We start from the raw sequence: 129,014 nt of genomic DNA on the forward strand, positions 1-129,014 counted from the left end.
CCTTTACCCCCCCCCCCCCTCCACTAGGATTCTCATCAAACGACTCAGACATTGCATTTTTGATAGGAGGCGCTTGTTCAGCTGCAATTTCAAACTCATCTAACATACGCTCCAAAGCATCGTGAGCCTGATCTTCTGCCTCACCCAAATCCTGCTCCTTATTGACATCATATAGCTCGTCCCCATCCCCGGATGAATCATCATCATCATCCTCTACATCCTCGACTCCTAAAATGTACCGATCGTCCGCCATGAGATGTAAAAACCTGTCATTACAAACATAACAAGTTATTAGTTGTAATATAAATAAATTTGTAAGGTAAAGTTATAATCAAATATAAATTGCTCAATTGTAATACAAATCAACATCGAAAATGGGCAAGTAAGTTACTTCATTCATTTAAAAGAAAATAAGAAAAATGGGCAAGTAAGTTAACAATTTCATTCATTTTCACCTAAAAATGTGATTTAATAATACTTTCGACGCCTACAATTTCAAACTAAAAAAAAATAGTACCTCAATCTAATATTCCTTCGTCGTGGTCTGATCGCATGTAATTGGCTTGGTCGTCTATCTCATTTGGTACAACAGGTCTAGGAACAGTGAAAGGTGTCGAGTCATCAAACGCATCATATTCTTCCTCATCCTCGACATCTCCAACGCCAAGGATTCTTCTTTTGCCGGCTAGCACAATAGACCATTTTGAGTCGGCTGGGTCACTTACGTAAAACACTTGCTTGGCTTGAGATGCAAGGATGAATGGTTCAGCACTATCATTCAGGTGGCCAAGATCTACAAGAGTAAAGTCATCATGTTTGACGTTACGCCTGATATTATCAACCCACTTGCACTGGAAAAGAGCAATCGTGAAGTCACAATAATCAAGCTCCCATATTTCTTGAATTCGACCGTAGTATGACAACTCTGCATCGACAGGTGATTTATCCTTAGCACTTGCATACTCCCTTGACGATGCCACAAGTGTTACACCACTGTTTTGGGTCGAGGATGATTTCAAATCCTGATGCTCAGTCCAAAATGTGTACCCATTTATGTCATATCCCTCAAATGAGCGAACGTCATCCCTAGGACCATAAGCAAGCCACCTTACTGTATATGTGACACTCTCATACTTTCCACCCATCACTCGATCACAAAACCAACTCACAAACTTCTTATTATGCAACTGCATCAGTGCCCGTTCACCTTTCAATGGAAATTCATCACGCAAACTAGCCATGTGCTCGTCTAAATATGGGTGAACATCTGCAACACATATAGGTGCGCTTGTAAGAACGACCCGATTGTGCCATGACCATCAAGTCTCCCTTCGTGTCGAGAAGTAGGAATACCAATAGGTTTAGCAGCGGCTATATAGTCGGCCACAAAATTACCGACCTCCTCAACCACGGTCCCTTGAATCATACTTCCTTCCGGGTGAGCCCGATTCCTAACTTTATCTTGCAATGTACCCATATGTCTTTCAAAAGGATAGCACCACCGCATGAACACTGGACTGCATAACTTAATCTCACACACCAAATGAAGAATCAAATGCACCATTATGTTAAAAAATGAGGGTGGGAAGTACATCTCAAATTTGCACAAAGTCACAACCACATCCGCCTGTAAAGCATCAAGTGTACAAGGATCAAGCACTTTGCTGCATATTGTATTGAAAAACGAACAGAGGCTTGTAATAGGTTCCCTCACATGCTTTGGTAAAATACCACGTATTGCAATTGGTAGGAAAACTTGCATCAGAACATGACAATCATGGGATTTCATACTTGTCAACTTCAATTCTCCATTTAAGGATACAAATCTTTTCATGTTAGATGCGTACCCTGATGGAACCTTAATGCCATACAGACATGCACAAAACATCCGTTTTTCTACCCTTGACAATGTGTAGCAAGCCGGAGGTAAATAGGCCTTGCCCTCCTTGGCTTTTCCCTCATTTTTCTTCTTCGACGCATCCGTGGCCTTTCCCTTTCCCTTGCTCTTCCCCTTTCCTGTTTTCGAACTCAATTCATTTTCCTTTTCCTGTTCCTTTCCCTTACTAACCCTTTGCTGAACCCACAATTCTGGACGCACCCCCATCTTTTTCAAATCGTCCCGTGCACCCTTTTCGTCCTTTGTCTTGCTTTGAATATTCATCAGCGTTCCCACAAGAGCATCACACACATTCTTCTCTATATGCATTACATCAAGACAGTGCCTAACATCATGTTCTTTCCAGTACGGGAGCAACCAAAAGATTGATTCTTTTTTAAAGAGAGCAGTTGACTCCGCCGCTTTTTCTGATTTCTCAAAGACTGTTCGTACACCCTTTACTCGAGCGTAAACCTCCTCACCAGTCAACGGCCTAGGAGCAGTCCCCTCTTCTGCTGTCCCATCGAAAGCCTTTTTCTGCCTACGGTACGGGTGATCGCGCCTGAGCAACCTTCGAGTTTGCAAGTACACCTCTTTGTGACAATGATCAAGGCGCCTGCTTGGCATATCATCAATACAAATGGGGCATGCTTTTTTCCCTTTGTTCTTATACCCAGACAAGTTGCCATACGCAGGAAAATCATTAACGGTCCACATAAGAGCTGCATGCAATGTGAACATCTCATTCTTATGAGCATCAAAAACAGAAACCCCTTCGTCCCACATCTTTCTCAAATCATCAACAAGGGGCGCAAGATAAACATCTATGTCGTTTCCAGGTTGCCTTGGCCCCGATATCAATAGAGAAAGCATTACGTATTTCTGTTTCATGCACAACCAAGGAGGCAAATTGTAGATCACTAACAGTACCGGCCATGTGCTATGCTGGGTACTAAGAGTGCCAAATGGATTCATCCCGTCCGTGCACAAACCAACCCTTAAATTTCTAACTTCATCACCAAATTCTCCAAACTTGATATCAAGGTTCTTCCATTGCGGGGAGTCTGCTGGATGCTTCAGCATTCTGTTATTCTTTCTTCCCTCTGCATGCCACCTCAAGTTTTTAGCGTCTGTTGGTGTTGAGAATAGACGCTTAAACCTTGGAATAATGGGAAGATACCACAACACTTTAGCAGGCGGTCCCTTCTTACCAGCATTGCAACTCATGCGCTTGTAGCGCGACTTCTTACATCGTGGACACTCCTCCAAATTTTTCATATTCATTTCGATAAAGAATACAATCATTAGGACATGCATGTATCATCTTATACTCCGAGCTTCTTAGCGTAATAGTAAGACTTAGGAATTTCATTCCCGTCGGGCAACATCTCACTCAACGCGCTCAACAAAGAAGTAAAACTACTGTCCGTCCACCCATGCTTCGACTTAATGTTAAAAAGTGTTAGCACGGCGGATAGTTTAGAGTATTTTTTGCACCCAGGATACAAAGGCTTTTTAGAAGCCTCCGATAATGACTCAAACACACCACCTTCAAAACCACGCATCATCTCATCCACCCCTTCATCCTCGACCTCATCCACATGATCATCCTCAAATCCATCCTCAGCACCATCATCAACAATATGTTCATCATTCTTGTATTCCTCGTCCACACAAATGTCACTGCTTCTATCATCATGCACATCATTCCCAATAACATCCCCACTGTACTCTCAATCTTCACCGTGCCAAATCCACACATGGTATTTAAGCCTAAACCCACGACAAACTACATGATCTCTAATGATATCAACACTATTGACCACCTTCACATTATTACAATCAACACAAGGACAATAGAGGCAATCGAAACCCATTCTGCGCTGATAAGATAAAGCCCTCTCGCAAAACTCTTGAACCCCATCAAAGAATTCCAATGTATCACGTCTACCATACATCCAGCCACGATCCTTCTCCATTAAGTAAATTGTCTCAAAACATGGCAACATATTACGAATAATGTATAATTGCTACATCTATTATATATATAAATCAAATTCAAACACACAACATGCATATAACATTCATGCATATAGATACAAAAATGCATATATGCTTCCAAAGGGTCCTTACCACTCCAACCTAACCCATCCTTGAATGTTTACTCTCACTAGTGAATGTATGTCGACTTTCCAATTTTAAGGAAAATCCGGCAGCATTTCCCCCCAGTTCTCCAAGTACACGACGTAGGTAATTACTTACCCACATATGTACCCAGAGAACATAGTGATCGAGGAAATGGTAAGCCAAGATGTTCCTTAAAATCGAAAAAAAAGACATACATTCACCGCCTAAGTGAGAGTAAACGTTCAAGAACAGGCCCAACCGGGGACTATTCAAGACTTTCTCCTAATGAGAAAGCCTTGGACGGGTATCTAGGCATATGATGATACATGCAATCAATTAAAAAACAATGGATTAATCACACATCATGATAGAAGTTGCACTAAAGTTATATCATACACCATCTCCACAAAAGTGAGCAAACAAGAACTTATATATAGCACATAAAGTTATATATATACCTGAGTACCTATAAAGTCTCAACACTCTCAACTAGAAGGTCAATGCCAAGGTCAATGCTTCGCCCAAAAATTCCTCTGAATCTTTTTCATTATAGCCTATATAGAACACAAATAGAAAACCAGATTAAGGGAAAAGGTAAGAATGATATTAGTGAGCAAGAACAAGGACAGTCAGAGTAAGATACCAGGATGCTTTCCGCCCACTCTCCAAACTGATGATCTTACCCTAGAAGCCCTTGACACCCATTTCTTAGCCTGAAATCCATATATAGTGAGAAGCAACTCATAATTAAAAGCACTTACCGCTTTTTTATGTTAACTAGTTTTTTCGCTTATTCTCATCTATATATTTCATTTATATGTTAACTTTTCTCGCATTCTATTTTTACAATGTTGAGCGTTGATAAATATAATACGAAGTAGTTAAATTGTTGCAATATTAATTAAATGAAAACAAATGAATAGTCTTCATGGATTTAATCCAAATTTTCATTGGCCATTTAGTTTTGTGATTTTGTCCCATGTCAAAGTAGAAACTTCCAAAGTCAAACTTCTTACTTACACGATAAAGAAAAGTATATTCAAGGGAAGTTAAATGAAGGAAGCAAAATTTTCAACAATCAAACTCATAAGTTAGAGAAATTCTAATCAATCCAAAATCAATTATGTAACCTATAAAAAAAAATGTTCCTTTATTTTTCCAATTACTATATGATTATACAGAGATAACCCATTAATTATCTAAATACTATTATTTCCAAGTTATTGCAATTGGACTTCTAACAATAATGTATTCTCCACCCACCCAAATGAAAGAACCAAAGGAAAAGCCGACTTAATTAATTGACTAAACACTAGAAGAAAAACCTAATTTGGCACCGGTTCAAACCCCCCTAAGGCACCGGTTTTGAACCGTTGGGGATTTGAGGGATGCCAAATCCTCAAAAATTTGGCACCGGCCTCGAAAATATGCCTCTTTTGCTTGCTACTCTTATGCGTAAGAATTCAGCAACAGATCCTTGTATTATAAACTCTCTGCCTACCTATTTAGTGTGTGCTTTGGCTATTCTTCTTATATGCTTTACTCAATTATCTAATGCTTACTTATCTCATTTGATATGTTTTTTAGTAGAATTTGATGAGCTACTAATATAAATGAACTACTATTGTTTAGGGTAAAAATTACCCTGGACACGTGGCCCTATAGGGGTCTGACACGTGTCATCACCCTATTGCACCATGGGCATCCAACCAATGGATGCCACGTGGCATTGTACCCCCAATGGGGGAGCAGACCCATCTGCTATAAATAGAGGAATCTACCTCATTTATTGATATTCATAAATACGCCCATAAAAACCCGAGCAATATTAATTGTGGAATCTCCCGGAATCCGAGAGAACCAATTTATCTTCCGTACGTAATTTCATCCGGAATCATACTAACTTGACCGTCGGAGGCGGAACTCCACCCAACCGGAGTTTCATGGTTTTGCAGGTACAGAAGTCAGGCGTACATTCCCGGTGCTGTAACTCTCCCGTAGGACACCTCAAAAAACCCCGAAACATTTGGCGCCGTCTGTGGGGAGAGTACCACTTGGATGGCATCTGAAAATGTACCAAACTTAGAGGGCAGCCGGCCCACGGATGACCCTGAGGTCCACACGGACCATGAAAGCGGAAGTGGGGACAACTACAATGTCGAAACCTATAGCCCCAGACGGGTCTTTCCGCTCCAGGCGCACCCGTTCCAGAGAAAGGAAGGAACGGGGCCAAGACAAGGCTTGCCCCAACAACCCAGGCGGCAAGCATACTGGACAACCCCAGGTGGCGGAGGGGTCGTCCCCCGTCACCAGAGATGAGCTCATGAACCTCATGAGTAGTTTCAAAGGGGAAATCACGGACATCATCAAGAAGTCAGCTGGCTCCAGCAAGGGCCAGTCGGCTAAGAGGGCTTCAGTAAAGAAGTCAATCAAAGACCGGGTGCCTACTCCTCACCCGAAGCCTAAAGGGGGAGATGGGCTTCTAATTGACCTTTCAAAAATTCGTTTCCCTGAATCAGGGCTGCGAAAGGCCATCCGGCAAATACAGCCGGATGGGTCACAAAAGACCTTCACAGATGCCCGGTTGTTTATCCAGGATAAGAGAGGTCAGAGTATGTCCCAGACGGCTTCTACGTCGACATACCCAGACAGTTTCTGTAATTCTTTGATCAAGCATTCGGAAACTCACCCTAAGAGCCAGACGCACGGCATTTCTGTCCGTACTGCTCCTCATGTGATCCACCAGGCTCCATTTGTGCCTCAACAACCATATGGAGCTGGATCACCATACATGCAGCATTCTCCTTTTGGGGGAATGGCGAAAAACACCGTCCAGCCCATGGACTGGCAGCTCCAGCTGCTGAGCCTAGGAGAACAGCCTTCGGCTTTCTCCCGGGAAATAACCGAGGTGGCACAGCCGGCTAAGGTTAAAAACGTGTTGGTAGGCACCTACGATGGTACCACCAACCCGGAAGATCACCTGATGGCCTACACCAACCTCATGTACCTACAGGGGTTGGATGACGCCGCCTGGTGTCGATGCTTCCTGGCAACACTAAAGGGCATAGCCCAACGGTGGTTTGGAAACCTGCCGGCTGGGTGCATCAATAACTTTAAAACGCTTGCATATTTGTTCGCGTCCAACTTCTCCATGAACATCCCGGCCAAGAAAACCAGTCTCGACCTAGGGGCGATCCGGCAGGGTGACAAGGAGGGACTTCGGTCCTATGTCAGGCGGTTCAATCTGATGAGAATTCAGATACAAGGACTGTCTGACGAAGTTGCGTACACAGACTTCTTCAAGGGTCTGAAAGATGGGTCAACTTTCAAGTTCGACCTAGTCCGCAAGAGAGTTGCTACCCTCCAGGAGGCACTAATGGAGGCTGAAGCCTATATACAGGTGACGGAGCTCTGTGTCGTTAAGCACCCGTCAGAACCTAGGCGGTCTGACGTAAAAGAGAGCTGGTTCCATCAGCCGGCCAAAAAAGAAGAAAAGAAAAGAAAAGAAGCCTGGGCTGCTAACCGCCCAGGTCAGTCATCCCAAAAGAAACAGAAGAAGTTGGAACCGTACGTCCCCAAGTACGAGTTCAACAAGGACTGTTCCTCCATCCTCATGGAGATAAAAAACCGGTTGACCATTGAGAAGCCGGCTCCTCTAAAGAGCGCTGTCAAAAATCGGGATAAGAGCAAGTATTGCCAATTCCATGAGGACATTGGCCAAGACACTAATGGTTGCTACAGCCTCAGGCGGCTATTGGATCGATTGGCTGATGAAGGGGCCTTGAAGTCCTATCTGACAAAGTCCAAGGGTAACCCTAAAAATGGAGGACAATCGTCTAAGAAGCCGGTGGTGAGCTCTGACACAGATGAAGAGCATATCTACACCATTGCAGGCGGCTTCGCTAGTGGAGGTCCCACCATTCGGGGTGTCAAGGACAACATCAGGAAGTTGTCCGCCTCAGAGGACGAAGGCCAGGCATCGAAAGACGTCTTCCCAGAGGTCTTCATTTCTGAGAAAGACAGGGGTACGGTTAGGCGGCCCCACGATGACCCCATTGTCATCGAATGTAAAGTTGCCAATCAACGAGTTGGCCGCATCCTAATTGATACCGGGAGCTCGTCTGACCTGATAAGCTATCGCTGCTTGGCGAAGCTGAAATACAAGCCCAGCAGTATGCACAAGGCCCCCCACCCCTTAGTCGGCTTTGGAGGTGGGGTAGTGCATCCGGTAGGTAGATTAGACTTACCCATCCGGCTGGGAGGCAAGGGGGAAGGACGGCACATGGTCGTCAAGTTTTTGGTGGTCGAAGAGCTGACTGCCTACAACCTCATATTGGGACGTCCAACCCTCAATGAGTCCAAGGCGGTCATCATCCCCTCCCTCATGCTGATAAAATTCGAGAGGGATGATGGGTCAGTAGGCTCCCTAAGCGGGGACCAAAAGGCGGCTAGAGAGTGCTATCTCTCAGACGTTAGGCCGACTGCCCATGCAGCCGGCCCCAGCAAGGAACCTACTGACCTCGATGACAAAGAAGTCGGGCCTGTCCCTAAGGCAGGCGGTACAAAGAGAAAGGCGGATCAATTGGCCCCCGCTAAGAAAATGAAATAGCAATCACTAGCCGGGGAAAGGCCGGATGACTCCCGTCCCCAGCCGGCTGGTGAAAGCATTGATGTCGTCCTGGACGACAGCCGTCCTGACAGAACCATTAAAGTTGGGACGGTTGCTTTTGAAAAGTTAGGGGCAGACTTGCTCCAACTCCTGAGAGAGTTCAAAGACCTCTTTGCTTTTGAAGTGGAAGAGATGCCAGGCGTCAGCCCGGATCTAGCCGTCCACAAGCTAACTATTGATCCCAAAATAAAGCCAGTTAGGCAAAAGAAGAGGGATCACGGCAAGGAGAGGTCACAGGCGGCAGCCGCCGAGGTAAAAAAGCTCCTTGACGCTGGGTTCATTCGGCAATGCTACTACCCGGATTGGGTAGCTAATGTGGTCCTCGTCAAAAAACCGAATGGTACCTGGCGGATGTGTGTAGACTACACGGACCTGAACAGGGCATGTCCAAAGGATAGCTACCCGCTTCCTAAGATAGACAGTCTAGTTGACTCTACAGCCGGCCATGCTCTGATGAGCTTCATGGACGCCTACTCAGGCTTCCATCAAATTCCCCTATGGAAGAAGGATCAAGAAAAGACGGCCTTCGTCACTGATAAGGGGTTGTATTGCTACACGGTGATGCCGTTTGGGTTGAAGAATGCGCCTGCTACCTTCCAGCAAATGATCAACACGGTTTTCATCCATCAAATCGGAAGGAATGTAGAGGCATATATAGACGACATGATAGTCAAATCCAAGCTCCAGGCGGACCACCTAGCTGATCTCCGAGAAACCTTCACCACACTCAGGCGGCACAAGGTCATGCTTAACCCCAAGAAGTGTGTCTTTGGTGTTGAGTCTGGGAAGTTTCTCGGATTCTTGATTGATCAAAGAGGCATAGAGGCCAATCCGGAGAAGGTCCAGGCGGTGATTGACATGCAATCGCCCCGAACCGTCAAGGAGGCCCAAAAGTTAACCGGTTGCCTGGCGGCATTAGGAAGATTCCTCAGCCGGTCAGGCAACAAGTGCCTTTACTTCTTCCAAGCAATCAGGAAGAGGTCCAGATTTAAATGGGGAGAAGAGGCTGAGGCGGCATTCCAAAGGTTAAAGCAACACCTGCACTCGTTGCCCAGACTAGTGAGCCCCCTGCCCAAGGAGGTCCTCTACATGTACCTAGCCGTCTCAGATCACTCCCTTAGTGTCGTTCTCCTTGCTGAGAGAGACGGCAAACAGCTTCCAGTGTATTTCATCAGCCATATTCTCATAAATGCTGAACTCCGGTACCCAATGATTGAAAAATTTGGGCCGGCTCTCTACAAAGCAGTCAAGCGGCTGAAGCCATACTTCTTGGCCCATCCGGTAACTGTCTATACTGATCAGCCACTCAAACGACCAATGACCACCATGGAGTCATCCGGCCGAATAATCAAGTGGGTTGTTCAAATTCAGAGCCTGGAAATAACTTTTGAGCCTAGGCGGGTGGTGAAGGGTCAGGCGTTTGCTGACTTCATTGTCGAAATGACTAGGCCGGCTCAGCCAGAAGATGCTGGACAGGTTTTTGAAGTTATTTGTAAACGGAAGCTCTACGGTTAACGGCTGTGGTGCAGGCGTAATTTGCAAATCTCCAGAAGGAGATACATACGAATATGCACTACGGTTCAAATTTCAAACTTTAAACAATGAAGCTGAGTATGAGGCTCTGCTAGCCGGTATGCGCATGTGTAAGGCGGCAGGGGCAAGAAAAGTTGACGCCTGCTCAGACTCTCAATTGATCGTTAGCCAATTCAATGGTGACTACGAGGCCACCCATCCGGCAATGATCAAATACCTGCAGGCGGCCAAAGAGGAGGCGAGGGCATTTGATGAGTTCCGTTTGTGTCAAGTGCCCCGGTCCGAGAACAACCAGGCGGATGCCTTGTCCAAACTGGCCTCATCCGCCACCTGCGACACGCCTAGGTCAGTCTTTTGGGAGGTCATGGAAAAAAGAAGTATCGAGCACAATCCCATTGGAATCTTAGACCGAAGCTCCACCTGGATGGACCCCATCCGGGACTATTTGGTAGATGGCACCCTGCCGGATGCCTCTTCAGAAGCGGCAGCGCTTAAAAAACGAGCTCTAAGCTTTGAAATGTTCAAGGGGGAACTCTTTAGAAAGGGGTACCTCCAGCCGTTGCTGTAGTGCGTAACCCCAGAACGGGGTAGAGAGGTGTTAGAGGATCTGCATGCGGGCTTTTGCGCTTCACATATAGGCGGCAGGACTCTAGCAAGGAGAGCCAGACGGCAAGGCTATTTTTGGCCGACCCTTGAGGCGGATGCCATGGACTTAGTGAAAAAGTGTGACAAATGTCAGAAGTTTGGCCGGCTCATACACCGTCCGGCAACCGACCTGACGGCAATCTACAGCCTGGTTCCCTTTGCAAAGTGGGGCATGGACATCTAGGGTCTATACACGCCTGCCTCAGGCGGTAGAAGATATATTCTGGTGGCTGTAGATTACTTCACTAAGTGGGTTGAGGCCGAGGCGGTCAAAGGCATCAAGACAAAGGATGTCATCTCCTTTATTTGGAGAAACATCATCACCCGGTTTGGGGTGCCTATGTCTATGGTTTTTGACAACGGTCCTCAGTTTGAAACGCCTGCCTCAAGGATTGGTTAGGAGATCAGGGGATCTCGCATTATTTTGCATCTGTTGGCCGGCCCCAATCAAACAGTCAGGTTGAAGCCTTCAACAAGCTCATCTCAGACGGCATAAAAAAGAAGATCGAAAGAGCCGGTGGTCTTTGGGCGGATAAGTTACCTCACGTCCTTTGGGCCATTAGAACGACTGAGAAAGAGGCAACCGGTGAAACCCCGTTTCTAATGACGTACGGCACTGAAGCGGTCCTGCCAATAGAGCTCTATGAGCCAACACTCCGAGTCATGCTCTATGACGAGGAGGCTAACTGGGAAGCCATGCGCCTAGCATTGGATTCACTCCTTGAACGCAGGGGCAATGCCGCCTTACGTCATGAAATATACCGTCTGAGAATGACGAGGGCTTACAACAAAAGAGTATGCAAGCGCCCTCTCAAAGTTGGGGACTTCGTACTACGAAAGATGGAGGCCGCTGGCAGGGCAAATGAGCAAGGGAAGCTGACCCCCAATTGGGAAGGCCCCTATCGGATATATGATGAAGTCAGAGGCGGCACCTACCGCCTGGAAACTCCAGACGGTAGGAAGCTACCTAGGACCTGGAATGTGGATAACTTGAAAAAGTACTACTTCTAGGAAGATGTAGTCATTTTTTGTAAATAGAGTAAATTAATGAGAAATACTTCATTTCAATTTCTTTGTGTACCAAAGTCCCGATGTGAACAACACATCCGGGTATTTTTTAAGATCGGGCAACCGTTTGCCCTAAAAATAAGCCAAAAAACGCTAAGTACCTAACTTAGTCGGTTAAACGGCACAAATCCTATAATAAACCGTCTGCTCAACCTCCGAATCAGACATCCGGCAACGCCCATCCGGGTGAATTTGTCGAAGAGAACATCTCCCTTCCGGGCGGTATATTGTTCTAAGCGTCAAAACGTCGGACGGTTTTAACCGGCTAGGTTAAGCCCATGACCGTCCGAATGACATATTGCAAACAAGATAGAGTCGGTTATTGCCCCCAAGGCAATACAGGCGGCAACATTAAATCTTGTTGGGCAGACGGCTATTGCCAAAAAGCAACCTAGCCGGCTAATGCGCCCCTTAACCAACTTTTAACAAATCTTCACCGACTGTTACCCCATGGTACCCCAGACGAGGAAATTACAATTCAAGCCACAGCCTTCTTTGCCTCAAGGCAACTAAGGCGGCAAAAATTCTATCTAATTTACTTCCCACCAATTTGGGAAAGATTCCATATGGCTGTTACCCCAAGGTAACCCAGCCGGTAAGAAGTCTATAGTCAGCCGGCATAGGCTGGATAAGACTTCTCGCGCAAGCGGTCACATAGACCCCTATTTCGCTCTCTAAGTGCGACTCAAGCGGCAATCAGCACATTAACATGCGTCTGACCTAAACCCGCATGACCCAGATCGGTTGATTATTGATCTAGGACATGTATGGGCGGCTATTTGCTTAGTGTTTGCACTAAACAATCACCCACCCAGGGGCAGGCATAGTCAACCCATTCGACATTGTCAGTTAAAAAAAAAAAAAAGAAGAGAGAGAAGCATACAAACAATGAAAAGCAAAATATAGAACAAGTGTTGCAAGGATGACCGACTCAGTCGGCATAAAATTATATTAACATCAACTTTAAAACTTGTTCAATTGTTAGCCGGACCCCTGTCCGGTAAAAGATACAATGGAAACATACGGCACGCAGGCCGAAAAATATGACTAAGAGCTTAAGGCTGAGGAGGAGGCTGATCCTGATCTTGGCTCTGCAAGGCGGCTCCTGGGACAGGAGGGACAATCTCCTCTTGATTCTCTCCCCCTTCTGAGCCGTTCTCCGCCTGCATGGCCTCAATTTGCTTTTGGACCCACTCCTCATAAGGCTCCGGAGCCGGCTGGTTCGTTTCTTGCGCATCAATGGCAAGATTTGCATACTTGTAAGCAAGTTCCCAGACGGTGTATTCCGCGTCCGGATGGACCAGGGACCAAGCCTTCTGCATTCGAGCGATGCAGTCTTGCTCATTCTCTTCGATGAGCCGACTCTGTTCAGCCTCCAGCGTAGCCTTGAAATTGTCGCTTGCCTTGGCTGCCGCCTCCTTCAAGGGACGTTGTCAGCAAGGAGATTTTTGTTCTCCTTCCTGGCCACCTCCAGGAGTTTGGAAGAGTCGTTCACCTTCTTCAGCTCCGCCTCGGCATTATCCTTTTCCGCCTTGAGGTTGTGGATCTTGGTGCCGACTTCATCGAGCGCCTTTTGGATCCGCTTGATGTTGTCCGCCTGTTGCATGATTATGCTTTTAGTTTTTAATTCATACATAATCATGGAATACTGGGCAACGTTATGGGCATCAGACGCATCCCGTTTAGCCCGTCTTACCTCCTCACACTTGCGGGCATAAGCCTTCTTGAGCCCTTCCACGCGCAGCATTGACTGCAAAAGCCCAGACGGTGTCAGAAGTGACCAGGCGGCATAATAACTTAAAAAACAAATTGAAGGATTATGTACCTAAGACAGGCCGGCCAGAACCTGGTCAGCATTGAAGGAATGGATCCCTGGGATCGCCTCCTTCTCCTCTTTTAGGACGGCCTTCATCATGGCCCGAGCGTACCTTTGTACATCCGGCCAGCGAGGGGAGTGATCTGCACCAGAAACAGATGGTGAGAAGGCAACATACTTCCCTCCTATCGACTGCCGGCTGCCAGAAGAGTCTTCTGGCTGGAGCTGGGAGTGCGACTTGACCCGCATAGGCTTGCCAAGCAAAGAAGGGTTGAAGGGGTCAAGAGTACCTTGGGTGGTAGGTTGAGGGTCATGACTACCCTCAGCCGGTATTGAAGCACCGAATGCCCTAGGCGGCGCCGTCTCCTTTTCAGGAACATCCGGTTGCCTCTTTGACAGATCGAACCCCAAGCCGAGGTTCTTGAGAGTTTTACCCCCAATCGTCAGACGGCTGGGTACCGTCAAAGAGGAAGTCTTCCTCGCCTTGTTCTGGGCAGGCGGCTCCTCTCCAGGCCTAGGCCTGATTATTTTGGAAACGGAATGGGGCACCTTGCTCCCATCCTGAAAACAAACATAGCATTCAGGCGGCATTGAAGCCAAACGGAAATATATGTAGAAAGAAAAAAGGAAAAGCAAGATACCTTCTTTGCCGCCTGAGCAGCGAGTTTTTTCTCCGCATTAGCCTTGCGGATTTCAGAGGCTGACTTGGCGGGTGTCTTGTCAGCAGGCAACATTGCTAATCCACGCACTGCACAAAAGAACCCATCCGGTCAGAGAAACAAATAAAACAAGGAACAAGATATTACAAAATAAAATAGGGGCAATCTCTAATGTGACCTACGTTTGTCAAACTGAGTGCTAAGCTTACAGACGGACAGAAACGCCTCGTCTCGAAGAAACTCGTGCCTAGGTACCCAATTTCTGGGTACACTTATTAAGTACCCATTGGAGAGGGTGGCGGTGGTCTGTTCAAAGAACTTGGACTCTATTATTCACTCATAGTCCTCATCCGGAACACGAGGTTTTTTGCACTTGTGACCCAAAAGGGCTGGCTTCCGGTTGTATACCCTATACTCCCGGTTCTCCGCCTTAGTAGGGGCGGAGACTAAGTAAAACCTGTTCTTCCAGTCGGACCACTTAGACGGTTTGTCTAAAGTCATCAGGTACTGGGGATAGGTGGTCAGTGTGTACCAGGCTCTCCAACCGCCTGGACTTCTGCTCAAGTAGTGCATGTGAGCGAAAGCCTCCCATCCGGGGTTGATTTCCTGCATCTCGCAGGCGGCAATGTAACCCAATATGTTAACCCATGAGTTGGGGGTTAACTGCCAAATGCCAAGGCCATATCCTCGAAGGATGGCCTTTATTGTGTTATGAAGGGGGAAGCGTAGACCAGCTAGGAATGTCAACTCATAGCAGCCGAAATATCCGTCCGCATTGGGCTGCTTGTCTTCCCAAACAATAGTGCCCAACTCAGGCGGCATAATTATTTTCCAGTCCCTCCCAAGCGGGCGAATTTTTACAAAGTCCTCCAAGTTATTGGCCATGCTTGCCCTATCCTTGGCAGAGATGGTGATGAGGAACGGGTCGCCTTTATTATTCCAATTAGGCCTTTCCTCCGCCTCACTATCAACATCCGGTGTCAAGAGGCTGCTGCTGCTGCCGCTCTGCTCTCTACCGGATGAGGAGGCGGTCTCGTCGTCGCTGGCACCCTCTTGGTGTTCCAGCTCAACTTTAGAAGGCGAGGCGACATCTTCGTCACCTCCCATTCCTATTCCTAAAATTCCATCACTGGGAGTGCTTGGGGTGCCAGGCGGAGAATCTCTTGTCCCCTTTGTCTGGCTAGGGTCAGCCGGCAGCTCGCCTGAGTCTGCCTCTCTGTACTCTGGATCGAAGGCAGTCTTTTTTGTGCGAGCCATTGCGTCCTGCACAGAGACAGAGACGATCGGTTTCGGAGATGAACAAGGAGACTCCCCGTACCTAGAGGCGGCACCCCCAGTCCTAGACTCAGCCGTACCAGGAGACCGGCTGACCTCTAAATTGTGGTGTGTCGTGTGTGTGATGGGTGAGGTCATTATTAAGGTATTTACAGCTAAAGGATTCAAAAATAAACTCCAAAAAAGACAAGGAACCAAGACGTTACCTTGAGATTGGACAGAAGTTTGGAGACGGTTGTTGACCAAAGATACCTCAAACGATATCACTTTGAGGAAGCTGTAAATTGGCAAAAGGAAAATTAATCACCAATGTTGCCCAAAGATACCACAGGCGGGAAAAGCCGGTTGGGAAAGATCGGCAAAAGAAAATAATCTGGGATTTTTCAGATTGAGCAAAGATCCCCTAGTCGGCATAAACCGGCTGAGTTTCACAAGAAGACAGCTCAAAGAAAGAGAGAAACCAACACAGGCGGCCTGAAGGCCGGCTGTGCATTCGTTAAGATGAGAACTGTTTGAAGGCACCCCAGGCGGTAAAGACCGGTCAGGGGTTCCAGCAAAACAGTTTAGAAGGGAATTGCTTGCTCACCCCCCAAACGGTATGAGACTGGCTGGGAAAACAGCAAGGCAGGCCAAAAGAAAGTTCGATAAAAGATACCCCAGACGGTTTACACCGGCTGAGGGTTTATTGAATGCAACTCACTAATGAGATTGCTTGAAGATACCCCAGACGGTTTACACCGGCTGAGGGTCTATTGAATGCAACTCACCAATGAGATTGCTTGAAGATACCCCAGACGGTTTACACCGGCTGAGGGTCTATTGAATGCAACTCACCAATGAGATTGCTTGAAGATACCCCAGACGGTTTACACCGACTGAGGGTCTATTGAATGCAACTCACCAATGAGATTGCTTGTTTGATGCCCCAGACAGTGTAAACCGACTGAGGGCCTATTGAGTGCAACTTCAATAAGTGCCAGAAGATAACTCAGACGGTCTACACCGGCTTAGATTTTCAATAGACGCAATTTATAAAAAATTGCCTAAAACGCTCCAGACGGCAAAAGCCGGTTGCAGCATAATCAAACATCCAATCAAAGACCGATTGAGTCAGAAGGATACCTTAGTAAGACGGACTGCGTAACTCAGGCGGTATCCGAAAGAACGGCTTTTTGCACAAGTAAGCAGGCGGGGTCAAGAGCTCTCGCTTTTTCTCTCAAGAAATTTCTCTCAAAAATGACAAAGTGAGAAATGAGAGGAGGGGGATGCCTATTTATAAGAGATCTCAGAAGGTGAACCGTCATCTCCTCTTTCCCCTTAGTTTGAAATTTGAAAAAAGAGGGGGAGGGAGGCGAATCATCGCCTTCCTGCTTGGTTGGCACGTGTCACAGGTGCCACGTGGCATAGCCACGTCAGCACCCGTGAGGGGCAAATGTTTAGGGTAAAAATTACCCTGGACACGTGGCCCTATAGGGATCTGACACGTGTCATCACCCTATTGCACCATGGGCATCCAACAAATGGATGCCACGTGGCATTGTACCCCCAATGGGGGAGCAGACCCATCTGCTATAAATAGAGGAATCTACCTCATTTATTGATATTCATAAATACGCCCATAAAAACCCGAGCAATATTAATTGATGAATCTCCTGGAATCCGAGAGAACCAATTTATCTTCCGTACGTAATTTCATCCGAAATCATACTAACTTGACCGTCGGAGGCGGAACTCCACCCAACCGGAGTTTCGTGGTTTTGCAGGTACAGAAGTCAGGCGTACATTCCCGGTGCTGTAACTCTCCCGTAGGACACCTCAAAAAACCCCGAAACAACTATTATTAGCTTCCTCTCAACTTTGTTCTCTAAAATAAAAAATACTAAATTATCCTATAAACAAAATAAAATTCTCAACTTTATTAGTGATGATAAATAAAGTTCTCATAACAATTTAGAATTATAGATAAATGCAGCTTGTACTAAATAGAATTCTCAGCTTATAAACAGCAACAATAACAACTACAAAGGACTTACATTTGTGGAGGGGCAGCCTTGTGCGTTTAATGGAGGGGGAGCCTTGCGCGTTTAATGGAGTAGTTAAGTAGCAATTGACAAACCCTAGCAATTACAAGAAACTTACAAATATTAAACTAAAGACCAATTCCTCATAAAACCCAACAATGGTTTTAATGCAATACATGGAGAAGCTAAGTGAATGGAGGAGCGTTATTACTTACCTAGGTCGAAGCTGCTTCAATAATGCATGGAGGGAGGCAGAAGAGAAGAACTGAGTGCGTGCGTGAGGAGAAGAACAAAGCCCAGACAGGCTGCGTGTATGAGGAGGCAGAAGCTTCAATGGAGGAAGGGTTTGGGAAGAGGGAACGCAGAAAATTGAATTGAATTGAATGAAAGATGTGAGTAAGGTCGCTTAGCTTAACTGCTTCAATGGAGAGGAGAAAGCTCGCACAGCCTTTCAATAGAGATGGAGGGGAAAGAGAATAGGGCAAAAATGTCTGGGAATTTTTGAAGCCAAAAGGAGGAATGAAGAAAGAATGCCATTGAACCAAGTTGAAGCAGCAAAACCCGCGTTTTATTTTTTTAAAATGGCACCGGTTTGAACCGGTTCTAACTACCTTAATTGCCACCGGTTTAAGGAGAACCGGTGCCAACTCCTTCCCCATCTTTTTTTTTTAATTTTACAAGTTGCCACCGGTTTGAACTGGTGCTAATTTCATGCTTGGCACCGGTTTTGGTTAGAACTGGTGCCAACTCTTAATTTTTCTGGTCCCTCCCGTTTTATTTGGCACCGGTTTTTAAGAACCAGTGCTATAGGGGGGTGCCTATTTAATTTTTTCTACTAGTGATAATACAATTACACCAACACACCAAACACCAACAAGTTTAGAAAGTTAATTTACAGAAATTAATCTAAACTACAAGTATGAAGAAAATCACTTGCCTCACTCCTAGCCAATGAATCAACTAAGAACACGAGAATACCATGGACCACGTGAGTCTTCGATACTTGATACTCGTCTAAGGCGTGAGAACACTTTCCTAAAGCATTAATTTCCCCCACAACGGTGCCTTGGGTTGAACCAGAAACACGCTTTGAGATATAATAGACGAACTCTACACTTTAAGCACTTAAATGTGTAGAAAGAAGATCAAATTCTCAAACAATTAACTTAAATGATAGAGGATTAATGAAGAGATTGCAAGTTTCTTCAATAAAGGTGTAGAGAGGAGAGAATTTCAGAGAGGAAAATCAGTTTTTCGTATCTCACAAAATAAGGGCCTTCTTACATTATATAAGAAATAACCGCAAAACCGAAGTCGAGGGAGGTTGCGCGGGCGCGCCACTTGCTCGCGCGGGCGCTCCTCCTCGTCCTTCCAAAATTCCGATTTTTCCAGTAAGGGTCGCGGTTTTAGCGCGGGCGCGCCTGACGATGGCACGGTCGCGCCACCTGAAAGAGTGGGCGCTCCACCTTAAACTGTCAGAATTTTCCAGAGAGTTACGAAGTTTAGGCGCGCTCTCTGCGCGGCCGCGCCAACCTTGCACGGATGCTCTTCATGGTTCACGAACGCGCAACCATAAACACTTTAAATATCTAACAAGGACATGGATGGCAAAGTAAACTGGGTGCTGAGTTTTTCCTCTCTCCACTAGCAGAGCTGATCCTATTGTTTGCTGTGACGCAGACACATACAATTGTAGCCTCTCTCCTACCCCTGGACTTGTCATTGTTGGTAAGCTGACCAAGTGCTCTTTTACTCGGGCAAATGCCTCCTTCTCAGCTTGCTCCCACTTGAATGTACGATTGCCTTTTAGGTGCTGAAAAAATGGCAGAGCTTTATCTGCTGACTTGCTAATGAATCTGGTGAGGGCTGCCATCCTGCCTGTCAACCTCATCACGTCTTTGACGCTCTTAGGCTATGGGAGGCTTAAGACAGCTTGTATTTTCTCTAGGTTCGCATCGATCCCCCTTTCGCTCACCAAGAAACCTAAGAATTTGCCCGCTGTCACTCCAAATACGCATTTCTTTGGGTTCAACTTTATTTGGTATTTGTTCAGCGTGCTGAATGTTTCTTCCAAGTAAGAGATGTGGTTGTGTGCTATTAAACTTTTTACTATGGAATCATCTACATACACTTCCACATTCCTCCCTCTCTGGTGAGCGAAGACCTTGTCCATGGTTTTTTAGAACGTTTCCCCTGCATTCTTCAGGCCAAAAGGCATTGCGACATAGTTGAATACTCCCCCGTCAGTGATAAAGGCCACTTTCTTTCTATATGGTTCATACAGGTTGATCTGGTGATAACTCGAGAAGGCATCCATAAAACTCAGGACTGCGTGCCCGCTCGTCAAGTCTACCATCTGATCTATTCTGGGCAGATGATAGCAGTCTGTTAGGCAGGCTCGATTCAGGTATGTGAAGTCCACACACATCCTCCATTGCTCGTTGGCTTTTTTAACCATTACCACATTTGCTAGCCATTCTGGGTAGTCACAAGGTTCTATGAATTTCGCAGCCAAGAGCTTGTCCACTTCCTCCTGGATGGCCTTACTTTTCTCTGCAGAAAAATTTCTAAGCTTCTGCTTCACTGGCCTCGAGTCTTCTCTAACGTTCAAACGGTGTTCCATGATTTTTGGATTGATACCTGTCATTTCGTCTGTTGAGAATGCGAACACATCTGCGTTCTTCCTGAGCAACACTATCAAGTTCACTCTAACATTAGGCTCGATGTCTTTTCCAATCTTCACTGTCCTGGACTCATCTCCTTCGACTAATGCAACTATCTCGTGCTCCCCCTCTGGGATTGGACGGGCTACCTCTTCCCTCTCAGGCTCAAAATTTTCCATGGCCAGCTTCTGCTTTTCTTTTTCTTCTTTATACTCCTGCCTTTTCCTCTTCCTAGAGGCTTTTTCCTCTCTTGCGGTCTCTTCTGGGACTTTGGGCAGATAACCACATTTCTCTGGGTTTTTCAGAGCAGTATTGTAACACTACCTTGCCGTTTTCTGGCAGCCCCTCAATTTGACTAAGCAACCTCTGTTGCTAGCATATGCTAATGCTAAGTGCAGCGTGGACACCATTCCACTTATCTTGTGGATGAGGGGTCTGCCCATTATCACGTTGTACGGAGTTTGGGAGTTAATGACAAGGAATCATGCTCTCACGTTCCTGGCCTGAGCTCCTTCTCCCACTTGGACTGATAATTCTATTATCCCCTCTGGTATCATTCCTGATCCAATTATTCCGGGTGTAGTTCCGGAGACTAGCTGGTGACTGGTCCTGGATGCTGGCTGGGATTACCTGCACAATGAACAGTGGTTATGCCCTCGGGGGTGGTTTCGAGGAACCCCCCTCGGATGCTTAAGTAAGTAAGGTATTGGATAATAATGGGTAAGTGATAAAAGATGAATGTGTGTGTGTAACCCCCTTTTCGTTGTACTTTGGTTACTATTTATAGTTGTTCTATTCTTGGTGCCGCAGGTTGAAGCCTGCTGAGGCCAGCCCTGGTGCTGAGCCCGTGGGAGATTATCCCTAACTCTGAGATGGAGCCCTCTAGGGTCAGCCGTGAGGCTGAGCCCCCTGGGGGGGGGGGGTTTCCTTGCCTTGGAGTGGACTGTTCGAGTGCGCTCCCCTCAAGTAATGCTAGGAGCACAGGTCAGCTCAGCGGGAGCTACCCTATATAACTAACCCTTCAAAAGGTGGTTTGAGGCACTTAGGTCGACTCTTGCTGACTGGAGACGTTCTTCTACCCTGAGGTTAGGAGCATGGGAAGAGCTTTGCCGAAGCTATCCCGTACAAGAAAGTTTCTTGGACGACTGTCCTTTGCTTGGACCAGCCGTCAGGGTCTTGATGAGATCTCTCATCTCACCTTTAAAATTCATCATGAATTTGACAAACTCCTCACGAGTGATGTGAGCAGTTTGTCCTATATGCTGAGGCTGGCCATCTGACTTGCTCGGACCCGCCTAGTTATCGCCATGTTCCCTGTTATCCTTGGAACGAACGTGTCTAGTGATGATGGATCCATCTTCGGCCGTAAATACTTCAACCTCTAGATCCGACTCTTTATCATGGTCCAAATGGACCTCAGCTGACGGATGCTTTTCCTCAGGAGGCGGTACAGTCTCTTGAGAAACCATCTTAGAGGTACTCTCCCCACAAACGGCGCCAAATGTTTCGGGGTTTTTTGCGAGATGTCCTGCGGGAGAGTTACTTCACCAAGACTGGTTGCTCTTTGGTTGTACCTGCAAACAAACGGAAGCTCCGAGGGTTCGGATTTCCGCCTCCGACGATCAAGTTAGAAACGGTCGAAGTAAGGTAAAAGTGCGAAAAGTAAGGTAGATCTTCTCGGATCCCGAGATCAGGTGTTTTCTCTAATGAGAGAGAATTGATTGTGATGTAATAAATGAACGTGTCCCCAAAATGGGGTAAATGTCCCTATCTATAGGGCATGGGGAATCAACGCTCCTTTTCTAGGTTATCAACCTAGGTAATTGGGTTGTGCCGTTTTTACGGCGTATCGGGATTTAAGCCTTTGAAGGCCACCTTTTCCCTGTTGATTGGGAATGCCACATGTCAACTAGTGGTTGGTCCTTTTTGGACCTCTCCTGGGGTGACACGTGTCCCCTTCTAATTAGGCCACGTGGCCTGGGTATTTTTACCGTTATTCAGAATATTTAGAGCATAATATATCACATCCTCTCTTACCACATGCCAATAATTTTTATAGAAAAGAGCTGGCATCCCATCAATGCTCTTCTAACCTCAAAAGTGTGAATGTGCCTTTGTCGGATGCATTTGTTTCAATGTTCTTCTAACCTCATCTCTAGTAAACGCAACAGATAATTCGACATTCAACTCATCAGTAACACGCCTTTGAACCTTATCAAGAACAAGTTCCATCTCGGTATTACCATTGGAAGTGAAAGTTCACTAGTAGAAAAAAGGAAATCGGCACCGCACTTTTGGCACCGGTTTTTGAAAACCGGTGGAAAAGAAATGGGCGGTATTGGGAATACAGACTTTTGGCACCGATTCCTATTAAAATGGTGGGGATTTATACTGTTCGCACCGGTTCAAACCGGTGCCAATTAAAAAAGAGAAAAAAAAGAAAAAAAAAAGGGGGGAGAAAGGGATTTGGCACCGGTTAGGTTCAAACCGGTGCGCATTTTAAAAAAAAAAAAACCCGGGCTTCTCGTATTTCTTCTTCTTCTTTTCTTTCCCCCTGTTTTTTCAACTTGTTTTTTCCCTCGTTCTCACCTTCTCTTCCAGGCCACCACCTCCGAATTCCCACCTTCTCCATTGAAGCCATTTTTGAGCTCTCTCACTCCATTGAAGCAGCTGCATGCACCTCCTTCTCTCTCCATATCTCTCCTCCGTTGAACTCGTGCTCTCTATTCTCCATTGAAGCGCATTCTGAGTTTTCGGTCCTCCATTGAACCAACTTGGAGGTAAGATTTGGGCCATTGTGGTCTTCTTAATCTACTGAATTCCTTCGCAACCTAGGGTTTGTCGTTGATTTGGTTTTCAATTTTGTAATTTTAGGGTTTTGGTTATCTAGGGCTTGTCTTTGTTTTTTTTCTATTGGCTGAGTTGGGTGCTTGGTCTAATTGCTCTATCTTTAGTATTGTTGTTATCTGTGTTTGTGTGTACATAGTCTTAGCGTAGAATATCACTAAATATACATATAATTTATATACTAGTAAAACTCTTCTAGTTCCAAGTTCAGTCCGTATAACAGAGATGTTTTGTAATAGTCAACCCGGTAAGTTTGCTTGTGATTAAATTATTTTCAACGGGAGCAGCAGGAAACCTTGTCTATGAACATTTACTCTGCATCTTTGCAGAAAGTTTGAACATGTGTATATGTATTTTTACATAGATTTTGTTTAATTGCTTAGGTTTTCCTTCTGAATCTCTGCTTGAAGCAGAGTAATTTTGTACCTATATGTAAGATTAAACCCTAGATAAATCATGCAACTTTATTATTATTATTATTATTATTATTATTATTATTATTATTATTATTATTATTATTATTATTATTATTATTATTATTATTATTATTATTATTATTATTATTATTTTCAACGGGAGCAGCAGGAAACCTTGTCTAAGATTAAAATTTGCTAAATGGTTTAATTTAGTTGTCTTATTCTATATATTTTTTGTACAGTGTCTCAAGCTGCATTGGTTTTTTGGAGCAAGGGTGTTGTGACGGTGCAGAGATCAAGGTACCTTGTGTTTCGAGGTTTCTTGATGTGTCCTGCGGGAGAGTTACAACACGAGACTGACCTCCAGCTGCCTGTACCTGCAAAACAACATAAACTCCCAAGGGTGGGAGTTCCGCCTCCGACGATCAAGTTAGAACGTGTTTGAGGAGTATAAAGCGGAAAATAGTAATTACCCCTCTCTGAGTCAGGAGGGTTCTGCAATGAAGATTGCTCGGTTTTTGTGTGAATTGAATGTGTATTCAATGTCTGTCCCCCATAAATGAGGATGGTTCCTCTATTTATAGTGAAGGGGATCAGCTCCCCTTCTAAGGTTTAGGTAACACGTGTCAGTAGAGGGTTGGATAACTTTGGGCCTCTCTAAGGCTGACACGTGTCAGCAAGCTATTGGTCCATTTGTCAGGGGTATTTTTACCCCGAAACACCTTGCTTATTTTTTTCATTGTTCCTTTATTGAGATTATGAATGGATGTGAATAGAAATCATGCAACTTTATGCTATTTGACAATTATTTTTGGTTAAATCACTCTTAATAAACACGCTATTTGAAATGCTTGCATCATCATATGCCTAGATACCCGTTCAAGGCTTTCTCATTAGGAGAAAGTCTTGAATAGTCCCCGGTTGGGACTGTTCTTGAACGTTTACTCTCACTTAGGTGGTGAATGTATGTCTTTTTTTTTCGATTTTAAGGAATATCTTGGCTTAGCATTTCCTCACCCTGTTCTCTAGGTACATATGTGGGTAAGTAATTACCTACATCGTGTACTTGGAGAACTGGGGGGAAATGCTGCCGGATTTTCCTTAAAATTGGAAAGTCGACATACATTCACTAGTGAGATTACTTGTTCAAGGATGGGTTAGGTTGGAGTGATAAGGACCCTTTGGAAGCATATATGCATTTTTTAATCTATATGAATGTTATATGCATGGTGTGTGTTTGATTTTGATTTACATATATAATAGATGTAGTAATTATACATTATTCGTAATATGTTGCTATGTTTAGAGACAATTTACTTAATGGAGAAGGATCGTGGCTGGATGTATGGTAGACGTGATACATTGGAATTCTTTGATGAGGTTCAAGAGTTTTACGAGACCGCTTAAGCTTGTGCCGCTGCAACTCCCTCTCCTGTCAGCCCTCCATTAAAGCGGCTTTTAAGCTTTCTCCATTGAAGCGGCTTTTAAGCTTCTTCCATTGAAGCCGTTAGTGATAAGATTTTCTCTACTCCACTGAAGCAGGTCAAGCAGCTTCTAAGGTAAGCTGTTTCTTTCTTCTTTTTTTAAAAAAAAATTTTAAATCGATTATCAATTTCAAAACCTAGTATTAATCTTTAATTAATCAATATAGTTTATCTAAGGTTCTTCTAATGTGGATTACTGAACTATTGGTTGTAATTACTGAACTTATTAAGGAGTAAAACGAGCAAATTCGTTGCTTGAAATTTGCTATTCATATTTTTAATTTAGAAGAAATAAACGTGATTTTTGGAGCATATTTTTGATAATTGAGTCATATTTGGTTGATAATGTGTTGCAGAATTTTGTTTATATAACCCTTTATTTTTAGGTCGGAACTATGAAAATTGAGCTTTTCGTAGAATACGAAATTTAATGTATATAAGGTTAGTAGAATGAAAGGTCCACTTTAGGCTAGTTAAGAAGATAAAATTTAATGTATATAAGGTGATGGCAAATTTCAAATGTCACCATAGCCGTTTCTAATATTTTGGTAGCCCGGGGCAAAATGATAATACTTTTGTTGAATAAATTATTTGTTTTTATAATTATAAATATTTATGTAATTTGTTAACTAATAAATAATTTTACGTAATTTGTTAATTACTTCATCCGTTATTTTAATTGCATTATTTACACTTTTCCACTATTCACACACTTCTTTTGAATTTCTTTTGTGATTTATTCGTTAGAATATCATATTTTTAAATAGTTATATGTAATAATATATTGCATTCGCCCCTTAATTTCGTGATTAATCAATTGATTACATGGTAATGACACACAAAAAATGTGCATAATTACACTTCTACATTGGAATCCTTCTTTGACTCGACTCATTCTATAAAAGAGTATTAAATTTATTTACTTTTCCCAATCTATAAATATGAGTGAGAAATAAATAATAATCACGGAATTACGGAGTACTCCCTATTTTAATTTTTGTTTTACCCTGAAGCCTTTTTCACCCGCTTAAGCTTGTGCCGCTGCAACTCCCTCTCCTATCAGCCCTCCATTGAAGCGGCTTTTAAGCTTTCTCCATTGAAGCGGCTTTTAAGCTTCTTCCATTGAAGCCGTTAGTGAGCTTTTCTCTACTCCACTGAAGCAGGTCAAGCAGCTTCTAAGGTAAGCTGTTTCTTTCTTTTTTTTAAAAAGAAAATTTTAAATCGATTATCAATTTCAAAACCTAGTATCAATCTTTAATTAATCAATATAGTTTATCTAAGGTTCTTCTAATGTGGATTATTGAACTATTGGTTGTAATTACTGAACTTATTAAGGAGTATAACGAGCAAATTCGTCGCTTGAAATTTGTTGTTCATATTTTTAATTTAGAAGAAATAAACGTGATTTTTGGAGCATATTTTTTTATAATTGAGTCATATTTGGTTGATAATGTGTTGCAGAATTTTGTTTATATAACCCTTTAATGTTAGGTCGGAACTATGAAAATTGAGCTTTTCGTAGAATACGAAATTGAATGTATATAAGGTTAGTAGAATGAAAGGTCTACTTTAGGCTAGTTAAGAAGATAAAATTTAATGTATATAAGGTGATGGCAAATTTCAAATGTCACCATAGCCGTTTCTAATATTTTGGTAGCCCGGGGCAAAATGATAATACTTTTGTTGAATAAATTATTAGCTTTTATAATTATAAATATTTATGTAATTTGTTAACTAATAAATAATTTTACGTAATTTGTTAATTACTTCATCCGTTATTTTAATTGCATTATTTACACTTTTCCACTATTAACACACTTCTTTTGAATTTCTTTTGTGATTTATTCGTTAGAATATCATATTTTTAAATAGTTATATGTAATAATTTATTGCATTCGCCCCTTAATTTCGTGATTAATCAATTGATTACATGGTAATGACACACAAAAAATGTGCATAATTACACTTCTACATTGGAATCCTTCTTTGATTCGACTCATTCTATAAAAGAGTATTAAATTTATTTACTTTTCCCAATCTATAAATATGAGTGAGAAATAAATAATAATCACGGAATTACGGAGTACTCCCTATTTTAATTTTTGTTTTACCCTGAAGCCTTTTTTCACCCGCTTAAGCTTGTGTCGCTGCAACTCCCTCTCCTGTCAGCCCTCCATTGAAGCGGCTTTTAAGCTTTCTCCATTGAAGCGGCTTTTAAGCTTCTTCCATTGAAGCCGTTAGTGATGAGCTTTTCTCTACTCCACTGAAGCAGGTCAAACAGCTTCTAAGGTAAGCTGTTTCTTTCTTTTAAAAAAAAAATTTAAAATCGATTATCAATTTCAAAACCAAGTATTAATCTTTAATTAATCAATATAGTTTATCTAAGGTTCTTCTTATGTGGATTACTGAACTATTGGTTGTAATTACTGAACTTATTAAGGTGTAAAACGAGCAAATTCGTTGCTTGAAATTTGCTGTTCATATTTTTAATTTAGAAGAAATAAACGTGATTTTTGGAGCATATTTTTGATAATTGAGTCATATTTGGTTGATAATGTGTTGCAAAATTTTGTTTATATAACCCTTTAATTTTAGGTCGGAACTATGAAAATTGAGCTTTTCGTAGAATACGAAATTTAATGTATATAAGGTTAGTAGAATGAAAGGTTTACTTTAGGCTAGTTAAAAAGATAAAATTTAATGTAGATAAGGTGATGGCAAATTTCAAAGGTCACCATAGCCGTTTCTAATATTTTGGTGGCATGGGGCAAAATGATAATACTTTTGTTGAATAAATTATTTGTTTTTATAATTATAAATATTTATGTAATTTGTTAACTAATAAATAATTTTACGTAATTTGTTAATTACTTCATCCGTTATTTTAATTGCATTATTTACACTTTTCCACTATTCACACACTTCTTTTGAATTTCTTTTGTAATTTATTCGTTAGAATATCTTATTTTTAAATAGTTATATGTAATAATTTATTGCATTCGCCCCTTAATTTCGTGATTAATCAATTGATTACATGATAATGACACACAAAAAATGTGCATAATTACACTTCTACATTGGAATCCTTCTTTGACTCGACTCATTCTATAAAAGAGTATTAAATTTATTTACGTTTCCCAATTTATAAATATGAGTGAGAAATAAATAATAATCATGTTTCATAAATAATAAATGTACTATTTCTTATAAAATAGAATTAAGGTTATATTAATTTTTTCTTGTTACTTATAATTATATAATTACACAGTTCACTTTTAATAAATGTATCATGTCATAATTAAATTATCATTTCTTATCATGCTTGTAAACAAGTCATTAAATAGAATTTATCAAACAATATAAGAATCATAATCTTTTTATAATGTAGTAACTTCAATTTTCAAAGTATATAAAATATTTAGTATGATACTATGCGAATATTAAAAAATTCATAGATGTATACATACCAAATAAAATTATGGTGAATAGCCACAACCACTAAAAATCATCTTACTCGAATTCTCCTATATCATAAACATAATCATTGTCAAAATTAAATTGTATAATTAAAATATTTTAAGCCTAAATAAGAAAAAACCTTCTTATGTGAGAAATAAAAACTTGTAGGAAACTTCTGAAACGACTACTATCATCGGTAACACATACACATCTAAATCTCTTCCAATTCAAAGTGAAATCTCGATTTTGATAACTTTGATATAAATTATTACTATAAAAAAAATAACATTCATTAAGATATCTTTATTCTACTACAATTATAATAAATCATTTTATAATAAATTCAGACATTTAATGCTAGAAAAATAATCCCTCCATTTTTTAAAGTGCGCATCACTTTAATCGGTATAATTTTTTAGGAGATTGACTTGAATTCTATAAATAATATGCACAAAAAAATTGATACATTGTATAAAAGTTCATAGTATCAACTAATTATAATAAATTGCTTACAAATGAAGGATCTTATCTGAGAGCAAAAAAGCTTAGATGATGACAAGAAAACTTTTTTTTTTAACAAAAACTTTAGGATGATTTTAAAAAATTTTGTAGGGTACCCCTCCGTTTCTTTTTATTGGTTATTATCAGATTTTAAATATTATTCATAATATTTCATCTGTTTCTTTTTATTGGTTATGTTTAGTTTTAAACATTATTCATAATACTCCCTTCGTCCCAAAATACATGAGACGTTGGACTTTTTTCACTATTCATGTATTAGTTTTGATCATAATTTTTTACTAACATAATAAAAACATATTTTATCATAAAATATGTTGTTAAATAGGTATATATATATAAAGTTTCAAAATATAATTTTAAAATAATTTTCATAATATATAATTATATACAAATAAATTCAAAGTAGTGCATTAACATGTGTGCAATGTTGACTGTGTCATGTATTCTAGGATAACGAGAGTATTAGATAATCTTCAAATTTAAAAGAGTCGTGTAAGATTATGTTTGCTTCGTCTCAACGAATGCTCTATTAATATTCAATCGTTAAATTTTAAAAAGTATGTAATGAATAATAATCAAATAGGTGTATTGACAAACATGTAAAAGTCAAAACGTATCTAATAAAAAGTGAAAAATGGAGTATTATACTTTAGATATAGGGTAATTTTGTGAAAATTATAGGGTAATTTTGTGAAAATTAAGAAAATTTTACCAACAACTACCATTATAATGACTACTTTGAGAACAACTAACTACCATTTATTTATTTATTTTATTTGTAAAAAAAAAAATCTACCACAAAAACCTTGAGTAACACAACAACATTTAATTTCTTGGCAATAATCTCCAATTGAGGGAGCTAAAAAATCGTTCGTTTCAACGATAAGGGAAGGGAGGAGGGGCGGTTTCATCGACCTGAGAAGGGAGGGGCTATTTTAGGGATGGGGGAAGGGGGTGGTTTCGATGGTGTAGGTGGGTCGCCCGAGTGTTTTTAGGGGTATGGAAGGGCCGACCGGCTGTTATCGGTTGCTAGGGGAGGCGGGCGGTCGAATTTCGGTGGGGCTGGGGGTTGGGGCTAAGGGGAGGAAGGATGGTAGCTGGTTGGGAAGGGTTTTTAATTTTTTTTTTCTTTTTTTACAAAAAAAAATTTGGACCAATTATGTCGCAACACATCACACATGGCTTTTACAAAATAAAAATCACCCTTTCTTTAAGTCACTGGTAAATCGACCTAGTGGAAGAAAATTAACCCAAAAGTTCATAGTGCTCCCTAATAAATGTAAGTTGAGATTATTTGAGAGTAAATTGCTGAAAGTTCGAATTAATAAATTGAAGTGAATTTTTCTAAAAAATAAAACTTAGATTTTGGAAGCACCCAATATAATAGATCGAAAGGCGAAGACAAGTCGAATTCAGGGTAAATTGGAGGATGAAATGGAATCGTTTGACTCTTGAAATTCCCCTTTTTAATCTCTTTAGTTTTAATAAAAATGTGTTCTTTTAATGGAAGTGGTGTTACTCATGTTTGTTGGGAAATGTAACAAAATTTCTATTTCAGATTTACATAAACCCGTAGTAGGTGTTGTTAAACCCATTTGTATGTGATATTGGTAAAACTCATTACAACATCATGACCTTGTATGAGAATATATACTCCCTCTATTCCCACAATATAGTTTTTGTTTTCCTATTTTAAAGACCCAAAATGTTATTCCTGTTTCTGTTTTTGAATAGTATGTAAAGAACATTATACCCTTAATTTTTACTTTATTTATTGAACTTCCTAATTTACCCTTAACTTATCCACTTGCATTGTACTTTTTTCATTTTCTCTCTCTAACTTTTGTCTATAATTGTACTTTTCACTTTTTCCCCCTTAAATTATCCACTTGCCTTGTACATTAGTCTAACTTTTGTCTAGTTTTTTTCCACTTCTCCTCCCATTTCTTAAATACCGTGAAAAAAACACAATATGAACTATATTATGGGACGGAGGGAGTATAAGATATGATTTTGTCAGATCACAAAGAAATGTGATTGACATGTATGAAGCATAGATCTCAAGAGGATTTTATCCCTTTGAATTATTGGGGTCCTTTAGGATAAGACATACTGATTTTGGGTTGTCTCCGTCATTTCAGCAACATCCATAAACTTTTAAATGTATGTTAGAAATTAACTTGCACAACACGAAACATCATCATCAACTTCCCTCGTTCTATCAATAGTGTCATCGCATGTTTAAATGTATATTGGTAAGCCTTATATGCGTTGTCCTCACTCGTTGTAATAGCTAAAAGGTAAATATCGTTAATGACCTTATTGATATTGTGTAAGGGCTTCTTATGTCAATAGTAACTTATGTTACTTATTGTACTTTTGTTTGTTGTAAACTCAGTTTAATTAATGTAATTTCAGCTGTTTTCTTTTAAAAAAATTCTTACAAACTTACAAAGAATTGGTATAAGGTTTGGTGTATGGAAATATTTAAAATATGTTTACATAAAATCTTTATAAACCCCATCAATCTCATAATTAGACGATCATATAAAGACCCGTCATATTTATTTATCGGACGGATCTAACCCATATTATAACTATGGCGGATTGGCAGGTCATGGCTTTTAAAGGCCTCCATTCCTATTTCCTACCTCTCTGAGTTATTTCATTGAAGTGCACTCAACGTTCTCCATTGAAGCGTTCTCCATTGAATCTAATTCGTGTATCCCCCATTAAAGCAGCTTCTAAGGTAAGTTGTTTGTTGTTGTTATCATCACATCAATTTCACAATCTAGGGTTTATATTTGATCTAACCTAATTTAATTATCAGTGCTTTAAGTTTATGGTTCGTAAATTCTTAGATTATGAAACATCATATCCAAAAGAAAAGAAAATTATGAGCGTAATTTGATTATTGAATCAAGTATCCCTAAAATTATGTATTTTTCGAGATAATTCAATATGAAATCAAATCTCTTTTCCCTGGGCCTAGGGCGGCCGCCCCTCCTGCCCTGCCTCAGGGACGGGCCTGAATGTCACCATTACTTTAAAATGGAAGAGTTTTCGTATTTGTTAGTTACTTTGTATGTCCTAAGTTTGGTTCTTTTATCTTTTCTAGGCTTGCAATCAGGGATTAATGGCCAAACGATTTAACAGGAGTCAAGGTACTCATCGTCACACAATACGTTCTACGTATTCTTGTTGTATAATGTCTCTTGGAAATCTGGTTTGTAATTTCAGAAATTTGAATTTATTGACACTTGTGAAAGGCTAAAGAGAAGTGCAGGCGGGTTCTGATTTATTTTGAGTGGTTTCTCAGGTCGAAGACCATATACCAAGCTCAAGAGTACTGGAACTATTAGTAAGAAGAGTCGTGGAGCCGAACCTATTGATGCTAGAAACAAATATCCTGGATCCCTAGGTTAGAACTGCTTACTTTGTTTCTGTTATGGAGAATTGTATTTTTCTTGAAATGGAACCAAATGCGTGTTTCAACCATTGCTCAAACTGCCTCCATTATGTGATGACTTTTCCAGCTTGTTATCCCCATAATACTTCAGCTTCTTTTGGTTTGACGGAAAACATTTTCAATGGGGATAGGAAAATTACTTTTCATAGAAACATTTATTTAGAGAAAAAAAAAAACAATTGTAAATTAGTTTTCTTTGTTTGGTTTATTACGAGAAAAAGGAAAATGCTTTCCAAGAAAATTTTTCCCCTCCAAACATAACTTTTTCATGTTGCTTACAACTTTTTGTGCTTGTTAATCAATTTGGAATCAGATGATAGATACAAGAAGCTTGTGAAGACTACAACTTTTGAAGATGATGTAGAAGAGGATGTAGAGGAAGAAAATGAATACAATGAAGAAGAGGAGGAAGATGAAGATGAAGAGGAAGAGGAAGAGGAAGAGGAAGAGGATGAGGAGGAGGAGGAAATAGAGCCTCCAAGCGAGCCTTCTGTTTTTGATAATCTACTAAAGAAACTAGAAACGACTAGCAATTCACGTGTTCAGGTGCATCAGAAAAGGTAATTGATTATATTTTTTCTATGGCCAGCAGTCCCCATTTTGTATTTATTATGGAAAGCTGTTGGTCTATGCTTTTATTTTCAACAATACAATGCTGGTTGACTGTTGTTTGCAGTTTCTACTTTCTAGAGCTGGTTTATTCCTACCCTGCATTAGTGGTACATTGGGCTCACAGTTTGGACAACTACCTTTACATGTTAATATTTTGGAGTAGTATTTCATTACATGAGTTATATGTTTAATATTTCATTGGGCGGACAATTCTGAATATCATCCCCTTTTTATGCCATTCTATGAAATCACTCCTGCTTCGAAATAATGGTTACACTTCACTTTTCAATAGAACCATTGGAAAAGTAAGAGGGAGAAGTGAAAAAACTGTAATATTGTAAGAAAAGAATAATAGATTAATGTATAGTAGTGGAATGTTGTAGAAAAAGAGCAATAAGCTAATAAAAGTTGGCCAAACGTTTAGAAAGAAGTAATAATAAAATGTGAGCCATATATCCCAAAATATAAAAAGTGAAAATCTAACAACTACTTCCTCCGTTCTTTTTTAGTTGACTCATTTTGACACTATTTATGGACTCTACTTTGACTAATTTTGTGATTTATAGTTATGATAAAATATAGTCATATGGGATCTTTTTAGAATTGTCTACTGTCTATTTTCATAAAACCAACCCTTTTTATAATTTTTACTCGTTGATATAGATATATTAATTGTTTAACTTATATGTTGGTAAACGTGATAAAAAAAAAAGTGTCAACTAAAAATGAACGGGGGAAGTATTTTAAAAGTAATTAAAAGGAAAGTTTAACTATTATCTCGAAATGTTGGTAGTATATGTAAGCCTGAAGAGGCTCTCGTAAAAAGTTAAAATCACCTTACTACTTGTTGACCAAGGTGAGAAGGGGGGGGGGGATGAAGAATTTTGTTATCATGATATTTATAAGAAAATATTTGGATGTTATATTGATATGATGTAGAGAAAGACAAAATATAAAGGGAGGTGATTCTGAAGAAGAGAAAAGGGGGGGGGGGGTTGTATGAAGAATTTTGTTATCTTGATATTTATAAGAAAACAATTTGGATTTTATTATATTGATGTGTTAGTGCTTCAATATCATGTAGAGAAAGAAAAAGTATAAAGGGAGGTGATTCTGAAGAAGAGAGTGATGACGAGGACGATGAAGAGGATGATTTCAACGGTAACTTGTTCTCAATTTGTTTTGTATACTTCTTTTAGTAATCATTAATACTTATTTTTGTAGCTTTTTACTGGTTCATGTTGATGATTAAAAGAGTGGTGATGTTCAATGGCAGGGCCTTTTGGAATTTTGAAAACAATGTTTCAACCTGTCTTAACTGGTTAGGAATTGAGCCATGTGCGTTTGAACATTATCAGACATAATTAGATTTCCTTAGGTTATTGGTGTGCAACAAGGAGTTAAGACTTAATAATAGCTAAGTTTAATTTTGTGGTCAATGCTGGATTAGAAGTCCTGTTAACTATAAAGGAGTTGCTTGGAATGACATACTAAATACCAAATGGAGGCTTATGCCTTTTTGTCATTCTACTTTGATTTTGTAGAATTTTGCCTTCTTGTCTCTCAAGATGCTGGTAAAACCATAAAAGTTCATGTTGCCATAGGTGGGGTTTGGATAAGGATCTATATGAAAGAAGTTTTGAACTCATGACTTAATTGACTAGCATCAAGTCTCCAATGTATCATCTCTGCCTGTTGATAAATTTATTTAGAAGGGCTAAAGTTTCTCTTAAGGTGGGATCTTTTGTGTGGACTTTGATGTTGGGTATAATTAACACTAATGATATGCACCAAAGAAGACCAAGGTTGGCTATATTGCCGGATGTGTGCATGCTGTGCTGTGCGTAAAGTGAGTCTTGCTCATGTAAGATGGCAATGAATATGGAGGAGGCTTTTTTTTTTCCTCTGTCCACGGGGAGTATTGGGTATACAGTTTTTGTGGAGTCCTGCAAGTTTGTATTGTGGGTTTTGGAAGATCAAAGGAGAAGATGTTGTGACGTTATCTTTTTGTGGTGATTTTTATTTAGTTGTTGGAATTGGATGTTTGTGTTCTCAGGAACTTTGCTAACTAGTGACTTGATTTAGGATAGAATTACTTAAGTAGCATTTTTGTGGGCTAAGGCAATAGTGGCCTTTTTATTTATTTATTTATTATTATGTGGGGGAATTTTAAAGAAACTGGGCAAATTTGTATTTTGTTCTTGCTACTATGAGGAAAGATTCCTCTATTTTTTTTTTTAATAATCTGCTGTTCATATGTAAATATCCTGTCCTTATAAAAAAAAAAATTCCTAATAGGATCAACCTTTTGAATTATGATTCATTTTAGAATGTAAGGCAAATATTATATAGCAAAGAGCAGTCTTTAGAACTCTAAACATTGAATACGTTTCAAATGGAATTTTCTTGTGAGAAAAAGGGTGAGATTTAATGGAAGAAATGTTAATGAACTCAAAATAGAGTCAGAAGAAAAATCAAGCTAAACTTAATACCATTAATGGTACATAACTCATTTAACAAAGACATTTTTGGGTCAAAATTATCTTCTGTGAATATTTATATTTGCATATATTTGCATAAACATCTTTGTAGAGGTTATTTGCACAGCTTTACCCCTTAACTGATGTCAATGCCTAGAATTTTAAAGCGCAAGCAATTTTATGAAAGTGGTTGTGCGGAATTGTAATATAATTTGCTAACTAGGGTGTGTTTTATTCACCTAATTTTCACTGACCTGAACTTATCTTAACTAATATGAACTTATCTAAACTTATTAAAACTTATTTTAGTTGTAATTTGTATTTGGGTAATCCTTATCAGAACTGAACTGAATTTATCTGAACTTAACTGAACTTATCTAAACTTATTACTCCTGAAATAAGTGAAAATAAGGTGAACAAGACAGACCCTAAAAATGCTGAAGATAATCACAACAGTAACAATAATATTGGAAATGAGACTTTCGTAGCCTTTTGATGAAAGAGGGGGGGGGGGGCGCTACTTGTACCATTCAGTTATTTATTGTTTCTGTTTTAGCCTTTAGATGATTTAAATGGTAATTTTAACAGTTACATGGGCTTTATAACAGCAGTAATTCACAGGTTACAATTGAACCAAGTTTTGAGAAGGCCAAAAACTAGTAAAGGTTAAGCTAAACATTCTTTTAAGATTTGCGCTACAAATTTTGTAGCTCTGGGAATGTATGCTACAACAGATGAAAGAATTTCTGCAAAGGAGCCTATATTTTGTGGTAGTCGAATTTTCATTGGTAAGATATGGGTAAGAGAGTAGAGATTATCTTGTGAATCTGGGACAGTGTTTGTTTATCCAAAGGAGGATTAAATCTGGGTTTCAGTAATTTGGTGTTCAAGAACAACTCTTAGTGTTGAACATGACTCTTATTGTTTCCTGCTAGAGTTTGACCCCCTTTTGGCTACTAATGATTTAAGTAGGTAAAATCTCCAATGGAATGCATGGGATGCACTAGCTTGGACCGACAGTCCTTGGAAGCCCAGGTCTTTGTCTCTTTTATACCCCCTGGTCAATGGTTGGTAAACAACTAGCAAGTGCCTAATTGGCTTTTTGGAGGAACCCTGGACAGTTGGACTCTAGAGCATCCTTTGCTAGATTCTGATATCACACTAGTGTCTTATTGTCTCTTGGAAGGCATTGTGTTTGTGAAATTGCTATTACAAGATGTGGATTGGCTGTTTTGAATATTGGTTATGTACTTTTGTTTATTCTTTCCTGCTGCGGTTGTTGTCTTGGAGTACAGTTCGTTGCACTAATCAGTTGGTTTTTTCCCTTGCTTTCTTGTTCTCTTGCTTTTAGGCTCTGATGATAACATTGACAGAAATAGTGGGAAGGGTGATGCCATTACATCGAGTGATGATGAGCCTACTGACGTAATAGTAGATGATGATTTCTCAGATGCAGAGAATGGATTAGAAGAAGACATTGCCGAGGGTCTTTCTAGTTCATCTCAAAGCCAAAGGTGATATACATACTTTAAAAATCATTACAAACTAACAGTGTATGTACAAAACTTGATCATGCATTGTTTTCTTTTCACTTTTGTTCCACCCCCTCCCCCCCCCCCCTCTTTTTTTTTTACTTTTTTTTTATTTTATATTAATAATAATTTTTAGTGTTGTGAAAAAGTTAGTGTGAGGTTTTTGTTATTGCTTTATATTTTAGAATCGGCAAGTAATAGTACCCTGGTTTTCTAAGAGAAAACTAATAATTCATTGATATTTTAAGAGGCAAATAAGATAGAAAAGTTAGTTAATTGGTCAGATTATATATGGAGGAATATTTCAAAGTTGTTTCTCTTTGGTTGTAGATAAGTGTGAAAAATTCTATCCTTTTTCTTAACATGTAATACTTGGTGAATGCAATTCTGGAATATTCGTATATGAAGCTTGTTGTGATGTTGAAGCTGTTGAAGTGGAAGATAAATCTAAATCAAAATGACATTCTCTTCTTTTTACAACAGAATTTTCATGCTGATTTCTATTTTTTATTTTGACCTTGGCATTATGTCTACTCCTAATCAGAATTGTTTGAAGTGGAAAGGCTTGAATATAAATGTGTGATAATTGCCATTGAGTGTTGCAGGTCAAATAGCTTTGAAATTGGAGTGAGTTTATATTGTTTTGTGATGCTTTAGTGTTGATATATTTCTCTGGGGGTTACTCATGCAGTAACTTTGGTATTCATATAACCCACAAACTGTCAGCAGAAGACATTGAAAAATTGTTAACGAGGAAATGGAAGTATAGATGGAATATGCCTGCTTTAGAATCAAGCAATTGTATATGGATGGGCACTGGAGATAGTTTTCAGAAGGTACTTGCTCATCCTCTTATCAATATCTTTTGTGCTCCAACTTTGATGCGGAAATGTTGCTGGTTGATCTAAATAACCTACTAAAATTCACGTCCTTACCCTTTTACACTGTCTCATGTTTTATGGCTGAATAACCAGATTGGGAAAAGCAATTAGGGGTCAATTTCATATTTGTAAAATAAAAATGAAAATGGCTCAGACGGCATATAAGTAAAACAAAATGGCTTGGGCGGTAAAAGGGTAGTGTGGCTTTTACAGAGCCATTTTATTTTACTTATACTCTGTGATAGTCAAAGTAATGCACTTAAAAAAAAAAAACGAAGGGATAATATCTTTTATTCTTGGAAGACACTGCTTTACTGATCATTCTGGATTTTATGCTCTTCCCTCTTGTTTTCTTGAAAACAAAATTAGTCGCTGTTATCACATATTTACAATTAAAAGAGCATAAGATGGTAACTCTGTCAAAAAGTATACGTGTGTTCAGCAGGGTTTTGGACCTTAACATTGATTTTCAAAATGTTTTAGGATTCCGTTGCCACTGCCCCTTACGGTGTCAAATTAAAGCTGTACAAGCACTGGTTGGAGGTCTACAACAAATCTGGGGGCATTGATTTTCAGTCTTCAAAGCAAAGAATGTTTTTCTCTCTTTGTAAGTGAATCCTATATGATGCACAAATTTTATCCCCTTTGTACAAATATGTTATTTATTGTTGGTCAGGAAGGTGTCTTATTTATTTATTTATTTTTGTCGGGGGGAGTGGGTTGTAGTTGTTGAGCTGAGATGACTCTACTGTAAATGTTATTACTGTGGTGTGTATAATATAAATTAATTAAGCCCTCCCACCCCACCCCACCCCCCCCCCCCCAAAAAAAAAAAAAAAAAAAAAAAATGTAAAGATTAGATTCCAAAGATTTCATCGGGTACTTTTAGTTTGTTAAATGCATGAGTTAGGTGTGCCTAAAGCAGTAAGATGCAAATCCAGAGGATGATTTTCTCTAGGGAGCTTCAAGGTACTTCCGTGTAAGAGGCATGTCCAGGTGCCTATTAAAGTAGTAATGGTGGTGTGTTTCCACCCCCCTAAAGATATAACAATTAATAATTCCGGTGTTAATTTAGATATGGTATGGTAATATGGATATTATTGAGCTTTTCCAAATAAGGTGTTCCAAAATGACATACAGTATATTATTGCAGATAGTAGCTTTTTGATTAGCCAAGGCACACTGCTTCACCTCTCATTTATTCCTTGGATTTAGGGACCCATATTGACTCTGTGCACCTCATGCCATTTAAAACAATCATAAAAAATTGTAACACCAGAAAGGAAAATGTCTTCAATGTATCTAATGGTACATAAAAGTTATGAACCTCATGAAGTGCCCAACTAGTATCAAGCTCAAAGCAGGGCTGACTGAATATTTGAATCAAAGAAAAAATGTTTGTATTTACTTTACGATTGGATGAAAGTTATAAGCCATACCATTGGTGAGCACTGATTTTAATTATTGACTTTGAAATTTTGCATTCCTTGGAAAGCTGTGTTTCTGTGGAAAAGGCTTGTCCATCTTTGTGTAGCAATCTCTGTCCCTTAATTTTTTGTGTGAGCATTATTGGTTTTGCAACCCATAGCCCTTTGGACTACTGTCAATGCATTTCTTAAACATCTCAAAATGATATTTAGTTTGGATTTGTGACTAAAACATGTGTCATTCGGTGTTTGAATGGTATCTTATTTTCTCGGGTTAAGTTTCACAATTTTATAAGAATAATTTATTTTCTTTGTTGGTTATACTGTTTTCATTTGTTTTCTTGTAAATTATATTTTTTTTTCTAATTTTATTTAACTTTTATCCTCACCTTATTACCCCACCCAAAGTCTCTTTCCTCTTTTTTCTTACACCACCCCCCCCCCCTCTTTCACTCTCTTTCTTACTTTTACTTTCACAAACCCACACTTGCCTTTTGTCTTTCCTACCCTCCTTGGATTTCGTTGCTAGTTTGCTACAATAACTTTTATTGTTAGTAACGATAAAAACCGATTCATTTTTTCTTCTTCTATGCATGAGTACATGTTAGAAGCAGTGAAGCACATGTAGACCTTAGTGACAATTATGTCAACTCTTTCCATGAAAGTTGTCCCTTGAAGATATATTTTTATCATTTTTCTCCAATTTTCTATTGTCGCTTTGAAATATTCTTGACTCTCTCTGTTAATCATTTCTATAAATGATAAAAAGATGTTTGGAATGCTTATAGTTTAAGTTTCTCCCTACTAGTGTATTAGAATGGTAGTATGTTACCTTGCATAGTTATTTACTTGCTGCATAATGTGCTTGCTTTCTAGGCAATAGCTATAGAGATATACTCCACCATCACAAGAAACCCTTCTATCAAAAGGGATCAGATGAAGACTCAAGTATCATGGATGCATATATCATGCATTCGGTTAGTGATCCTCTCAAGTCTCCATTTATTGACTATGAACATCATTCTTGTTTTTTTATGAATATTTTTAACACAAATTCTGTGACATTGTGTTTCTGCTTGTGCCCTTTTCTGTTCAGCTTAATCATGTTTTCAAAACAAAGGATATTATCTCTAAAAATGATGCGAAATTATCCAAGAATCAGGAAACTGCTAGAGAGGAAGTCATAACTAGTGATAGTTTCCTTGATCAAGGCTTTACTCGGCCAAAAGTAAGTATTTGCATTCTTAACCTTTACTTTCTATATTCAGCCAATTTATCAATTATTCACTATTAAATGAAGAACTACTGAATGTGATGTTGAGCAAAGTTTACTGTAGGTGTAAATCTGAGTTTTCTGACCTAGACCAGTTTCCTATTTGCATGGGAACTATTGTGATTGTTTTTTTTTTTTTTTTTTTTTTTTAAATTTAATTAAAATAGCTTCTTTTAATCTTATTTTACTTAGTCTTATATGAGCCTACCTTTATGTCTGAAGTGACAATTTTTTTTTTTTATAATGTCTATATGTTTATTTGAATTTATGCAGAATGAGGCAAAAAAAAATGTTAAGAAAAAGAACAAGATTGACCACAGCTCTATATCTCGAAGATTATATCTGAAACTGTTAAGCTTCTAAGTTTCATTTGTAGCAGATGGAAAATTGACTATGTACTTGCAATCTATGATTTATATTTATCTGTGTTTTAGATGTGTTCTGTAGCCGAAATAGGCAAGAAGGAGCTTCTTGGTACATTAACATAATTTAGAAGCTTTCAGTATTAAGACTACTAACAGCCTTTAGCTGAACTCTTGACAACTGAAATTTCTATTGTGATTTTTCTTCAAAAAAAAAAAAAAAAAAAAATCTCTTGTGAAATCTTTGCTATAAAATTTTATCCTTGATCCTTAAATTGTGGGATCATTATGTTTCTTTCTCAAATTTTCTTTATTCTTTTTAGTAATTACATATGTTTTTTTTTTTTTTTGACATCTGCTATTTTTAATCTGCTTATTCTAGGTGCTGATACTGCTGCCTCTAGCAAGCATTGCTCTTCGTTTTGTGAGAAGACTTATACAATTGACACCTTCAGCACATAAGGTTTCAGATTATACTTTAGTATACTCGTATGTTACATTGGGCTCAGGTTTTGCTGATCTTATGTTACTATAATATGGGCACTGAAGTAGTACACTGATATATGTTCATACACATATAATGCAATTGTTAGAGGTATTGTCAATTATCTGCTGGGGGTGGGGGTGGAGGGAGGATAAGCTGCAGAATAGGCACTGCTCAAGATGTGACAAAACCTAGAAATAGCAGATGCTCACTGATTTCGAGTTGCTCCGAGATGTTATTTCAAGAGTTTGTACCCTCATAAATAATTGGATTTCCTTACCAAGCAGTTGATCAAATTACCAACTAACAAGAAGTTTTTCAATGTCACCATCTTCTTGGAAGCTTCATTATTAAATAAGCACATGTTTCTTTTGCAACTAATAGAATAGAATGGTCACAAGATTTCACACAAATTTAGTGAATGGGCTAGTTATGAGAAGTTGTCTCGTTAACTTCGTATAAATTTTATCAATTTAGCAACATCATCATCATCCTTAGCTAATAGAATAGAATGGTCACAAAATTTCACACAAATTTAGCGAATGGGCTAGTTGTGAGAAGTTGTCTTGTTAACTTCGTACAAATTTTATCAATTTAGCAACATCATCATCATCCTTAAAGACCTTTAAATGTCAAAGTACTTTAAGGTAAAATCAAAGAGACTTGTCTGATCTTCAAGAGATGTGATACAAAATCCTGTTTGTATCCTTCGACATTTTATATGATGATTGAATGAATAATATGGAACAAGAAAAGTTTGTTAGGTAGTAATGACATGAGAGGTACGCTTGTGGGCCATGAGCTATGCATGTAAATTATTTTCAAAATATAGCATGAACCTGGCCCACGTGCCGGCCTGCTTTTCTTCTAACTACTTTACCAATTATATAGCATTTATTAAGGGAGCCCATTGGCATGACCCGACACGTGGGTTAGGTCGTGCATGGGCTCTGTTTATGGAAGACTGGCATGAAGCCGATATGACATTACTATTTCTTGGCCTGTTCTAGGCACGAACCACTTGAGCACAAGGCACGATGACATGGCACATGGGCCTACATGGCACGGCCCATGCCCACCTTTATTGACCTGCTTTCCTTTTACCCACTTTCTTAATTTCTATGCCTCCCCTTATGATTCAGTATAGGAAGCATTTAAAATTCTTTTAGTAAAAATTGTAAAAGTTGATATTTTGTAAATATGCATTGAGACCAACCCAACGATATTTACATAATAAAATTTATAGTATTTTGTATCTTAGTAAGAAAACATCATGAATAGTGCAAAATAAAAATTGTTTGATTAGTTGATTGTTAGAGAATGGAGGAAGTATTAGTTGGCTATGCTAAATTGCTAACTCTAGGCTAGGATCTAGAATTTGATTTTTCTAGTTGGCTATGCTATGTGTTTGTAAAAAACAGAGAAGTTAACTATAATGAGCTCTGAGAGATTTTCTTCTCATTGTTAGGTCAATGTGGAGTACATGGATCGGTTCAACAAGGACTTTGGAGCTGATGAAGAAGATGAGGATGATATCGAGGCTAAGGAATCAAAGCTCAAGAAGCCTTCAAAACCTTCTGACTATCAGGCACTTTTTGGTGCTAATAATAATGACCATTTTATGGTTGGGATAAAGTTTACTAGGTATTTTGATCTTGTTTTTATCTCTTTGATTGTCTTAATTCTATAGTAGCATCTCCCTTCTCCAAGTTCAATTTTAGAATCTATAAGGCTGCAAAAAATAACCATAGCATATGCAGAGGGTGTACAGAATGATATGACAATTCTCTAAAATATAGGTGCTTTTTAGGTGTAATTTTTTTTATTTTTTAATTATGTATTTATTTATTTATGTTTTGACTTTTGTACATGTCCTGCTGTCTTTGTATTGATTCTAAGTGCTCTAGATGTTACATCCTAGAGAGCTTAGGCTAGTGCTGTTTCCTTAGTTAATATATTAGTTGCTTTGTGAAGTAATATTGAGTTCTTGTTTTGCACTGACTATATATGGTACTTTCAAGTTTCATCTCTAGACTTATTTTGTGGTTGATTTACGGTCTTAAATATCTAAAACACCCCCAAATGCTTTCATAAAAACAACTTAATTTTCATCATATTTCCACTAGAATCATGCCCTAAAATCACCATAATATGATTTGGTCGAAAACCTTGAGTTTTTAGTGGATTATAGCTTGAAATGTTTATGTTAAATTACCATATGGATGTAAAGGCATTTTGTTCTACTTAAATATAGGTAAAGCTGTGCTTGACACGTAGAAAAAAATAATTATGGTGGTTATGGTACAAAAAGATTATTAGTATCAGGTATTGCTCTAACTTTCATATCATTTTTTGTCCTATAGTTCTCCGCAGGTTTAACTTCAAATTATTTTTTGTTAGTTTTCTCTACTAGATGACGTCAATATAAGAATATATCACGGCCTCTCTTACTAACTTGAATGAATGTATGAATATGTAGATATGTTTTGCCCAAAATGGAATGGGCAGGGTTATGAACTTATAATTAGGAATCTGATAATCAAGTCGATATCAGGAGTCTTGGGGGGTTTGGGGGGTGGGGGAGTTGCAGTGTCACGAAACAATATAATCTTGCTGGTGTATAGCACAATGATAACAAGTGTATCTACAAAGACAAGTAATAGAAACAAAATTCCACTCTATTAAATGCTGAACACGTTAAATATTTATTTTATATAAATTTTTGAACTTCATTTATTTATTTATTTTTTGAGATATATTATATGGGCTTTGAACCGGTTACTTTGAATTTTGTAATTCCTTGAGAACCTGCCTTTTTTTTTTTTTTCAAATTTCATTCTATGCTTTTTCAACCAGGGCCAAATCGTCTTTTTCCAACTAAGAATCACTTGTAGCTTTTTAAGGAAGTTTCTGCTGGAACTAAAACCATGAATATGTTTGGATGAAAAGTTGGTTCTAATTGTTTATACTTTGGTTGCTTGAACCGATTAATTTCAGATTGCTGTTGATATATGATGTACAATAGCCATTGTTTTTCTGCGATAAAGAGATTTGTGGTCTTCATTTAGAGATTGTTAAGCAGAATATACTACATATCTTCATATTTTTTGCTCGTGTCCCAAGGTTGATTTTAGTTTTCTAAGCTTAGCAAATTCTTTTCTTTGCCAGAAAGAGTATAAGGTTGTACAGTGACTTCTATTCTTCAGACATGATTGTTGCCTCACCTCTTGGATTGATTACTGTAAGCATACTTATCTCATGCAATTTTAGTTTTGTGAGTGCTTGGAGGCTATTCAATTTATATTTGGGTTTTCTAACACTCCAGCATGAAGGGTTTAAATCATGTTTTATCTTATTATAATGTATGAGTGAAGGACTGCAATTTTTGTTTGTCAGAAAATTGGGGAAGCTGAGGCAAACAAAGAAAAAGATGTTGACTATCTTTCTTCAATAGAGGTAATTTTTCAAATAAATTCTCAGTACTTTGATTCATTCTTCTAATAGTTATCCAGTGGGTGCCAAAAATAATATTTGGTGTTTGTCTTCATGGGCAGATTCTAGTCGTAGATCATGCTGATGTAATATCTATGCAGGTATATGCCTTTGTTTGGTAACATGACATAAATTCATCTCTTCGCTTCCTCTCTCTCTCTCTCTCTCTCTCCCTCATTTTGTCGTACATATATGCAGAACTGGTCCCATGTAAATACAGTTGTTGAACATCTGAATCTCCTGCCTTCTAAACAACATGGTGGTGATATCATGCGTATCAGACAATGGTAACCTAACGATTATTGTTTTATACTTTTATTAATTTATCATCATATCTTTCTTATAGCTTAATAGGTGGCAATTTTACAAGCTCATAGTCAGAGTTGTTTACTAGACGTCAAGTTTTATAGTATGCACTTGAGGACCGTTAATGAGCAAGAGTCTTTACCTACTGTGCAAGTATTTAATTTTGCAATTGGGTTTCCTCCCATGTTTAGGTACCTGGATGCACATGCACAGTTTTATCGACAAACAATTATGTTGAGTTCTTATTTGAATCCAGGTAATGGTGTTTCTTCAGCTCTCTAATTCTACTCCTGTATTTTATGTGCTATGTTAATCAGATATTTTATGAAGACCTTTTGAGCACTTATTGGATCTTGTTGGTAACTTGTAGGAGTGAGGTGGGGGCCAGAGTTGTATGATAGGTTGAGGTGGAGAGGACCTTGGCTAGGTTAGGCGGTTTGGGACTTGAAGTTGTAGGGCTTGGGAAGGGTGGCGGTTTTTAGGCCAAGGGGTCAGTTGTTAAGACTCTTTAAGAGTCAGGGTTTTTGGTTCCAGATGGGGATGATGATAAATATCTTTAGAATGGCCCTTTGGTAACGGAGCCTTTATTCAATCTCATGGGTACAAATTGCTTCATTTTCCCCCTCATTAAGATCCAAACTCATCCATCATAAATTCTATGAAGAAAGTCACCATATGAAAAGCTGATAATTGAGCTCAGCCTTTCAAGGGTCATCACTACACCAAGTTGTTTTAAGTGTGGCCTATTGTTGTGTTGGCTTAGTAATCTTCTAGATTGTAGGGTTTAAATATATTATATATATTTTTTTATTAATACCTTTTCTTATTAAGCATATACACATTTGATTGTCCTTCACGTATGTGTTATTGTGATGTCTGAATACATATCAATTTCTGTGATGGTAATTTCGATTTATATGATATATTGCAGACATAAATGCTTTGTTCAATCGTCATTGCCTTAACTTTGAGGGGAAGGTAGAGTCATTTTATTTGTAACCTTAGCTTAACATCTTAATTTCCATCATGTTATATAAATCTTTATCTAAATCTAATCTAAAGGGTGCATATGTTTCATAGACACCTGACCTAATGTGATGCTTCCTTCTGCAGCTAAGGTTGTCTTGTGAACACAAAGGCGTGTTGCCGAAAGTTATACTGCAAGTGAGACAGGTGTGTTTCTCTAACTTAAAGGCTCCAGGCTGTGTCTTGGCTCTGTTCAATATGGATTCAAAATTTTGTCTAAAGCCACTTCTTGGAAGTGCCAATATAACATCCAAGAATGCTTATTATTGGATGATGGGATAAGTTTTTTGAATTTCTTATACGATGATAGCAATATTAATACAATCAAGCAAAATTTGTCAACCATGCGTCCATGCCCTCTGTATCAAATTATAAGACATTGTAATCACTTTTTCACTTGTTAAGAATATGGTAATATTTAATATAAGATGGATTAGTTTTGTATTTATAAAAATTGCATTGACTGTATAAAATAATCTATAACCTGTTGCTTTTAAAAAAATTGGTTGATGTAGCCGACCCCATCCCACTTATGGATTAAGGCTTTGATTGATTGATTTGTTTTGAAACAGGAAATTCTAGATAAAATTTCGTATTGAAGGACCAAGTGATATTAGAGGATTATGTAAATGTTTCTCAGTCATTTCCACACATGTCTAAGTTGTGTCAGTGTTAGACGCTTACCAAAGACCTTATGGCTATATCATATTGCACCCCATTTGCACTCTTATATGAGGACTCTAAAGCGTTTTTCTTGTGTTTCTGTCAAAGTTTGAGGCTTTGAATAGTGAAAATGGGATACATTTTCTTCATAAGTGGATGTTTTTAATGTTCTTATCTCTTAAATTAAGATAGGGTTTATTGACTTATACGTATATGAAGTTATTTTAGATACATTAAATAATTGTCTTTGGTTTGGTTATCTTTGGTATCTTGTATGTGTATGCATTTTGGATTTGAATTGAACCTATGGTTCTTCATTGACATGTGGTGCTTTATGGATTGGCTTTTTGGGTTAAAGGGGTTGCTTTGGCTGTGCTCTGCTTCTTGAATTGTCCTTATCCAGGTGAAATGGGTTGGTTTCGAGATGACCGAACAAAATTGATCTTCAGAATTGATTGGAGGACCGTATAATCCACTTTATGTGGTAGAGGTTGTTTGGAATCTCATGATGTTTGCGGTCTCTTAATGGTCTGCATCATCCAGTATTCCAGTGCTTACCGACATCTTTACTTTGGGATGTTTATTTGTGACTGGAATGCTTTTCTTGTAATTCTCTTATTTTTAACTATGGTTTCCCACTTCATAATTTTTTTTTTTTTTTTTCCCTATTGAAAACTAAATAACTTGATCCTTCTTTTTGTAATTCTCTTCCTTGTATTGTGCCTATTTTTACACAAATTAAATTCCAGTGCTCTTCCCAGTATTATAGTTAACCCTCTCTTACAAGTTGTTGCAGTTCACCTTATGTTTCAGGTTGCTCCCTTGTCATTGATATTACTGTGTACATGATCATAATTTTTTCTTAAGCTCCCTGAGCCTGATTCTCTTGCATGTCTAAGGAAGATATCTTTATTTCAATTTATCCAACAAGAACTCATTGTTTACTACCTTTTGTTTGGGATGCTGTGATGTGGGCTTAACAGTCATCACACTCATATACTTCCTCTGTTCTTTTTTACTTGACCTGTTTCTTTCCAATGCAAAACTTTAACGATCAATAATTTTAATTTTCCATAAGTGAAAAACATAAAAGTTATATATTATGATATACTTACTGAGACGAATTCAAAAAGATCCCACATGAATATGTTTTTCCTTACCTATTATTCACAAAAGATGGTCAAAGGAGGGGTGGTGAATAGTGTAAAAGTCAAAGCGGGTCAAGTAAAAAAGAACGGAGGAAGTATGAATTTATCCTTAGTTTATGTAAATATATCATGCCTTCATGCATTAGAATTGTCAGATTGTTTGCGGCTCATGACCATTCCTTTAGTATTACATAACTCACTGATATTTTTTCAGCATCTACGATAATCACAATTTTTTTTATTTTTTTTTGTAGGTTTATGAGTGCTTCGATACTGATTCCATAGTGGAAGCTGACGATGCTCGTTTAAATTACTTTATCAATAAGGTTTGAATCTTTGCGATGCATTATTTTTAGCTGTACCTAAGTGAAAAAAAAAAAAAAAAGATCATCTGAAAAATAAATGATGATTTACTTGGGAGAGGTTGTCTATACTATATTAAAGTGGAAGCCACTACAGCAGGTTTCCCTCCTAAACATATCAAGGCTTTTAATGAATGATTGCATCACAGATGTAAACAAAGATCTTATTGGTTATTAATCAATTAAAGCTTGCATTGAATTCAGATCTTAGTTTAATTATGAAAACCAAGCATGACTCAGTTATTAACTAATACCTTCGTGAAATGGGTGTTATTGTACTGTTAAATAAATCAGGAAAGGGGGTTTATTGATGAGTTTAGCTTATGAGATAATACTTATTTGTTGGAAATAGAAGCAGCTACTATGCTTAACAGGATGCTAGGATATTCCTATTGTGTTGTATGCTTGCACCAGGTATTTGTGAATTGTGATACCGAGTGAATAGCACATCACAGTTGATGTGAAAATAGTTGACAAAAATGAGGGCATAGATATTGAGGGTAGAGTCTTGGGCTTGGGTGGAGGTGGTCCAGACTCCAGAGTACCATGAGCTAAGAGGTACTGAGATGGATATAGGGACAGAAAACGGAAAAATTAAAAATGTAAAAAATGGGTACGGCAAAAAAAAAATCTAAAAATTCAGAAAATTAAATCCATACATAAGTCATTACTACATATTCAAAGGCAATTTAAAGTTTTGACAAAAACATGTAAATAAACAAAGAACATCAATCTTCAGCAAGCAACTCGTTTTCCAACTCAGGCTCGTCAAGACTTCACCCCTTTTTATTGCGAAATACTAAGTCTGATTCCCCCCAAACCCCCCCCCCCCCCCGGTAAAGCTGTTTGTGTAGTTGCCCCTGCTATTTGATGTATTATGGCATCTAGCATTTAAGTAAATTTATGGAGGATGCTGAGTATCAATATTTATTTTTCATGGCAGGAAGTAGTTCTGTCTTTTTCATTTTCTTATTGTACTATTCAAGTTTAATTTGAGTTTCATCTTATTCTTGCAGATATTTCCGAAGATAAAAGATTCCATTCAGGTATATTGACTCTTGTTTTGTATCTAGCTTCTTCTTCTTCTTCTTCCTTTTTTTTTTTTATTTTTTATTTTTCTCTTTTTTCTTTGTGTTGATCAAGTGAATAATTTGTTAACTTCTGTACATGTCATTGCACAAGTGACTAGTTACCTTACCTACATTCTTTCGTCAAAAATATTTTACAGGGTGGAATTATGCTATTTATAAGCTCTTACTTTGAATTTGTTCGCATCCGGAATTTCTTGAAGTCACAAAATGCATCTTTCTGCCTGTTGGGCGAGTAAGTTCTTAATAAATATATAGTTACCTGTAAGGGCTGTAACAAATGGCTGTCTTTGGATATTGAGCCTTTGCAACATGAATCATGATCTAGAGATGCATTGAGAGTTCTATTAACAATATTTTATGGTGGTGGTTAGGTATACAAAACAAAGTGATATATCTCGTGCAAGAAATTGGTTCATTAAGGGACAGCGAAAGATCATGCTCTACACTGAGAGAGCCCACTTTTACCATCGTTACAAGGTAAATTCTGTTTGTTTAGGGATTGAGTGTGCAATACTAGATACTAGTAGATTTATTAGAAAACACTATTAGGAAGATCACTACCACCTGCTGAACTTACCATAAGAAAACACTATACAAAGAGGGATGAAGTATCTTAGCATACTCATACTTTTCTATGTGGGATCAAAATATGTTCTTCATACAATTGTTTCCTTACTTTTCCCATACTGATATCTCTATTGAACCTTTGATTTGTAGATCCGGGGCATCCAGAATCTAATTATCTATTCTCTTCCAGAGAGGAAAGAGTTTTACCCTGAGGTCAGTGTATCTTCAATAGATTGGAAGTTTCCTTTTGATTTTAGGGGTTAATTTTTTGATAAACAGTTTTGTATGTTCTACTCTATAACCCCGACCCCGAATACAAAAAAGAAACCTCCCTGAGTCCATGGTATTTATCCGGTATTATTTTCAGGTTCTCAATATGCTTGAAGAAGGATCCCATAACATGACTTGTACAGTACTCTTTTCGCGTTTTGATCAGCTACGGGTAAGCATTTTGCATTCTAGCCACCTCCTTGTATTCAAAGTATGCAGAGGATTTTACTCATACCCTTCAGTTTGTTGAATACCATATTGCTGGTCATTCAGAAAACAAGAAATATTACTTATCAGATTTGACACGTGAGTATCCGTACAAGTATACAATAAATACTATTTTGTGAAGTGTCCAAGATCTTAACCAACAATAATTGAGTACCAGTACTTTTTTTTTCCATAACCTGAAGCAATATTTAAGTTTCTCTTCATAGGAAAATGAGAAAATCTTAACCAGCTATATTTTCACAATCTTAATCAACATTATTGTCACAGGGTCTGAAGACTGAACTCACTAGAGCAAATCTGATTCTCCATGTACTGTATAAAGCTAATTTTCCATTAATATCTAACTAGTTGAACCCTGTATACTTTCGGCAAAACCCCGGTCACTGGGTGTCACTGGGGCTAATCAATAGTTATGAGCTATGCTTTTGCAGGGCTGTTTTCTGTCATTCTCGTGTTTAATTCTCACTCTGCTGCCTATTCATAATCTGATTGACTTTATTTGATTTCTTGTTTAGCTGGAGAGGATTGTTGGAAGTGCTGCTGCAAAGAAGATGACATCATCCGAGAAGAGCCTATTTATCTTCAAATGATAGCGCTTTGCTCCTTGTTTTATAAATTATAGCTGTTGAGCTGAGATTTGCACCTTGATTATCAATATATTTGGTGCACTAAATTTTGACATGAGAATGATAGTCCTTTAAACCATAGAATATGTTTGGTGAAATAGGAAGGTTTCTTTTTCGTAGAATTGTATCTGTCTGTATGTTAGAGCTACTAGCACACTATCTGGTTGTTATTGGTATGTAGGCAAGACTGCCAGAAAGATCTTCATGAAAGGAAAATTTGGTACCAATATTATGCTATCAGAGGATGAAAATTGGGACACATTTTATCGTCGGGTCCCATTTTTTTTTTTTTGACAAAGAGTATTAATAACGAAATACAGAAAACAAAAACTACCAACAAACTACATTACGCTAAAACACCAAAGAGACACTTGCGAGCAAACTTTATTCGAGTCAAGTTGGAGTACTTGAAGTCCACACTAGGCCCACGATCACGCTTTGTACCCACACAAACCACCTTGCAATCTGGTGTTGAACTAGGTCGATCCACCAAAGAACTCATTTTCCTAAACCGAGGATGACAAATAGACTTGTGACGGCGAAGTGGTTGACCCGAAGACCTGACACTGGATGCAAAGTGGCGAACTGAAACCTGGAATCACTAACTTTTCCCACAAACTCCTGTGAATTCATCCCTCCCAAATGACTATCAACATCAGAAAGGGCAGTCATGCACTTCGAACTGTTGTGCACCACTAGAGCACCTAAGGATGACTGCTGCAAAATGGGAATTGGCTGAGACTCTGTTATGGGCACCGTCTGCCGCTCCTCATCACAGGATACCTGTAGTGAAGTAAGGGTAGATGACATCGCTGCACTGGACTTCACATCGTGGGAGGCCTCTGTCGTAACAGAGGGGATAACCTTCTCCGGATATGATTGCAAAACAGGAGCATAAGTGGACTGCGAAATGGGAGCTGACAGGAACTCTGAAGTGGACACCGCCTGTTGCTCCAATCCACCTGGAAACTTAACTGAAGTAGAAGTAGAGGTCTCTGCTTCCCTAGAAGTTACATCTTGGGGGACCTCTGTCTGGATAGAAGTTTTACTCGGACGAACCCGAATAGACATTAACGACATAGACTTAGAATGGTAGAAACGAATGACATTGCCTTGCTTAACCTGCTGCAAATTTGAGGAAGAAAGCCGAAGCGATAATCTCAAACCATTTCGAGAAACAAACTCATGCATACGAGGGACTTCAGCTTCCTGACGAAAAGGTGGTACATACTTACCACTCCTGTCATTACTAACTGAATCCAATTGGAAATCACATTCCATATCAACACTCTCTGAAATCGGTGGTGAGAGATTACAATCCTTATTACCACCAGACGAACCAGGCAATAAAACCGGCTCCGAAACAATAGCTGAACTTAACTCACTACACGGAAATTCAGCAATCGGAGCAGTCATATCCGCAATACAACAATCCCTTTTGACCTGACAATCATCGGAACATGAGAAGTCGACTCCACTTGGGTAACAAACCGGACCATCTTACCCTTCTATTTCAGATCGACCAAAGACACATCTTGTAACAAACCCTCAACACAATATAATTTTCTTAACACCTCTAAATTATTAGGATCACCCTTAGTGGCCTTAACTAGATCCTTTCTAGCGGAACGAAGCTTGCCCAATTCTTGATACGCAGAGGCTCTTCTATAAAGAGCCTTAATATGACAGGAATCAAACTCTAACACAAATGAACAAAGCTTGACAACAGCAGAATAATCAAGAAGCTTCAAAGCACAAGCTGCAAGATTGAGATGCAAAGCAAATGCCAAAGATCGAAACGAAGAAAAAGCTTCCACTGAACACGACATAGTAAAACACAACAACTTACTAGCCAACTCATACTTAGAAAAGGCGAGTTTAAATTTGCCAGCCTTAAACAAGGAGTTCCCTTGCTCTTTGAACTCCGAGGAACGAACAACAACATCACCAGGATTATCCATAGAGGAAAGAAGGTGGAAAATACTTTCATCATTGAAATCATCAGGAAGATGAAAAGAAATAAAGGATGGAAATAACTCCATATTAAGACTTAAAAAACTAATCTAAGAACCTAAAAAACTAAACAGAAACAACATACAACTCAAGGAGGAGGAAACTCCACCAAATACAACCACTCAACGACGTCTTCTACAAATCAAAAGAAGAACCTCTCGAACTGAACAAAATAAAACTCCAATAACTCTATTAAAAGTGGAAAACTAACCCAAGAAAAAGAAATCAATAAAAGAGGCAAAATCTAACAAAGACATTAAAAGATCAGAGAAAAGGAAAAAAAAAACTAACCCATGAACAGAGAGAGAAAACAAGAGCATATAATAAAGGAATTAAAAACAAGAACAGGAAACTGATAGGCCGTCGTCGATCCTACCAAAATATAAAATCCTATCTTGGTCTCACTAAATAATAGCAAGGGTAAGAAAGGGTCGAACCCAAGAGAGGCGTTGAATCAACCACCGAGATACTACCGTTTAAATAAGCTAAATGAAGTCGGAATTGGTTGATCTTGAGTAACTTCTACTAGTTCAATTCAACTAAAGCTAAGAGGAGATTAACGATATTAAGAGGAATCTAAGGCTCGGGTTATACCACTCAACCTCATCACAAATCACAATAGCATGCAACAATCAAGGTAAATTAAGGGGATAAATTAGGGGAAGTCATCTAAGGCACCCAACTACTCTCTCAAGCTAGAGGGATTACTTGAATCATGAATACAACCTACTCTCGTGGTTACAAAGTATAAAACAAGTGTTGAAACATAATCACGATGACATAAACATTCCCTTGACTAGAAATTCCTATTCTCATGGCATTTTAAGTCAATTAAGCATAAGGGAGCTAACTCAAGTTCATCTCTCGATCCTTCGTTGAGAAACCTTAGATAAATAGTTCTAGCAATGGCCACTTACAAGAACTAACAATGAAACAACTTAAGCTCAACTAATTAACATCCCACATTAGCTAAATCAACACATACAAACAAGTATTTGTAAATTCATCAATGGTTTCAACCATCCCAAGTAAAAGAACTACTCACAAATCATAATAAATTACAAAACTAAAGGAATTAACAACTAAGAACATGAAATCAAACACTAATTTAACATGAACAAGTAATTAAGGATGAAAAGATACAAAAATAAATAAATAAAATAACAAAATAGGAGAGAGAGTAAGAAATTCTCATTGATATTGCAAGGAGTATTCAAATCTTCAAGTCTCCTTTCTTCAATTCTTCATAATCCAAGCTTTCAACAAGTTTCTCTTACTTTCTCTCTCTAAAAACCTTAATCTAAGTTAAAAACTATTGATTTTTTTTTTACAAATGAAGCTAAAGGAATATTATATAACCCCCAAGTAAAAGGACGGAGAAAATAAGAATCGACCCGTCTACAGGTCGGCACAGACGTGCAGACCTATTAAAATGAGAATAGTAGCTACTGCCTGACCTTGCACGGACGTGCATCACTTGGCACGGACTTGCAGCTTTTTCTGGCGAAACAGCTTCGTTTCGGTAGGTCATAACTTCTTCATTACTCATTGGAATAAGGCATGTAACTAGTCGTTGGAAAACTCTTGAGATGAACTTTAATCTCCAATTTGAATCACTTCAAAAACTTGAGTAGAAAAAAAGTTATGGTCATTTGAAGTTGACCTTAGTGAAAAAATCCTTCCAAAACCCTTTCAAATGCTCTTATTTCTCTCTTGGACACTTTTCCTTGCTTCTTTCATTCTTCCATAGCTCCCTTATTTCCTCTTCTTGTCTCCAAATTCTTTTCTTCTTTGTCCAAAAGCTTCAAAGTGCCATATTTATACCTAAATATGCACCAAACACTAGTAAACTCGTGAAACATATGATACACAAAAAATGCATAAAAAATAGAGTAATTAGTGAACTAAGGCATTGATTTCTCACAATTCTAAGGCTCAAAATCACTCTAAAATCATACAAAATAACAAGTTATCAAAAACTAAACAAGAGCATATAAATAGCACAACCCAACTTAAGGAAAACCAAGAACGGAAAAGGAAAACTGAACTAGTAGTAAACAAAGAAAAGGAGAACGAAACACCTAGAAAAGATCGGGGTTGTCGGTGGAAGGAACACCCTAGCGACCCTGTACAAAAGGAGGGTTGAGGCTCACCGGCGAAAGGGAAGCGGTGAGGCCTAGCTAACCCAATTCACCTGCGAGAAAGCGTGAGCGGTGGGTACAGAGAACCTAGGAGAAAGAAAGCGGTGGGAAGCGGTTTGTTCAAATTATAAGTTTGCTTAGTGAAGGAACATCTTTGCGTCTTTTTTTCCTGCACAAGAAGCATAGAGAATTCTTTTCCTGGGGAATAAATTCGTCCTCTTTAATTTCAAAGGGGTTGTGTGGCCACTGAGTTGTGAGTTCTACTTGACTTTAATTTTATTCTAACCCCATTGTGTAAGGGTGTCATGATGCCAATAGTTTCCAAGGGTAACATGTCTTGGGGTTATGCAAAATATCAACGAATTCGAGTAACCAACGTGTTTTCAATGTATCGATCCCTCTCCTCCTCCCTTGTAAATGCTTGTGTTTAGCATCTCGAGAACTTAATGTTGAAGGAATTAGATTGTCGTAATAATACATATGACAACCAAAGCAAAGTTTACTTTGATAAACCAACGCTTTGTTGAGTTCGTTATTGAAGCGGCAACCATTAAACCATCTACGTAAGCTTACAAAGGAGGGAAGAAGGTGTTACACATTCAATTTTATAACAATCAGCATTTGTTGGCAAACAACATAGCTCATGTGTTCTTGGTCCTCATTAATCAGTGATATTAAGTGGACATCTTGGACAATAGGATCAAAGCTAGAAAAAGAATTGCAAATTAAACAAAGTCAAGATACCTTAGAGTCCTATTTTGAGAAATTCCATGTTAATATTTGAGAATGATCAATTCATGTATATGAACACTAAAACCGCTAAAAATAAACAATGATTTATTAATCTCATACACAAGTTTTAAGCATGCCTTATTGCTTCTTGGATCATTGGATGACACTTTAAGGCACACAATTGAGGAGAAACAATTAATAATATGTCCATAGTTCAATTAATTTATTTGAGCTTAGAAATGCTCAATAAGCTGAATTTCAATTAAGTACTTAATTTGTTTATTTAAAATCTACTCATGCTACAAGTGGGACTTTGAGCTTGTCTACAAGGAAAGCTCCAATAAATAAGCTATATGATGATCACACATTACCATAATTTCAACCAAACAATAGTTTATTTGACAAATATTGAACAACATTCCACTTATCAATATGCTTTCGTGAATCTTGTATAGGTGGTTTTACTAGTTGATATACTTAACACCAATGAGTTATACTATAACTTTCTTTAGGTTTAATTTTATCTTTATGTTTTATGTATGTACTCTATAAATATATATTCAATTATTCACATATAAATGGAAGATTTCGAGGCACTGAAATCAAATTATAGACGATATGGACTCGATGTATTTTTTTTTCCGAACTATTTGTTTTCATAGCAATTATATTCTTAGCATATTTTAAAAAATTGGAAAATTTCACACCTCTTTAGACATGGTGTTCTAGTGTGTATTCTATCCTATAAATACTTGTATTTTTTTAGTTTCTCTATGATTTAACAAATTAACACTAAAAGTTGAGAATCAAGATTCGCCTAGTGGTTGAAGACCCTCTTTTCACCCGTTGAGAGGAGTTCGATTCTCACTCTATTCAAATGGAATTTCTAATTTCCCTCTACTTGTAAATTGTAAAGAAATTAACCGATCACGATCTAACGTGACTCGAATCCGAATTAGTCTGAGTCTAGTATACTATATATCCCAATAGAGTAATAATTTAGGTGGACACTAGGTTATTCTTCTTGCACATACACACACTCTCTCCATCACTCACGCACACTCTCTCTCTCTCATTACGGTGGAACAGCAGCTGCCATTGTTGAACCGCCTGCTCCTTCACCTTCTCCAGGTTAAACCCTAATTTTCTCTCTCTCTAATCTCTTCTTCTACCTTTCTTCCTTTGATCGATTTGTTCTTTAATTCGCTAATATTCGATTTCTCATTCGTTTAATCGGTTTATGTTCTGCTATATTCTGTCTTCAAATTGCTTCGATTTCTGTCACCATTTTATAGTTCTGCTGTAAATTTTGATGCTAATTAATGCCTGATTTAGCTGATATTTCTGCGATTGTGGAATTGTATTGGGGGTTTAAGGTTTAGGGTTCATTTAATTTTGATGAATTATGGGTATGTTTTTGCTTGTCTGGTTTTAATATTTTTTTTGTAGCATAGGTGTAAATTTTTCGATTGATGTGGTTCAAAATGTGTACAGGGGTTTTTGTATGATGTTGGGTAGGAATTATCGTTGTTGGTTGATTTCTGTTGTGTTCATGAGCTGAAATTGTAGTTTTTTGATATTTTTGGTTTAATTTGGTGTGTTTGGGGTGTAACGAATAAACTCATAATAGTCTGGACTTTACGGCAAAAATCTGAGTCTCATTCTGGTTTTTGACTGCGTCATTAGCGCAAAATCTGCTTAATTTTCCATTCACAAAGGAGGAAAATGCGAATGTGTGGGCACACATTGTGTAGTATTGAAGGTGGAGGAAGACGATTTGGCATTTTTAGTTTGGTAGTTGGTGCTCGGTGTTGCTTTCTCATTGTAAAATCACATCACTTTGTAGCATGCATGCACGTATCTCAAGTTCAATTATTGCCAAACGGTTTCCCTAAGTGCTGTTAGGTAGAAAATTGTTGTGCTGTTTTCCATTAAGTATTTGTCTTGCTGAGTGTAACTTGTTTGTAACTTGTTTTCTCATTGTAAAATTACATCTCTTTGTAGCATGCATGTAAGTATCTCAAGTGATGCTACAATATTGTTTTCAAACGGTTTCCCCAAGTGTCGTTAGGTAGAAAATCGTTTTATTTTTTTACATTAAGCATTTGTCTTGCTTAGTGTAACATTGAGAGTCCAAGGGAAATCTAAGTTGTGTCAATATTCTTACATTTTGCCTTTCTGCTTCATTTGTCAATAGCTTATAATTTTGTGGCTTTTGTTATATTCTCAGTTTGCCTCGTTTTTTTTTGCTCTATAAAGCTTCCCTACGAGTTTTGGGAATGAAACTTCTTATGTATCAGATACTTAAGAGTATTAAAACTTAGAATCCAATTTGGTAAAAGCTGGCATTATATTTGCCATTTTTTTGCTGTGTTGAATATTCTTTTGTGTATATGCTACAATATAATTATTGTTTAGTTAGTGTAGGAGATTCTTTAATCTGCCAGGTTGCTCAAATTTTATGTCTTCCATTTTGTGATTCTTGAGTTTTTATCTCTTTTGCAACAGAAAACAGGAAAACTGGCTTGACTTTTAGGCACCAAGAGGGAGATATGGCCAAGAAGAAAAACCCATTTGTTTTTTTGGATGTGTCTATTGATGGAGATCCATTTGAGAGGATGGTTTTTGAGGTATTATTTTGCATGTAACATAATTGAATGCTGACAGGGGGTGGTGTTATGGCTGTTATCTATTTGATGTCTGACTATGTCCCTGTTGTCTATCTACTTCATTTTCCCTTTTGATTCTCTTGAGATGCATTTTGAGCTTATGGCTTCCCGCAATGTTTTTTCTCTTTATACCTTTTATTGAAACCTAGAGATGTTAATGTTTAATGCTTTGTTTCTACAGCTCTTTACTGATGCAGCTCCAAAGACTGCAGAAAATTTTCGTGTGTTATGTACAGGTAATAACAATGTGTTTTATTTCCCCCTTGTTGCTTCGTCGTCTATGTTGATTCTTAAATTGCAACTTTGATATTGGTTTTTCCAGAACTATTCTTTTTATATATTCCATGAATGTGAACACAAAATGGTACGACTGCAACCTCTTTTTTTGTTTTGTTTTTTTATTTTGTTTTTTAAATTCAAAATTTGGTGCATTGTGGCCGGTTGTTTCACTGGTCTTGGTTATTTTTTATACTTATGCGTCCATATAAAGCAGTGAGCTTTTCCATTATGCCATTTATTTGATAGTTATTGCTGGAAAATGGGAGGTCATTCAACTAGCGGTTGTTGGTCTGTTCCGTGTTTATACAACTTAATAAAGCGGTGAGCCTCCCCACTGTTATGCCATTTAATTTCCGGGCTCTTACTAGTAATTGGGAGGTCGGTTGTTATGATAGTAGCTTGAGTGCTTTTTGTATTATTTTGAATATCTGCATGATTTTCATTGATAGTGTATCCTCTATGAAGATTGAAATTTGTGATGCATGATTTTCTTTGATAGCGTATCCTCTATGAAGATTGAAATTTGTGATGTTATAAATCCACCACTCAGGCCTATATTCCGAAGTGAACAAATTTGTATATACAGTTACTTACAAGAATTACAGATAATGCATTCTCATTGTTGTTCATGGGTTGACTTTTAGTGGTGATGGTACACTCATTCTTATAGCTTGTGTTGTTTCTTTGGATCTTTTAATTGCTGTTTTATTATATTCTTTTTTTTTTTTTTGGTGTTATCATATTTGATATTATATAGTCGTTCAATCTTTTAAATATGAAAGAATTTTCTGAATTTCCAGGAGAGAAGGGAGTTGGCCCCAAGTTAAGGAAGCCCTTGCACTACAAAGGGACCTTTTTCCATCGGATAGTGAAGGGTTTTATGGCTCAGGTATCTTGGGTTTGATCTGTGCTCTTTAGTCTTAATTGTATTCTTATTCTTCTCTTTATTATGATTTTCTGCCTGAACATGAGCTAGAAGTGGTCTTCCTGTTTCATTGGTGAGTTATCGTTGTTTATGCTGTAGGATATAGGGCTGATGGTCACACCTGCTTTTCTAATGATGTAGTTTTAAGGTTGTATTTGCTATGTTTTTTATCCAGCATGATTTAGTAAAGGTTATTTGCTTTGCGCCTGATTATATACTAGATTATTCTTTTCTGATGATTAATTGATGTTTTGTTCCTATTCTGTAGGGTGGAGATCTCCTCAGAAAAGAGGGTATGTGCTGTTTCCATACTTGATCTTTCTGTATCATGATTAAACTCTGAACTTAAATGCTTTTTTATGACTGACTGAGGCTGAAATATTTTGATAAATGTAGTTCATTTCATGGCAGGATAGGGAATACATTGAGAAATTTTCATGTGTGCCTTTTCATTTTATGATTGCAAATTTTACCATCATATGCACCATAGTAGCTCCTTTTGTCCATATGATACTACTATCTTTCTAGGTGTTCTCTTCCACCTATTTGTAATATAAGTTGACCCGTTCTTGTTTTTTTTATTTATTTTTTTTAAACTGGAATACATTGAGAAATTTCCACGTGTATTATTTTATACTTCTTCCGATTTCTTATAATTTACTCACTTTCCTATTTTGAATGTTTCCTTTTAATTTACTCGGTTATAATTTACTAATTTTAGAATAGGGGCCCACATTTTTTTTTTGACAAATAACACCTTTTATGTCACTTTCACTTTTTTTTCTCTCCAAAATTTAAATGCATCTCTTGGTAACTGTGAAAAGGTAAGTGTGTAATTGAAATGAAATGGAGGGAGTAGTATTGAATGCTTATAAACTTTTACACCTGTGTTGTGATCCCTGAATGTCAGTGCCCCCAGTTTGACAGTAATTTAGGCATGTGATATTATTGACTGAGTATTACATGAGTTGATAAAAGTTGGGATAAACAAATTCTTGGCTCTTGATTTCTTGTTTGTGGATGAAAGAAAAATTTCTTATTTGGCTGTATTTAATCGTATGCCTTTTCTTGTTCTCAGGCTTGACATTTTTTTTTTCATCTGTATATTGCAGGTTCAGCTGGGGAAAGTATTTACGGGGACAGATTTCCAGGTAAAATTTTGACTTTTACTGTAGCAACAACCTTAGCCTTGAAGTGATTTGCTTTGATACCTACACTTTACTCCTATCCCTAAAAGATATGCCACATTTGATTTATGTGTTCAATCATTATTATTATTATTATTATTATTATTATTATTGTAACTTAATGTAATTTCCAACAGATATACAATCAACGATGGTGTGCTTTGAATTCTAAATTTTAATGTTTCTTAATTAGGGACAGCTGAAGTACTTGATTGTATTCACTGAGTTTGCTGAACTTGAGGTAGAAATGCATAAACCGTAAGTGGTGTAATATAAATGGGCTCGGATGGAGAATTTTAGCTCACTCAGTTAGCAGCTTGACAAGTTTAACCAAATTAATTAGTTATTTAAGTTAGGGTTTGTAATGCAAGATTTGACCTATAAATCAGATATTCAAATGCGTGAGTAATTTTCCAAACTCATTCTTGGTGTGATAAACATTTCCAAGTCGTCAAATCAAGAAGAATGAAATCATACGCTCACCCTTAAATTATTGGGTTATACTTGTAGGTTCGAGTGCAGTTATTTAGTTTTTCCTTTACAGATCTACAGTGCAGGCTGTGCAGCACCATGACTTTATGGCTTTCCTATGAAAGTAATCATATCAAGCAGAAAGAAAGCATAAGCTTGTGCACCCTTAAATTATTTGGCTATAGGTCCGAATGCAATCATTTAATTTTCCCGTTTTAATCATCTTATCAGCGCAGAATGGGTGTCGATTGGCTCTACTGTCCTTGTGTTGATTGTAATAATGTGAAGGTGGTCAATAGTGTTGAAATCATTAGAGATCATGTAATTTGTTGTGGGTTTAGGCTTAAATACCATGTGTGGATTTGGCACGGTGAAGAAGGAGAGTACAGTGGGGATGTTGATGGGAATGATGTGCATGATAGAAGCAATGACATTCGTGTGGACGAGGAATACTGGAATAATGATGAACATATTATTGATAATGGTGATGAGGATGGATTTGAGGATGATCAGGTGGATGAGGTCGAGGATGAAGGGTAGATGAGATGATGCGTGGTGTTGAAGGGACGTGTTTGAGTCATTATCGGAGGCTTCTAAAAAGCCTTTGTATCCTGGGTGCAAAAAATACTCCAAACTAAAAGCCGTGCTAATACTTTTTAACATTAAGTCGAAGCATGGGTGGACGGACAATAGTTTTACTTCTTTGTTGACCGCGTTAAGTGAGATGTTGCCTGACGGCAATGAAATTCCTAAGTCTTACTATTACGCAAAGAAGCTCATGTGTCCATTTGGTTTGGAGTATAAGAAGATACATGCATGTCCTAATGATTGTATTTTTTATCGAAATGAATATGAACAATTGGAGGAGTATCCACGATGCAAGAAGTCGCGCTACAAGCGCATGAGTTGCAATGCTGGTACGAAGGGATCTTCTGCTAAGGTGTTGTGGTATCTTCCCATTATTCCAAGGTTTAAGCGTCTATTCTCAACACCAAAAGACGCTAAAAACTTGAGTTGGCATGCAGAGGGAAGAAAGAAGAACAGAATGTTGAAGCATCCAACCGACTCCCCGCATTGGAAGAACATTGATATGAAGTTTGGGGAATTTGGTGATGAAGTTAGAAATTTAAGGCTTGGGTTATGCACGGATGGGATGAATCCATTTGGCACTCTTAGTACCCAACACAGCACATGACCGGTACTTTTAGTGATCTACAATTTGCCTCCTTGGTTGTGCATGAAACGGAAATACGTAATGCTTTCACTATTGATAACGGGGCCAAGGCAACCTGAAAACGACTTAGATGTTTATCTTGCGCCACTTGTTGACGATTTGAGAAAGATGTGGGACGAAGGGGTTCTCGTTTTTTATGCTCATAAGAATAAGATGTTCACATTGCGTGCAGCTCTTATGTGGACCGTTAATGATTTTTCTGCATATGGCAACTTGTTTGGGTACAAGAACAAAGGAAAAACAGCATGTCCCATTTGTATTGATGACACACCAAGCATTCGCCTTGATCATTCTCACAAAGAGGTGTACGTGGGACCAGAAGGTTGCTCAGGCGCGATAACCCGTACCGTAGGCAGAAAAAGGCTTTCGATGGGACAGTGGAAGAGGGGACTGCGCCTAGGCCGTTGACTGGTGATGAGGTTTATGCTCGAGTTAAGGGTATACGAACAGTATTTGGGAAAACAGAAAAAGCTGCGGACTCAACTGCTCTCTTTAAAAAAGAATCAATCTTTTGGAAGCTTCCGTACCGGAAAAAACATGACGTTAGGCACTGTCTTGATGTAATGCATATAGAGAAGAATGTGTGTGATGCTCTTGTGGGAATGCTGATGAATATTCAAGGCAAAACAAAGGACGGTAAGGGTGCACGGTAAGATTTGAAAAAGATGAGGGTTCGTCCAGAATTGTGGGCTCAGGAAAAGGTTAGAAAGGGAAAAGAAGAGGAAACGAAAAATGAAATGAGTTCGAAAAAAGGAAAGGGGAAGAGCAAGGTAAAGGAAAAGGCCACGGATGCGTCAAAGAAGAAATATGAGGGAAAAGCCAAGGATGACAAGGCTTATTTACCTCCGGCTTGCTACACATTGTCAAGGGTAGAAAAACGGATGTTTTGTGCATGTCTGTACGACATTAAGGTTTCATCAGGGTACGCATCTAACATGAAAAGATTTGTGTCCTTAAATGGAGAATTGAAGCTGACAAGTATGAAATCTCATGATTGTCATGTTCTGATGCAAGTATTCCTACCAATTGCAATACGTGGTATTTTACTAAAGCACGTGAGGAAAGTTATTACAAGTCTCTGTTCATTTTTCAATACAATATACAGCAAAGTGCTTGATCCTTGTACACTTGATGCTTTGCAGGCGGATGTGGTTGTGACTTTGTGCAAATTTGAGATGTACTTCCCACCCTCATTTTTTGACATAATGGTGCATCTTATTCTTCATTTGGTGCGTGAGATTAAGTTGTGCGGTCTAGTGTTCATGAGGTGGTGCTATCCTTTTGAAAGACACATGGGTACATTGCAAAATAACGTAAGGAATCGGGCTCACCCGGAAGGAAGTATGATTTAAGGGACCGTGGGTGAAGAGATTGGTAATTTTGTGGCCGACTATATAGCCGTTGCTGAACCTATTGGTCTTCCTACTTCTCGACATGAAGGGAGACTTGATGGTCAGGGCACAATCGAGTCGAAACGAATGACACCTGACCGAGATAAGTTCTTACAAGCACACCTATATGTGTTGCACCATGTTGCAGATGTTCACCCATACTTAGATGAGCACATGGCTAGTTTGCGTGATGAATTCCCATCGAAAGGTGAAAGGGCATTGATGCAGTTGCATAATAAGAGGTTTGTGAGTTGGTTTCGTGAACGAGTGATGGGTAAAATGGATGAGAGTGTCACTGATACAGTAAGGTGGCTTGCTTATGGTCCTAGAGATGATGTTCGCTCATTTGACGGATATGACATAAATGGGTACACTTTTTGGACTGAGCGTCAAGATTTGAAATCTTCCTTGACCCAAAACAGTGGTGTAACGCTTGTGGCATCGTCAAGGGAGTTTGCAAGTGCTAAGGATAAATCACCCGTTGATGCAGAGTTGTCATACTATGGTCGAATTCAAGAAATATGGGAGCTTGATTATTTGTAACTTCACGGTTGCTCTTTTTCAGTGTAAGTGAGTTGATAATATCAGGCATAACGTCAAATATGATGACTTTACTCTTGTAGATCTTGGTCATCTGAATGATAGTGCGGAACCATTCATCCTTGCATCTCAAGCTAAGCAAGTGTTTTACGTAACTGACCCACCCGATTCAAAATGGTCTATTGTGTTAGCCGGCAAAAGAAGAATCCTAGGCATTGGAGATGTCGAGAATGAGGAAGAATATGATGCGTTTGATGACTCGGCACCTTTCACTGTTCCTAGACCTGTTGTAACAAATGACATAGACAACCAAGCCAATTATATGCGATCAGACCACAACTAAGGAATATTAGATTGGGGTAATATTTTTCAGCAATTTTGAAATTGTAGGCGTTAAAAGTATTATTAAATCACAGGTTAGGTGAAAATGAATGAAAGTGTTAACTTACTTGCCCATTTTTCACATTTTCTTTTAAATGAATGAAGTAACTTTTAAAACATTTGAAATATGGAATAAAAACGACCTACACTTACCCATTTTCTATGTTGATTTGTATTATAATTCAGCAATTTATATTTGATTATAACTTTACCTTTCAAATTTATTTATATTACAACTAATAACGTGTTATGTTTGTAATGGCAGGTGTTTACATCTCATGGCGGACGATCAGGACCGTATTTGTGTCGAGGATGTAGAGGATGATGATGATGATTTCACTGAGGATGAGGGCGAGCTGTATGATGTGAACAAGGAGCCTGATTAGGGTAAGGCAGAATCAGGCTCAGGATGAGTTGAAGCGTAGGCTTGATGACTTTGAAATTTCAGCTGAACAAGCGCCTCCTATTGACAATGCAGTTTCTGAGTCGATTGGTGAGAACCCTACTTCCCACACTCAAAGCCACGGACAAAGTGGAGGGGGGGTGAAGGCACCGGCTAAGAAAAAGGCGAGGGGTCTGACGACAAGTTTCAAGAAACCCGTCGGTCCCATGGTCCTGGAGTATGACAAGGCAGGCCAACCTACAGGCAAATGGCGTCGTCAATATGCTGTTCACGTTGGCATTTGTGCGCGCAAAATCCCCATTACTCTTGGTGAGCGGGAAGTATCTCCTGGCTTGATTGACACATTTTGGAATGATACAAGGGCAAGTGTTTTGTTTGCACACAATTATAAGTACCTTCACTTTATTGTTATTTAAAAGGGGAAACTATTAATCGTTTTTATTTGTGCTTGTAGAGTCTGTTTAACATTCCTAATGATGCCGCCAAGCGAAGGGTGTTTGAATCTTTACTAGCGCAAAGATTCAGAGGCTTCAAGACCACCTTAGTTCGTACGTGGATCACAAAGACAAGGGTGAGAAAACCAAAGAACAAGAAAGGAGGTGGCAATGATGATGAAGTCATCGAGGAAGAGCAACTCCCATGGCAAAAATGGCCAAGCGTATTGAAGGATAATTGGGAAGCTTTCGTTCTTCAAAAAAGTAAAAAGGAAGCAATTGTAAGTTTAAGTAAATCTGATGACAATTGTATAATATATTAACTCTTTTTGAAGTAATGATACTAACATTTCTAATTATGTAGGAACTGAGGGAGCAAAATTCAAAAATGCATTGCAGAGGCAATACACCCATCGTATGGCGTGTAAGACATTTGGTGAATGGAGGGAAACGTGGGTCAAGGATGGAGTTTACCCCACTTCGCTTCTAGGGTCCTCTAAAGAACCCTCTGATTCCACGACCACTACGTTGGTGAGTCATGCTGGCGATTTCATTTGCTCTCTACATTCGCGTGACAAGAAAATGGGTTATCAAGGCTCCGGAAACCAAAGAATGGCAGATAAACTCGTAAGCAACTATGAACTAGTGAACTTTATAAAGCTTTTGCATAAATATCACTTTACTAAAACATTAATTATATTCATGTTGCCTTTTTGTTTTTACTACAGTTTGAGTACACTAAAGAACTGGTTGAACGCAAGCTCGTCCCAATAGTAGAGAAGGACCCTTTCACCTTGGCTTTGGGAAAACCCTACCATCCAAGACGGGTATTAGGTGCGGGAGGGACCTTGCTAGGATGGGAAAAGGTGATGGGTCCAAAATATACCAAATCAGGAAGATCCCGAGTAAGTGTGAACTCACCATATGACTTGGATGCCACGGTGACATCAATTAAGGAACAAGTGCGCAACGAGATGCGATTCAATGCTTGGGTGAAGCAAATGAACTTGCTGGGCTTGCCTTTCCCCTCGACTGCACCGGTCGACTCATGTAGTCACCCACACGATCAAGGAGAAGATGAGATACATGGAGACGATGATGAGATACATGAGGTCGTCTCATATCTATTAGTTTTTGCATATTGAGTTACGTGAGATCTAAGGCGGCATTATTAATTTACTATTGCAGGTTGGTACCCTACACATGCGGACTCGAGGGAGATTCATAATCCAACATCTCATGAATTTCCAGATTTACAGGTGAGTTGTTTAGTTCTATGTAAATGTTCTCACTTATATTGGAGGTGTTTGAGAGAGTGACCATAGTCGTACTGTTGTCTATGCTGCTGGGTGATAGTATTAATTACTATAGAATTGACAAACGTTGACTTGATAAGATAGCTCGATAAATATAGAGAAAAAATGACTTTTAATTGCATTTTAATTTTAAACTAATCTTTCACTAGGGTAGTCAGCTCTAAATCAACTTGTTTTAAACGTTGACTTGATAAGATAGCTCGATGTTTCTTCGTTTCTGTTTTCGGTTGGCTGTTGGTTTGCAAGGCTGCTGTGTTTTGTTGTGCTATTGTTGTGCTTGCTGTTTCTGTTTTGCTGTTGTCTGCTGTGTCTGCCTCTGCTTGCTGTGTCTGCCCCTGCCTGTATGCTGTGTGCCTATGTCTGCATGCTTCTGTCTACTGCTTCTGTCTGCTACCGCTGTCTGCTACAGTCTGCTGCTGTCTGCTTCTACCTACTGCTGTCTGCTGTCTGCTTCTAATCTGTTGTGTTGCTTGCTGTTGTGCTGTTTCTGTTGTTGTTGTGCTGCTGCTGTTTCTGTTTCTGTGCTGCTGTTTTTGTTTTTGTTTCTGTGTTTGCTGGCTGCTGTGTTTATTTCTGTTTCTGTGTTTGTTGGCTACTGCTATGTTGCTGTTTTCTGTTTTAGTGTTGTTGTTTTTGTGTTTGCTGGCTGTTGTGTTGCTGTTTCAGTTGCTGTTTGAGTGCTGCTACTGTCTGCCTGCCTGCTGCTGTCATGCTGTCTGCCTGCTGTTTCTGTGCTGCTGTCTGCTGTGTGTGTTGTTGTGTGTTGCTGTTGTTTGTGGCTGTGTGTGTTGCTGTGTGTTGTTGTTATGTGTGTTGTTGTTTATGTGTTGTGTGTTGCTGTTGTTTGTGGCTGTGCAAAGCAGTTTCTATTTGCTTATTTGTGGAGTTTTGCTAATGAAATTTCTTCCAAATTGGTGTAGGAAGAGACCCGTTGTGCACTTCTACACCCGGGGCTATCAAACAGTGGACCTTTGCAGTTGGTTGCGTATGCTAGTGCACAACTGACCAGTGGTACGGTCCATTCGCGACCGCTTAGGCCACAGATCAATTCTGTGGTTGCGGGGTTCGAGAACATCCGAGTACTGGTGCCCATAGAGGAGGATGGGATTACTACACTCTGGGAAGCAAAAGTTAGCTTTGTGCAATGGCCATGTGCTTGGGTAAGGTTGATCAACGTGGTATGATTTTGGGTTCACTCTTTACTCTATGCCCGGTTGTCTTCCCAAGAGTTGGATGGATTTATTTTCTAACCAATTGCGTGATTTGTGTTATTAGATTTCGAAGAAAAGCCAAACTTCAAAGAGGAGGGTGGATCAGCCTAAAAGCATCAATTAACCAGTGCCAAAGAAGAGGAGTGAACAACGGTCGGAGAGTGAAAAAGCGTCGAAGAAGAACTCTTCGAGAGGTTCAGTTATGCAAGCTACTCCACTTGTTGCAGACACGGTCCTTCAATCGCTCTCTAAAGATTTAACTTATCTACACAACCGTGTTAGTATGCTGCCTAGTGACACTCCCATTGAAGTTGCACTACCTAAGACATTGTTCCACTATGATGACGATGCAATTGCATGGCTCAACAAAGAATATGTGTAGAAATTTCTAAGTGGTTCAATGCTTAACATTTCCCTCATTCAAACATTCATGAGGTAATTTAATGCCAAGCAAATTATGTTATTCAGATTAGTGGTGATTGTCGTTTATTTTTCCATTAATATTCTACTATCATGCATGCAGAGCACTACAGGAGCACTTACGTGACATTGATTCTCCGTGTCAAGTTGGGTGGTTATGCCCCGAGCAGATCTCCACTACTAGAATCTTAGGCAACCCCCCGACGTGTTGTACTATGTTGAACGGAGTATCAAGTAATCAGTGCGTGCGGGGGACAAGTTCATATTCGCCCCATGTTATGAGGAGTACGTCTAATCATGTCAAATTCATTTGTTTCCCCTGATTATATGTTGTACATGGCTAATTATTGATTTGTTTGTCTATTGTGAATTTATGTAGTTTGCATTGGACCCTGGTGGTGATTTGTGTTTCCAGTAACACAATCTTCCTTTTCGATTCAGCTCGATTGCCTCATCCAAAAAAACTCCTCGTGAAGTCCACACTGCAAAAGTAAATAAAGCTATCTGGTGTTGATTATCATTACCTAACTCATTTATTAGTCAAACTAATCAAATTTGAACTTACTTTTCTATAGTGTAATGAAGAAGATAAATTGTCGAGCTCCTCAAGGTCACACATGGAAATCACCGATGGTAATGCCACATGATATTGTGAATTTCGTAATAAACAATGCGTAAAATTTTACTAATTTGCTATGCATGTTTGATTCATGTACTTTGTTCCGATGCTAGTGCACATAACAAGATAACGGAGTTGATTGTGGCCTATACGTAATGAGATTCATGTTTGACATAGTGAGTCGTTGTACAGATACACTACAGCTTGATGAGGTATGCCATTGACTTAGTTTATTTGCTCGTAACATGTGATTTGATAAGAAATGCAGGAAATAGGCATCCTAGTAGTCATATAGGCCTTACTTGGGCCATTTTGGATGAAAATGCGTCCTAAAACACTTGAACTGCTCTATTCATGTGATTTCAAGCGTTAACCGCCTATAACTAACTAAAAATGACATGTTATGAGAAAGAATGAGTTCATTTGACAAGAAATGTAGGAAATAGGCATCCTAGTAGTCATATAGGCCTTATTTAGGCCATTTTGGATGAAAATGCTTCCTAAAACCCTTAAATTGCTCTTTTCATGTGATTTCAAGTCTTAGCCGCCTATAACTAAGTAAAAATGACATGTTATGAGAGAGAATGAGTTCATTTGATAAGAAATGTAGGAAATAGGCATCCTAGTAGTCATATAGGCCTTATTTGGGTCATTTTGGATGAAAATGCTTCCTAAAACCCTTAAATTGTTCTTTTCATGTGATTTCAAGCCTTAGCTGCCTATAACTAAGTAATGTTGACATGTTATGAGAAAGAATGAGTTCATTTGACAAGAAATGTAGGAAATAGGCATCCTAGTAGTCATATAGGCCTTATTTAGGCCATTTTGGATGAAAATGCTTCCTAAAACCCTTAAATTGCTCTTTTCATGTGATTTCAAGCCTTAGCCGCCTATAACTAAGTAAAAATGACATGTTATGAGAGAGAATGAGTTCATTTGACAAGAAATGTAGGAAATAGGCATCCTAGTAGTCATATAGGCCTTATTTGGGCCATTTTGGATCAAAATGCGCCCTAAAACACTTGAAATGCTCTATTCATGTGATTTCAAGCGTTAACCGCCTATAACTAAGTAATAATGACATGTTACGAGAAAGAATGAGTTCATTTGATAAAAAAATGTAGGAAATAGGCATCCTAGTAGTCAAATAGGCCTTATTTGGGCCATTTTGGATGAAAATGCGTCCTAAAACCCTTTAATTGCTCTTTTCATGTGATTTCAAGCCTTAACCGCCTATAACTAAGTGATAATGACATGTTATGAGAAAGAATGAGTTCATTTGATAAGAAATGTAAGAAATAGGCATCCTAGTAGTCATATAGGTCTTACTTGGACCATTTTAGATGAAAATGCGTCCTAAAACACTTGAACTGCTCTTTTCATGTGATTTCAAGCCTTAGCTGCCTATAACTAAGTAATAATGACATGTTATGACAAAGCATGAGTTCATTTGACAAGAAATGTAGGAAATAGGCATCCTAGTAGTCAAATAGGCCTTATTTGGGCCATTTTGGATGGAAAATGCGTCCTAAAACCCTTAAATTGCTCTTTTCATGTGATTTCAAGCCTTAGCCGCCTATAACTAAGTAATGTTGAGATGTTATGAGAAAGAATGAGTTCATTTGATAAGAAATGTAGGAAATAGGCATCCTAGTAGTCAAATAGGCCTTATTTGGGCCATTTTGGATGAAAATGCGTCCTAAAACCCTTAAATTGCTCTTTTCATGTGATTTCAAGCCTTAACCGCCTATAACTAAGTGATAATGACATGTTATGAGAAAGAATGAGTTCATTTGATAAGAAATGTAAGAAATAGGCATCCTAGTAGTCATATAGGTCTTACTTGGACCATTTTAGATGAAAATGCGTCCTAAAACACTTGAACTGCTCTTTTCATGTGATTTCAAGCCTTAGCTGCCTATAACTAAGTAATAATGACATGTTATGACAAAGAATGAGTTCATTTGACAAGAAATGTAGGAAATAGGCATCCTAGTAGTCAAATAGGCCTTATTTGGGCCATTTTGGATGGAAAATGCGTCCTAAAACCCTTAAATTGCTCTTTTCATGTGATTTCAAGCCTTAGCCGCCTATAACTAAGTAATGTTGAGATGTTATGAGAAAGAATGAGTTCATTTGATAAGAAATGCAGGAAATAGGCATCCTAGTAGTCAAATAGGCCTTATTTGGGCCATTTTGGATGAAAATGCGTCCTAAAACCCTTAAATTGCTCTTTTCATGTGATTTCAAGCCTTAACCGCCTATAACTAAGTGATAATGACATGTTATGAGAAAGAATGAGTTCATTTGATAAGAAATGTAAGAAATAGGCATCCTAGTAGTCATATAGGTCTTACTTGGACCATTTTAGATGAAAATGCGTCCTAAAACACTTGAACTGCTCTTTTCATGTGATTTCAAGCCTTAGCTGCCTATAACTAAGTAATAATGACATGTTATGACAAAGCATGAGTTCATTTGACAAGAAATATAGGAAATAGGCATCCTAGTAGTCAAATAGGCCTTATTTGGGCCATTTTGGATGGAAAATGCGTCCTAAAACCCTTAAATTGCTCTTTTCATGTGATTTCAAGCCTTAGCCGCCTATAACTAAGTAATGTTGAGATGTTATGAGAAAGAATGAGTTCATTTGATAAGAAATGCAGGAAATAGGCATCCTAGTAATTAAATAGGCCTAAGTAATAAATTTTTGCCTAACTGAATGTATTTTTACATGCATAACCTAAGTAATTAATTCTAACATACTTTTTGTTTATTCCAAGTTTTACAAGGTACGAAAGGGAGGTCTGTTGACGAGCAAAGAACTTAATGAAGTTCGAGACATGTTGGCGTCCTTCATCACATTTAATTTGTAAATATCATTTCTATTTGAACTTGTTAACTACATTATTGATTAGTATTGTTTGTAATTATGACACTTTTTTTTAATTAGTATTGTTTGTAATTAGTATTGCATTTGAGATAATTAATTAATATCTATGTATTGTTATTATTTCAATTTACAAATTATTATTATTATTATTATTATTATTATTATTATTATTATATTATAATAATAATAATTATTATTATTGTTATTATAATATAATAATGGTAGAATTAATGCAGGATGTACAGGTTCTCATTATTATTATTAGTATTAGTATTAATATTATTATTTATTGTCGGAAAAAAAAAAAATCACAGTTAAAGGCACCGGTTCAGGCTTCAAACCGGTGCCTATTGTATTGAAATAAAAAAAAAAAAAAAAAAAGCGCGTCATGGGGTTTTGGCACCAGTTAACCAGTGCCAAAGAGGGTATTTTGCATCGGTTAACCGGTGCCAAATCTTTGAATAGCCACCGGTTTTGAACCGGTGCCAAATATTCAGAGATTTGACATCCCTCAAATCTGGAACGGTTCAATTAAAACCGGTGCGCAAAGGGGGGTTTGAACCGGTGCCTATTTCCTTTTTTCTACTAGTGGTTACACATTAATAAAGTACACATTATTACGAATCTAACAAGACCCCACTTGATATATTTTTTCCTTATAAATTATCGTACACATAAGGTCAAATTTTGGTCAAAGTAGACAATTAGACCAGACCAAATTAGATCAGCAAAAATAAGGTGAATTAAACAAGCCTTTTATCTGTTATAAAAAGGAAATTTTGTCAAATAACACCTTTTATAACCCTTTTGTTGTGAAAAACCACTTTATAATTTTTTAATTTTTTTTGTTAAAACACACCTAAAACCAGAATTTTGTTGCGAGAACACACCTTAGGCCGTTTTTAGGGGGATTGACTCGGTTTCCCGACGTTGACCCTCACGTGAAGGTCACGTGCCGAAACCCTTCCTTTCTTTTTCCCCCCTTTTCCTCCAATTACTTTCTCTCTCCTCAAAACCACCAAACCATAACCTAGCCAACCCAGCCGCCGACACCAACACCACCGCCTAGCCAACCTAACTGCCGACACCACCACCCACCAACCTAGCCGCCATCATCGGACACCCAAATCATTCTAAACTCACCACATACACCATCCATCACCCTCCAAAACCACTAAACCCACCATAAAACAACACAAAAAAAAAACCCTAAACATCTCTATAAATACCCCTAACCACCTCATAAACAACTCCAAACATCTTGACAATAACCCTTAACACCCTAAAACAAACCAATAGAGAGAAAAGAGGGTTGGTAGCTATTTTTCCCCCTTTCATACCTCCAATTAAAAACCCTAAAATAAGGTAAATCAAAAACCGAAAAATTAACAACCAATTTCATTAACTTTAACAACTTACATGCCTCAAAATTAGATTAATTAAGGTTCTTTGCAGAAATTTGAGCAAAACAATGGAGTTTGCCCCTTCAATTGATAGAATTCGAGGGTTGTTAGGAAGAACAGAGGAGAGAGAAAGTCTAATTAGAGGGGGAAAAGAGGAAAAATAAAGGGAGGGGTTTTCTCAGGTGGGCGGTGAATGGTGATGGAGGATAGGTTTTCTCAGGTGGGCTGCGATGGCGGTTGGGGTTGGCTAGACGGTTGTCTTGGTGGTTTTGAGGAAAGAGAGAGAGAAAAGAAAGGGTGGGTTTTAATTCTGAGCGAGCATGTGACGTGAGCCGGAAAATTGGGTCAATCCCATGAAACCGGTCTAAAGTGTTATCTCACAAAAAAATCTGATTTTAGGCGTGTTTTTACAAAAAAAAAAAAAAAAAAAAAAAAGAAATTATACCATAGTTTTTCACAACAAAAGTGTTTTAAAAGATGTTTTTTTTGAGAAAATAAATTAAAAAAAAAAAAAAAAAAAAAAAAAAAAAAAAGCCTTTCGTAATTCCTACACAACACATTACATTGGTTATCTTGGCAAGGATAGTAGTCTCCAACAACAAGAGCCTCAAATTTCCATCATTTTGAATGCAAGCGGCATTGGCAGCCATGGGCGCACACACCATCCTTGCATCTGCGCCTTCACATCCCACATTCTCTCTCCTCTCTACTTTCTCTTCCACACCCACTACTTCTTCTTCTACCACCCTTTCATCTTCCCTTAAATCTTCTTCCTTCAATGGTGTCTCTTTCAAGCTTTCTTCCCACACTCAATCCCTCTCTCTTTCCGCTTCCGCCACCTTCAAACCTCTCACCATTGTTGCTGCTACCAAAAAAGCTGTTGCTGTTCTAAAGGGTACTTCCAATGTTGAGGGTGTTGTTACTTTGACCCAGGAAGATGACGGTATAATACTATAACTATCAGTTTTTGCTCGAATATATGCTGTCGATTCATTATTTGATGTTTATTGATTGAAATTTTGCAAATTGTAGATTGTTTTTTGCGGGTTGAATTGATTGATTAATGTTACCTGTTTTTGTGTGTTTATTGCAATTTGATTACGATTTTGCAAATTGTAGAATGTTTTTTGTGGGTTGAATTGATTAATGTATACCCGTTTTTGATTGTAGAATGTTTTTTGGGGTTGAATTGATTAATGCTATTACTTTTTTATGTTTACTGCAAGTTGATTGAGATGTTTTTTGTGGTTTGAATTGATTGATACTATCAGTTTCTTATTTTTACTGCAGTTCGATTGAAATTTTGCAGATATTTGATTTTTTTTTTTTTTTTTTTTTTTTTTTTTTTTTTTTTTGTGGTTTGAATAAATTATTACTTTTCTTTTTTGATGTTTACTGCTTTTTTATTACATTTTTGTTTTTTTGTGTGGTTTGAATTGATTAGCACTATCAGATTTTGATGTTTAATGAAATTGAATTGAAATTTTGCATATCCTAGATTATTTTTTGTCGTTTGAATTGATTTGTACTATTAGTTTTTGGCACTTTGATTATATTTTGCATATTGTAGATTTTTTTTTTTTTTTTTTTTTTTTTTTTTTTTTTTTTTTTTTTTTGGGTTTATGATGATGGATTGAGTTGGTTATTGTTGTTGACCTTTTCAGGTCCAACTACAGTCAATGTTCGTATTACCGGACTTACTCCCGGGAAGCATGGATTTCACTTGGTTCATCTCTTTCTCTCTAAATTTGATCTGTTTTTTTTTTTTTTTTTTTATTATTATTTTTTTAAAGTAATGCTTGTTTTTGTATCTAATTCTTGCATATTTGCGGTTGTTCTTTGTTTTTGGACAAATGGTGTAGCATGAGTTTGGAGATACAACAAATGGGTGCATGTCTACAGGTTCTTAATTTCAAATTTCAAGTCTCTTATGTCAAAATTAAGGTTTAGATGTTCATTTCCCTGGTTGTTACTTGACATCTTACCCCTACTGAATTTGGTTGATGTAGGTCCACATTTTAATCCTAATAAAATGACACATGGTGCTCCGGAAGATGAAGTCCGGCATGCGGGTGACCTGGGAAACATTGTTGCTAACACAGATGGTAAGAGATTTTAAATGAGGTTGTATTTACGGAATCCTTGAATAGCTTGAAGCTGGGAAATTCTTGCTGCTTCAACTGTCTGTAGAGATTATAACTTTTTGGCGAATTGAAAATTGCAGGAGTGGCTGAGGCTACCATTGTTGATAATCAGGTCTTGATTTAAGAGCTTATGCTACATTTATATAGTTGTAATATTAGAGTTCTTCACCCTTTCTTTAAGTTCCTGCCTTATTGAATTTTCCATCATCTTATTTTGCAGATTCCATTGACTGGACTAAATTCAGTTGTCGGTAGAGCCCTTGTGGTACATGAACTAGAGGATGACCTTGGAAAGGGTATATTATCTCTTATACTTGGTTGATTTGTTGGTTGTTTTCTTATATAAAATAGTTTGGTTCTGTGTCTAACTTTAGTCTCTGTTTGCTTGCAGGTGGACATGAACTTAGTCTGACCACTGGGAATGCTGGTGGAAGATTGGCTTGTGGTAAGCTCGTTTGGCTTTTATGTTTTCATCTGTGCAAATGTACTTGCTTTGCATGTTTGTTTTGCTTAAGGATTGAGTTCTAGAGCTGTGTTAGTTGAGTACTAGATGCAAGTATAATGTTATTGCAGGATACAATTATTCTTTAAACCCTGCAGCCAATTTCACTGCACCTAATTACTAAATCTACCTTGTTGAATACTTCTGATGAAACCCTATTAAATACCACATCCAGTCCGTAAGTTGTTTTAGTGCATGTATTGTTGCTTGGTAAAATGAGATATATCATGAGTTAGTTTGCATTGGCTCTCCCTTGAAGCCAGGACTATGGATCTATTGGATAAATTTCGAACTTTGTCATCAATTTATTCTCTTTCATAATACATGAGGTGCTCCCAGAAGGTATTTTAAGGTGCTCAGTATGTGGATGGGTAAAAATTTAAGAGGATTGCTTGTGAAAAGATATGCCATGGAAGTATCTCTTACTGATAAAGCTGTAACTGATTTCAAGACAAGACTTCCTTTCATAAAAAAAAAAAATAAAAAAAAAAAACTTAATTAGCATTTTTCATGCTCTACAAAATAACCTAAACAGGTTAGTGTAGATGCTTAGGTAATTGGAAGACTATTTTGGATATAGATTACTGCGTAGTTGCCAAAGCTGTGTATAACAGCTAACTTATAGGCATTTTATCCTGACAGAACCTACAAGGTTAAATGAAGCTTTATTGATTCTTATTTCTTTATTATATTTTGAGCCTGTCCTTTTAATTATTTACTATTCTTGAGAAGCGACTAAGTGTCAAATTTTAAAGGCCCATCCCACTGAAGATTAGAGATAATATTGAAGATTAAAATTTTCTTTTCAAGCACAATGTCCTGTAGAGAATTATCTGTCTTTTTCAGTTTTTATGTTGGACACTACCTATCCACCTCTCTTATCCCTTCTTTATGTATTACTCTGTAGTTAAAAATTGTGTTAACTCTGTAGTTACATTTTCCAGGAAAATGGTTCTATTTGGTTTGTAAAGGGTAGAAACTAGTTTTACGAAGCGTGAAAACAATTCCTTTTGTAAGGAGTGCCACATTCACTCTGTATCATACTTTTCTTATTTTCTCCTCCCTTTTCATTCCCTGCATTTCCAATTTTCTTTTCTCTCTAACCTTTCTGTCAAGGAGCCCAAGGAAGTTTAATTTTCAATTGCATTTTCCCCTGGAAAAGATTTTCCATATAAAGCCATTTTTCATTTGACCAATCTAATGGAGTCCAACTGTCCAAGTCTAAATGATCTCTTCTCATCCATGCTTACCTTAACCCAAGTGGTAACTAATCCATGGTGTTAGTTATCAAGAGAGCTTATCTGGCCAAACTCTTACATGCGTGTTGCAGCTTATTGTTGTTAGGTAACTTTGGAAGTTGTATCAATGATTATTGGCCAAGGCATAAGTGTATAGTAGTTGTTTTGTTGTGTATGACTAGTGAATGAGTCTTTGTTTTGAAGTGCTACCATTCCTAATATAAACATCTTTCCCTGACCTTTTGACAAAGGAATATGAGGTTTTCCATTTAATAGCGGAATAAAAATAAAATTAAAAAAAAAAAAAAAAAAGCATCAAGGAGTTCATCCAGTTAATAGCTGAAAAAAACATTAAGGAGTTGAAGAATGTAATAACCTAAAATTTACCTCACTAATTAGCTAGATGTTCATTCATCTTCATGGTCAAGATTATTACAGCTGATTACTGATGTTTATCCTGTCTATGAGTTCAAATATGACGATATCACAGCGTTTAGATTGTCTGAAATGATGCAGTGCTATAGTGATTGGGTATCATGTGGAGTATAGAGCTGGTCCTAAGATGTGGATGAAGGTTTATATTAAGAAAGATGATGAGGATAGTTTCTGCAAGTCCTACTGGTTGTAATTGGCTGAAGGAAGTTGCTAAAGCAAACTAACCCAAGATAGAAATGGTTGGCTTAATGAACCAGTTGATCTGAAAATCCCACGTGTTATTTGGTACTCCGTAGAATATTTTCTAGATTCTTGATTCTTTCTTAGCTCCCTTATAATGATGCTTATTGTTCAGTGTCCTATTATATGTAGGGAAAAAAGGGCAACCTTGAGGATGGGATCTGGTTCTACGGTTCTACCTATTGGTGTGTATTTTCTAAGGAGTGAGGCCTTGAGTGAAGAAGAGGGTGAGAATTGCGCACATAAGTTAAGGGTAGGCATTTGTTTTGGAATATTTTAACTGTAGTAAAAAGGACATCTAATCAGGAATTTTCATCTTGGTTTTTTTTTTTTTTTTTTTTTTTTTTTTTTTTTTTTTTTTTTTTATAAATGAATGCCACATCATGTTCCTACTTTTACATCTGTAAGTACCTTTTATAATGGATGATTTATAGGTATATTTCTTTGAAAGGCTTTTTTATTAATTTGACTGAAGATAATGACCCAAACTTGATAGATGGCCAAGTTATATCCAAATCTTGCTTGATGGTATTATGGGGGACGATTGAGATATAGAAGAATATGTCTGAAGAGAAAAAGCACTCAATTGCAAGACATCAGATATCAGATTTGCTTAAGTATATTGTATTGTGAAAAGTGATATTAAATCTTAAATCTTTATCTAAGCTCATTGCTGATTGAGAATCTTTTCACAGTGTTTAGTAAGGATGATTTATCAGTCTTTTATGTTCATTTTAGGTGCTGCACATAAGTTTACTTTGTTTGACTATTTCGTTAAGTTCGTATGAAAATGAAAAGGAAAATGATTCCCCCTTCAGAAATGTGACATATATGGACCATTTCTTAAAGGCATAGCTTGGCAATAAGAGTGTATCGTATCCAGTTAGTTTTGTCAAATATAGGAATCTTGTTAGTGGTACAGAACATCCAAACACTCAGGTATATCAATATCTACTATATGCTTGAATTTGACTCATTTGAGAATATGTACACCCTAATATAATTTCGAGACAAAATTTTCATTCTTTTATACTTCATAATGTACACATGTTTAAATATCGAAGTTATTTTATGCTTGTGGTGTACTTACTTTACCCTTTTAGCTGATTAAAGCAAATATCCCCAGATACCACTATGTTCTTTTTTAGTTATTACTCATTTGTTTAAATATTACTGGTAAAATGTAAAGCATCGAAAAATCACCACCATATACTTATTTGGAATGGTTGTCTTGATGCAGGTGTTGTTGGCTTAACTCCTCCAGTGTAATCTGATAAATTTGTCTTTGGACTGTTCTCTGAATATCGTGAGTACTCCGTATTAAAGAATTCTATTGCTGGTACCGTGTGTACCTTAAACTCCCTTGTCTTGCTACTTGTACTAAAATCTAGGAGATGTATCTTTATCTGTACTGTTGATTGTGTATTTTGAGGCTAAAGATGGTTCCTGATTTTGCAGAACCACTAAAAATAATAATAAGTTTGTTGGGATGCAATGTTGATGACAATTTGCATCACTAACTTCCCTCTTTATGAGCATGTATTTGCACATGTTGGTGTGTATGTGCACGTTGATTTTTCCCTCTGTTTCCAATGGCTAGAACTTAGGAGTTAGGAGACTTGTCGCTGTTATAAGCCAGTGGCGGACCCAATTAAGTGACATGGGGGGACAGCTGTCCCCCATTTTTAAAAAAAAAAAATTAAAAAAAAAAAGTGAAAAAAAACCAAAAAAAAGCAAAACGCGACACTGCTACAGAACGAAGAACAGCCAACAACACTCAGTCTTCACTCCTCCAATTCGCCATTGCCTCCACTGAGATCGACCGTCGAGGCGTGCGTCGCTGCTCCACCAACCAGGCAACCACCGCCCTGCTGCGTCGCTGCTCTCGGTTCCTCACCACTCACCAGTTCACCGAGTCACCACAGCACCACTTCGGTCTTCGCAAATCGGCAGCCTCTTCACTAGCTGCGTGCACCGGCGCCGCCTGCGTGCAACCAGGCAACCACCGTCTGACCGTCGAGCCTCGGCCGTCCGCCACTGATGGTATGTCTTGCTATTTGCTAACCCTAATTCGAAATTCCCAATTTGAAATCCCCAATTGACAATTGTTAACCCTAATTTCCAGATTTTTGTTTAATTATTGTTAATTTTAATTGCAATCTTTGTTGAATTTTAATTTTAATTGCAATTTTAATTTTAGGTTTTACCGTTTTATTAGTATGCATTCTATGCAATGATGTGAATTGTGGAAATTGATATATATTTTTCAATTTAATTAGGAAATGTCAAATGATTCACCTAATTCAAACAAATCCAAGGCTACTAGAAAACAACCCGATCTTCGACAATTCATGTTTAAAAGAAAGAAACTCCATGAAAATGAGTCCAATAACTCTCCTTCATTAAGCTCCCCTCAAAGTCAAGAAGATGATATGGAAATGGGTGGTTCAAGTACTTGTAATGTACCATTGGAGGAAAATTGGTATACGATGTTGAACTTCTTCCTCATGATCCGGGAAAAAGAATAAACATAATGGATTACCCCGCAAATGAACGAAATGCAGTTAGGAGGGGTTATATTCTTAAAAAACCTTGCCAACCAAAAACTCATGACTTTCCTCAAAGACAAGTGTCTGGTTTACGTCGCTTTAGTGTTCATTGGTTCAAGAAATGGGATTGGCTTGAGTATAGTATTGAAAAAGATGCCGCATTTTGTATTGTGTGTTACTTGTTCAAGAATGAAGTTGATAGTTATTCGGGGGTGATGCATTTGTTGATGGAGGGTTTAGGGCATGGAATAAACCGGAAAGATTTGAGAAGCATGTTGGTGGAATTAATAGTGCTCATAATCTTGCTTATGAGAAATATGTGAATTTAAGAGATGGAAAAAAAAAATCAATCTTGAATGTGTTTGACAATGCAAGTGAGGTGATTAAGAGTGAATATTTTATCCGCTTGAATGCATCTTTAACTTGTTTAAGATTTCTTTTGGGGCAAGGTTTGGCATTTCGTGGACATGATGAAAGTGGGGAGTCATATAATAGGGGTAATTTCCTTGAGCTTTTGAAATGGTTAGGAGAAAAGGTTGAGGAAGTAAGACAACATACTCTTGAAAATGCACCTAAAAATTGTCAAATGATTTCCCCTTCTATTCAAAAGGACATTATTAATTGTTGTGCCAAAGAAACAACTAGGTGCATAATAGAAGAAGTTGGTGATGATTACTTTGCCATATTAGCCGATGAGTCAAGTGATGTGTCCCAAAAAGAACAACTAGCTCTTGTTTTGCGCTTTGTTAATAGAGATAGTGGAAAGGTAATGGAGCGATTTTTAGGCATTGTTCATGTTGGTGATACTACCGCTTTAACTCTTAAAGATGCAATCATGTCTTTACTTGTTGAACATTCATTGAGTCCATCTATGATAAGAGGGCAAGGGTACGATGGAGCTAGCAACATGAAAGGTGAAATAAATGGTCTTAGGACTTTGATTATGAATAATGATACTCCAAGTGCCTACTACATACATTGTTTTGCTCATCAACTTCAACTAACACTAGTTGCCGTTGCTAAAAAGAATGATAGTTGTGGTTGGATTTTTGAGATACTTGCAAATTTATTGAATGTGGTTGGAGTTTCTTGCAAGAGAAGAGAAATGATTCGACAAGATCAAGCTCAAGAAGTTGCTCGAGCATTGGATGTAGGGGATATTGTGAGTGGATCGGGTTTAAATCAAGAACTTGGTTTGAAAAGGCCCGGGGATACTCGTTGGAGTTCTCATTACAAGTCTCTTTCAAACATCATCCTCTTATTTCCTACAATTGTTAAGGTACTTGTACACATTGGGAAGCATGGTGTATCGGAAGATAAGTTCAAAGCTCAAATTGTTTTAGGACAATTAGAGTCATTTGACTTTGTTTTTATTGCTTACTTGATGTTGACTATTTTTGGATACACTAATGATTTGTGTGTTGCTTTGCAAAGAAAGGAGCAAGATATTGTAAATGCCATGGAACTTGTCACTTACACAAAAATAGTGTTGCAAAAAATGAGGGAGCAAGGATGGGATACTCTCTTAAACAAGGTAACTTCATTTTGTGCTAAACATGGTATTGTTGTTCCCACTATGGATTCTCCTTATGTTCCTCAAGGAAGATCAAGACGTTTTGTTGAAGAAGCAACAAATCAACATCATTTTCGGGTTGGAATTTTTTTAAGAGTGATTGATTTGCTTCTTCAAGAACTTGATGATCGATTTAATGAGAGGAATATGGAGATACTAATGTGTATGGCTTGTTTAAGTCCTAAAGATAACTTCTCATCCTTTGATAAAGATAAGGTACTTAAACTTGCCTCTTTTTATCCCGAAGAATTTTCAAGCTTTGATTTGATGACTCTTGAATGTCAACTTGATATATTCATGGAGAATATGCTAAATGATGAAAGATTTCAAGGTTTAAATGACCTTAATTCTCTTTCTATGATGCTTGTTAAAACTAATAAGCATAAGACTTTTCCTCTTATTCATTTGCTTATCAAGTTGATGTTGATTCTTCCGGTTGCCACGGCAAGTGTTGAAAGAGTCTTTTCCGCAATGACATGTGTAAAAAATAAGTTGCGAAATAGCATGGGTGATCAACTTATGAATGATTGTTTGGTCACTTTTATTGAGAAGGATGTCTTCTTAAGAGTTTTCGATGAAAAAGTTGTTGAACGCTTCCAAAATATGAAGACTCGAAGGATGAAAGTGTAATTTTAATGTAATGTTTATGTAATTTTTTTCATCATTTTGAATTGTATGACTAAGTATGTTTTTTATTTTGAAATTTTAATACTAAGTATTAACCAATTTGTGTGTTTGAGTTATTTTTTGTTTTTATTTTTTGTTAAGCTATTTGTAAGTTAAGCATTTTGTCCCCCCGAATTGAAAATCCTGGATCCGCCACTGTTATAAGCGAGCGTGTTTCGAAAATTTTTGAGCATAAGAAGCAATCTACGTTCTCCCATTGCACAAGCAAATGAAATGCTCTTACACTAGATTTTGAAATGTGGAAAAGTAATATTCAAAAGATATTTAAGAGAAGTACTCGTGTACGGTATTAATTACTTCGCACTTGTTTGTTTGATTGTTGAAGATTACTATTTTAGATTAATTTCAACTATATCGTTATAATTAATACTTGTAGTAATCAAGGTCTTGCTAACATTAGACGAAGTATATTTCGTGATCAGCCAGTTTTAATTATACACTCTGGCATACAATTAGACTACTATTTTGTTGCACATTTGTTTGTTTATAGTGTCAAATGATCAAATTAGTGTGTAGACTTTTCGTGACTACTTTGTCCCATGTTCTTAAGATTCGCTAAACTGTCCATACTTTTGTGTTAATTACAAAGTTCTCCGTATTAAGTAATTTTTCACTAATTCAGTTTGAGTGCTACCAATAAATATTTGGAAAAAAGAGTACGAAGTATAAAAGGTATCACTTCCTTTGTTTCATATTTTTCTTCCTACTTAAAATCTTTTTGTGAGGCAAACTTGATCAAAGTGGGAAGAACAATATAAATCGGAGTATTTAATTTTTTTGAAGAAAAAATTGTTATTTTAGGTATATTAATATCAATAAATCTGTATAATTTGTGTAATCTTGGAGTGCTTTCCCATAATAATGTTCTAACTATTAGCAATTCCATAAATACAGCTACACTTTTACAATTTCCCAATCTACTGTCCACGTCACTATTTAGTATAATTTTTAATTTTTTTTTAAAAAGTTTAACACAAAACCGTTACTTGAGTTGGCAGTTTTCAATTATGCAAAATCTGCCAACTCAAGTGGCGGTTTTCAATTTATACGGAAAAAAAAAAAATTAATTACAAAGTAATTTTAGGAAATGAGTACAAGAAGACTAAAACTGTAATCCAACTTCATTCCCATATAAAAATTCTAAGGTAATGAACCAGATGAAATTGAGGCAAAATTATTTATACTCCTCCAAATCAAACACAAAAAATGAAAAACAAAATCAAATCTTAATTTGATTAATGAAAAAAAATCAAAGTAATTTGATTTTAGAGAGAGAAGGGGAAGAACAAGAGAGAGAAGGGGATGAACATGAGAGAGAACATAGAAGTTGTTCGACCAGTCGGTGTTAGATCTTAGCTTCTCAGTGCTAAAATCCGACAACCTCGCTTCACCAAGGTGTTAGACCACCTCCATCCGTCGCCTTACTCGCTGGAACTTCGTCCCACCACCAATTTCAGTGTTTCGTACCTCCACATTTTCAATGGGATGTTTTTACTCCATGAAGCTTTAATTATCCATGCCCAAAAAATCCACCCACAAACTTGATTTTATTTGAAGATGATGTGAAATTGAAAATAAAATTTGAAGACTGAATGAGAATAGTTTGAGTAGGGATAATGGCAATGGTTCTCCTTGGTTATAACGACATAATTAGAAAAGTGGAAAGCTAAATGACGCCTTTATTTTATCGGGTAACGCCCGTATTTAAACATGAATGGACGAACATACCCTCGTATATATACCACGTTTTTCTTCCCTCTAACTCAATATATTAACATTCTCTCATCCTAACAGACCACCACCAACCATCACCAACCAGGGCCAAAAGTTTAAGTCGTGTTTTTTTTTTTTTTTTTTTTTTTTTTTTTTTGGGGATGGAGGCCAAACGCTTAGATTTTTTTAAAAATCCTAGGAGAAAACACTTAGAACTTTCGAAATTCCTAGGGAGAAACTGAAATTCTAGGCGTTTCTCCCCATGGAGTTTTGAAAAGTTTAGGCGTTTTTTTCCCAGTTTTTTTGTCCTTTTTTGTTTTTATCATAACTTTTGATCCTGAAGTCGAATTAAGACAAATAATATGTCGTTGGAAAGCTCTAGATGTCTACTTTCTAATCCAATTGGAATCAAGTTAAAATCATTTCTAGATTTTAGGATATGGCTGAAATACTAAAATCGGTCCAAAACCGATACCTTTGCACTATTTTGATCATATCTTAATATCTAAAAATGATATTGACCTGATTTTAAATGGGTTGGAAAGTAGACATCCAGAGCTTTCCAACGGTATATTATTTGTCTTAATTCAAGTTTGGGATAAAAAATTATGATAAAAACAAAAATCGCAAAAAACTGGAAAATAAACGCCTCAAATTTTCGAAACTCCATGGGGAAAAACGCCTAGAATTTTAGTTTCTCCCTAAGAATTTCAAAAATTCTAGGCGTTTTCTCCTTGGATTTTTTTTTAAAAAAACTAGGCATTTGGCCTACACTCAAAAAAACACAGCATAAATTTTCGGCGATGACCTCGCCCTCGGTCAGTGGTGGTTGGTGGTGGTTTGTTGGGATGAGAGACATTGAGTTAGAGGGAAGAAAAACGTGGAATACAGGCGAGGGTATGTTCGTCCGTTCATGTTTAAATGCGGGCGTTACCTGATAAAATGAGGGCGTCGTTTAACAACCCCCGAGAACTTATAGAATGAAAAGAAGGAAGTCAGAATGAAAAGCTTTAATTTTTTTTTCTTTTTCAAAATACTAGGTGGGAAACCGCTACTTCAAGTAGCGGTTTTCCCATAAAAACCGCTACTTGAGATAGCAGTTTCATACAAAACATTAAATTAAATTGCTGATGTGGACAGTAGATTGGAAATATTTTAAAAAGTAGCTGTATTTGTGGAATTGTAAATTTTCCCAACAATATTAAGGGAAAGCACTCTAATCATTGAGAGAGGTGAATCATAATAAACAAAACAAAAATAAAATAAACATAGAAATTAATGCCTGGAAATGATTTTTGTATTTTTTATTTTTTATGCCTGGAAATGATAATTGACCAACAATACATTAGAAAATGTACTATTTAAAGAAAAAAAACCTAAGCTTAATAAAATATTAAAGACAATAAATTAATACTCGTTAATGTGAATCGAGTCCCCTTTCTTATAATTATTTTTATTGCTTTATTTAGGTACTCTCTTGGTTTTACCTTACTCTTAAAGTAGGGGTTTTACAAGTGAGTTTTTAATAATGTTTTAATAGTTATGGGGCCTTGGGCTTCCAAAGTTGTGTTAATTAATTAGTGGGCTCTCTTGGTTCATTAATTAATTATTAGGGGTTTTTATTTAGTTTGCTTGCAGGGCAAGTAGGATAGATTTATTTTTCCTATATATACTAGTTGTATGTCAGTTATTTTAAGAAGATGTTTTTATGAATTATAATTTGGGATTATTGAGCTTTTTCTTGAAGAGAACTTTGTTAAGGTTTAAACTAGTTGTTAACTAGGGTTTTGGGATCGTTGCTCCTAAAATCAAACTTAGAAGTCGTTGCCTTCTAAGACTATCTTTCAAATTTCCACCATTAAAATCATTCAAATCCTTCCATTAGATATAAACCGTCAAAAATACGCATCACTCGTGCACGATTTAGAATAAAAAAAAAATCAATAAAGAGTATAAAATAATCAATTCACAAAAGGAGGCTTGTTGGAAAGAGAAATATCACTAATAAGCTAGTTTTTGGTTAATTGATGTTCATACAATTATTTATTTATTAATAAATATTTTCTCAATATTGAATTTAGAAGCCTAAAAATATAAAAAAAATTACTTCCTCCGTTTCTTATTACTCGACACGTTTCATTTTGACACACATATAAAGGAGGTATAGTAAATGGAAGCAAAGACAATAATACCCTCTCATTAACCCACTGAGTCACTGACCCATTCTGCTTTAAACTTTGACTGTTTGACATAGCAGTCACTGTTCACTGCCGAATACGTCATTTAAATCGGCCACCACCCCAAATTCAACAGCGCACCCCATTGTTTAAACAACCACCGCAACTTGCAACACTAGTGTATAATTATCCCCATTAGTACCACTGCTCCGTAACTACAATTAAATTGGTGAAAAAATATCAAAGATTAACACCAAATCCATGCAAATTACCTAGTATGTACTTCAAGAAAAAGATCTAGATCTTAAATTACTAGCTCTTAAAGAAAAAAAGGAATTCAACCTGGTAATCCCCAGGTTTGAAACAAAGAAAGGAGAGGAGAGAGAAATTTGAACCCACCACCCTTTCACATGAGTACTTGTTCACAAAATTGAGGACATGGAGAACGAATTTTGCCATAGTGGTTTTAGATCTAGAACCTCCGGCCACATTCAACTACCATGATCTCAATTGTGTTACACGTCGTTGACAAAAGTGAAGGGTCAAGGGAACAGGAGAAGAGGGTGAGGTAGCGCCGTAGCGGCAACACACGGCGTCGTTAGTGGCAGTGAATCAGTAACGCCGGTGGTTGTGGAGGTAAACGCGGCGGTTGCGGTGATACCAGTGAAAAAAACTTGATGAACAAAGAAGAAAGAGAAAGATGAGTACAAGAGTCACTAAGATTTCTTTTTTTTTTTTTTGACGGGAAGAGTCACTAAGAATTTGATGTGGGATGGGTGGATGAATCAGAAGAGTAGATGAAGCGTAAGGAGTAATCAGTTAAAGTTAAAAGTAAATTGGAAATTTCATTTAATTTAAAGCTGTTTTAATAAAGGTAAAATAGAAATTTTATATTACAAAACTTATCCAAAATAAAAACGTGTCAACTAAAAAGAAGTTTCCCATTTAAGAAAAATTAACATGTGTACATACAATGATGATGTAAGCAGTTTTTATTTTATTTATAGTTAAGTTATAGACTATTTCATTTATACTTCGTATATAAGTAATTAGAAATACAGCTACCTGAGCAACTGTAGGTTACTAGATTGTAGCGTCAATTAATTCCATTTAAATTTTAAAATTTGGGAGATTTCTCTAAGATTTGATATTATCTGCTTTTAATTGTTTGTTACTATAAAAAACAAATATTTGTACGCACTTGAACCTTTTATTTTGATTTCACTAAATATTTGTTCTAAATTCGTTAGTTAATGTATATAACTCCATTAAACTGAATTAAATTTGAATTGTGGGTACCCTAAAATGTATATAGACGAGTTTTGGGTCCCAATGCCAATGCATAAGATAATGTCCATAAACCTTCAATAAACTTTCGAGTAGCAACTTGTGTGTAGTTATGGTTATTTAAAAGCCCCACATTTTGTAGGAATGATTACAAGTTTACAACCCTTTCCAATTTAAGACTTCCCCATATCAATTTGAAAGGTTGCATGTTTGGAATATTTCTTCTTCTTAAAAATGATATAAGTTGACTATTTTTTTTTGTTGTTAAAATTATAGTACTTCGTATTGATAATTTGCTCAACTTAAAAAAGGAAGTACTTGAGTGAGCCTTCCTCAAAACCAGTCATAGTCGGATTTTTTTTTTTTGCCAATCCAATACTCTTTGGCTCTTTGCATCATGCACAAACAACCCGTTTTTCCACTACCAAGAATCAATTTTCTTTCGTGCAACTGCATAGTTGCATTACTTGTTCTATAGGTAAGATCGTTTACTCATTTTATATGCTCTTTCTAAAGGGCAAACTTAGAATCCGTTATGAAGACCCAAAATTCTCTTACTTCTGATGGACAAACTCTAAATCCGTTATGAAGGCCCCAAATTATTAATTTTCCTTCTTTTAGTATTTACGAGCATTTTAAGTTCAAAACATTTTAAACAAAATATTTGAAATGTCCTATCTCAAGGACCAATATGGGTCTAACCAAAGAAAAATTTCATTTTCTCTTAAGCTGTTTGATTTAATATAACTTGTATCATTTAAACTACTATTAACTATATTAACTCAACTTATTTGAACTTATTTTATCTAATTCCAGACAAGATAACTACAATCCGTAGATAAATTAAAATGAGTTGAAACAAAAAAAACTCTTTGGCTCATTTTTGACATGAATATTCGACCTTAGGGCAATACTTTGGATTTCAGGATGAACTCCACTCAGCTACAACTCAACCTCACTGTTAACATCACTTTATGTGCAGATGTAAAGCATAAGAAGATTAAATAATGATAATGAATTGTTAAATTGGTGGTGGAATGCATAAGAAGTCAATCATTAGTGAATTTGTAATTTGCTTGGACTTTTTAATTTTGTTTGGACTGCAGCCTATTTTTGTACTTTGTTTAGAAATCCTTCTTATAAGCTAAGGTAATCCATATCTTGGTTCTAAGCTAAATGAGGTGTATATTGTTCTAGCACTTTTTTTTTCCCCTTCTAGATCAAATTAAAATCTGCTAACTTATTGTAGAGTATGAGAATTTTTTTATATTTATTATGTGAACTTAGATTTAGACAATAGTTTTTGTTTAGTTGAGAAGAACTATATGGAATGACAAAATATATCAATCTTTCGAATATAAGCATACGAATCGAAAGAATGAAATTAATTAACAAGGGACCAACAAAAAAAAAGGAAAATTATCAATGGTACCCCTCAAGTTTTGACTTTTATCAATGGTACACATCATTAAACTTTCATTATCAATGGTACCCCTAAACTTTTACATAAATTACTACAGTAAGCATGTCGTTAAACAAACGTTAATTATCTTTGTTTTGGGTCTGACTTTGGTTGACTAAAATGCCCCCCATTCATTACTCCTCCCTCCAAGCCCAACCAACAGCATTAAGTACAAAAAAAAAAAAGCGATCACCTATCTTCTTCCTCTCTCCCCTGTTCTACTTCTGCTAAACCCTTGACGCCCTTCTTCTTCTGGTATGACGCAAAATTCGTGGAATTTTAGCAACATTGTGTGGATTTTTGATAATTAAAGGTTAGTGCTTTCTTGAATTTTGTTAGTTTAAATTGTTATGTTTAAATTGTTAGGTTTAAATGAATATATGTATACTTGTGTAGTTTGTTGTTGGATTTTGCTCTTAATTTATCTCGATTTCCATATGATCATATGACCAATCACCTCTTCCATATACACTAGTTGAAGATGAAGCCCTCTGCCAGATGAAGCCCTGCCAGATGATGCCATTGATTTTCCACAAGGTGAAGATATGGAATCAAAAGAAGAAAAAAAAGCGTGAATGTAATTAAAGGGGAAACAGGAAGGGTGTATAAGTAGGCAAATTTCAGAAAAAAAGGAGGGAAAATTGGAAGGGAAGATTGGAGGAAAATTAGATGAGAGGGGCAATGAAGTATTTTCACCTAACCTAACCTTTAAAACGCTTAAAACAAAAGATAATTAACGTTTGTTTAACGTCTTGCTTACTGTAGTAATTTAGGTAAAAGTTTAGGGGTACCACTGATAATGAAAGTTTAATGATGTGTACCATTGATAAAAGTCAAAACCTGGGGGGTACCATTGATAATTTCCCAAAAACAAAAAAAACAAAACAAAAAAAGAGGCTAGACTGTCTCTTTGATAAAAGTGTACATGTACGAGACTTATTCTATAATGCAAGATCTACTTAAATATTATAAATATAAATTTGCTACCTTTGTAATTTTATATATTTAGAATGCTTCTTAAAATATTTATATATTTAGTTGCATTAATGAACTGGTTTTTATAATTAACAATAACAAATAATAAAAAATAGGAACATGTGTAATCATTTTATCTTGTTATTTCTTATAAGAAACTATCTTTACGTAATTGTAATTTGCTATTTTTAATGTTTTCGTAATGTACACAAGAATACAAGATCCATCTGCAAGTTACATGTGAGTGAGACTTCAAAATTTGTACTCCATTTTCATAAAAATTACAGAGATCAATGAATCTAGAGGCTAGAGCGCAACAAACACCAATCTACTTCTACCAAGGTTGCTTAAAGCCTTAAACCTAGCTTAGAGCAAAACCCTCGGAGACAGGAGTATGAGTGTTAGCCCAGCTACTACAGTGATCTACGGAGTAACATTTTAGTTCTTCGACCTCATTTTGACTGTTAATACATATTCTACACGACTACACCACAGATAAACTCAATAATCAATTCGCTAATAAAAAAAATAAAAAATAAAAAATAAAAAAACTTTTAACAAGATGTTAAGAGAATAGAATAGATGTGTTATTAAACTCTATTAACATGATGAATAAAACTAACCCCAATATATTAAATTGAGTTTAAGACGATAAAGCATTAAAAAAAAATTAAAATAGTGGAAACATCAGTTTCTGGTTTAAAAGAAACCAACAAATAGATAGAAGAGTTGAATGATCTAGTAGTACAAGTACTTAACTTAAGGTTACCTCTTTAAATTAAGTTGAGTGTTAAAGGCAAGAATAACACTATTAATTAATAATAATATTAATAAAATAATAATAAGATTTTAATTAAGACAAAGTCATAATATATGACGTTGCAAAAAGAAAGAATTGAAGTTAGAAGTAGTAGAAGTACTCCTTTCCTTGGCGACTACGTGTGTGATCACTATTCCATTCGATCACTCATCACGTCTATCTTCACGCGCACTCAAAGTGCGTCATTTTAATTTTGTACTTACCCAAGTGTCCCTCCTAAGTTAACTAAGAATCTCCCCCACACCCTTTCCTCTTTATGTTAAGGTAACGCACACATTTAATTTAATTATACTATACCCCTCTATTTTACATTTTTCATTTATGTTCATCCGATCCTTCCCGTACTATGAACCCCGATCCTTTTATTTATACGGCCAAAACTAACCTTCGATCTTCGAATTTATCACATTAATTTGTGGAAAACTAGTGGAGTAGTGGGTGGTATGATTTCGATCTTATAGTGTCTAACTTGTCTGTGATAATAAAGTTCGAAAATACTGTAAATGTAAATTAATTTAGTTGATTAAAGTGTCAAAAGGCATATCGAATGTCTGAGAGACTGAGATTAATTCTCATTTACATAATCGCTCTTGAAAAATACATATCGAGATTATCTTTAAAATAAAATGATCAATAAAAATGTACGGTAATTTTTTTTTTTTTTTTTTTTAAAAAAAAAGGGGTGGGCTCTTCTTAAAAAGGACAACTTTTGACTCTCACAAGCCCCTCCATTCTTTCTACTTAATTTTTTTTCCTCTCTATTTGCATATATATACACGCACACAAACACACCCTCTTTTTCACTCTCCTTCACTCACTCCAATTCTCTCAAAAAATAAATAAGCATATTTTAATTTTTTTTCTCTCATTATGGAATCAACAGAAGAAGAGTTCTCAAGTTTCACAACAAAAGGAAGGCGAACAAAGCGTCAACGATCACTCCTTGCAGCAACCGCTTCCTCAAGTTATCGCGGTGGTGGTGGTGGCGATGGTGGTGCGGTTGTTGTTCTTGCCGCTACTCGTGGTGGTGATAATTGTTCAGATAATAACAGTTATGGTTCATCCTCCTCCGGCGCATCGCCGTCCGATGAGCATGATATCATGAGTGAGGTCACAACAACCGAAGAAGAAGATATGGCTAATTGTCTAATCCTTTTAGCTCAAGGGATTGAAAGAAAAGTTTCCCATATTATCAAATCCAAGACCAAAACAAACAACAACAATAATATAACTAGTACAACAACAAGTACTAGTAATATTAGTACATATGAGTGCAAGACATGTAATAAAACATTCCCGTCTTTTCAAGCACTAGGCGGCCACCGTACTAGTCACAAGAAGATCAAGCCCTCCACCCCTACAGTTGTTGTCCCACCAACCCGATCCCCGGACACCAACGACACCGTCCTCCACGATCGTGATCGTAGCCTTATGGTTGATGATGATCTAGATGTAGCGGAATTCACTAGTAAGAAATATTTTCTTGTACAATCCAACAATGATGCCAGTAAGGCCAGGGTGCACGAGTGTTCGATATGTGGGTCCGAGTTTCCATCAGGACAAGCCTTAGGTGGTCATATGAGAAGACATAGAGCAGCAGCCGCCACAACAACCACCACGACCACGACAACGACAACGATGACAACTTCTCCAATTAGTACTACTGCGACTGCTGCAGCAGCCGCAACGACGACGACGGTGATCGATACGGGTGGGCCAAGGAATATTCTATCCTTGGATCTAAACCTTCCAGCTCCGGATGATCAGGAAGAACAACAACATATTGAGGTGGCTGATCACATGGATACCAAGTTTGTTCATGTTCTTCCTACGCCTACTCCTTTGGTGGATTGCCATTACTAAAACAAAAATAAATAAAAATATAGAAATACAAACAAATTGATATAATTGATTATACTTTATTGTTATTGACTTTTACTGTGAATTATTGATCATTTGATATACTATTTTTATAAATACATATTGAAGAAAATTATGATTATTTATTTTGTGATGATTTGGGTCAACAGTTCTTTTTTTTTTTTATTTTTTTTTATTTTTTTTTTATGAGTTTAATTGAGTTTGCTTAACTTAGTTAGAAGTTGGTTAAATTACATGAAAAAATAATAATATAATTTGAGTTTTTGGTTGGATGACAAGTTTGAATTCTTTCCTTTGAGTAAGTGGCTAGTATTGGTGGTTGCCTTTCATTCACGAAAAGTGAGGTGATGGGGGCATCTACTTAATCTTTCCTTTTTGGATCAGTTTACTTTCTATTCCCTCTTTTTCACTAATCTTATTTCATTATTTTTTTGGGTTTCCTTATTTTTAGTATTCCACACTTGTCCAATTTTGGGTGTTTGCTCCATTTATCTCCCCCCTATTTACTCAAGAGTAAAGTTGTACACTCCATATATATTCCTTTCTTTTCTTAAAAATTTAATTTGCCTTGGCGTAACGTAAGCAGTATCAGAATCAATTCGAAAATCAATCCATTCAATTCATAATAACTTTTTACATCGTTAATTAGACATTGTTTATTTTTACTCAAGTGTGTATAGTAGCCTAACTGTATATATCTCAATTTTAATACTGCTTGATATATAGATGTAGCTGGAATTACGTACATATGTAGCTCAGATTTGTATGCAAAGTATATGTAATCAAAATATCGTTGTTATTATCAAGATCAGATCAGTTGACATTTATTTTTTATCGGTTAACAGACGTAGTTGGTAATGGATATGTGTGGCAGAGGGCATAATTGATACATGATTTGATTGGAGTGAGTAAGTAGTGAAGTAGTGATTAAGACCATATAAAGTGTAAAAAGAACGGACGAAGTATATTATTTGTTGGGATCGAGTGAGTAAGTGATAGTTGGGTGAAAGTAAGGATTGGAGAGGGCAGCTAGGAAGATAGACGTACAACCACAACAGAAAGTGGTGGATTAGGTTGTTTTGTTGGTTTTTGATTGCAATAAAAGCTAAAAAAATCCAATAGGGTTTTCTATCTGTCTTTCTTTCTTTCATTCATAAGTTAAGTTTGGTTTGGTTAGCATCTATCAACGAAGCAAGTGACAGAATAAATGGATAGGAAAGCTGAGTTGGTATAAGGGACCTCCCACATGCATGCACGCCGCACCAAAACACACACACACACATTAACACTAACACACTACTTCTACTACTACTACTACAAGTCTACTACTAACTCACACCGCTTTTATGATACTTGAGTAACCGCTTTCTTATTTTAATTCTTGCTTTTAAGATTAATTAATTGATTGAGTGATTAATTAAGTAATTGTTTCCACTTAATTTCATGCCTTTACATACTTCTTTTATGTCAAGAAACCACAACAACATTTCATATTAATTCAGTTCTCTTCTTAATAAATTTATACCCCTATGAAAAAAAATTAAAAATTACAAAAAAAAATTCCATCCCCATTTACTAAGCTAGTTGATTATTATTTTATATATGTAGGCCAGGGGAAGACTAAAGAATGGAATGAAACAATTTAGTCAATGTAATTAAATAAGGGTTAATTTTAAGAGTTTTGTACAATCAAGCAATTGCATGTAGTAGTACTCCATGATGTGGTAGGAAGTTAAAACTATATTTAATTTTCTTATATAAATAATATTAAGAGGAAGACTTGAAATTCAAGTAAAAAATTGTTTGGAAATCAATAATAATTAGCTAGTAACAGTGTTTAATTGCAATTTTGCTTGAATTGTTAGCCAATCGACGCAAGTTTTATTGTGAGATTGTCTCATATGATTAAGAACATGTATTTTACACGAAATAACTAACGGTGTAAGATGACAAGAAAGTGTTGATTTTAATAGTCCTTGGTAATCTACTTGCTATAGAGAGTGCTCCTTTTTAAAAGCCCTTGGCATTCTACTTGCTATAGAGTGCTCCTTTTTAGTTTCACTAATTTCTTAATTACACTAATCTCCTTATGATTGGCTTAGATAAACCTATCAATCAAGTAATAAACCCAAGAAATTGTCAAGGATTCTTTATGTTACACCTATCTAATAATTTGTTGGTTGATCATTTTCTCGAGAGTAATTCTTTATATATTTTGTATGAGAAAAAACCTCTATTATATACCCGATTAGCTGTATGTAAATAATGACTAATTCATTTCAATTGTTTGACAATAACATAGCCAAGTTAAAAGTTTTTTTTTCATATATTGTAGATAAGATTTTTCTTATCCAAAATTAAAATGAAGAAAATCCAAAAACAAAATATCATTGTTCACTTTCTATATATATTTTTTTAATTTTCATTATTTTTATAATATGAAGTTGCAACTGCCTCAAAGTCCTTATCCTCAACTTAGCAATACCTCTATAATATAACAGAAAAATACAGTGACATCATTTTAGGACATGCAGTATATACTAGTACTAACAAATGGGCATCTCCCATGTTCCCCACCACAAATATTAGTTGTCATGAGATAGAGGCCGGTTATAAAGAATTTAAACCCGCAATCCAACTTGGCTTGATCACCTCACTAAACTAATTATTGCATTAATCAATTATTTGGAATTTGGAATAATCAATCATCAAATTTTTAGTTAAATATTCTTATCTATCATAAACCACGCTATTGTACGTAGTTCTTAGTTCTCTCACCACAATTTTGCACATGCCTCTCATTAATAGCCAAGCCAAGGAACAAAACTTGATCGATCATCTAGTAATATACACATCATCTATTATGTACTTAAATGTATCTAAAAATAGCGATATATAAAATTTTATGTTTTTGAAAAGTATATATTTTTGTGAGAAGTACACCCGAGAAAAATTAAAGAAAAATTAAAACACGAAAGAGATCGAGTGAGGAGAGGGGAGGAGTTAAGTGAGTGACACAGTCACTAGGTGAAGCACAAAAAGTGTTTGTTATGTGCACGTTTTCAAGTGAATGCTGGCAAGGTATAGAAAGCATGTGGGCACGTTGTTGCGTGAGATGTCCAAATATGGGCGGGCCATTGACAATTTAAGCATTTATCATAACTAATACCCTTTACATTACTACAATGTAATTGAAGTAGTTGGAGAAAAAAAAAAAAAAAAAACAAAAAAACAAAAAAGAGGCCCCTTTTTGTTACTATTATTTTTTTTTTTTGTTTAATACTTTTTATTACTTCGTATTATTTTAATCAATTAAAAAAGTCGTGAAGAAGTGATCATGCATCATACCTCTAATCATTGAATTGGTAATTGATTAAGATGCTTTAATTTGTTTCAAGTATTATTAATGGCCTCCCAATTAAGCAAAAGAGACTTGGAATCTGTCCTTTTACTTGGCTTGTACATAGAAGTCATGATCTAGGCACAATCTTTGGAACACTTCATAAGCATATAACAGGTAGTATTAACCAAGTCAATTTGTTTTAGATTGTCTCACTGTTAGCTCATTTTGTACTTATATGATATTAGCAAGGTAGTGGGTTTCCACTATCACTCAATAATAAACACTTAATAATAACTAAAGTTAGCTAACAACATTTGAGATATGATCGTGAATAGTAGGAGTGATAATGTGTCTAGCTGACGAGTATAGTATATGTGTGGCTAAGCTCGACTATAATTTGAGCATGGCTTGATGATCGTGAGACCGAAACAAGTTGATATAGTGATGTGAGTAGATATTGAAATAAAGAAAAATTCGAAAAACTCGCGAGTTGCCTAAAATATTATATAGAGTATTAATCAAATAAAGTAAATGGGATTTGATGAATGAGAATTGATAGAAATAAGAAAAACAATACCAAATACTTTTCAATATGATGATATCTTTGAAAAAAGGATGGAGATCAAATGATGACTCAAGCTTTTATGCTCAAGTTGAGTCAACTTGAAATTTAGAGCACAAGATCTTGTTTGAGTTAGTTCGAGCTTTCTAGTAGCTAGTATAACCAAATCACTAAGACTCAAAGTTCAAATCGCTGACCCTTAATATTCTTATTAGTTGATATGATTTTTTTTCCGTTCTTTTATCTTATTGCAATGTAAAAAAAACAGGATACATTATTAAAAAAGGTCATGTAATGATCGATAAAAAGTTCAAGAAAAATAATGAGACACATGTAACAACGGCGAGAGATAGAGGTTTTTTATTTTTTTCTTCACTATTTGTCACAGTTTCGTCACTTTGAACACTAGGCACAAATATTCAGTCAATACTCAATATGACACTTTCATAATAGTTCAATGAATTAGTAAACATGCCTCAAGTCAATACTCTCTCCTTAGTTAATGCTGAAAGAATATTGTTACTGCTACTAATTAAACTAATTAAATAATGTGCTAAATCATTCATTTTAGTAAAATTTAATATTTTGGTCTAGAAACACACCAACTGCCGACCAATGGGTGTATTAAATATTTCAATTAAGTTGAGAAAACGGATCAAACTTAGAAAAATACAAATAAATCAATTATTCAACAGAATAAATGGGGTGCTTTAATTTTTTAACGTCCATTATTTATAGTCATATGGTAAAAATGAGTATACGTTATTGAATAAAAAAGTTTCAATTCTATTGATAATATAAAAATTAAAAATAAAGAAAAAAAAAACGTTTCAAATTTGTTTTGTTTAGAAAGTACAAATGTATCATACAAAATATGGCATGACACCTACGATCTAAACTGAAGAGCACAGCTGTAGCTTGTTTGTAAACTTACTAAAAACAGCAAGTTTCTTGATGAGGGTTGCATGTCTTACCTTAATTTTAAGAGCGAGGCTTTTTAACTAACTATTAGCCTATTAGACATCCAATAAGAAGTAAATACAAAGTAAATGTTAACTTTCTTCGTAATGTTTAGACAAACTAAGTTAAGTTGTTCTTCTTACTTACGCCATCCAATGTAAATAATTTTAATGTCGAACTACATATAATAAAAATTTATATTGTAGTTTACTCTATACTTGTAAATAAAAGATATATAAGTAATATAACTTAATAAATATATATGCAACGACTTACGACATCACCAAGACCCGACCAATAACTAGTTTTTCCATTCAAAAGGTGCTCAATGTGAGATAGAAGTGAAGCAGATTAAGTGTGAAGAAAAAGTGTAATGCAAGACTCAACTTCCTCTTTGAAAAATGAACAAAATTTTCGCCAAAAACACCCCAAAAAAAGTCTTCCAAAAAAGTGTCAACTACTTAAGGATGAAGACATGTTCCCGAAATACCCCAACGACAATGTACATAAATATGAGGTGGGTTTGTTTGTTAGTTTGGTGGTTGTGAAAAGACTCAAAACACAAGTCATTCATCAACTAATTTTTCATCTTCACTTGTGTAAACCGGATTCTCCGCCATTTGTAGAACGCGGTTTTCTACTAGATAGCCTAGCTTTCAAGAATACGGTTAGCCGATTAGGTGATCAACTTTTGATACATACAAAAGCAAACTACCTCCTCAATGAGTAAATCCCTTGCTACCCCTCTCACCCTCGGCCTCAGGTGACGTTATTTTTGATATTGTGATGTGTTTATCGTGCACCTTATTTGAACTCTTCATTTCACCTTAAGTATTTGTGTCAAATCCTCAACACTCGAATATAGGTATGATATATATATAAGTGGATACTTGTACATTAAACCAAAAAACAGGAAAAAATTTCACAAACTAGTCGAGTCAGACACTTGGACACGTTGTCTGACATGGAAACCCGAATTTGAGTAGCATACCTTAATTTTATACAATGTGTTGTACACTAGCAATGAGCTAACAAGTGTGTAATACGTTCCTATGTTACATGAACTCTTTATTAATTATTTTACCTCTCAAATATCCGTTTTGGATTCTCGATACTCTGACAGTGAGATTTGGATACTCCGACACTTGATTTTGGATTAAAATCATGAAATACTTTCACAATTTAGCTGAGTCAGAAACTTGAACGCATATCCGTGTCCAACACATGTAACATAGACAAGTGACATGACATACGAAGGTGCACGCTCAATGCTCTGTTAAATTAAGAAGAGACTGAGCTTAAATCAGTTTTGGGAAAATCAAATAGTGGAATTGGTACATGCATGGCTAGTTGGGTGTATAATAAATACGTACAAGTCCTATTCAAAATTGTCAATGGGAAGGTTAAAATATGAAAACAAATACTTTTGCATGACGGTACAGTAACAAAATATAATATCTGTCAAAAAATAATAATATTAGTTATGACTTTTGCTTGCTTTGTTCTAGTGTTCAAGTGTTCACAGGACTTCATGGTCTAGAGTGAAACAGGCTGCTTATGAAATTTTCATGTTTCTTTTATTGGGTCATGCATGATAAATCCCTTATTACCAATTAATCAATCAAAGCCTTAATTCTATAAGTGGAGTCGGATATATAAACCAAATATAATTATTTTGTAGTCATCGATAAAAATCTTCCTCCTCCATCCCTTACTATAATAGGGAAAAAAAATAGCCTAATTCAAGTCTGTATGTTCATCTTTGACCTAATACATTTTACGAAAACCTATAGCAATAATTGTAGTTTGATTTCAGTCAATCGTACAAATGATATTCGATTAAACAAGTGGTTGAAGTAGCTAAACACATGATTAATTAATAAGATTTGAGGGTGTAAAGCGAAAAAAAGAAGAAAAAAATTAAATTCGGAGTAAATTTATATTCAGTATTAAATCGAGAATAAAAATTAAAAATTACTAACTCAAACCACTCAAGACATATTTTGATTTAGCTTTCCATACACACACTAGTTAAAACACTAGGGTGTACCTAAAAACTCCACCAAACACAAAAATATGGTGGTAACTTAGTGGTTATACCCAATTAAACTACTTATCTCTCTACTTTAAAATCTAGTGCCAAGCATTATCTGAGATTAAATAAATTCAGGCATAATTTAACAATGATGACCCTTTCGTATATTTCTGTTGCTTGGAATTTCAATAGCTTAAGGTATGTCTAACTAAAACAAAATTATAATTATTACTATTATTTTAACTAAATATTAAGGTATGCCATAAACTCTAGTCCTGATCGTGAGAAAATGGGATTAGCCGAGAGGAAAAAGGTATAAATTGTTTATTTTAAGCAAAAAAATTACTTATTTTATAAATGATCATACCAGATCAAACCACATCGTTGTATTTATGTTCATTTATCGCTTAACACCTTAGATTTTGCAATACGTAAAATTTAAAAAAAATAAAAAATAAAAAAAAATTGTAGTTTAAAAGTACACATTAATATAAATTTACCATCTTATTTGTTATTTTAAAATTTAAATTTACTCAAATCATAAATCAGACCATATCTAAAAAAATAGTTCATATTAGATGAATTGAACATAGCCTTAGTATGCTTAAAAGAATTCGGCATCATGTATTCATGTTGGGTGCCGGTGAAAACATTTGATGCACAGTCTGAAGGTAGTAACGAATAAGTGTATACAGCTTTTCTTACATAGAATAGTGATTAGATTTCTGGGATCAATGCTTCTCTATTCTTAGGTTCTCATACGAAAGTAATATAGACTACTGTGGCATTGCATTTGAGCTCTCATTCATCTAAGCTTTGGGATTAAGCCAAGACAGGTCGACACTCGTGGTAAATTGATTTTTTGAGAAATCCAACTTTAAGAGAAATTCTTAGAAACCTGAAAGGACTGTATATTTTGATATAGGTAAAACCAATATGTGCAACAGAACCCTTCTATCCTACGGGTAGGAGACGTCAATATACACTTGAAGTTTATACTTGCATTGTCCTTTTATGAATATAAAAGGCTTTCACCATAGGCTTCTGAATACAGCTTAAAGGTGGGTTACTTGCTCTATAGAAATATCTGTAGGAATTGTAGCTAATAATACATGTCATGTCTCAAAAAAATTTATTTTCGAAAAGCCAATAGAATGTAAAATTTTGCAGCAAAAGGGAAGTAGAGAGCATGAACATACAGAAAAAGAAAAATTAATTATTATGGAAAAAGAGGAGTAACAGAACAACAGAATTGGCTATGCTAAAGGATCTAAACACATACAAGTTACAATGCTTGGTGCATTATATGAGCATCTACAGTTTGAAACAACAGCTGTATCTCTCCTGCAAAAGACAAAACAAAAAATAAACATTCATATGTGAGCAAATGATTTGAAGTCAAACATGAAAACCATGTAAAGGCGACACACTGCGTGTTTATGATTTACAATAGATCCATGAAAAAGCCTTTTACAGCAAAACAAGATGAATTTTCTGGTTTTATACTTCAAATAGTAATCTTGACTCTTGAGCTGTACAGTCATAGTTTAATTAAGCTTTTTGTATAAAAGAAGCTTATGCTGTTTTATCAAGTTTGCTAAACAGAACACTTTATAGCAGTCATCTGAACTTTAAACAGCTAAAATATAGTAACCTTTTCTTCATAAGAAATCCAGATGGTGGCTTACCTTGGAATGAAATCAAAATGCAAGGTTGTATGATACAATACTCTGCAGGCAACTTTATGTTAGTTGGCAAACACAGTCACACGAATCTGAGCAGTAACTTCTGGATGCAGCTTTAATTCTGCTATATACTCCCCAGTTTCCCTGATCTCAGGGAGGAAAACAATTTTTTTATCCACATCCCTGAAAAAAAAAATTAAATATTAACGTAAACCTACAAACCTCAAAATATTCTGGTCATACCTACTATAAATACTGAATGTGAGATACATTGACCACCAGGTTCCAAATTTAAGCATACCCCCATTGATACTCTCAAAAAGAGTACGAAGTATTTTACATAAGGGGAGGGGGGGTTGAGATACTGAGAACCTATAAACTCTCTATAGCATATATGATATATCAATGAGTGGGATTAAACATTTCATCATTAAGGTCCAGAGTCAGGATTCTATTAAATGCCCACTTATAGCCGCTTCATCAGGAAAAAAAAAAAATTAGGAAATAGGACTGCATTGGCAAAATGGCAAATCACATTTTCTCCCCGAAACCCCGCCTCACTGGCTCTGCCCTCAGGCTTCCATTCATAAGTCCATTATTTTCCACAATTCCATGTAATAAGCTGGGTCTCTTACACCAGCAATAAAACTAGCTTAGCTTATGCATTTGTTAGGGTTTCTAACTCTAAGACAGGTAGCGCTTACTTACAAATGTCGAAGCCTTTGCATAAGATTTTCATTTAATTAGAACAACACACAAGAGATGACTACAAGCTTGAGGCTCTACTTCCCTTCTTTTTCTTCTTTTGTTTTGGTGGGGGTGGGGGACAATTAACCATATCTGTTGATTATCGGGATTTAAAACTCCTCCAATATGATCAAGGAATCAAGCTTATATAAAATGCTGAGACACACACGTATACAACCAACATAAGGATTAGCTTGATCAACATTGAAGAACTTAAATAAGTCATTCTGTTAACTTAACCTAGTTAGATGTTTACTTATTTTGAAAACTGTTAAAAACACTTCACTAGTGGTCTTCTAAGACAATTAGTGTGAATTTTGTTTCAATATTCATTATCACAGAATTTATTAGCGACGAGGATGTCAGTAATTATGACAGTAATGTTACCTTTGAAGCTGTGCCTTAATAATGTCAACAAGATCTTGAGCAGTCACACTGCCAGAACCACAGGAAAATCAGATTCGTAAATAAGTGCCAGATCACAGCAAAGAAGGCAAGGCAAGAACATTATATGTGGTTCCTGTTACCTTCCAAATATTTGTTTTCCTTTACCACCTTTGCGTTTAACCTTGAAAGCTCCAACAGTTTCAAACAAACGAGCTAGCTGCTGTGCCTCTTCTTTTACCTAGCAAAGATTTTCAAATAAGATTATTGAATTATGGTCATGAAGAGGCAATTTTTAAATCAAGTCTTTCTTATTTTTATGGGATATGATTAAAAGCCAAAATTTGGATAGCTCATTAAGTATCATTTCATTCAATGAGAAGCATCCTGACTGCACACCAGAGTGTGGAGGAGAACATCTCTTTATCCAATTAATATTCTGTATATGCTTATGTCATGCATAATGCAAAGGCCCCTCCTTGTTCAGATAATGTAGCACATAGTAGTCCACTAAAGTCCAGCAAACTGATTAAAAAAGATTAAAAGAATGAGAACAGATAATTGAAAAACAAATATGAGCAACCAAAACAAAAACCCAAAACAGAGGAACGCCAGCTAATTAGTTCCAAAAAAGCAAAAAAATACAAGCCATTATACAGCAAGTTCTGACTATCATGAAAAGTGAAGTTGTGTTTGTATCCACTACCATTGATTTCTATTTTTCTATGGGTGGTAAATAATCAATTAATAAATGAACAATCCAGATACACCTTTAACGAAAGCAACGAAGATACAAAGAGGTCCATTACACAAACGTTATAATGCAGACAGTTAGTTACAACAACAACAACACATGTTACTAAGAAATATGTTACTCACCCTTCTCTTCTCAGCTTCAATTCTCTCCTCCTCCATCTTCATCTCCCTTGAGCAACAAAAGCAAACCGTATAAATATGCGCCATTGTAGGCTAAAAGCCTAAAAGTAATGTTTTAGTAACATGTTTGAACGAAAAAAGAAAATAGCTAAATATCCTCAAAGCGGCAAGATTTATGTAGTACTGATGCAGAGGTCCATATATCTCCCTTCAAGTTGTCCCCTAGATCATAGAATCCACCCAATGTACTGTTTTAAAAACCTTTCTAAACAAAGGAGATGTTTGGCAATTCAATGATTCAGGCAAAACAAATGAAGTTCCCTTCTTGCGCCCTTCTCTAACTAAGTGTTAAATTTCCATGTACAAGAAGGATTGAATTCCAGCACCACAACAACCTCTTCCCCACTCCCTGAGGGAACCCTTCAGTGCAGAACTGACCAGAAAGCAAAAAAATGCAAGAAATACCTTACTGCACCCAAATTATGACTCCCTTCGTCCTATATGACAACTGTCATTGTAACTTTGTAAGAAACAGCAATTTTTCTCATCAAATTTTCATACTTTAGACTAATTGGTGACCTCTATTGGTTTAAGAGTGTGTGATTCTACAAAAACTAGGCTACGCAAACCTATGTACTGTTATTCAATGGTGATAAAATTGAGTAGAATAAGAGACCAAAACAAGAAGACTGAAAGAAAACATGAGAGTTCAGTCACAGAATTCCATAGAATTCATTTTATGTACAGATTTCCTAAGATGTAATGTCATTAATCTTAGTCATAGTCTCGTAGACCTGCATGGTTCATTGTTCATCTCCCTAATTTTGCCACTGTTGGATTTTACTAGTAACTACTCATTTGTACGCTGATGACCTTAGTAGAAATAAATTTAGCGGTGGTGGCAAAACACGTTATCACGAGTATAACACCAGGCTCCCAAATACAGTAGGGTGGATTTAGAAATTAGAACCACCACAGTTTCTCAAACAAGAATTTATCAGACTCGATGACAAATCTCTATCAGCAATTTTTATTTTGTAATACTGAGTAAAGAGATTTTACAGAACCAAAAATATAAACCTGATTGCTAAGGCCACTAAGACTTAAGGTATAGAGCTACTGAGTGGGATAAAATCCCAAGGAGCATTACACTAACACATTTAAACCCAATAACCATAACAAGTTGCCCAAATCTGCTCACAGAATTCATCACCACCAAATTCAAGGATGAGCTATATCTTCTCCCTATGCATAAAACACCTCAACATTCGAGGCCCGAAACAGTAGCACAACAAAATCATCTAACTATTGAGCATAGTATATTGCTAGCATGGAATTTCAAAAATGATAAAATGAAGCAAAATGCCATTAATTCAAATATTCAGAGTATAAAACTTACTTAATCAGCGATGAGGTGACAACCTGTGCCTTTCCCGAAGGCAACAAGAAATTCCTGTAAAAACCAGCTCTTACATCCAAAAGCTGCCCCTTTTTCCCCAAATCTGGTATATCTTCCTTCAAAATTATCTACACCCAAAATCCCATAAAAAAATAAAGCCATATTTATCGAAATTATCCACACCCAATTCCAATATTTACAAAAAATAATTATTACCCATAAATCAAAACTATGAAATATTCAAATAAAAAAATTAATAATTGAAATAAATATATTGAAAAAGAAATTCAATCACCTTGCGAATCTTCTTGGTTTTCTTTTGTGCCACAATTGGGAGAACCACTCTTCCATTTTCTGGAAATTTCTGAGGTTCGTTAATGGCACCTGCAAAGCTCTGGAAAGAATTGCTCCATGACAGAGAAACACTTGAGGTTGTTGAAGCCATTGTTGCAAACTTTTTTCTTACTCCTACTACCAGTCTACCACTACTCCTCACTACCTCCTATTCCTCAGCTTCTATCCCTTTTGAAAATTGAATGACCTTATCTTCGGTTTTATAAAGCTAAACTACGCCCGCATTTTACTTACTAACACCCTACATGCGGATTAATGACAATTACACGGAGCAAATACAAGTTTATTTCCATGATAAATAAAAAAGTATGTATCTAGTGTCATTTTTAAGGAATTTGTTATAGATATCGGGTGCACCGTACACCCAAGGTTAGTTTTTGCTCTCAATTGATGATTAAATGAAAAACAATCATTAAAATGAGAACAAAAACTAACCTTGGGTGTACGGTATATCCGGGTGTATATAACAATCTCTCGCATTTCTGTAAACGACACCCGCAATTTACTTACTCCCTCCGTGTTTTAATAAGTGTTACATTGACCAAATGCGGCCGTGTTTAGATAAATGTTACACTTTTTTTTTTTTGGCAAAAAGCTACATTTTAATATTATATATTTCCCCTTTCATGGTCCCCACCCAAATTCACTGCTACTTTTTTTTATTACTTCTTTCTTCTCACATTCATTATATATTTCTCCTTTTATGGTCCCCACCCAAACCATACTATCTTTTTTCTACAATTCTTTAATATGCCAACTACCCCACTTACCACTTATTTTATTTAGTCAATTAAATTGCTTAAAACTAGACCTGATCAAAGTTAGCCCGGTCTGCTCGCCCGGCCCGAAATTTTATTTTTTTGGACGGGATTGGGATCGTTTTTATGCATTTTTAGTTGATTTTTTTGCCCAACCCGAATATGGCCTGAAAAGCCTGCACGGCCCGGCCATTTTGGGCGGATTTGGGCACAAAAATTCTGCCCCGAAGCTTGGCCCAGCCCGGCCCAAGAAGTGGCCTGATTTTTTTTTACCTAGGCCCGACCTCCCAATGATCACCTCTACCTAAAATTATGTGCCGGTCAAAGTGTAACACTTAATAAACATACGGAGGGGGTACTAACTAAGTTGGTTGAACCTTTTCTCCCGATTCTAGGAAATACTAGGTTCGACCCTCAAAACACCAACATTAGTTAGGAAATACTAGGATCAACCTTCAAAACACCAACATTAGTTAGAAAATACTAATTCCTTATCTTCCAATTATTTGATGCTGGTTTGTTTGGTCTCAAAAAAATTAAAAATATTGAAAATACTAGGATTGACCTTCAAAACACCAATATTAGATTAAAGGAAAAATTGACCGCGACAATACCAACTATGATGAAGGTGCGCATAGCAATACAACCTTTCGAGGGTGCACTCAACATCACAAACTATGCACTTAGGTGCACATAACAACATAAATGACATTGGCAAAACTTAGATTTCTTCAAAAAGTGGAATCTTAAATATTTTTAATGTCTTTCTATTTATAAACTTCTTCTATTTCTTTTTTAGTTGACACGTTTCTTTAGTCACATTTACTAATGCATAACTTTAACCATTTATATCTCAAATTACTGATAATAAAAAAATTATGAAAGTATATATCGTGAGGAATCTAATAAGATTTCACATGACTATATTTTTCATTATGTATAAACCACAAAACACGGTCAAAGGGGAGTGTGTAAATAGTGCTAAAGTCAAAACGTGTAAAAAAAAAAAATGAAGGAAGTATATTTTTGTTTAATTCCATTCTACTTAATTTTCCATCTCACGTAACTAAGTAGTCTTCTCTTCCATTTATTGTTTTACTTTAAACACTGTTCAATGTCCACCATTAAAATGAATTATTTCAAAAAGTTATCACCATTATTTTCTAACGTTTGTTTCTTCAATTACTTTTTTTTTTACATGTGATTGATGACTTAGTTTCCTCTTCCATTATAATTAATTTTTTCCCTTTAAATTATTCTCTCTCAACCTCCACAATTAAATTGTTGTACATCAAAAACTAGAAAATCAATTTGGCATATCCTAAAATCCAATTTTAAAATTGTTGTTTGAATTAAGTATTTTAAATCATTTTGTAGGGCTTGGTGTTAGAAAGTTACTTATGTATTCTGAAATCTGGTACAATAAGGTTTTCGAATGATTTTTATTTAATTATCAATTTAGTATTTGACTAAGTGGAGAAAGAAAGGAAACTAAGTCAATCATGTGAGATTGATATTAGAAAAAAGTAATTGAAGAAACGAACGAAGGAAAATAATAGCACAATTTTTTTTTGAAGATATCCGCTTAAATGGTGGAGGTTAAAAAATGCTTAAATAAAAAATTTAAAAAAAAATAGAAGAAAAGACTAATTTAGTCACGCGTGATTGAAAATCATATAAGTTAAAAAAAATTTAAATAATTATAAAATAATGAAGATTCCACTTTTTTCCATGGAACCTTAGTTCATTAGTGTCATTTATGGTAATATGTGCACCCAATTACATAGTTTGTGCTGTGGGCCGCACCCTTAGAAGGTTGTGATACTACACGCACCTTCTTCATAATTGTTGTTGTTGTGGCCAATTTTTCCTAGATTAAATTGACCTTTTCCCTTATACACCTTTTATAACCTTTCAAAAAAAAAAAAAATTACCCCTTTTATTAACCCTCAACCCCTTCACTTTCCATCACTCTTCCCCACTTACTTTCTCTCTCTTCCACCACCCAACCACCCTTCTTCCCAAAATCAGCCACTATCCACCACCGTAGTCCTCCATCGTAAGTCAACTACCGTGGTCCTCCGACCCACCACCGCCTATCTCCACCACTTGCTCACTTCCTTTTCGTCGCGGTCACGGCGAAAGAAAGATTTACTGTCGCAGCCACCACCACTTCTACCGCCGCTACCACCGTAGTAATGTTAAGGATGAACACCCCCGCATAGGGGCAGTGGCGGACCCAATTAAGTGACATGGGGGGACAACTGTCCCCCCATTTTTAAAAAAAAAATTAAAAAAAAAAAAGTGAAAAAAAACCAAAAAAAAGCAAAACGCGACACTGCTACAGAACGAAGAACAGCCAACAACACTCAGTCTTCACTCCTCCAATTCGCCATTGCCTCCACTGAGATCGACCGTCGAGGCGTGCGTCGCTGCTCCACCAACCAGGCAACCACCGCCCTGCTGCGTCGCTGCTCTCGGTTCCTCACCACTCACCAGTTCACCAAGTCACCACAGCACCACTTCGGTCTAATCGGCAGCCTCTTCACTAGCTGCGTGCACCGGCGCCGCCTGCGTGCAACCAGGCAACCACCGTCTGACCGTCGAGCCTCGGCCGTCCGCCACTGATGGTATGTCTTGCTATTTGCTAACCCTAATTCGAAATTCCCAATTTGAAATCCCCAATTGACAATTGTTAACCCTAATTTCCAGATTTTTGTTTAATTATTGTTAATTTTAATTGCAATCTTTGTTGAATTTTAATTTTAATTGCAATTTTAATCTTAGGTTTTACCGTTTTATTAGTATGCATTCTATGCAATGATGTGAATTGTGGAAATTGATATATATTTTTCAATTTAATTAGGAAATGTCAAATGATTCACCTAATTCAAACAAATCCAAGGCTACTAGAAAACAACCCGATCTTCGACAATTCATGTTTAAAAGAAAGAAACTCCATGAAAATGAGTCCAATAACTCTCCTTCATTAAGCTCCCCTCAAAGTCAAGAAGATGATATGGAAATGGGTGGTTCAAGTACTTGTAATGTACCATTGGAGGAAAATTGGTATACGATGTTGAACTTCTTCCTCATGATCCGGGAAAAAGAATAAACATAATGGATTACCCCGCAAATGAACGAAATGCAGTTAGGAGGGGTTATATTCTTAAAAAACCTTGCCAACCAAAAACTCATGACTTTCCTCAAAGACAAGTGTCTGGTTTACGTCGCTTTAGTGTTCATTGGTTCAAGAAATGGGATTGGCTTGAGTATAGTATTGAAAAAGATGCCGCATTTTGTATTGTGTGTTACTTGTTCAAGAATGAAGTTGATAGTTATTCGGGGGTGATGCATTTGTTGATGGAGGGTTTAGGGCATGGAATAAACCGGAAAGATTTGAGAAGCATGTTGGTGGAATTAATAGTGCTCATAATCTTGCTTATGAGAAATATGTGAATTTAAGAGATGGAAAAAAAAAAAAAATCAATCTTGAATGTGTTTGACAATGCAAGTGAGGTGATTAAGAGTGAATATTTTATCCGCTTGAATGCATCTTTAACTTGTTTAAGATTTCTTTTGGGGCAAGGTTTGGCATTTCGTGGACATGATGAAAGTGGGGAGTCATATAATAGGGGTAATTTCCTTGAGCTTTTGAAATGGTTAGGAGAAAAGGTTGAGGAAGTAAGACAACATACTCTTGAAAATGCACCTAAAAATTGTCAAATGATTTCCCCTTCTATTCAAAAGGACATTATTAATTGTTGTGCCAAAGAAACAACTAGGTGCATAATAGAAGAAGTTGGTGATGATTACTTTGCCATATTAGCCGATGAGTCAAGTGATGTGTCCCAAAAAGAACAACTAGCTCTTGTTTTGCGCTTTGTTAATAGAGATAGTGGAAAGGTAATGGAGCGATTTTTAGGCATTGTTCATGTTGGTGATACTACCGCTTTAACTCTTAAAGATGCAATCATGTCTTTACTTGTTGAACATTCATTGAGTCCATCTATGATAAGAGGGCAAGGGTACGATGGAGCTAGCAACATGAAAGGTGAAATAAATGGTCTTAGGACTTTGATTATGAATAATGATACTCCAAGTGCCTACTACATACATTGTTTTGCTCATCAACTTCAACTAACACTAGTTGCCGTTGCTAAAAAGAATGATAGTTGTGGTTGGATTTTTGAGATACTTGCAAATTTATTGAATGTGGTTGGAGTTTCTTGCAAGAGAAGAGAAATGATTCGACAAAATCAAGCTCAAGAAGTTGCTCGAGCATTGGATGTAGGGGATATTGTGAGTGGATCGGGTTTAAATCAAGAACTTGGTTTGAAAAGGCCCGGGGATACTCGTTGGAGTTCTCATTACAAGTCTCTTTCAAACATCATCCTCTTATTTCCTACAATTGTTAAGGTACTTGTACACATTGGGAAGCATGGTGTATCGGAAGATAAGTTCAAAGCTCAAATTGTTTTAGGACAATTAGAGTCATTTGACTTTGTTTTTATTGCTTACTTGATGTTGACTATTTTTGGATACACTAATGATTTGTGTGTTGCTTTCCAAAGAAAGGAGCAAGATATTGTAAATGCCATGGAACTTGTCACTTACACAAAAATAGTGTTGCAAAAAATGAGGGAGCAGGGATGGGATACTCTCTTAAACAAGGTAACTTCATTTTGTGCTAAACATGGTATTGTTGTTCCCACTATGGATTCTCCTTATGTTCCTCAAGGAAGATCAAGACGTTTTGTTGAAGAAGCAACAAATCAACATCATTTTCGGGTTGGAATTTTTTTAAGAGTGATTGATTTGCTTCTTCAAGAACTTGATGATCGATTTAATGAGAGGAATATGGAGATACTAATGTGTATGGCTTGTTTAAGTCCTAAAGATAACTTCTCATCCTTTGATAAAGATAAGGTACTTAAACTTGCCTCTTTTTATCCCGAAGAATTTTCAAGTTTTGATTTGATGACTCTTGAATGTCAACTTGATATATTCATGGAGAATATGCTAAATGATGAAAGATTTCAAGGTTTAAATGACCTTAATTCTCTTTCTATGATGCTTGTTAAAACTAATAAGCATAAGACTTTTCCTCTTATTCATTTGCTTATCAAGTTGATGTTGATTCTTCCGGTTGCCACGGCAAGTGTTGAAAGAGTCTTTTCCGCAATGACATGTGTAAAAAATAAGTTGCGAAATAGCATGGGTGATCAACTTATGAATGATTGTTTGGTCACTTTTATTGAGAAGGATGTCTTCTTAAGAGTTTCCGATGAAAAAGTTGTTGAACGCTTCCAAAATATGAAGACTCGAAGGATGAAAGTGTAATTTTAATGTAATGTTTTATGTAATTTTTTTCATCATTTTGAATTGTATGACTAAGTATGTTTTTTATTTTGAAATTTTAATACTAAGTATTAACCAATTTGTGAATTTGAGTTATTTTTTGTTTTTATTTTTTGTTAAGCTATTTGTAAGTTAAGCATTTTGTCCCCCCGAATTGAAAATCCTGGATCCGCCACTGCATAGGGGTGTGCATAATTGGACCTGGACCGGAAATCTAACCGGAACTGGACTGGAATTGGACCGACCTGACCCGGACCAGTACATTCCGGTCCAGTCCCCGGTCCTTAAAAATCAGTGATTCCGGGTTTCCGGTCCATATCGGGTTTTACCCGGAATTTTCCGGTCTGTACTGGAAACCCGGTTCATATGCAATTTTTTTATAGTTTAAAAAAATCAGCTTTTATTTCCCTAAACCTAATATGCTCATGTTAGTTGTATCCGATTGAAATGCCGCCACTCCACTAATTATTCTTCTCTTTCTTTGAGTTTCATTCCTACTAGTTTCAATTTCTTATGAACCCATCTCCAATTTCACTTCTTTTTCACAACCCACCAAAATTTCATGTACTTCAACTTCTCATTTACAATATACTAAGTATTTCCCCAATAATGTTTTAATACCGTAATTCTCAATCAAGAACTTGCTGCCGTCGCCGATCAAGAGCTCCGGAAACCACTCTTCGCGAAGTCACGGATCGACCTCCGTTCTTCCCTCTCATTTCGACATTTTCCTACCTTCAGATCTAATTTAATCTTTGTCTCCTTTTCAATTCATTTAATTTAATTTTTTATCATGTATATATAAAGTTGTATCAATCTATATTTTGATTGTATTTTTTCTGTTGTAGCTATTATTGTATTTATGATTGGAAATATCGACGAGGGATTCTGAATTTTCAGCTTATTTGGTGTAATTTGCATTTTGTGCTTTGATTGTTGCCTAGGTGAAATGGTTACAGTAGTTTTTTTTTTTTTTTTTTTAAATAATAAGAAATATAGATTTAACCGGTCCAAAAGGTCAAAAATCGGACCGGATCTGAAAAATCAGGTCCAGACCGGATGATTACGGTCCGGTCCCCGATCCTTACAAATACGGAGTAGGCAATTTCGGGTTCCGGTCGGTTTTGGACCGGTGCACAGCCCGTAGATTTCGTTCCTAGAGAAATGAATAAGCAAACTAGTTAGTGTACGTTGGTGTGTATATATTGTATAATTGTATTATATGCTAGTATAATTCATTTAAATTCGTTTTTGATTGTTATTATGCAAACTAATTGTACAGTGAACTCCATAGATGAACAACCATTTTGAGGAACGAATTTTTAAAAAATCACATTTTGAAATTGAAATTTAACAAGAATAGTCTCTGTGGTACGTTATTTTTATTACTTTTAACAAATTAATTTATTTATAGCATAAAATATAAAAATTGTTTAATATCTTGAACAAAATTGAAGTAACTTGGAATATTTGATCAAGATCATATTCTTAAAAAATATTCCATCAAAAATAAATCTTCTAGAAAAAGATTATATATTTTCTTATTATTCCATAATTAATTGAGTATCAACATAAAAATGGTAAATATTATTGCTCATTTATATAGTTGACAAAAAAACAAACTTTTTATTTTTAAATAACTTCTTTAAATAAAATTTAGTAATTAATTATTAAAAAAAATATACTAAGAACACACCAGAAATCGACATGTGTCATTGCTGGTGTGTCTTTTAGTATATAGTTATTGATGTGCAAACGGTTTATTCACTTTATACCCCTGAGTTTTATGTTTATTCATCATATACCCCTAAACTTTTTAAATTTATCATATACCTCCGAGTTTTTACAAAATTACACCATATACTTTTGATGATTAATGATTGTTAACTTCATTAGTCATTAGGGTTAATTATGAGCCGAAATCACCCTAAATACATTCATCTACCCTCGAAACCACCCACATTCCTTTTTTCCACCCCCAAACCACCCTAAATTATCATTTTTCATCCTCAAAATCAATCATACGGATATGGTTATGGAGATTTGGAGTGGTTTCGGGGGTTGGAGAAAGGAGAGGAGTGGTTTTCGGGATGGAGGGAAGATATCTAAGGTGGTTTTGATGCATAATTAACCAAATTCCACTCATCTTGTCGTCATTAGGGGTATATGGTGAATTTTTATAACAGCTCATAGGTATATGGTGAATTTGAAATATTTCAGGGGTATATGGTAAAAAAACCGTTTAATAAGTATTAATATGATTATAAATATAAATGTTATTATGTTTACAATTGTTTCTAATCATTTAATATCTGGGGTTAATTGTTGATTGTTAATATGGTTTAAAATTGGTTGTATATTTAGAAATTGTTACTGATTACTATAGATTTGATTATTTCTAATATTAATATAGCTTTAATTGATGTTATACATGCATAATTGATACTTTGTAAAGATTAAAAACATCAGTCTAAGTATAGCTGAAAGTTGAATTTTAATGGTCAAAACGAAAATGTGTTTAATTGGAATTTGAAAACTCCTTGAATTTACAAATCAACAAAAATACTAACATTATTCGAACATTGTAGGCGTTCTATCTTCTATCTTCTCTCTCTTTTTTTTTTTTTTTTTTTTTTTTTTTAACCAGGCATTTTAGATTATCTAATTTTTGTGTTTTACTAGTAATAAACATTGATCCTAATAAAAAAAATTTAATTCAATACCACTAATATGCAATCGTGCAAATGTTTGAGGTATATTTATATATATCTTTTCTAATATTTGTATGTATTATAAATTGACCACGTACAAATCTTTCCTAATACGGAGTACAAATTACTGGAGTCGTGAAGGGTGCGTGGAATTTTGAAGGTGGTGGCTAATCATTTTAGCAATCACTTTAAATTGAATCCCAATTATTAGTTGAGTATATCAAGAGATATGCCAATTGAATAAGACCCTAGTGTATACCCCTTATTAGGATGCAGCTTACGTTGCCCTTATAGGTTACACCGTGGCTGTGTTGCACTGTTGCTCTTAGTTCTCTAGAGCTGTCAAATCCCGACATAACACCACAATCCGACCTAAACGTTTACTTACTCGTAACATACTTAATTTTGAGATCATTGTAAGTCGAGTGATTTATAAATCATAGTTCTACTCATACATTAATTTGTGCTCATGATTAGTAGGCTTTCCCTAGGTGCGACTCCAAGGTGTACTCATTATAGGACTGAGTCTTGATTAAGCTAAACTCGAATATCATATCAAAGTAGCTAGATTATTGAACCTTAATAAAAATTTATGTACGAGTTGATTAGTTGGTAGGAGATATGGAGATAGGTTGATCAATCATATGAATGGTTTCATGATAATAGTGCATGCTATAACAAATTGATATTGTATATTATAGTTTTAAGCCTTTTCTACTAATACACCTGCTCTCCATGTATATTATGGTTTCATAGTTAGTGATTGTTAAAATGCTATATGCACCTAGCAGCATGCACCAATTGGCCATATCTAGTTTTGTTTAATTGTTTCGAAAATGCAGTGACTTGTTTGAGTCTTAGAGAGTTCCACAAAAAAGTACGTACATTTTTGACAATTAAGTGCCATCTCCGTTCCATTTAAATAGTTAAATTAACATATGGAGATTTTAATAGTCACTTCAACATATATGCTACTTGTTGCCGAAACATAAAACAGTGTATTGAAATCAAATGACCAAACCCAGATTTTCCAATTGATGAATTACCCAAATAATTACTCAAGAAAGTTTAATAATCTTTTTGCCAAAATTATCAAGATTACTCGTAAAAGTAAATTATAAATCAACACTAACACGACTTTTACAATGAAATGAATCGATTTGAACAATTACACAGATTACTCAAGAAAATTGAAAGAAATAAACCTGACTTTGATTGATGCAGTGTTGCAATAACAATAACACCATATCGTACATGATTAATAATTGACTAAATTGAACATCACGAAATCTACTAAAGATGATAAAAATTATATTATTTCATTGATTTTATCAATTGTAGACCAACATTTAACTACTAAATCAGTCTTAATACAGACATAAACCACCCCACATTTATTCATTATAAACCTAATTAAAGATGATACTAAAATAACACTCCTAAACTTGTAACAAAGATGATCAAATATACTAATTCTACTGTATCAAGATTCAACCATCACACTAATTAACTAACTAACTCAATTGTAAGATTCAACTGTCATACTAACTAACTCAACAGCAAAATTCAACTGTCATACTAACTAATAACTCAGCTGCACATGCTGATCTGATGACTCAAACCCAGAAAACAGAACTCCTCAACAAGACAGAGCTAGTTCAAGCCTGTCGTCTTCTTGGCCTTCTTTATCACTGAATGTTCAGAACCTCCACCAATTTGTATCGCCTTCCTCTTGTTCTTCGCCTCGTGTCCACGACTTCCCTTCTTCTTCATCCAATGTAGTTTGCAGGACATCGAACAGTACAATGCAGGCTTCTAACGCGACTCAACAATTAATCAAGCAAGATGGATGAATTTACAAGAAAGTTGAACAAATTGAAATTTATAAAATCACTAAAAGATGATGATTACTACAAAATATACCATTATTATTGCATTGTCTCTGATTCACATACATTTGAATCTAGAAAAGAACATACATCTATTTTCCTACTAAATTAGTCCAATTACTGACAGAAACCACCCACATTTATTCATAAACCCAATCAAAGATGATACTAAAACTAACAATACGCCTAAACTTATAGCAAAGATCATCAAATTTACTAATTCAACTGTAACATTCAATCTTCATACTAACTCAACTTACTTACAGAATAACTAACTCAACTGACTTCCTACCAGACTAACTAACTCAACTGAGTTATTAACAGACTAACATCTTCATGCTGATCAGTTCATTGTGCTGGTTCCTGGAGCTCTTCCTGAACGTGGTCTTCTCGACCGCCTTATCCTTTCTCCTCCACCGCCACATTCTTGGCCTTATCCTTCTCCTCCGACCCGCCGCCACTTTCTTGGCCTTCTCCTCCTCCCACGTCGCCACTTTCTCGGCCTTCTCCTTCTCCTCCGGTGCCACTTTCTTGGCTTTCTGCAGCATTCTTCTTGGCCTTCTTCTCCATCAGTGATTGATCAGAACCTCCACCGAGTTCTATCTCCTTTCTCTTGTTCTTGGACTCGAGCCTGAGACTTTCCTCCTTCTCCTTCTCCTGCGCCATCCAGAGTACTTTGCAGGTAACCGAACAGTACAATGCAGGTTTCTTGATGTTAAGTCTACAAACTTTGCAATACGTATAATCTGCTATATTACAATGATATTCTGTTGGTTCAATTAAACACACATCAAAAGATTTATAGCGACGAACTTGTATCTCAGAATCATCAAAAACCTCCTTCCCTAAAACCTCCATATCTGGCTTTTTGTAACACAAACCGCCCTTATCCGTATGCATCACTACTCGAATCCATTTATGCTTCTTATGACGTTTCCTTACAATACCTCTCTTCAATGATTCGCCGCCACACTTGAAGCAGAAATAAGCTTTATCTTTCATGTAATTAGATCCCGTACGGGAGAATTTTGCATTGATGAAGGCAAGAAGGTTATTCATACTAGCTTTGTTCTGTTTTCTGCTTTTTTCTTTACTTTTTTTTTTTTTTTTTTTTTTTTTTTTTTTGGTTTCTTGGTTTTCTAAGGAAATGATCAAGGTTTTAATTTTTGGTTATGCAAATGAAGAGGCTAATTGTTTTCTAGGAATTAAAGCTGTTTTTATAGAGAGCATTTCTAAGATTTGATCGCTTAAAATGTGTAAGCTTAATTCCTCTGATAAAGTTCTGTTTTTATAGTTGCTGAAAAAATTGTATTCTCTCCTTCCTTTTTGTTTTCGCCTTTTTAAATGGTGTTAATTTCTTTGTTCACCAATTAATAAAAATATTCTCTGTAAAATATTTTATAATTTAATATGTTAAAATACTTATAATACATCTATTCATCAATTAAGAATTTTTGCAATAATTTGCTAACAAAAATAAGTGTTTTAAAAGTATTCAATCGCCGCCACAATCAGTGCAGAAATAAGCTTTAGCCTAATGACTTTGATGTGTCGAATTTCGCATTAATGAAGGGATGTAACGACGCTAGATTTTTCATTCTAACTTCCATGTTTAGTTCTTCACTTTTTGGAGTATTTTTGTCTTGATTTTCTAAGGAAAAATGATGGAGGGTTTAATTTTTGGTGATGGAAATGAAGCGGTGAATTGTGTTCTTGGAGTTAAAGTAATATATAGGACATTTCTAACAAATGTGTAAGCTAATTACCCTGAAATAACTCTGTAGATGTTCGAAACTAGTATAATGATATCAATATCAATTTATATTTTTTTTATTTATTTAAATGATATGAGTATTATATTTAATTAATAACTTTTTAAAAATATTTCATAATTTATAGTATTTCTCGGGACTTGGGCCTCCTGATGTAAGGAGGCCTTTCTCTCATTCAGGTGCTCTCTTGTTTGCCACATGTCATCTTCCTATTGGGACATGTGTCACCCTGTTATTGGGCCACGTGTCGCCCTGTTATTGGGCCACGTATCTCTATAAGATTGGACCACATGTCAGGGGTATTTTTACCCTAAAGATTTGCCTGGGGGGGGGGGGGTGGCTCTTACCATACGGGCCGCCTCCTCTGATCTTCACTCGTCCTAGGTCGTTTGAGTATCGGGCTGATGGAGCATTGTTATTAAAAAGAGGCGAACTGTACCGCTCGCCTGGTCATGGGGTTATCCCTTTGGGCTAAATGCCTTAGTCAGTCCGCCTGATTTCACTGGTGGACTTAAGTCTTGAAATCAATCACACGGATGGTGCCGCCTGATATTAGGTTGGACACCTATTCCATATTCTCGGACCAATGGCTTGAAGTTACTGACCTGGCCCACTATTTTGACGCGCCGATTGGGCAACCGTACGTCTTTCCATCTAAATTGACAGAAAGATTAAATTAACCGTTTGAGCTTTTAGGCGGGAAAAGTGATTTTACCATTTTGTTCCCATAAATTTGCCTATAAATAAGACTTGTTTGACTTCATTTTGTCACTTTGGAACTTTGCCAATTTTAGAGAGAGGTCAGAGCTTTTTAGAAAGAGAAAGTGTTTTTTTTGTTTTCCCTCACATCATCAAGAGCTCCGCCGTGTCTTAGAACTTTCCGTTCGAGTTTGTTGAGTTTTCTTGTCAACCTTCAAGATCTTCAAAGTCTTCCAATGTTTTCTACCGGTACAGAGGTAACCGTCTGCTTTTCCTTACTTTTTCCTTTTTTCATACTTGTTTTATTTTTTAAACACGAATTGGCATAATACTTGGCTTCGTCCGTTTCTCCTAATGAGGTTGGCCGTTCGCTTGGGACTGAGGAGTCTAGAGTGGACGGAGACGACTCCTTTGCTCTTTGGAGTGGGTCCATTTGTAATGCATACCAACTCACCCCCACATATTCTTCTCTGTCCCTGCAGTTGACCATGGCGCGTACGAGACAAACGTACGAGCGAGGTGCCCCTAGAAATCCGGACGGAGATTTAGTGGATCCCTTAGTCCCTTTTGACCCAAGTAACACGGACCGGGAAAGTACGGGCGCCACAGTTAGTGGTAGTGCCTGTTCTGTGGTGGAGGTGACCGCCTGTTTTCCTGAGCGGCAAACTCAGCAAGGCACTTCTTCTCGAACCTCTTTCAGGGAGGTGTTTTTGCAAAATCTGGTACAATGCCTCTCCCAATATACCAGCTACGTCCGGATGCCGTCCGAGCTGCCATCTTCTGAAAGGCATCCTTCGACAAATCAGGCGGATGCTAGGTCCGACCGAGGGGGATCGTCCGACCAAAATCCCCAACAACCCTCAATCCAAACTACCAGGTCGGCCAAGCCTAGAACTGGAACACATATCTATGAGCCATCCGACCTGCCCCTTCGTAGTGCTCCTCCTTCGGGAAATCAGACGGACGTTGGGGGGAAGAAAGATAAGGGTAAAAAACCCTTGGTGCAGTGCCTGAAGGCACCTTTGTTTCTGAAGCTGGCCAAGGCTCCAAGGGAGGGAGCTCGGCCGAGGCTGCTGCCTTGGACACAGTGTTGTCCTCTGAGTTCAGCTTGTCTATGACCCTTGAACCCCAGGCCGCCGAACAAGAAGCTGAGAATCTGGACGCCAGTCAGGCGGTCGAAGAGGCCAACGCTGAAAATTTCAAGGACCCATACGCTTGTACAATCGGCGACGTTTCCCTTGGCTTCTTACACCATAAATTTGAGGATTTAAGGGAACTCCTCTAGCTTGAAGAAGGTTACCAGATCATGGCGCCGAGCCTTCATACTCGGTGGCCGCTTGAGAAGGTATGAGGCAACAGAAGAAATGCTTCAGCGTCTACCGTGCCGCCTTGGAAGTGGGCCTTCGCTTCCCCTTACATCCATTTGTCCAGGCTTTGTTGGACGAATACAACATTGCAATTTTCCAACTGGTGCTGAACAGCTGGGTAAACATTTTTGGCTATCTGGTGACATGCCTTCGACAAGGCTTCAAGCCGGAAGTCCCAGGTTTTTGTGAGATGCACTCAATGGCCTGGTTGGATTCTAGGACGAACGACTGGTTTATTCAGAGCACCTAGAAAAAGCATTTGGTGGTTCTGCATAGGCCGTCCAAGTGGCGCGACTGCAAGCATCAATTCTACCATATCAGGACTAACAATGAAGAATTCAACCTGCGGATGAATCGATTCAACGCCGAGCCTATCCAGCTCAGACGTGGGATGCACAAACCCACTAAGCCGCCCGTCCACCCTGACCATGCTTTTCAACTTGAATATTTTAAGGTTAAGAAGGTGGTCAAGAATAGGAAGTCTGTGACTGTGCCGACCCATTGGATCCCACTGGCTGACTGGCTTAGGAACCCGGTATTCATGTCGGCCTCCGGCCTGTACCGGAACTACCCCCAAGGTGGAACCTTGTGACTTGACCATTCTTCTTTTTCAGAAGAAGCTCTTGCAATGTTGGACCCTAAACAGAAAGGAGAGACCAACATGTCTGAGTTCGACCTGGCGTGGTACAAATTCCGCTAGCAACAGTACAACTAGGCTAAGGAGGTACAAATGACTTTCCTTTTTGTTTGTTTGTTTGTTTGTTTTTTTTTTTTTTTTTTTTTTGTGTGGCCGAGCTAGTATGTTGGGAAGGGTATCCTTTCCAATTTCGCTTGGATGCCACTTTTTGACTTCATTGCCAAGCTGATATGTTGGGAAGGGTGTCCTTCTCAATTTTACTCGGACACAACTTTCTTTAACATGATGCCGAGTTGGTATGTTGGGACGGGTGTCCTTCTCAATTTTACTCGGACGCAACTTTCTTTAACATGATGCCGAGTTGGTATGTTGGGAAGGGTGTCCTTAATATTACTCAGATGCTGTTTCTTATTTTGTCTTTCTGTTCCTTTCAAGTGTCCACTCCCACTCCCAAGGAAAGAGGAAACATTTGACTTCTGCTTCCAAGGATGGGCAACCTTCAAAGTCTAGGAAGACAACAACCTCAAAGGCTAAGTTTTCCCCGCAAGCGGCCAAGACCACGTCGCATACTGCTTTAAAGCAGTCCAAAGAAGAGCCACCCCAGTTGACACCTAGTGAGGTCTCCAAGTCCGTGGCGCTGCAAAGTGAGGCGGTCCACGATGAATCCGTCCGTGTGGGCGAAGGGGTAAGTCGTCCCCATCCAAAACGACCGACAATATAGCCTCGACTCCGCATGTCGAGGTAATTAACAAATCTGAGTGGCAGAAGGATGCCACTTAGTCGGCCGAAGAGCAGCTCGACCGTACACAAGAAGCAGGGGATCAACCGCTGCCCCCTCACTTGGTGGCTGTCAACATTCCATCCTTATCGAACGGTATATAAGACATAAGCATGCTTCTTAATTGTGTTTTGATATATTTTAACAATCTAACATCTTTTCATGGTTAGCACATATAGCCGAGGAGATGAATATGAAGCTACATGGTCAGCCGCTTACCGCGACTGGAAGGCCATCAGGGAGGCTATGCTCAAGGCCGTCCCTAAGGAGTAGCGAGAGAAGTTTCGCGGGATTGATGAAGCTTTCTTGATCCCATAATCAACTGTAGAGCCGAGGTAACCGCACTTTGCATAAGCTTTAATACTTAGCTTTATTTTTATACTTTGCTCTAACTCATTTTCTTTCGAATGCAGATCTTCCTTAGGCTCAGTACTTTCCTAGACTGGAAAGCCAAAGAAAGAATGAGAAGATCAGGGAGGCCTGTGCCGAAATAAGACGGATCTCCGATGAAAATACCGAAACAATTGCTATGCAGGAGATCTAGCATCGGTCGGCCATCAACGCGCTATCAGAGAAGTCGGCTCGGCAAAACGATGACATCGTCAAAATGGGTGATGCCCTTGAGCGAGAGAAACTGGCTCGGGAGGCTCTTTAGAAGGAGAAGGAAGAGGCGAAGGCCAAGGCTTCTCAGTGGAAATAAGGCTTCAAAGCCTCTGAGAAGCTGAAGGCCGAGCTGGACTCTACCCTCCAGGTTCTTTAAGCGGCTTAAGACCAAGTGGACTTCCTCAAGCTTTAGGTTGAGCGTTTGAACAAGTACATTACGGGCTTGTCTGAGCAATTAGAGGTGCCGCGACCGATAGATACTGAAGAGGCCGTCCAACTTGAGCATAGGTCTAAGCTACGACTGAAGGGCCGCTTCTATGAGGTGTTTGTTATGATGGTTGACGTCGATGAAGTGGCTTAATATCAGGAGCACTTTGCCTGCCGACTGGAGCATGTCTCCCTCAAAGAGGAGGCCGAGGCTATCGGCTTGCCCCTACCTGAGTTTGTCGAAACTCCATTTGGATCTGAGGACAACGAAGATGATGATGAAGGTGATAGGGAGGAGGAGAAGAAGTCGGCCGAGGAAGAAGAGCTGGCCAAGGGAAAGGAGCTGGCCGAGACCGACAATGCTGCCAACGCCAATGCTGATGAGGCGCTAGCTAAATGAGGAGCCTGGGTCCCTCTGCTGCAGTAATCAAGCTTTTCGTACTTTGTTTTTATTTCTTTCCTTTAAACAAATTCACTCTTTGCCGCCAGTTTGAGCGGTTTTGTAATATAATTTTTATTGTCGTCTGTTTGAACGACTTTTATATATGCAAGCTTTCTTCTTTCTTCATTCATACTTAGCATTTTTTGAGCAATTTTTCATGCCTTTATTATACATTTTTGCGTATGAATGATTGTATACTAGGGGTATGCCCCTTTATTCGGCATTTTTTCTAGTCCATATTCAAAGAGGTTTGGTTAACTTAATATGTTTTATACCTTGAAGGGTATGAGAACTAGTAAGTTAATTAAATCATAATAATGATTGCCCTTGGACTAGGAAAATGTCGAATGAATTATGCGACCGTTTGATTGGCTTTTTCCGAGTTGTCCTTTGACATTATCTCTCGGACGTACTCATGAAATTTCAAGTATTATCTCAACCTGGAATTTCTAAGTGTTTATAGGGCTTGATAGCCTAGGTATGCCCTTGCCCTTGAGGTTAAATTGCCTCAGACAAATTTTAGGCTACCTTATTTCTTAACCGTCCGACCAAATCTCTGGCCGAATGGTCTTATAGACAACCTGGCCATTGTGGCCAAGTTTTTTTGCTGAGAGAAACCTTGGTTAGGCATTTTTCCCGGCCATTTAACCCTGCCCTTGTTAAGGGTCGAGCTGCTATGTTGCGAACAACCCTTGTTTCCGTTTTAGGCGGCAATACAGTATATATGCGAAAAGTTTAATAACAATATTTGACTTTTTCATTAATATTGTCAAAATTACATTGTTTGGCCGTACGACTTTAGTTACATAGCTCAATCATCAGACCTAGTTATATATATAACTTTAAGGCTAAGTACAAAAAACTTTATACATAGCATTTCTTGAGATTGTCCGTAATCCACGTACGAGGAATAGGACGGTCATCTAAGGCTTCGAGATGGTGGTACCATCTTGTACTTCTTCTTTAATCTGGTAGGGCCGTTCCCAATTAGGGGTTAGCTTGACATCTTCATTCACTCGGCCTACCGCTTCCATTTTTCTCAGAACTAAGTCTCCTAACTTAAGCGGCCGCTTTGACATTTTACGATTATATGCCCTTGTCATTCTTAGACGATATATTTTGTGTCTAAGCGCCGCATTGCCCCTAGCTTATAGAAGGAAGTCTAGAGCGGTCTTCATGGCCTCCCAATTAGCCGATTCATCATATAGAATCACTCGTAGAGTAGGCTCGTACATTTCAATCGGGAGCACGACCTCAGCACTATAGACTAGGAAGAATAGGGTTTCCCCTATTGAACTCTTTGTTGTTGTTCAAATGGACCATAACACATTAACCAACTCATCAGCCTAAAGGCCACCTGCTTTCTCAAGCTTCCGCTTGATTCCATTGGAGATCAACTTGTTTTATGCTTCAACTTGGCCATTGGCCTTTGGGCATTCGACCGAGGCAAAGCAATGTGCTATGCCCTGGTCACTCAGCCAATTCCTGAGATGGTCGGTCTCAAATTTTGGTCCATTATCGAACACCATTGACTGAGGCACACCAAAACATGTGATTATGTCTTTCTAAATGAAGGCAAATACATCTTTTCACTTAATTCCTCGGACGCCCTCAACCTTCACCCACTTCGTGAAGTAGTCAACAACTACTAACACGTATCGTCGCTGCCCTGATGTAGGAGTATACAGCCCCAAGATATCCATGCCCCATTTTGCAAAGGGAATTGGATTACTTATGGCCGACAAGCTGTTTGTCGGACAGTGAATAAGGGGTTGCAAATCTCTGACACTTATCACATTTTTTCACCATCTCTATAGCGTCCGAATTTAAACTTGGCCTGTATAACCCCAAATGGGTTACCTTTTCAGCTAAGGCTTGTCCGCCTATATGCGATCCGCAATGCCTCTGGTGGAGGTCGTCCAATACTTCATGCCCCCTTTCGGGCGTAATACACTTCAAGTATGGCTTTATAAATGATTTCTTGAACAAGCTCTCACCCTTCATCTCAAACCATGCAGCCTTTTTCTCATCACCCAACTCTCCTTTGGGTCGTCCGAAAGAACTCCATCTTTGAGATAAAAGATTATTCCGTCCATCCATGTGGACCTTTGGTCAATGACATGCACAGGCTTGACATCAATGCTCCACTTCTCTTTAACTTCCCAGAACACGGATCTCGGAGTATCACATGATGTCGAGGAGGCTAGCTTGGACAGAGCGTCTGCTTGATGATTCTCGGATCGAGGAACTTGCTGCAGCATGAAATGCTCCAGGCCCTTGGCCTCATCCTTCACCATTTGTAAATATTTCATCATTGTCGGCTCTCTAGCCTCGTAGTTCAAATCTGATCCTCTCCCGACTGTAGGTCCGGTCGTGTCATTTCAACCAAAAAATCTGCGAAGGCTTGACCCTTGATCGATTTTTCGGTTTCGAATTTAATATCGAATCCCCTTAATTCCAAGGCCCATTTTAGCATTTAGCCGCTGGCCTCTAACGTTGTGAACGACATCTTCAACTATTGGTCCGTGTAGATCACAATTGAATGAGTTAGAGAATATGGCCTTAGCTTTTTTGATGCCATGAACAATGCCAAGCCGAACTTTTCAATGGGTGGACACCTAAGCTCGGCATTGTGCAGAACATGGCTGATGAAATACACAGGGATTTGATGGCCGTCCCTTTCAGCAAGCAGGTCGGCACTTAAGGAATGATCTTAAATAGCCAAATACACAAATAGCTTTTCATCTTTGACCGGTCTGACGAGCAAAGGAAGTGTATGAAAATGATTCTTAGCTGTATGAAGGCTTCATCGGCCTCCTCTGTCCACTCGAACATTGCTTTTTGCTTAATTGTCTACCTCCTCTGTCCACTCGAACATTGCTTTTTGCTTAATTGTCTAGAAAAAATAGCGGCACTTAACCTCTGATCTTGACAGAAATTGTCTGAGTGCAGCTAAGCAGGTGGTCAGTCTCTGAACTTCTTTTATGTTTCTAGGCGATTTCATGTCTAAGACTGTTTGGATCTTTTCAAGATTGGCCTCAATGCCGCACTAATCAATAAAAAATCCTAGAAATTTGCCGGACTCAACACCAAAAACACACTTCTTTGTATTTAACATCATCTTATGCCGCCTGAGTTCGGTTAATGTTTCTTGGAGGTCACTCAGATGATCAGTCGGCTTCTTTGATTTAACAATCATGTCATCAATATAAGCCTCCATATTCAGGCCGATCTGATCTTTGAAGACCGTATTCACAAGTCTTTGAAATGTGGTAGGGGAATTCTTCAGGTTGAATGGCATGACTTTGTAACTGTATAGCCCCTGCTCGGTCACAAACGCTGTTTTTTCTTAATCTTTTTCCCAGAATAGGATGCCCGGTCGTTGAATCAACCAGGCGGTCAATTTTAGGAAAGGGAAAGCTATCCTTAGGGCATGCCTTGTTGAGATTAGTGTGATCCACACACATCCGCCAAGTTCCATTTGACTTTTTGACCAGAACTACATCGGCCATCTAGTTAGGGTAATAACATTGCCGAATGAAGCCAACGTCTAGTAGTTTCTTCACTTTAGCCACGACCGCCTGATTTCTTTCTGCACCATGATTTCTCTTCTTCTACCGTACAGGCTTTACGGCTGCATTCACAACCAGCTTATGGACTGTTAAGTTTGGGCTTCTACCCGACATCTCATGAACTTCAAGTGCAAACACATCTCTGAATTCTCTTAATAAATTCACCAAGTCACTTCCAAGCAAGCCCATGGCCATAGTGCCCACTTTGACCGTCCGATCAGGCTGGTCGGGGTCGAGCACTATGTCCATATGATCGCCGGCCGGCTGTGGCCTCAACTCTTCTGGCCGACATAGTCGGCCAACGATCATAAACTGCTATGCTTGTTCTTTCTTGATCGACTTACGTTTCTTGCCGACCTGGTATGCTTGGAGTGACCCGTCTTCGGAGTTTTGCTCGCTCGGACGCTTTTCCATGTCCATGTGATGTTGGCTTCACGGCTAGCTGATTACATTCCTTTCCCATCTTTTGGTTTCCCTGAATAGAACCTATCTTTCCATCCGACCGCTCAAACTTCATCAGCATTAAGTGAGGGACGATTACAACCTTTGCTGAGTTCAAAGTAGGGCGGCCGATGATGACATTATATCCAGTGAGGTCTTTAAAAATTAGGAAGCGAACGACCATGTCCCTTCCTTCCCCCTTCTGCCGAAATCGGACGGGCAAGTCTATTCGTTCGACCGGGTGGATAATGCTCCCACCGAACCCAACCAACGGCTGGGAGATATCTTTTAGGGCATCTTCTGAAAACTTCTGATTCTGTAGACAAGCCAAACTAATTATGTCGGACGAGCTGCGTGCCTGTGTCTATCAACACTCGTCCAACCTTCAAATTAGCGACTTTGATAATGAACACCATGGGGTCATTGTGGGGAGGGGGGCTTTAATTTTGCCTCGGTCTACCTCGCAGACTTTCACCTCTAGAAAAAACTCATCCTTAACCCCATCCACGTGCATTACATTCCCTAAATTCCAAGCATCTTGCTTGATTCCCTTCATGGTTGGGCCGCCTGCAAAAAAGCCGCCCGATATGAAGACCACAAACCCTGAGTCTGTGCCATTTCCATCATCATCTTTTCCTCTCTCCTTCTTCTTCTCGGACTTGTTGTCTGTTCGAGAGTAGGTAAACTTAGACTTCCAAACGTACGAATTGAGCATGCCCTTCTCGGCCAGCTTATCCAGCAACCTTTTCAAATTGTTACAGCCATTCGTATCGTGCCCGACATCCTTGTGGTAATGGTTGTACTTGTTCTTGTTCTTGTATCTATACTGAGTCAGACCTCTCAAAGGCTGTGGCTTCTGATAAAATCAAACTTGAATCCATTATGCCTTAGACCTCGAAGAAACTCCGAGTAGGCCATTTCATCCAACAGATTCTGAATCTGCGCTTTCTCCAAGTTAAACCTTTGAACGTACGAGCGCAACCCCTCTTTCTTTCCTTGGACGATGGGCGCCAAGTTAAGACTAGTCTTCCGGGGTGGAATATTATAGGTGTAGTTTCTAACAAACAACATGCTGAGAGTTGTAAAGCAATTTATGCATCCGGCCGGCAGACTGTTGAACCATTCCTAAGCCATACCCTTGAGAATGGCCGGGAGGCATTTACACCAGGTGGCATCATCTACACTTTGCAAGTACATCAATTTTTTTTTACGAGGTAACATGCTCTTTTGGATTGCCCGTACCATCATGAGCACCCACAAGTACACTCTTCACCTTAGCTGGATGAGGCGAGTTGAGTTTGAGAAAACGGACGTGACTTGTCACCAAGATTTAACAAGTGCATTTTCTAATTAATAGGCTGAGGTTAGGCGGCCGATCCGGCCAGGTAAGCTGCTTGGTCGTACGGCTGGCCATACTGCCCGTACTGCCCATACACATTAGGATTAGGCGGCAGAATTGCACCATAGTTATGGGGCGTTTGAAACTGAAGGGGTTGAGTTAAACGAACTAGGGTTGGAGTACGGTGAGCTTGACTTCTTCTAGTCCTTACTGAGCTGGTATGCTTGGAGAGAATGTAGTTGGAGAAATCATCCGGCATGGTGGAGTGGAGGTAGTGTCCGAGTAGTACGATTATGCTCGCTCCTACCGCTTGTACCGGGGATAGTCTCTAGTATCCTTCCAACGTTGGGACGCCTCATTTGGCTGCCT

The 129,014-nt window shown here is 37.3% G+C and overlaps 7 protein-coding genes and 1 long non-coding RNA gene across 12 annotated transcripts; 6 read left to right on the forward strand and 2 right to left on the reverse strand.

Annotated features, from left to right (window-relative positions):
* Positions 1-4,467: 4,467 nt before the first annotated feature.
* LOC110692053 lies at positions 4,468-18,391 on the reverse strand. The gene is made up of 3 exons (XR_002505375.1): positions 17,905-18,391; positions 17,702-17,785; positions 4,468-4,557 (listed from the first exon to the last, which is right to left on the reverse strand). It is a non-coding gene; the product is annotated as an uncharacterized LOC110692053 (long non-coding RNA).
* Positions 18,392-31,673: 13,282 nt separating this feature from the next.
* LOC110691772 (U3 small nucleolar RNA-associated protein 25-like) lies at positions 31,674-51,616 on the forward strand. The gene is made up of 26 exons (XM_021868717.1): positions 31,674-31,829; positions 32,199-32,244; positions 32,400-32,501; positions 32,863-33,109; positions 34,246-34,322; positions 36,993-37,155; positions 37,865-38,009; positions 38,538-38,661; positions 40,358-40,458; positions 40,578-40,709; positions 41,499-41,579; positions 43,069-43,244; positions 44,769-44,841; positions 44,997-45,056; positions 45,155-45,193; positions 45,291-45,379; positions 45,590-45,654; positions 46,330-46,376; positions 46,512-46,571; positions 48,490-48,561; positions 49,614-49,643; positions 49,826-49,920; positions 50,060-50,165; positions 50,406-50,468; positions 50,623-50,697; positions 51,269-51,616. The coding sequence occupies exons 2-26, from the start codon at positions 32,217-32,219 to the stop codon at positions 51,341-51,343; spliced, it is 2,325 nt and encodes a 774-aa protein (XP_021724409.1). The 5' UTR covers positions 31,674-31,829; positions 32,199-32,216; the 3' UTR covers positions 51,344-51,616.
* Positions 51,617-57,251: 5,635 nt separating this feature from the next.
* Positions 57,252-65,932, forward strand: LOC110691774. Of its 3 annotated transcripts, XM_021868719.1 has the most exons (9): positions 58,859-58,895; positions 59,116-59,170; positions 59,257-59,298; positions 59,460-59,534; positions 60,014-60,102; positions 60,407-60,431; positions 61,251-61,289; positions 65,608-65,729; positions 65,821-65,932. In XM_021868719.1, exons 2-8 carry the CDS (start codon positions 59,163-59,165, stop codon positions 65,726-65,728), a joined length of 399 nt encoding a protein of 132 aa, XP_021724411.1. In that variant the 5' UTR covers positions 58,859-58,895; positions 59,116-59,162; the 3' UTR covers position 65,729; positions 65,821-65,932. The 3 variants fall into 3 exon arrangements, 2 of the variants coding, with proteins under 2 accessions (XP_021724412.1, XP_021724411.1); XR_002505343.1 differs by lacking the exons at positions 59,257-59,298; positions 59,460-59,534 and adding an exon at positions 57,252-57,396 and having other exon boundaries at positions 58,774-58,895; XM_021868720.1 differs by lacking the exons at positions 59,257-59,298; positions 65,821-65,932 and having other exon boundaries at positions 58,817-58,895; positions 65,608-65,744.
* On the forward strand, positions 65,726-72,645 carry LOC110691773. Its single transcript, XM_021868718.1, has 12 exons — positions 65,726-66,107; positions 66,200-66,443; positions 66,544-66,806; positions 66,908-67,291; positions 67,368-67,438; positions 68,416-68,673; positions 68,771-69,141; positions 69,230-69,411; positions 69,506-69,616; positions 69,702-69,759; positions 69,859-69,957; positions 72,529-72,645. Exons 1-6 carry the CDS (start codon positions 65,952-65,954, stop codon positions 68,498-68,500), a joined length of 1,203 nt encoding a protein of 400 aa, XP_021724410.1. The 5' UTR covers positions 65,726-65,951; the 3' UTR covers positions 68,501-68,673; positions 68,771-69,141; positions 69,230-69,411; positions 69,506-69,616; positions 69,702-69,759; positions 69,859-69,957; positions 72,529-72,645.
* A 1,911-nt stretch (positions 72,646-74,556) lies between these two features.
* On the forward strand, positions 74,557-83,861 carry LOC110691775 (superoxide dismutase [Cu-Zn], chloroplastic-like). 3 transcript variants are annotated; one of them, XR_002505344.1, is made up of 9 exons: positions 74,557-74,984; positions 75,706-75,767; positions 75,904-75,943; positions 76,051-76,146; positions 76,266-76,297; positions 76,406-76,481; positions 76,577-76,630; positions 78,733-78,853; positions 79,841-80,142. XR_002505344.1 is itself a non-coding variant. In XM_021868723.1 (8 exons), exons 1-8 carry the CDS (start codon positions 74,669-74,671, stop codon positions 79,867-79,869), a joined length of 705 nt encoding a protein of 234 aa, XP_021724415.1. In that variant the 5' UTR covers positions 74,558-74,668; the 3' UTR covers positions 79,870-80,142. The 3 variants fall into 3 exon arrangements, 2 of the variants coding, with proteins under 2 accessions (XP_021724415.1, XP_021724414.1); XM_021868723.1 differs by lacking the exon at positions 78,733-78,853 and having other exon boundaries at positions 74,558-74,984; XM_021868722.1 differs by lacking the exons at positions 74,557-74,984; positions 75,706-75,767; positions 75,904-75,943; ... (2 more) ...; positions 76,406-76,481; positions 76,577-76,630 and adding an exon at positions 76,640-78,645 and having other exon boundaries at positions 79,841-83,861.
* An 8,703-nt stretch (positions 83,862-92,564) lies between these two features.
* Positions 92,565-93,857, forward strand: LOC110691776 (zinc finger protein ZAT5-like). The gene has a single exon (XM_021868724.1). The coding sequence runs from the start codon at positions 92,714-92,716 to the stop codon at positions 93,704-93,706; it is 993 nt and encodes a 330-aa protein (XP_021724416.1). The 5' UTR covers positions 92,565-92,713; the 3' UTR covers positions 93,707-93,857.
* A 7,819-nt stretch (positions 93,858-101,676) lies between these two features.
* On the reverse strand, positions 101,677-106,264 carry LOC110691777 (50S ribosomal protein L9, chloroplastic). The gene is made up of 7 exons (XM_021868725.1): positions 106,011-106,264; positions 105,716-105,843; positions 104,320-104,365; positions 103,584-103,681; positions 103,444-103,491; positions 102,313-102,492; positions 101,677-101,968 (listed from the first exon to the last, which is right to left on the reverse strand). Exons 1-6 carry the CDS (start codon positions 106,158-106,160, stop codon positions 102,372-102,374), a joined length of 591 nt encoding a protein of 196 aa, XP_021724417.1. The 5' UTR covers positions 106,161-106,264; the 3' UTR covers positions 101,677-101,968; positions 102,313-102,371.
* Positions 106,265-109,947: 3,683 nt separating this feature from the next.
* On the forward strand, positions 109,948-112,170 carry LOC110691695 (zinc finger MYM-type protein 1-like). The gene is made up of 2 exons (XM_021868632.1): positions 109,948-110,237; positions 110,400-112,170. Exons 1-2 carry the CDS (start codon positions 109,948-109,950, stop codon positions 112,168-112,170), a joined length of 2,061 nt encoding a protein of 686 aa, XP_021724324.1.
* The last annotated feature ends 16,844 nt before the right edge of the window (positions 112,171-129,014 follow it).

This window comes from Chenopodium quinoa, unplaced genomic scaffold (genome assembly GCF_001683475.1).
Source record: "Chenopodium quinoa cultivar QQ74 unplaced genomic scaffold, ASM168347v1, whole genome shotgun sequence".
NCBI classification, from domain to species: Eukaryota; Viridiplantae; Streptophyta; class Magnoliopsida; order Caryophyllales; family Amaranthaceae; genus Chenopodium; species Chenopodium quinoa.

Excerpts from the sequence above, each read along its gene's own strand:
- LOC110691774 (XM_021868719.1), top strand. Across the intron at positions 59,535-60,013 it reads TTATACAACTTAATAAAGCG|GAGAGAAGGGAGTTGGCCCC; the intron begins GTGAGCCTCCCC and ends CTGAATTTCCAG. Across the intron at positions 61,290-65,607 it reads TTACGGGGACAGATTTCCAG|GTGTTTACATCTCATGGCGG; the intron begins GTAAAATTTTGA and ends TTGTAATGGCAG.
- LOC110691773 (XM_021868718.1), top strand. The coding sequence starts at position 65,952 with ATGGTCCTGGAGTATGACAAGGCAGGCCAACCTACAGGCAAATGGCGT. Across the intron at positions 67,292-67,367 it reads ACGATGATGAGATACATGAG|GTTGGTACCCTACACATGCG; the intron begins GTCGTCTCATAT and ends TTACTATTGCAG. Across the intron at positions 67,439-68,415 it reads ATGAATTTCCAGATTTACAG|GAAGAGACCCGTTGTGCACT; the intron begins GTGAGTTGTTTA and ends AAATTGGTGTAG.
- LOC110691775 (XM_021868722.1), top strand. The coding sequence starts at position 81,736 with ATGATTTCCCCTTCTATTCAAAAGGACATTATTAATTGTTGTGCCAAA.
- LOC110691695 (XM_021868632.1), top strand. The coding sequence starts at position 109,948 with ATGGATTACCCCGCAAATGAACGAAATGCAGTTAGGAGGGGTTATATT. Across the intron at positions 110,238-110,399 it reads CGGAAAGATTTGAGAAGCAT|ATTTCTTTTGGGGCAAGGTT; the intron begins GTTGGTGGAATT and ends AACTTGTTTAAG.
- LOC110691777 (XM_021868725.1), bottom strand. The coding sequence starts at position 106,160 with ATGGCTTCAACAACCTCAAGTGTTTCTCTGTCATGGAGCAATTCTTTC. Across the intron at positions 103,682-104,319 it reads TTGAAGCTGAGAAGAGAAGG|GTAAAAGAAGAGGCACAGCA; the intron begins GTGAGTAACATA and ends AATCTTTGCTAG. Across the intron at positions 103,492-103,583 it reads GGAAAACAAATATTTGGAAG|TGTGACTGCTCAAGATCTTG; the intron begins GTAACAGGAACC and ends TGGTTCTGGCAG.
- LOC110691772 (XM_021868717.1), top strand. The coding sequence starts at position 32,217 with ATGGCCAAACGATTTAACAGGAGTCAAG. Across the intron at positions 46,572-48,489 it reads TTATACTGCAAGTGAGACAG|GTTTATGAGTGCTTCGATAC; the intron begins GTGTGTTTCTCT and ends TTTTTTTTGTAG. Across the intron at positions 49,921-50,059 it reads TCTTTCTGCCTGTTGGGCGA|GTATACAAAACAAAGTGATA; the intron begins GTAAGTTCTTAA and ends GGTGGTGGTTAG.
- LOC110691776 (XM_021868724.1), top strand. The coding sequence starts at position 92,714 with ATGGAATCAACAGAAGAAGAGTTCTCAAGTTTCACAACAAAAGGAAGG.